General features: G+C 39.0%; 1 long non-coding RNA gene across 2 annotated transcripts; it reads left to right on the top strand.

Annotated features, from left to right (window-relative positions):
- Positions 1-72,519: 72,519 nt before the first annotated feature.
- On the top strand, positions 72,520-130,915 carry LOC134297561 (uncharacterized). Of its 2 annotated transcripts, XR_010004353.1 has the most exons (4): positions 72,520-90,111; positions 90,639-90,664; positions 118,696-118,729; positions 125,565-130,915. It is a non-coding gene; the product is annotated as an uncharacterized LOC134297561 (long non-coding RNA). The 2 variants fall into 2 exon arrangements; XR_010004352.1 differs by lacking the exons at positions 118,696-118,729; positions 125,565-130,915 and adding an exon at positions 111,347-114,445.
- Positions 130,916-144,179: the final 13,264 nt, after the last annotated feature.

Genomic DNA, 144,179 nt, shown 5'->3' with positions numbered 1-144,179 from the left:
ATGAGTCTACACTGGACCATATACAGCAGTTTCAAACTGCATTATACGGCAATGTAGATGAGGCCAAAGTGAGACCCCTCCCACAAAACACACAATGCACAAACTGTTAATTGTTTACTCTGCTCTTGTTTTGTTTTTAATTGCTGGAAACAAGGACAGGTGTCTGTGGATTTTTCTACCTCATGTCCTAAAATAATCTGGTCAACTTTGAGTTCTCTTCATTAGTGTAACTGTCACTATTTGCAACTTTGCCTCAAGCAGTAAAACTGTTTTGGTCCAGCCTTGTCCAAGTTTTTGTATACTGAACCATTAGAAAGCAAAAGACATCATCATCTCAGCCACCCATTTGGACAATTTTGGATTATTTTGCATTTCAGAATTCTGGATAAGGGATGATCAACTTGTATTAGGTGCCATTAGGGTAGTATTGAGAGCCCAAATTGTGCAGTGGTTTGAGTGTTTGACTACAACTCTGTAGGCCAAACACCTGCTGGGTCATGAAAATCACTGGGTGATACTGAGTAAGTCATGCTTTCTTAGCCTCAGAGAAAAGCAGTGACAAACTTCTTCTGAACAAATCTTGCCAAGAGAATTCCAAGATAGCATTGCTGTAGGTTGGAAACAACTTAAAGGCATACAGCAACAACAGTAACAAAGAGAGAATAATGGAGGTGGGCACTGTATATTATAAAAGCCAGCATCCATGCCTAGCTGTCCTCATTTAGGCAAGACTTCATACTAGCTTAACTTTTGGAGCAAAAGAGAATAACTAATTTCTTGCTGTACATGCATATCTATTTGATTCTAAGATACCATTGATTGTTAGATATACACTAAGTTCAGCACCACCAGAAAAAAAAGCTATATATATATATGTGTGTGTGTGTGTGTGTGTGTGTGTGTGTGTGTGTGAAAGCAGCTATGATTCTAAGATGCACCACATTTTAAAACACATCTTAGAATGGAAGAAATACAGTAGTAGATGTAACAATGAAATGATTTTGACTCTTTTGTGTGCCCTAAAACCTCTGGGTTTTGTATAAAAGCAGTTTTTTTCATGCCAAAAAAAGAGTTAATCTTCAATAGATTGATTTTTTTTCCAAAAACTAAGAGGCCTTCAAAATCAGTGCCTGTGTGTGTGTGTGTGCTTGTGTAGAGACTTTCTTTTCCTTGGGGCGGGTGCTGCTTACATCTTTAAAACTGTCAGCCCCAAAGTGGAAGAATGATAAACGGCTTTGGCCTTGATAATTTTTATTAAGCACTAAATGTCACATTTAACCTGCATTACTGAAAGCAATTACCCGTGTATCAACAGTCAAGCAGTGCCGAGCGAGACGCCTGAAGCAGCAGTATTATGCTCCATCTGGGAATAAGGATTTTCAATTAGGAGGCAAATAGCTGGAGAGGGGATCAAGTCCTCCTGTGCCTCCCAACGGAGGCCTATGAGAAGTAAAGTCTTCATATCCAAGTAATCGCAGGCAATGTCAACAGAGCATTCCAAGCCATCTGCTGCCAGCGCAGCGTTTACTTTATCAAATCTCAATATTTACAGAATGATGATCAGCTCCTGGGACCAAGATGGCTCGCTGCCAGGGTGTTCTGGGAAATTCATTTTTAAAGGTGTGTTTCAGTAGGCTAATTAATTTACAAGCACCTGTTTCATCAGTGGGAGCTGTTAGTGTGCTAGATGAGCTCCAGCAGGGGATGGAGACTTTTTATCTGAGCTAAATTGATTTCAATTGATTTTTATTTGTTGATGGCACAGTTGTAGGCTTAATAGGAATACATTTCTATCTTTTTTGGAAAAACAAGCATAAAGGAATTTTTGGTTGCTAGCTACTTCTGTTGTTTAAAAACTGATTCATGGTGGGTCCCTCCTTCCCTTCCTTTTTTTCTCTGGCAGGACTTATGAAGATACTTTAAAAACTGCATTCATCCCTGTTTAAAAAAAATCTGTTGTCTTGTGCAGTTCTAAAAGGTAACTCATTGGCTTGGAGATCATGATCCTCATTTTTTCCATTACTTTGCCATTATAGGTTGAATATCCTTGATTTGGAATTCTGAAATCTGAAATCCTCCAAAAGGGCTGAGGAAGTGACACCTTTGCTTTCTGAATAAATGCACAAAACTATTAAAACATTGTATATGAAATTATCTTCAGGCGATGTGCCTTTTTATCATGTCAGAAGTTAATTAAGAACATATTGCAAGTCATTTCTGGTGTGAGAGAATTGGCTGTCTACAGAGATATTGTCCAGGGGATGTCCAGGTGCGTTACCGTCCTGCTAGGAGGCTTCTCTCATGTCCCCACAAGCTAGAGCTGAGAGACAGGAGCTCACCCATCTCACAGATTCAAACCTCCAACCTTCAGGTCAGCAATCCAACCTTCAGGTCAGGTTAGCCCATTGCATCACCACGGCTCTTAGGTTATGTGCCTTAGGGATATATGAAATATGAATGTATTTTATACTTAGAATTGGGTCACATAACATGACATTTCATTATGTATATACAATGCAAATCCAGTATTTAAAATCTGGGGGGAGGGGGGACTAAATCCAAAATATTTCTGATCTCAAGCATTTTGAATAAGGGATATGCAACCTGGTTTTTCATTTTTGAAGCAAATTGTAGGGTTGCTAAGGGAATTATAGTATACTTGAAGAAGAACCCACTACCAAGAGGAATGCCTAAAATTGCCCTTAAAGTATTTATATTCATCCAAAGTAACAGCATTCCTGCTTATTAGATAACTTTTGAAATATAACCAGATTATTGTCATAATCCACCCCAAAGGTAATTGTGTTATTTATAACTCATTATTTTCAATTTCTGGTATGTGTTCATTGAATAACAATGGTTGTTGTTCCTTTTTTTAAAAAAAATCATTCATGGTTGGTGGCAAGAATACAATTTTAAATCGTTCCAAAAGGTGTCTCACCCTTTCACACTACAACTCCCTGGATCCCATAGTATTGAACTTCATCCTCTAGAATCCTGGGATTCAGGAGTCTCTGCTATAGGATTCTCTTATCCTCTCTTGAACGACAGCATGAGAATCCTCTAGCATGAGAATTCAAAATATCTCAGCAAAGCACAGAACCAAGGATTTTGTGCAATGAAGCAATGACTGCTAAAGTGGTATCAAACTGCAACACTATGAAGTCTAGATATGCCATTTAAAGCTCCCACAAGTGTGAGAATTGTGTATCTCTACAGATGTTATGAAGCCGAAACTCTCAACATTCCTTAGGACAGGATCTTCTGATTGAGGCTGCTGAGAATTTTAATTTGTCGATATCTTGAAGGCCACACAGTTGCCATCCCGGTGTAGTGCAGATGGAGTATAAGTTCTATTTGAACTCATGGGATTTACTTCCAAATACATACCTTGGTTTGGGGTGTACATTCCTTAGCTCTGCCCTTATTCTGATTGAACTTGCCATCTAATTTATTATTTGGATCAAATACTGTGTTATCCAACAAATTGCAGTCCTGTTCTCCAAAGTCTGACCTCTGAACCACAACAGGGCTTGGGCTGTGGCGCAGGCTGGAGAGCAGCTGCAATGAATCACTGCAATGAATCACTCTGACCAGGAGGTCATGAGTCCGAGGCTCGGAGCCTATGTTTGTCTGTCTTTGTTCTATGTTAAAAGGCATTGAATGTTTCCCTATATATGTATTTGATCCTCCCTGAGTCCCCTACAGTATCCTCTCGGCAAACAGTATCTGCTTTCTCATGATGATGCTACTTACAGTAAAAGACACATGCAGAAGACTGGTTTTTAATATAGACAGCGTGACCCTTGTGAAGCATTATGTGCAGAAATAAAATATATGAAAGCCTACAATGAATGGCTAAAGAAATAAAAGAAAGAGAGATTTGTTTGGGTTACAATTTGAATTAGTGAGATCTTTCAGGAATCTCTTTTATTCAAGATTGGGAAAATGTCCCAAACTGGCAGTGACACAACAACAGAATGGTAACATAGATAGGCCTCTTTTTATACACTTTCTTTAACACCATTTGTTTCACAACATTTTCTTCTAAAGATGGCAGAGAATTCTTTGGTCGTTTTGATGACAGTTACTCTGTTTGTTTAATGGGATTTGTTACAGTTTTTAAAATAGTATTTAAATCTCTAATGTATTTCAGGATAGAGACATTATTATGACAATGTTAGCTTCCCTGTAAATTGCAGTGCCTTGAAGACTGCATTCTAAAATTTCATATAAACACTTTCTAGAGCTAATAACAGAGACAGTAGAAGTGAAACTAGGAGTGAAAACAAATTTACAGCAGCTTTTAGTGAAATAAAACAATCCAAATGCATTGGGGAGATGACCAAATATTATACTGATTTTTAAAACTTGGAGTATAGCTACAACTTGGATTTCTCATGCCTGAAAGGAAAGATAGATGATACTACAAATTTCAAGTTGGAATACACAAACCTTTGGGCTGTATGTGAATTTGGCATGTACCAGCCTTTGAGGACGGTATATCATGTGGGATTTAATTTCTTCTAGGGAAAAGAATTGTGTAGGGGTATTTTTTTCAGAACAGGGATAAAAATACCTCAGAGCAAAGAGGGATTTTTTCATGAAGTAATGTGGACCCCTGGTGGTGCAGTGGGTAAAGCGCTGAGCTGCTGAACTTGCTGACCGAAAGGTTGGTGGTTTGTATCCGGGGAGCAGGGTGAGTTCCCGCTGTTAGCTCTAGGTTCTGCCAACCTAGCAGTTCGAAAACATGCAAATATGAGTAGATCAATAGGTACTGCCCCCAGCGGGAAGGTAACAGTGCTCCATGCAGTCATGCTGGCCACATAACCTTGGAGGTGTCTATGGACAATGCCGGTTCTTCAGCTTAGAAATGGAGATGAGCAGCAACCCCAGAGTCGGACACGACTAGACTTAATGTCAGGGGGAAACCTTTACCTTAATGTGAAGATGGTTTAAGTATTTTGGATAACATTACATGTGTGATTCAATTCCTTCTGGGGAAAAGAATTATGTAGGGGCATTTTTCCACAACAGGGATAAAAATACCTTGGAGCAAAGAGGGATTTTTCATGAAGTAATGTGAAGATGGTTTAAGTATTTTGGATAACATCATGGATTTTATTTTTGGCCAATTGGCATGAATATGGGGCTGAAGTCCAAACTACCCAAAAGGCATTGTTAATTATAGCCCCTTCATCTCATCATGAGTCCGTACTTAATGTATAGTACAATGTTACAAGACTATACATACAGAGCAATTCTTTCCTCACCCTAAATTCTGTTGAGGCATTCATAATAAGGTGAAACCGAACACATGACGGAAGAGAGCGCACTGATATCCCTGCCATGTTGTCTCTTTCAATGTGTGAAGAGCGACAATTTGTTGGGGAGATCCTTCTCTATATGCAGAAGCTCTCACCCAATTTAGATCCCACTTTTCTCAGGGTTTGAATTACGTGGAAAGTCTCCATGTCCTCTTCAGACTCCTTCTTTCTATATGAGGAGTGCAGGAATGGAGGGAGTAGAGCCAGCATGTCCCCTCTCCTCACACACTCATTTTAAATGTATCACAAACCCTATAATAAGGCTTTAATCTACTTCATATAGTTGTTGAGAGGCTAAAATTAGGAAGTGACAGTACTCTGACACAAGCACTTTATGGCAACTGAGAGCTAAAAATATAATTAGTATATTCTCTTGTTACAGTTCGTTCTCTTGGAGTTCTCTTATCCTTCAGTTGAGATAGCTAAAGCAATGACCTTTCTCTTTATGGTTATATTGGCATCAGATGTTTTCCTTAGCAACTTCAGTAATGTCCTTGGTGTACTTTTTCATATGTGCCATTGGTTTAAAATTATTTCAATTGCCCAGGCATTTAATTGACAGTGGTGTTCATGTTTCATATTGATTATTTTTTATTTCTGTATCCTCTTTTTTGGAGGGAGGAGTAGAGGAGTAATTATGGTGTTTCTTTAATTCTAAGACACATTTTCCCTCATTTAAGCATCTCTGGAAATCGGGTGCATCTTAGGCTGGTTCCAGAAAGGCCTTTAACCCACACTCAATCAAGTTTAAGAAACTTGATTGGGTGTGGGTTATAGTCCCCACATCTCCCCCCTCCCAAAAAACCCTATGCTATTTGGGAGGTCTAGATGGCCTGCCAGACCTTCCAGCAGGGCACCCAGACACCAACCAACTCCCCCCACCCCCAAGAAAATGCCTAAAAATTAAAAATTACTCATCCGGTTGCCACAAAACTATTTCTGGAGTTCCCCTAGTATGTAGAAATGACAAGCCTGAGGGGGGGGGGGGAAGAGTGATTTCTCTCCTTGTCTCCCCAATCCTGAAGCATAATTTCTATGTGCCATTAGAATTCCAGCTGGGTGAGTTATTTATTTATTTATTTTTAGGCCTTTTCTGGGAGGGTTTGAGAGGGGGTGCATGCTGTCTTGGGGCTTCTGGGCTCCAGCAGCTCAAAAATCCTGAGACGGGTGTGTGGACGTGATCCCCAGACCCATTCCACACTGGGCGCACATCTGGAAAGACCTGGATCTTATGAAAGGTGTCATGAGGTGTCAAATTAATTTGGGACAAAGCAGGATTTTCTTACTTTGTCTCGAATTAATTTGATTTTACTGGAGACATCGTTTGGACACCTCTGGTAAAAGTGGGCGTGCTCATGCATTTTGGGCCCTGTCTGGATGGGCCCTTAGAATCATGGGTGTTCTATCTCTCTATCTCCTATCTATCTATCTATCTATCTATCTATCTATCTATCTATCTATCCTTTTTTCTGTTAGTGGTACTGAAATTAGTGTGCATCTTAAGATCAATGGTGTCTTAGAACTGAAGAAATATGATATTTACTTCAAAATTCAGTATATTATATTGTTCATTGACTTCTTTTACACCTGCAAGATTTCCTGAAGTTGAATGGGGAAAATCTTGTACAGCACAAGAATATAAATGTTTACCCAGAATTAAGTTTCATTGGGTTCAATGATATTTACTCACAGTATAAAATTATATCCCTAGTCAAGCCATCACGAACTCTTATTTGCTGGTTCTTGTTTCAGCCTGATTGGAGACCCATTTTTAAATCTCAAAGTATTTCCTGTCAGCACTTTATCTAACAGGTCTACAGTATAAAATAAAAAATATCAGGAATAAAAAATGGGATTTTTCAGTCAGCTTGGATGAGCCCTAAGGTAAACCAAATGTCTACCATGCTAGTTAACAGACCCATTAGAATGACACATTCAAAATACAAGTTTTATGCTTCTATTTCCCAAAGTATTCCTGGAAATATGAAACATAAATTGAAATGGAAGCCAGATCCTTGCTGAAGTCAAAGTACTTGCTGCTCCAATTAACCTCCCTCCTTTTCCACTCAAGTAATTGTTTAAATCTTAAAAGCGCCACAGTTCAAGTGAATGCTTCCTTTGAAAATGGTTTCTAAATTCATTCTACTTATTCATTACCCTTACATTATTCCTATCAATAGCCAGGATTTGACGCAAAGTCCAATGTATTCATATTTTGCTAAAAATGATGTTAATGAACAGTTCATTTCAGATGTAGCACCCTTGTTGATATAAGGAATTTGAAGGAACTAATTTTATAGGAAAATGCTGTGTATACACAGGATGAACTGGATGTATATGCTGCCTAGAGTCATATTCATTAAAATCAATAGGTTTCAGACTACTGTTGATAGTTTCCTCAGTATTTAACAATCTTTCAAAAATTAATCATAAAAATGAAAAGGATCTAGTTAAACCATCTATATAAACCATCCTGGTGCTGATCCAGCACACATCATTCTGGATTGGTGTTGGAATAAGGGGTCATGTAGATCTGGCCCATGTCTCAGTTGGCATGACATCTTTACTTAAGAAACCTGTTGGAAGAGTAATGCTCCGACTATTGCTATGGGAAATTATCAGCAAACACACACAAGAAGCTCTTAGTGGAAGAAGTACAAAGGGTGGGTATTTGGAATATGATCAGCATAGTTATCAAGATCAAAAATTGTGTTCCTGCACCCACAATGATTTTACGACTAAGGTTACATAGATAGAGCTCTGTATCTTGGAAGCACTCATTTTGATTCTTCTTCCAGCTGGGTGGATACCCTCTGGTTGGATCAAGCCAGAGACAGAAAACCCATTGGAAAGCTGCTGCTACATTTCATGCACACAAACAGACACCTAAAAGAACTTACATTCATTATGTTGAAAAGAAGACTTTCATTGTTACATTAATGCACTATAGCTCTGACTAAATTACACGTGAAACATTGCATCCATAGTTTAACTTTTCCTCCTCTGACCCATAGTAGAATTTGAAGCGAACAATAGCATAACTTTGGGGAAACTCCATTTTCATCCATTTTTCCAATGAAAGGGAGTGGGTGAGTTACAAAATAATATTGACACAGAGGAAGTAAGAAACATAAATATTTATTAACATAAACTGTAAACAAGACACTCCCACCTCTCACTCCCATTGACACTCCTCAGATTAGAACACCCCATATCTGTCAACAATACTTCACTAGAACAACTTAGAGGTATCTAGGAAACAAGCACAGGGCAAAAGTAACAACTCTGTTCAAATCCTTCAGGTGCATCTACACTGTAGAATTAATGCTTTGACACCACTCTAACTGCTGTGGCTCAGTGCTATGGAATCCTGGGATTCCATAGCACTGCCCAAGAGTGCCGATGCCTCACTAAACTACAATTCCCTGGATTCCATGCTGTTGAGCCATGACAGTTAAATTAGTGTCAAACTGCATTCATTCTATAGTGTAGAGACATCCTTCACCTTCTGTGATTCATCTATTGCCCACATATCTCCTTGTCTCTTCTCCTGACTTTCCCCAGCATCCTGTACATTCTTTCTCTACTTTCACCATTCCATATGAATTGTTTTCAATCTTTCCTTTCCCTGCATGTTCTTCTGCTCCAGGACTGTTGATGACAGGGTTGGAGCTTTCTCATTCTATGAATTGACTGCAGTTAACAATAACAAAAACTATTCCCTCTTTCCTCTCTCAACCCAGGGTCCTCAATCATTTAAAACAGAGGGCCAATTTATGGTCCCTCAGACCGTTGAGGGGTCGGATTGTAGTTTGAAAATAAAACATGAACAAGTTCCTATGTACACTACACATGTCTTATTTGCAGTGCAAAAAGATACAAAAGAACAATACAATATTTAAAATTGAAATAATTTTAGTCAACATAAATTTACCAGTATTTCAATGGGAAGGGTGGTCCTGCTTTTGGTTGATGACAGAGTCAAGTTAATTAGTGTTGTTATTGTTGTGTGCCTTACCCTAGATCTAAAGTTTAGGGTGGGGTGGGTAAATGATCTTGGAGGGCTGCATCCAGCCCGTGGGCCTTAGTTTGGGGACATCTGTCTCAACTTATCCTTTTCTGCATTAGCTTTTCACTCATCTTGTCTGTCACCCATGTACTGGTTCTCTCACTGCTCATTTTCTTCACAGGTTGGCTCTCATTTTCATTTGTGTCTTTCCTCTTGCTGTCTCTCCCTCCTGTTCTTTACTTCTGCTGCATCCACTGTACTCCACAGAATGAAAAGCCCCAATGAGGAAAGCAGGGGAGCTAAAGATATCAGGATTGAGAGTAGAGAACAACATAAAAAAATGAAAATGCTACTTGCTATACTGTTTTAGGGGAAATGCCTTCACAATTACATGTGGTTTCATTGGGAGAAAAACATTACATACAAACTACAGATGTTCTCCCTGGAGAAAATAATAATAATTTTGCATTATCATCTCTGGATCTTTTGGAATAGTCTGGTCTACAATTCCATGCCCACTCCATCCATGGAGTCAGCAATTCATGGCTTGAAAACATTCCCTGGGATTTTGCCATCTTATTTAAGGGACAGCATTTTATTAGGTCATTACATATCATGCAACCCGAGCAGCTATTGATTTTGGTATCCATCTGGGGTCCTGAAACCATACTCCAGCAGATACAAAGGGCCTACTTTACTGAAAAATCCCATGAAATCCCTTGTCCTTCAACATGGTGAGTACTGAACTGGGTTGTATCCAAACTGCTCCAGCCAATATGAGTTAAGGATTACGGCATTTACCTTTTAGTTAGCGGACTTGCTACTCCATCTCTGCAGAGACTCCAATAGCATTAATTCTATTTCGGACCCCTAGAAATATCTGTCCAGTCCCATACATTTTCTTGGCCGCTTATTTTCCCCTTTGCTTTCTGTTTTCTTCTTCGGTTCCTTTTAATCAAGGACTCCTAACAAGGAATACTTTCCCAACTATTAAAATAGAAATGTTGTGTGTTTCTCCTTCTTTTCCAGAGTAATACTGAATTACTGTATGGCTGCCTATATGAGGGGGAAAGTGTCTTTTGTGTGCTGGTCTCTTTTGTTTAAACAAAAGAAGGAGAATGAAATATGCTATAGAATACTCAAGCAGATGCTTGCCATTATATTAACACATGTATTATGGTGTATCATGTAATGGTATACTGTGGGGAATAGTAATGAATAGTTTGGAGCACAATAATGTGCATTGTTGATGTTTGTTAAAATAAAGATATTCAATTTATAATAAAAGGGATTAAAAGCTTAATTCATGACTATGTTAATATTTGTCTGCAAGTACACAGATAAATGGTAACGTACCTTATCACATTAAACACCTGGACGTACAAGTTGCTCAGCTGAGATCTCCATGGGATTGTATGTTTCACAGAGCTTAAACTTTCATTTCCTAAAATAATGATATCATTCATTTACAGATATAGATAGGCTCTCCTTACTCTAATGCTATCCTGAAATGAGTATTGTTACTTCAACCACAGGAAAAAAGAGGGTTTAATTACCACTGTGATTTCCCACTGCATCCATCTGATGATATTTGTGTATATAATTTATATACTTCGGCAACAAATCTGATTGCGTGACAGACATGAATTAAGACTTTTTTTTTTTAAAAAAAAAGAAATACATCACTGCAGCTAAAAGGTAAATGGATATTCCCACCATGGAAGGGATGCCATGTGCGGGAGGCACGTAATGCAGATCACATCTTAATACCGATCTCCAAGTGTCTCCTATATTCCCCACCAGCCATTGCAGGCGCTTAACGGAAAATAATGCAATTTGTGAAGTAAATGCATAATTAGGGGACGTGATTGATGTCTGAACTATTTCATTGTTTCGCTCTGCTGTGCAAGCATTTACAGGGATGTTAGATAGCTGTGCAGACTCTATTTGGAATGTTCCAGAGGACACAATGCCAACTGAAAGACCCAGTGTGCCCCCTTCATTACTAAATCAGATGGCAGCCAAATCATTGTCAAGAATTTTCCTGGGGAGACGTTAAAAGCATCATTGTAACCGTGCATGGGAAATTTGTAAAAATTAGGGCAGCAAGAAGGAGGAGAAGGCGAGCCAGTGTATACGTGGGTACAATTTAATATTAAGAAACTACCTTCGATGGTGGAAAAATCAAGGTTTTTTTCCAATTAAATTGATAGAAAATGGATTTACATGTAGAGTTGCAAGCACTTTTGTGTTAGTTTTTGGGAGACGTCTCATCTTCTGTTAGGCGCATCATTCGGTTTCTTCTCTGTGTTTGCCCGGAGAATATCCTGGTTATTTTAAATGTATGTAGTTACATTTCATGCTATTTTTTATAGAAAAAAGTGAAATAGTACTATAATTAGATGATAAAATTTAATTTGCTTCTTAAAGAAAACAATTAAATGAGTTTTGTTTTTATTTTATTTTTTAAAAATGGGCTGATTTTGCTATGGTATTCTATGTTTATTTCAAAAATACTGTTTTAATTGAAAATTGAAAATTCCTTACCATCATCTAAAGGTAAGGAATTTATAAAAATTTATATAATAATTGTTGTTTCCATAGTGGTCTGCATACTGATTGATTGGATAATTTCAATTAAGGATGTAGTAGGATTTTTGGATTACCAAAAAATACATAAAACTCACAATCTACTCGCCAACCCTTTAGAATTTTGGTGTAACACCAGATTCTCCTTTGGACTTAAAAATCTCCCATATTGCACTTTAGGATTCCATAATCTTAATACAATATGATGGGACTCACAATCTTCATATAAGGCTAGAATTCTTAGCCCCAAACAATGCTTTATGTAAACTAGGGATGGAAATAACATTGATTATTTTAACTGTTAAATGCTTTAAGTGACTCCTATGTTTAATTCTGTTTTAATCTTTGTATGACATAGATTTGAAATCATATTGTCTTTAAATGCTGTGTGAGCCGCTTTCTGTCACGATTAGGATATAAAAGCAAGATCATCATTATAATCTCAATTATTCATTTCTTGATTGAAAAATGGAGTTCCTTACAATTGAGAGAGTCTATTGGGAAAAATTGGAGCAATAAGACTTTTGCTCAGTCCAAACATCTCCAAGTGTTCCAGGGGAATTATTCTGCAGTGAAAGATATCTAGTTTTCCTTTCTTTCGTAGCAAACAAAGAAGAAGAAGAAAATTCCACATGCATTTTTCTGCACAATAATTACAGAATTTCTGCAAAATAATCTAAATTCTTCAGAATATTTGAATATTGGAAATATACTGCAATGAAAAAGTTGTTTTTTTTCTACATTAGGGAGAAAAATATGGCCATCCATTATTGCATCCAAGGCTGAAATAGTGCAGGATTTTCGACCTTAGTGTACTCCAGGGATTTTCTGTCTGCCCTTTACACTATGACCCCTTCCACCCTCTGAAAAGCTATAATTGAAGGCTTGAAGTGCAGTAAATAGGCTTGGGCTACTCTAAAGGGTTTGGAAGCCACCTTTTTCTGATCACAGACCTCAGTGACCCACACCCACACCCACAACAATTGTTTTTCAAAATTCTCTGTGCTGTTTTGTTTTATTACTGTAAAAAAAAAAAAAACGTCCCAAAGGGAAGGATGACCAGCAATTTGAAGTTTGTTTCAAATCCATTTTATTTTTTTTATAAAACAACTCCCACAGATCTAAAATAGTCCCACCCATGTCATAATATTTAAATGGACTCATGTGGTCCCACCTCCCCTGCCCCTTTTGGAATGCCTTCCAATATTTCATAGATGAAAACTGGGACACATAATCCAGTGACAAATACTATTAATGAGGAAGAACATACAGGAATGGGAGAAGTTGAAGCAGCTTCCTTTTGCCTATGTCTACCGGAAATGGCAAAATTCCGCTGATTCTCTCCTCTCTCCCCTGCTGAGATTTCTGAATGCAAACTATTTTTGCATTTGGAACTTAGTTTGGAGCCATTAAAATAACTCGAAGACACAGGTGTGAAATGTGAGAATGAGAGGAAAAAAACCCCTAAACATTTTAAAAGCAGCTGAAAAGTGGGAAAACACAGCTGAGCATATATGCTTTGGGAGTACAGTTGGTGTTTTGTTTTATCAACATCCACCATAGAGCTGGTTTTGGGGTTTTTCTTTATGCTGCCTTGCCAGGGCCCTTTTGAGTTGCAGGTGGCTTGAAGGGCTCATTTGTCGAATCCAGAAGGTAGCATACATGCACCTGAAGGAAACCCATTTCCTTGTGTATGCACTATGATATCTAAAGGCCAACTGTTTAGCAGTTTGATGGATCTAGTAGTGAAAGAAGGAACAAACCTCCCTCCCAATTTTCACATTTTCAGCAGCTGTGTGGCACCTCAGCTCTTCAAAATATCCTTTGAGTTGATGAGCTGTAATAAGTCTCCTTCCTAATATCTTAAATGACCATCAAATTTTATTCCAAAGGAAACCATGGATAGGGGAATGAGCATTTTATTTTACTTTGCATATATTATCCATTGTATTTATTTATGTTGTAAGCTGCCCTGAGTCCTTTTGGGGAAAATGGCATGGGGTATAAATAAAAATGATGATGATGATGATGATGATGATGATGATGATGATGATGATTATTATTATTATTCTAGGTTACACTTTTTGTAGCCTGGAGTGCTTTCCCTCAAACAGTATTCTACATTTAAAAATCTTTTTGCAAACTATTTGAGCTTTGGTATCCTTAACATCTTCTCATGCCACATCCTAAGTTACAAATATCTGTGCATTTCTGCAAATTGTATACATTTTACACAAACATATGGATCCCAGCACAAAAAAATAAGTGCAGTTTTTCTGCATGTGTTTTCTATGGAAGACCAACATTTTTGTATAGGAATCAATGGATCTAGTGCAAAACATATATTTTATCTGGCAATTTTTTTTTCTGAATAAGAAAGCATTTATTATTACTGCACAATTGAAATTTCCCCAGAAAACTCTGTAGGGTGAAGAATTTCAGAGTCTTTTTATAGACAGGATGTCTTTGGTATTAAGATACCATCTCAAAAATTAAAGAAGCAAATATTATCAGGTCATTCTTGAGATCCTTAATGTAAAAGTGCTGAATTCAAAGGAATTACTGACAATAAGTATATTCATTCCATGCATACTGTTGAAGTCTTTAGTCTCAAAGGTTCCACTATATCTTTTTGTGTGACAATAAGTGTACATGGGATAACAGCATTAATATTTTCTTTTGTCTCTTAAAAAAACATAATCTGAATTGCATGTAGTAAAAACATATTATCAGACAGTTTCATATGAAAAACTTTCAGTCATAGCGATATCACAGTAGTAGGAAAATGCCCAGAATGTAATGAAATATACACTCTAAAACCATTACTTTGATATATTGTTGTCCTCTCACTAATAGACCTTAAAACAAATTGACTTTAATCCCATCTTCAGTTTATAATGCAGATTCTACATTATTACATCCTTTCTCCCAAACATACACTTTTATGAATTTCTCAATGACAGAAGGTCTTTTTAATCCCCTCTCTATTGGCTTACAATTTAAAAGCAAAGTACAGTTTATTAATTGAATCTTCTTTTTAATGCCTCATTTACTTTTTTTTTAAAAAAATAGCAGCTATATTTTGAGCCAAAAGGGAGACTTTACGTTCAAAGCTTATCTTCAGTGCACAGTTTGATTGTTCTTTTCTGAACAAGCATGAAAAAGATTACAACCTTCCTAGATTTTTGTCAATTATGCTTTCATATATAATCAGTGAGATTTGGGAGACTGCTGTTGAAAGAAAATTGGATATATTTGAGCTAAAATAAGGGAAGATTTATGGGTAATAGAATGAGCATGCTTTGCTTATCAAGTAAAATCGCTACATAAAATTCCAGAGATGCCTCAAGTAGAATAGTTCCCCCTTCAGCCATCAGTCACCTGCATATCATTGCAAACTCATCCTCCACTCAAGGTTCTCTGGGGTAAAAATGTTTGGTATGTCCAAGAAATGTTACTGCCTGAGAAGAGATGGTAACCTTTCCTGTCTTCAGTTGTTAAATGTTGACTGACATCAGTACAGGTTGTGTTACCCCAACTGAAATGCTTGCGGCCACACGTTTTTGAATTTTGATTTTTTTTCTGGACTTTTGAATACCCATATTTGTGTGTGTGTGTGTGTGTGTGTGTGTATGTGTGTTAGTTAAGAGTAACACAACCTGTACTGTACTGTACACAACCTGTGTGTTAAGAGTAACACCACCTGTACTGATGTCAGTCAATATTTAACAACTGAAGAGAGGAAAGGTTACCATCTCTTCTCAGGCAGCAACATTTCTTGGACTAACCCTCCCTATCTTGCTATCTATATCTATATCTATATCCATATCTATATATATGGCTAGTCACACACCCAGAACCCACTGACCCCCCCCCCCCCGCCCCCACCAGCTGTCGGATACAGCAGCAGCCTGTGGGATTGCTCCATGCTTTCCCTTGCCATCCATTTCCTTGCCAATGTATCATCATTAGTGTTTTCTGGACATGTGACAAGCTCCCTTCTCTCAAAGCGGAAATTGACAGCTATTGACAAAAAAAAAAATCAGTTTTTGGAGTATTCCAGACTATAGAAATTCAGGTAAAAGAGACTCAACCTGTAGTTGTATCTCACTTCTGCACTGTGAATGTGAAAAAGTATTCCACACATAACTGAGGGCAGTAGGTTAAGTGAAAGGGTGCTGGGCAGGCTGCCCAGAACACACTACAGAGGAAACTACTATTGGATCCCTTCTTCACCAAACAGGATCTGTTGCATCACATTACTCCTCTCTGCTAATAGAAGGGCCAATCCTGTTAAAATGCCTGAGTGTAAAAACCAGCTCTAAAATAGAACTGTTCTATTTTTTTAAAAAAAAAAATCATGTAAGTTTATAGGCTCCAGAAATATAGTCATGACCATGGCAACCGATACAAAGATGTGGATGGAGGTGGCGAATCATAGACTACTCTTCTCCCGGGTCTTCCTTCAGGCCCCATTTCCATTGGTGGGTGGGTGAGTTGGGATTAATCTCCACTGAATGGAGAAAATAGCTGGGGTTTACTTCATGTTGAACTCCCTTTCAGTTAGGATAGTGGCCATCATCCGCTCCCAATGACAGATGCCGATTGAGCATATGGATTCTTCTGCTCTACTCTGTGGCTCATACGATGCAAGGTTTGGGGGAGGGAGTAGCCCAAGAGCAATAAATAAAATAAAATAAAATAAAAAGGAACTAATGGTGTCACTATTTAAAAAGGAAGCAATCCTAGACCTTAACCACTAGTAATGAGGCATTAGTAGTTACCATGAACGAGCCATGCAAATGATGCGGAAACCTGGTAAGGAAAAAGCCAATACCAGACTGACTTTCAGATTGAGAGACAGGTGAGAAAATGTGTGATATACCAGATACGACCATATACAGTAGGCATTCTATTTTTGTGGAGGTTAGGACATTGTGAAAGTGAAAAAAATTACAAATGTAAAAACTCATTTTTTTTAACCTGAGTGAACACCTCCCTAGAAATCTTTAGGTCCTCTAGAATGACTCTATATTAACATCAATCAGAGACTGACCAAATAATATCATTAAAGGACCTTTAAATGCTTAGAGAAGTGTCCTCTCTAGGAATCTCTAGGTCCTCTCACATGACTGTGTGGTTGGCTGCTGTTGGAAATTGACCATAGAGTCATGCTGGAAAACAGAGATTCTTAGAGAAAACATGTGACTTGAATCTGCAAATAATCAAATCTGAAAAAGAAATTGTAAGTGTGGATGGAGGGCTAACTATGTTTATCCAATTAATTATTTGTTAAAACAAAAAATTAGGTTGTGAAATGCATGGATCATGTAGTTATATAGTCTGTTTACTAGCTGGTTCTGGGTTTAGTTGTATCTGGGTGGAGTCAGTTTTTGTCTTGTTCAGTTGAAGAGTGAAAATAGAACTAATTTCCAGCTGCCTGGCTGATGTGTCCTTGAAATTCCTCCATGACAAAAACAGAGTAAAATCTAGACAGCTGATTGGATAAAACACTTTCTAATTTTATCCAAGTGTTCTTGGGCTCTTTTTGTGCAACAGGAGTAATTTGTTTCAGAGTCATTGGTTATAGCTTTTTTTTTAATGCCAATTGCACTGAATCGCCTAGAAGTAAATACAGTGTTCCCTCACTTATCATGGGGGTTACATTCCAGGACCTCCTGTAATAAATGAAAATCCGTAAAGTAGGGACACTATATTTATTTTAATAAATATAGCATCCCTCCCTCCTTCCCTCTCACCCTCTTTTAATGTACAGTACTGTATTCCTTCTTGTTCGCTGAGGCGTGAGGAGCAGGCGGGGCCTACTGGTGCTAGCTGCAGGCGGCTGAGGAGGACAGGCCGGGCCAGGCCGCGCGCCTCAGCCTGGGCCTTTTTGTGCCTGCAAGGGAGGGCGGGCTGTATGAAAACCCCCGCAAAATAGCAAATCCGCAAAAAGCAAGCTGCAAAGTAGTGGGGGAACACTGTAAAGATAACTTAAATAGAAGTAACATTTTATATAGTAAAACAGACCATAAGTTCAGATCATAGAAAGAATGAAGTCTATTGCATTTATTGGCTTAATTTAAGATGTTAAATGGTATAAATATAATTATTAATATTCTATTGATCTTTGGGGTTTTAGGGAACCAGATTTTGTATAATCTTGGAAACTAAGCAAGGTTGGTACCTGGATGGGAGACCACTGGTGAATACCAGATGCTGTCAGCAATATTTCAGAGGAAGGAATTAGCAAAACCACTTCTGAGTATTCCTTGCCTATAGTTGAAGAGATGACAATAGTAGCATTGTCTAGTAGTTAATCTGAAATGTGGAGGAAAAATACAGATAAATCTTCCCTTCTCATCATGTTAATGCTGGCCTTCCACCTCTTTCCCATTGCACATGTTTACATCCCCCCATGCATTAGAGGAGTAATTTCTATAAGGTCTCTGTGTGTGTGTCCAGGGTGTGGGGAAGAGAGTTTTTTCTTTTCCTGTGTCTTACATGTACAGTTTAAAATTTAAACTTTAGATTTGTGGTATTTTAAGCTTCTGGGAAAGTTACGTTTTTAAAACGGAACTTCAGAATTCCTCTTCCTGAAGATTCCCCTGGCCACACTTCCTGGAGAGCATTCAGCGTTGTTAATTTTAAAAAGTAACTTCCAGGTACTCATCTACACTGCTAAGTTTAGCCTTGTATATACCTGCCCAGATCAGCCTCAGATTCAGCGCATTCATGTCAAAGCTGAGGCTGTTGTCTAGATCACTGCTTCTTAAACTATGGGTCCCAAACCCAAATGGGATACCCTTAGCTCAATGTTGGGGACCCAAAAAATTAGGCAATAGTAAAAGATTTCTGAATGTCACCTAGTGGCTATTTTATAACCTCATCACATGGCCACTGAAAGTGCCCCATGTTGCTCTGCTTCACCACGGGGCAAAGGGAAGCTGCCGTCCCAAGCCCCGCATCACTGGGCTCCTTCAGCAGCTGATCCCTTAGGGAGAAGCATAGTGCTTGCCTGGAACACGTGGCTTCCTCCCATGACAGTCAATGGCAACACGAGAAGTCTCCCGTGTTACTGCGGCGGCAAGCCAGTTCCGTCCTCCTTCACCCACTGAGACAACACTGCATTGTCTGATCAAAGCTGGCAAGCTCCATGGGTGACCAGGGCTACATTGGTGTTTGCAACTGATTTTAGCCCTGTATGGTGAGGTCATAAGACATGTACACAAATCTGTTGTGCAGTGTTTACAGTACACAACTGTACTTCATAAAAAAGAAAATTAGCCTGTTTAGCAAGCCTTACAAATGTTTGATTTTATATCTATTTTATATAACTATTCTATATACCTATATTCCTGAGATCATGAAAAAAATGAGCCAAAAGAGTCCTGAACAAAAAAGTTTTAAAAGCTCTAGTCAGGGATCTTAAACCTTTTCCATTCATAGCCCCTTTTTGCCTGAGGAATTTTTACATGATTCCAGGTATATTAACTAGGTGTAAAAATTAAACATTTACTGATAATAAATCATCAGCTTGTTAAACAGGCTGATTTTCTTTTTGTGGAGTACAGCTAAAGCATTTACTGTAGAGTCCACTGTAAACATTGCAAATTGTTGCTAGCAGATATGTGTAAATGGGTGGCATTCAGAATTCTTTTGCTGTTGCCAAATTTGTAGGGTCCCCAACAATGAACTAAGGGCACCCCATTTGGGGTCAGGACCCATAGTGTAAGAAGCAATGGTCTAGATAACCCAGGAACAAATTTGCTTTGCCGTATTGACAGTTTTTCTATGTTGTCACTACCAGTGGTTTTAGTTGGCTATAGAGCTGCTGGCCATCACTGGGGCCTCTGCTGATGTCAGAACTGGGTATCAGCATGACAAGAATGGCCAGGAACCCCTTGGTGTATTAAGTGCATCTGCAGCAGCAACACAGGCTCAATTCCCATTACAGTAATCCAGTATCATCCACTTAAAAGACAGGCTGCCAAATAGGATGTGGGACAGGGATAACTGACAAGTTCAGAGGCTGAACTTCTGAATAGAGCTAGTACAGTAGAGTCTCGCTTATCCAACCTTTGCCCATCCAATGTTCTGTATTATCCAACACATTCTGCCTCCTGCCCAGATCCACAACTATTTCTCTAGACAGCAACGCACAGCGGGCCAACATGCCCAACAACACAAGTGCAGCCATGCTTCCAAACAAGTGGAAGACTTGTTTTCAAACATGATGTTTTGGTGTTTAATTTGTAAAATCATAACGTAACTTCACGTTTAATAGGCTTTTCCTTAATCCCTCCCTATTATCCAACATTTTCACTTATCCAACATTCTGCTGACCCATTTATGTTGTATAAGAAAGACTCTACTGTACTACCATTGAAAGCAGCATTTTGACTGAACGTTGATATTTGTAGGCCAAAGTTTAAACTATCAAAAAGGATTTTAGTAATTAATGAAGCACAGAGTGCTTTATCCACTAATTCTCTGTATCTCTAGCTAAGAAACACATTCAGGGCCAAGTAGCAAAATACAATAAAATCCAAAATCCATGAAAGAGCAATACTATTATTGGTCAACCAAAATGCACAGAATACATAATCTAAGCTTCACTTGGTTCTTCAACAAAGATGTAAAAAATCATACAGACTAAAATTGACTTCAAATTGAAGTTTTCCTCCATTTCAATATGCTGGCGAAAGAAAACGTTTTCCCCAAATTTAACCTACCAGCAGGTAGAAAACTGATATTAATATTGGTGCCTGTGTTTGTAACAGCTTATTATTTAAGGATACAATCCATTACTTTTATTCCTTTGTTTTATATTCCACCTTCTTCCCAAAACTGGGACTCAGGTTCCTCACAACAAAGTTAACTTCAAATGTACAGATGGTCTGCCACATCCACAGGTTCTGACTCCATGGATTCAACCAACGACAGCTTGAAAATAAAAACAAAAGCCAAAACCAAACTTTGATTTTGCCCTGTGCCAAGCACTATGCTGATGTGTAGGCGTACCCTGCTGTGGCCTCTCATCCTTTCATAAATCCCTAGGCTCTCTCTAGTATTCATTTGAGTCCAAATCCCTGCAAGTCACACCCTTTCAGTCTTAGAGGTAGGCAAAGACAACTAATCTCTTAACATATTTTTTCAAGAAAACCCCATGATATATTCTTTTTAGGCTCACTTCACATTGGAAGTAACTTGAAGACACACAAAAACATCTCAAGTGTCCAGAAGGGTCGCTTGTGATTTCAGGAAAAATATGTTTTCATCTAAATGTGTGTTTGTGTATGCAGGTGGGAGGGTTTGTGCCTTATTTTAATGGTATTTTCCCAGATTTGATTCTCAGGTGCTCAGATTTTCCCAGATCATTTAAAAAATGGACTTTGAGAGCCACTGATAGATTAAAAATAAAGGCCATAATGCTAACAACAACTGGGGTCTAGTAGGCACAGTAATGGCAACACACCTTTCCCCATCTTCATCCACTGTTGAATATTTTCACTGTCATAACTGCATTAATTCCAACAGCCTGGCCTTTTAAAAATAAGGATGAGGAAGAAGAATTTATTTTAATATGAATGATATTTTAATGGCATAATTATATGCACACTTACATAAATCTGTAATTATGTCTGTAACATTATACTATATAAAATGTGTACATGCTAGCACCTCTGAAGAAGTGCATTTCAAACTGCATTGGGCCAATGCAGTTTGATGTTTGTTCACCTTTCAAATGTCCTCTTCCTTTATCCCTTTTTTCTGGTACTTGATGTCTTTTCCCTTTTAGTTTCTCTGGAGGATTTAGAGACAACTGTACATGCATATAAAAATCATACATTAGAACTTGACCAAGGTCCTTCATTTAAAGATTTTCTTTTAAATGGAGGCAGGGAGAGGAAATATGGAGACATGTTCTCATCTTTAAACACGTGTGATTCTTAATGTGGCATGATTTAAATCTCTTATAGAGTACCTCATTTGTACAATAATTTTAGATCTTCCTCTGAAAAAAATCACACACACACATATATGAGAGTATGTATATGTATAAAAAGATAACTGCTGTGCATTTTCTTTTACGGGAAGATTGGTTTCTTTTTTCATTTATACAGAATGACTTTTTCTTTAAACACTGGGACTTTTGTTATGTTAATCAGGCAGGGAACATTTCCAATTCAATTTTACCTGAGCGCTGGTCAGCTATAGCTTCCTTTGTTTGATGTCCCTTGGGCCCTCCCTTGTCTTTTAAACTGTAATTTAGTTGGAGCTGCTGTCAATTTACTCCGTCCATTACATTTAGAGTGATATTCCAGACATTGTATTCTATTCAGTCCTAGAGAAATTCCCTGACCCAAAATGAAATGTGCAGCTGAAAAACCTTCAGGGATCTAGAAGTGCAAGCTGTACATAATTCTTCATGTGCATATACATACACACATATATAAATGCATGTATTAGCCTTTGCAGTCTAGCCAGTACTTTCTTGGGTCTACCTTAAAAAAAAGGTAGTCCAACAATGGATTTTTATGTTCAGAGAGGAGCTACAAAAAAGGTAATTAATTAGCAATTTTCAATGAGTTGGAGAAGGCCAGTATGGCCCTGGAGAAAGCTTGTTCTGTGTTCTATCATGCTGTTGTGGCAATGAGATTGGGGAAAAAACTCTGCTATTTTCATAACTATTCCCAACAATTCTAACCTTAAAAAGGCTCTCCTCCCTCCTGCACTTTTTATCACAATTACGAGCTGCCATGGAGTTCAACAAATAGAGCAATTTTCCAACCCTTAGTCCATATCAGCAAGTCCCTGAATCTTCACTACACCAGGTGGGAGATTGTTGCTTTAGCAGATCTCCTGCTATGGAACAAGGGAAGAAAAACAGATGGCCTGAGAACCTCTTAACTCTTGAGCTGGCTTGTTTGCAGAAGCAGTCCATCTAGCATGACAAAGTGGAAATGGTGGACAAGGACACTTGTACCCTCCAGCCCTTCAACCAGCAGCAAGGTCATCCCAAACCCCTGACCATCACACAAGCTAAGGCTTTAATAGTGTCACCAGGGTGCCTAGAACTGCTTGATTTCCTTCCCATCCCTTTGCATTTTATGACATAGGCAAACATAAGATATGATACTTATTGCAGAACTGGAAGGGGGAAAAGGGAAACATTAATACATCGTGAACCATGCATGGAGTAAATGTATAACACCACATAAGATAACAAAAAGTCACCCTGCGTAATAACAGTATAGCTCAAATGAAAGCAAATACAATTAAAACATGGGAAAATATTGAAACGTAATTAGAAACACAACAGAAAAAAAGAAATAATGCTTCTCTTCAGCTAATATTATTATCTGCTACCAACTTTGACATGGCCATCTTATGAATGAGAGACCTGCCTTCCCGCCATCAACAGTCCTGGGAAGTAACTTGCAGAAATGCCCTGATGTGAATGCTGCTTGTTATTGTTGCTAACTGCCTTCAGGTCAACTTTGACTTATGTTGACCCCATGAATGAGAGATCAAGTTGCCCTATCATTCAACAGCCCTGCTCAGTTCTAGGGCTGTGGCTTCCTTGGTTGAGTCAATCCATTTGAAATGTGGTCTTCATCTTTTCCTACTGCTTTCTATCTTAACAAGCAGTATTGTTTTTTCTAATGAGTCATGTCTTCTCATGCTATTTCCAAAGTATGACCATCTCTGCTTAGTTATCTTGGAGTCAAGGGAGAGGCCAGCTTTGATTTGCTCTAGGAACCATTTATTTGACTTTTTGGTGATCCATGACATCTCAGAACTCTTCTCCAGTACAGTATGCCTATTGAATATATTCTCTTCCTATCAGCTTTCTTCACTTTCTATAGCTTTTACAACCATTCACCGTAATGAGACACACAATGGCACAGGCAATCCTGATGTTGGTATTCAGGGATATATATTTACATATTAGTATTTTGTCCTGTATACATGGGACAGGGACCTGAAATTCAAGTTAATTGCATCTTTAAAAAAAGGTCTCTCTGGTCTTTTTCTAAATGCTAACACATTTCTTTGGTATTCTTCTGGCAGAATTTAACAATGGAGTTGAACTGGAAGATCTAGAAATGCTAGCAAGGTGTCCTTTCTAGGCATGCTTCTGATGGAGGTCATTCCTTGCAATTGGATTTGCTGTTATCTGTGGTTTCACATTTCTATAGAAAGTCCAGGAATCCCCTGTGGATATGGAGTGTCTTACTGAAATTAAGGAGAAACGTCTTCTGATTTCTTTCAGAGATGCAGAATGAATATTTTATTATAACTAGAAAATAATCCACTTTAACTGTCTTTCACCTATCTGACTTTTCATTAAAATGTACATACTAAGCAGCTCATCTGTGCTAAGACATCTGTTCTCCCACCCAACTGTTGTTTGTTAGTCCCGGCTAAAATAATGATAAATGTTTGTATTTTTTAACATTTCCACTCCCTCTTATCTCACTAATTGCATCCTCCCACCTCAGCCATATGTACAAATATCTACCTGTTCAGCCAACACTTCATACATCTAATGAAAGAAGCTGCAGTCTGTAAAAGCTTATGCTAAATAAAACTTGCTTGTGCTTAAGGGTAGATGATGTTGAATAGATACATGTAGGTGGTAGATCTGGTCATGCTGCAAAGACATAGTTACCCCCATGAAAACACAAAAAGGTATTGCTTAGTATAAGGAAAGAAATAAAAAAATGTCAATCCAACGTAGTATATGTGTTCCCTTGTCATAACATCATGTATTTCTTCCCAATACAAGACCCTTCTACATACTCATCCTTGTAACTGCTGTTTTGTTTATTTGATAGAATTGACATTGTAGAGGCAAACGGTTTTCCTTTCATATGCATTCATGGGTTCAAATGGCCACACTGTTCTTCCAAAACAAATCTGGAGTTTGACCTTCAAGCAAGACTTTATCTTTTCTTTAACATTGTAGGATACATTTCCCTTCACAACAAGTGTTTATCTTTTTAAAAAGATTCTACCTGCCATTTGCTCTTGCCTTTCACCCAGCTCCTTCTTTTCTAAGACTGTCATCATGGAATAGGAACTCTAACAGCAAAGCATGGGAGCAATGAACTGCACTGTTCCCTTCTTTCTGGAGAACCTCTGCTGCTATCACCTTGTTTCCACTGCTGTGGTCCCGATTTACCACATCCCAATTCTTCCACAGCCCTGGACTCATCTCAGCGCTCAGTTGCTGCATCTTCTATTCATCCCCATCTTTCCATCACGTTGTAACTCCACATCTCTCTTCCTGACATCTTGTCCATCATCATGTCTAGCTTTTTTTCTCTTCTTTCACCTTCTCATCTTATGCTGCCTTCGCTCTTTCTTATTTTCTCTCCTCATCTTACGCCTAAGCACAATGTGTAACTGCCCCTGCCATTCCGATTGTGCTCCACTGCTCACTCTTCTGGCTCCCGCCTCTTATTCTCTCACTTGGCTTGTCTCATCTTAGCCACACCTCCCCCCTCCCCCTCCCCACCCCCATGTTGGGCCCCTGACCTGCTGCTTCTGCCACTGGCTTTTCCATCATTGATACTCCCTCCTTTAGTTTACCTCAGTTTCTGGTTCCAGACAGCAGTAAAGTCCGCTTCAACCCAGGTTTAAAAAATCCGGGTTGGGGCGGACTGTATTCTGTACACAGCCCCAAAGGCCCAAGCTTTCCACAGGTGCTGTCTACATGTCCTCCTGGTACCTATTGGGAGAACATGAAGACAGCCCCCACCCCCTCCCAAACCCCCTTAAAAACGGAGGGAAACAGTAAAAATAACTTACCAGCCTCTATTAGCACAGTCCCTGGGATGTACCATTATGTGTGAAAAACCAAGGTGGGGGGGGCAAATTGATCCTGCCTCCCCCTGGGTTGTCCACGTGTAATGGTACATCCCAGGGACTGTGCTGTGAGGCCTAATGGAGGCCAGTGAGTTATTTTTACTGTTCCCCCCCCCCCCCATTTTTAAAGGGTTTTGGGAAGGGGTGGGGACAATCTCGCACCGTATGACCTCCAAGAGCCAGAAGGTGCAGGATGGGTGTTTGGACAGGCCGCAGGGAAGTCCCAGAACTCCCTGTGGGCCTATCCACACAGGGTTATAGCCCATTAGACTTGGGCCTTTTAGAAAGGCATGTGTCTAAAGGGCTATCAAATTAATTTGCTGCAAACCAGGTTTGTGGCGAATGAATTTGTTTTTCTGTAGTATGTCATCTGGACGGCCCACTTTAAAGTGCGGGAACTCCCGTTTTAAAGGGGCTGTCTGGATACGCTCTTAGTGTGGTGCTTGCTTCTTGCACTCTTTTACTCTCACCTCTCCCCCGTCTGTTTTTCTTGCCTCTCCTACTCCATGCTTTGCCTCATTTCACAGTGTTGTAGTTGAGTCTGCTGGTAATATTACAAATGGTAGTAGAAGTACTAGTAGGAGGAAAAGGGGTAATCTTGAGCAGGTGTCAGATGAAGAATAGCAAAGGAAACGGATCCGGGAGATACTTATGGCACCTTCTGAGGAAGACACGTTGAAGGGTTTTCAAGTGATGAGGAGTCAATGATTGAAGAAGGAGACGGGATGGATGTGAATAGAGGAACTAAGAGGGTTACTCGAGAGCAGGAATCAGATGAGGAACGGGAGAGGGAGAAGCTCCGGGATATACTTACTGCTCTCACAGAGGAGGAGTCGTTTTTGGGTTTCTCTGGGGATGATGGGTCTGAGAGTGATGAAAATGTGGAGGGCACATCGGACTGTGATTCTTGGATTTGGACTGGACTATCGTGAGTGTGCTTTTCTCCCTTCTTGGACCTTTGGACTGGCGACTTCGGCTCTGTTTGATGACCTTCAGTAATGACGTTTGGATTGCCTTTTCGTGGATGCAGCTTTCTCCCTTCCTGGCTTTGGATTGACTTGAGTTTTGAGTTTTGAGTTTTGGTCAGAGACACTGCAGTTGTCTCTGTGTCTGAGCCTGTTTTTGAGTTGCAATAAAACTTTTGTTAAGACTGAGTATTGTGTGTGTGGCTCTTTAAGGCGCCTGTGTTCCGACACCCACTCTCATGGTGGAACCTTCCCTTGATTCTTGGGCTCCACCTCCCACACCATTTATTTATCCACCTCTCTTATATCCTGCCTTACCTTACTCTACATCCTTATGATGCAACCCTCCTTTGCCTCTTTCACATCATTACTTTCACCACTGACTCTGTCTCTCTAACTCCACCCTGTTATCGCACCTCAGCACTGGTTCACCTTGCTCCAACACACAAACTCCACACAGCAGGCTTGAGCCTTTTCAGTTTATTGAAGAAAGATAGCAAAACTTATTAAAAAGCAGAAAAATAAGTAAAAACCAACTGCAAGTGCAATCCTTAGCACAGTTCAATGATTTCGTAGATATTAGTCTAAAATCTCAAAAATAGCACAGTAAATCCAAGGTAACATGAATACATAAGCTTCAAAAGTAATCCAAACACAGATTCTAGGCATGAGATGAGGTTTGAATCGAAAACAAGGCAAGAGTTGATTCTCCAAAAATGAGGTTGCTTTGACTGGAATCTTTCCCAAATTACATCTCTTTTAACCCTCCTTGCAAGACATAAACACATTCCTGTGCAGTCTTGTTTCTCCGCGTCTGCCTGCAATTCTCACACTGTGACGGAGGCCTGATCTCAACTTTAATCTGGAATCTCTGTCTAACAAGCATCACTATCATCTGAGCTCTGTTGACAATTTTCAGACTCCTGTAGAAGGTCATCCTTATCTTTGCTTGACTGAGAACTTTTCACATTCCCTTTCGTCTGTTTTCCCAAGCAATCCTCAGCTCCTGACTCCACCTGCCTTTCTGAGTCAACAATATTCCCTGGGCAAACTGCAGTTCCACATTTCCTAAAACAAACTGCTGTTCCCCAAATCCCCTTTCATCATCATCAGATTGAACCACAACACTTGTTTCACTTCATACCCTAACAGTTTTCCCCTTGCTTGTTTCTTCCAGTGCTTTCCCCCCATACCGTCTACTGATCCCTTGACTCATATTGCATCTTGCAGAGCACTCTTATCTTGCTTTTTACACCCTGCCACTCGGATTGCTGTCTCTCCTTCTACCTCCCTGACTTCATCTTGTACCCTTGCAGGGTACCCCTCCCTTATTTCTTGAGCTCTACTACTAGCACCACTTGCTTTCTATCTCACCTATTCATTTTTCAATTGCAACCTAACAGTGTGTCCCTTTTTGTTTTTTGCACTCATTAACACAATTTCCTCTTTCATCTCTTCTACTCCCTTCCTTGCCTCATTTTGTCCCCTTCAGGTTGCATCTTTGCATACTTCTTTAACACCACTGCTTTTACAATTAATTCTCTTATATCCCCTACTTCTTCCTTCCACATATGTTTACTGTGTGGGTTTTTAAAAAACTTTTTATCATACTAAATGAGGCAGAAAAAGAAGAAATACAAATTTGTAGTTGTTATTAGGAATGGCAGCATAAAAATAGGTATTCATGGGAAAAGGTATAGGAGCCCCGGTGGCGCAGTGAGTTCAACCCTTGTGCCGGCAGGACTGATAACTTGAAGGTTGTGTTGCTGACCTAAAGGTTGCCAGTTCAAATCCAACCTGGGGAGAGCATGGATGAGCTCCCTCTATCAGCTCCAGCTGCATGTGGGGACATGAGAGAAACCTCCCACAAGGATGGAAAAACATCAAAACATCTAGGCGTCCCCTAGGCAACGTCCTTGCAAATGGCCAATTCTCTCACACCAGAAGTGACTTGCGATTTCTCAAGTTGCTCCTGATAGGATAAAAACATGGGAAAAGGTGGATTTACATAGGCTGACAATTAGGAGTTTTATTTAATTTATTTATTGTGTCAGAAGCGAACCAAGGATACAAGTTGTAATGTATTTGAAAACACAAACAAAGTTTTAAACAACAACAACAACAACAACAGCATGACATTATACTAAATGTCCTTTGACCAGTAGCTGTCCATTTGGAGTGCCTCTGATGTTGCTGTAATAAGGTTCTCCATAGTGCATGTGGCAGGGCTCAGGTTGCATTGTAATAGGTGGTCTGTGGTTTGCATTGACCCCTTACTATTTTTCCGAAACACTTTAGAAGCAAAACGGGGTTTTGTAATCTTTCTTAAGACAAATAGGGGTGAGCACAACTTAAAAAAAGCTTTATATGTCTTAACAAAAATTGCATAACCCCTGTATTGCTTCTAAAGTGTTTGGAAAAATAGTAAGGGGTCAGTGTCAAAACTATTACAGAATTCCAAAAGGTTGTTTCCTTTTGTTAAGTTATTAATAAATAATAATAATAATAATAATAAAAACTTTATTTATATACCGCCCTATCTCCAGGATGGGACTCAGGGCGGTTTCCAATCATAAAAACAACACAAACATTACATAGCAACATAATAACACATGATTAAGCAAAGTAAAATAATACAATTATAGCAATAAATAACACTTACATGACCTGATCAAGGGGACAGGAACCATAAACCCAATATATTAAAATGTATCATTTTAGGCTAGAGAAATCTTGTGCAATATATTCAGGCCCAGAAATCGGCGGTATTCCAATGTAATTACTCAAAAACCTGCCGACACCACCAGGCCTTCAGTTCCTTACGGAAATTGGATAATGTAGGGGATTGCCTAATCTCTTCTGGCAATGCATTCCAGAGCTGGGGGGCCATTGCCAAGAAGGCTCGTTACCCAAGTTTCAGATTGTTTCATACATCCACTGCTTTTTGGAAATTTAAAAAAGTTTTTATGAACAACATTAAAAAAAACCCCTGCAAGATCTGTCTCCTTAAATGTCTATACAATGATACAACATAACCAGGGCATCATTCCTCCCAAGTTTTAGAAAGATTTGCACTGATTTTTTAGGGAATTTTAACCAACATAAACTTAACATTGCTATTTCACTGTGAGATTCCAGGGCCATCCAGTCCAACCCCCTTCTGCCAGGCAGGAACAGCACAGTCAAAACACCCCCAACAGGTGCCCATCCAGCATTTGAAATAATATAAATAATAATAACAGGAAACCTACTAGGTAAACTTTGGAGTTGCTGCCACTCAACTGTGCCTACCTCACAGGGTTGATTCAACTCCCAACAATCCCCTTTTAATCTCTAAATCCTTTTAGAGAATAAACACTGGTTTCCCCCCACCAAAACTTTCTAAACTCTATCTACTGACCTATCCATTTCCCATCAGGGGTGGAGGGTATTTGACTAGAGCACAGTTGAATTCCAACACATAGCATTATAAAATACAGCACTGTCAAATCTCTTACTTCTACTTCTAATTGCAACAATAACATACCATGATTCTAATATGTTTTGTTTTCTAATGGTTTATCCACCTTCTTTCTTGGATTTTGGCAATGGCAGAAGTGAGACCTTTGCTCTCCTGCCCTGGGTAGCAACTTAATCCTGGTCCTGCAGTGGGAGAGCAAAGAGCTGGAGCTGCAGTTCACGTGCAGGGAGGAGGAGGAGGCGGCACAAGGTGGTAAGCAGAGAGAGAGAAAGAGAAAGCAAGAAAGCAGCATCCCATGCTGCCCTCCTTGCCTTCCCTCCCTTCCCTCTCAATCTCTGCCTGTTTCTCTCTGGGCCAGCCATGTGTTGGAAGGGCTTCTTCCTTGCCCAGCCATCCAGCCGAGCATCCCTCCCTCCCATTCACCCATCCCACCCCCTGCCACCCCTTTGAGGAGAGAGTGGGGTTAACTCCAGGCCTCGCCATTCTGGTCATAAGTACAATCATCACTGGCCAGTTAAGGCATGATGTTTAAAAACCAGAAATAGAACAACATACTTATATATTCAAACTGAGCCACAAATTCAAAGGTAGAGAAGTAATAATTATTTTGCTTAAATATCCTAATGCTAAGCAGGGTCAGCCCTGGTTAGTACTCTAATGGGAGGCTGCCCGTGACTGTCAAAAGTGGTTAGACTGTATTTCAGAAGAAGGAACTGGCAAATCTCCTTTGAGTATCCCTCGCCTAAGAAAACCCTGTGAAATTCATGGGGCCACCATAAGTCAACAGGTGACTTCAAGTCCCATACACACAATATTCCATTCCCACTAATGAAGTTGGATTCTGCCTTCCAGGAATAATCCTTTTGATCATGGATAAGCAGCTTCGGGTTGCCTGGAGAGCTGTTCAACATGACACTCAGAAAAAAAGAAGAAGTTGATTTAGTTCTGACTTGACTCCAGTGTTGAGATATTGGTGCTTCGTCTCTTTCTGGCTTGTTTCTGAGATGGGGCTCAGGAAAACTGGGATTGCAATGCGGGCGTAAGCCACTCCCCTTCTCAGACATGTGGGAATCAAGACAAAGGACAGTAAAATTGGAAGACCATTAGTTACAACTGAGTAGCTCCTCATGAGATCCAGAGTGTATCTGTCTTTTGAGAAGCCCCAGGTTCCTTTTGTAGGCAGATAACATTGAATAACTTAAGAAGTCTCTGTGCTGCTATACCTGGTGCTGCATAGGTAAAACTCAGCCAATTATAATCCCCCAAAACATTTTACCATTTTTGCAGGTGGAACCTCCAAAAGTTAAGACCCCAGTCCTTACTTCCCTCTTGTTTAGGATTTTCCTGTGGCAGTTTGATCTGGTATCTGCATTCTGATCAAGTCTTGTGATTTGTTTTGGTTACCCTTAGCATAGGATATGGGTGTGAATTCTAAGAGTTTTAGAACTCTCAGTGACTTTGTATAGCCTTTTGTGCTTATATCACAGCATGTCTAGTGCATATGGTCATATATGTGCGGCTTAGAGATCTTATAAAGCACCATAGATACTTTAGCCTGCACAATTTTAATCAACACTTTCTTTTGTCACAGTATAAAACTAATTGTGTTGTGTGTTGGAGGTCACATTTGCTATAATAAAACATCCATCTTGGAGCTTTTTAGAGGAACCTGTTTAAAAAGGTTAAAGTGGGTAATTATCACCAACTACTTGGCAATAAGAGTTGCTTTTCAATGAACCATTTATTCATGATCTGCTGCTTCACACTGCGGGATTCTTCTTGACTAGGTTAGGAAATGTAATTAATAAATGATAGGATTATTTATGGTTCACGGTGTTAGATTGGGAAATACAATGATATACAGAATGAGCTAAAATTGCTCTTGCAAACAGCATCCCCATTTTTAATCCGTGAGTTGGATTGTCATATTACTTGATATGGTGCGGTGAACTCTTGATGGTATTCATAAGAGATCGTTTTTGTTTCTCCTCTCTGATCTTCTGTGTATCAATAGAAACGGACATGCTCCTTGGAGAACAGAGTTAATGACCTGGTTAATCTTTGTCTAGATTCAGCTAGGGAAGCATATTCTGTATTTTTATTTATTTAATTTAACTATATTAATCATTATGCGCAGCTACAGGTATAGGTGGAAATGAGGAGATTGTTGTCTTAGATAAACACAAAAGTGACCCAGTGAAGCAAATACTATAGTATTTGCCACTCAAAGGAACACCCTATGTTGAGACCTTTTCCTTAATGCCAAAGTTCAGTGACACAATAGGTATCGCCTCACAATTCTTTGCAACTTATTAAAAGAATGAATAACCTGCTAGGAAAACAGAGATTTACAATATTAAAATAACTTGTTATGATAAGAGAGTTCTTAAAAGAGAAAGAATAACCTACAATATTTCATGTAGTGGTTTGTAATATAAAACAGAGGACAATGGAAAATCATAGCCTCCAACAAATAAACTGTTTTCTTTTACAGTTATTCATCATTATGGGAACCATGCATATATTGCTAAATACTACTATGTGGTTACTTGAAAGACTGGAGAAATGCACATCGTATCAGTAATATTGCAATTCTCCAAAAACTGTAGGATTAACTAATCAGTGTCTTGGTAAAATTTAATGGCTGGAATGACATCATGAGAATAGTCTGGATTAAATCCAGGAGTGAATCCCAATTACAGTCAGACCACCAAATCATTGTTGTGTGGTAAAACAACACATGTAATGTCATAGATTCAATGGCCTATTCTAGTTAAGACAAGCAATTAGATTTAAGCCAGTTCCCACCATTTTTGAGCTAAGTGGCACACGCCACACAAGCATTTCTAAAATCCTTATGACTCCCCCACCGTGACATATAATTCTTATTATTCAAAAAGTGAACTCCTATTCATGTGGGGGAAGCCTAAAAGGCCACTCACTTGGTCTAAACAAGCTTCCCAAAAACATGCCATTAACGAGTTAGAAAAATAAAAGCCCAAATTGTTTTGACTCATAGAATCATAGAATCATAGAATAGTAGAGCTGGAAGAGACCTCATGGGCCATCCAGTCCAATCCCCTGCTAAGAAGCAGGAAATTGCATTCAAAGCACCCCTGACAGATGGCCATCCAGCCTCTGCTTAAAAGCCTCCAAAGAAGGAGCCTCCACCACGGCCCGGGGGAGAGAGTTCCGCAGCCCTCACAGTGAGGAAGTTCTTCCTGATGTTCAGGTGGAATCTCCTTTCCTGTAGTTTGAAGCCATTGTTCCGCGTCCTAGTTTCCAGGGAAGCAGAAAACAATCTTGCTCCCTCCTTCCTATGATTTCCCCTCACATATTTATACATAGCTATCATGTCTCCTCTCAGCCTTCTCTTCTGCAGACTAAACATGCCTAGTTCTTTAAGCCACTCCTCATAGGGCTTGTTCTCCAGACCCTTGATCATTTTAATTGCCCTCCTCTGGACACATCTGCACTGAATTCAGAGAACTTAAGTGTCCAACTTTATTGCATGTGTTTGGTGAGAATATGCGAGAATATCCTGTCACCAGATATTAATTTTCTTGTGGCTAATCATTTTTTTCATACTAAAATATTGAATTACCTATGAAAGTAGTAATTTTGCCTTGGACTTTTTCACAGATTTCTCACTGCATTCATATGTAGAAGAAAAAGACATGTTTATATATTTCGTATAGCTTATAATCTTAAAAGAACACTGGGAGGAGTGGGGGTGTTTGGAAAGGAAGTTGCCTCACTTTTCTGTGTGTTTGCACTTTATAGTTATTACTCTGTGCTCTCACCACTCCTCTCTGAGTTTGCTTTCACCCTCTCCATTTTCACCAACTATACATTCTGATTTTAATTTTTAAAATGTGTGTCACAATATATATTTATATACTGTATATGAGGCTGCTAAAACAACAAGAAATGTAAAAAATAACTATTAATAAGTATAGGTAAAGGTTTCCCCTGACGTTAAGTCCAGTCGTGTCTGACTCTGGGGGTTGGTGCTCATCTCCATTTCTAAGCCGAAGAGCCGGCGTTGTCCGTAGACACCTCCAAGGTCATGTGGCTGGCATGACTACATGGAACGCTGTTACCTTCCCTCCGGAGCGGTACCTATTGATCTACTCACATTTGCATGTTTTCGAACTGCTAGGTTGGCAGAAGCTGGAGCTAACAGCGGACACTCACTCCGCTCCCCGAATTTGAACCTGGGACCTTTCTGTCTGCAAGTTCAGCAGCTCAGTGCTTTAACACACTGAGCCACCCACTATTAATAACTCATTCTCAAATTGCCCCCTTAAAAATCAAATTGTTCTCCTGTGGACATGTTCCCTACGATAGGAATTTAGATCATTCGATGAAAAGGGCTTGTTCAATCAAGACTTGAGTATGTGTCATTAAGTTAATGGGACAAGTCTAGGAGTAACAATTCAATAGACATCTCTCTTTATATAGAAATAGGTCCTACACCAAACTCCTACCAAAGAACGCCACTGACAAATAAGTTACGTTGCTCTTCTAATTAAAGTTCACCTCCCATGTTCCACCTAGAACTGTCATCACCTTGTCTTATATACAAGAGATTCTTGGATTTTGGCCAACATTTTACTTGTTTTTGGCATAAATACTATTTCTCTATGGCAGGTCTGAAATCAACTGGTGACTGTGCAATTGGAAGCAGCATTAATTATACACCTATATTTCTAGCCCAATAGGATTTTTGGTCTGTTAACCACAGAATGTCAAAACTATCCATATTTTGTCATGATGATACATCTAGTTAGTTCTTACGCACTATTGGTCTGCTAAGTTGTCTCAGAGTTGGCATGAGCAAAAAACTGTAAGCGGGAATTATTGCAAATGTACAAGGAATCATTGCAAGGAATCATTTAACATGGAAGATAATTCATATAGGCTACAAAAACTTCACAAATGCTAAATAAAGCCAGTGTTTTAAGTAGCAAATATACAATAATGTGGTTGACTGTTGTGAGCAACATTACACTGAAAATTATTAAATATTTCCAAATATGGAAGTTTATTTTTTCTCACTTTTTTTTCGTGTCAGGAGCAACCAGAGTTGCTTCTGGAGTGAAAGAATTGGCCGTCTGCAAGGACGTTGCCCAGGGGACGCCCGGATGTTTTGATGTTTTACCATCCTTGTGAGAGGCTTCTCTCATGTCCCCACATGGAGCTGGAGCTGTTAGAGGGAGCTCATCCGCGGTCTCCCCGGGTGGGATTTGAACCTGGCAGCTTTCAGGTCAGCAACCCAACCTTCAGGTCACGAGGCTTTTATCCCCTAGGCCATCAGAGGCTCCTATTTTTTCTCACTGATACATATTTTGTTGCCTTTCTTTCTCCTAAACATAATTAAAGGTGCTGCAGAAAGAATGACACTTTTCCTTTTTTGGGTGCTTTTAACTGGCCGGTACTTAGCAATAGTTAAAAAAATACTGTTATAATTATGGTTTCACTCCTAGGTCATTTCATTTCACCATTCATCTATACTTCTTTAGCTCCTCTTCACCAGCAAATATATTATTTGAGCTCAGATTTTATTTTATTTTATATGAACTGGGTGAGCATAAAAGCACTATGGTGCGGTCCGCCATCTTGGCATTGTCATATGAGGTTTTTTTAATTAAAAGTCTGCCTTGGAGTATGTCAAGTGCTCCTGTATTTTTGCCATTCTTCTTATCTCTATGGCAACGAAAATATTTCAGCATTTACATGGGCATCATATTCTTTGCTAATGTACTATCTGAACTGTTTGTATGCTGAGAAGGGGAACTGCAGAGATTGGCTTCTGCTGTCTGGGATGCAAGAGTTGTCAAGACAACCAAGAGGCCTAAAGATGTCCTTACCAGTAGCATTAAATTGAGGCTTTAAATTAATTCTCCCTCATGTGTTTTTGTAGCTTATGTTGTTAATTGAAATAATAGGAATGACCTTCCCCGTACATTCAGAGCACCTGCCCTATTAAAATTGTATGTGCTATTTACTTAAGTACACTCATCTATCAGACAAATCTAGCGTGAAATAGGGGAAAATGGAAGACACTTACATTGTACTGCCATGTATTGACTTGTAGTAATAGATGAAACTGCTTTCCCTATGTCAGGCTTGAAATAATTGATGAACATATTATTCTGGAACTTACATTTTGCTTCCATCTTTAGATATTTAAGTCTGAACAACTACATGTAAGATATTTTACATTAAGCAAAGGAAATGACCGAGAAGTGGTCATGTTCACTGCATTTTTGCAAGGTATTTGAAGGAAGATTTGTAACACATTCTCTTGAGAAAGAAAGATTCATTCTGGTGCTGCATGTGTCTCCAGTACCCCAGAACAATAAAAGGAATCTAAGGGCCCTTCCACACAGCCATGTAACCCAGAATTCAAGGCAGAAAATCCCACAATATCCCTAAATTTCAGGACAACACTGAAAAAATAATTCACTCTTTCTTGGATACCAGCCCTTTAACCCTATGGGTTTCATAGAAAAGCTCATATTTTTAAAGGACCTGGTTGCATTCATTTCTCATTGGCACCTTCATTTATCATGTGAAAAAAGTTATCTAAAGACTTTCTCTGGAACACTCAGTCACATCTCTCTATATTTATCCCATATATGTAAGGAAAAATATTCTAATTTTTTAAAAAGTACACATGGTGTAGCCAAAGTAAAACATATTTTAGTCTCATTGATTTTAATGGGAATGATATAACTACTACATGCTTAACTTTCTCCTTTGCAATCAATAGAACTCCAAACTGCTTCAATGTATTTGTTGATAATACTCACTTTTTCATAGGGAAAGAAAATTAACACAGAAAGCAAAGATTTAAAAAGCAAAGTGATTGAAAAAGAAAATGTGTTTTAGTTGCTAGTCTTTAAAAGTTGTGCAGCCATCCTATGGGATACAGCTCCCTCTGTTCTTCATGATTTCCTCTCTGTAGCTAGAACATAATTGGGATTTTTTTGTGTGTGTCACGAACGACTTGAGAAACTGCAAGTCACTTCTGGTGTGAAAGAATTGGCCTGCTGCAAGGACGTTGGCCAGGATGTTTTGATGTTTTTACCATCCTTGTGGGAGGCTTCTCTCATGTACCCACATGGAGCTGGAGGTGATAGAGGAAGCTCATCCACGCTCTCCCCGGGATGGATTTGAACCAGCAAGCTTCAGGTCAGCAACCTAACCTTCAAGTCATCAGTCCTGCCGGCACAAGAGTTTAATCCACTGCACCACCAGGAGCTAACATAATTGAGTACCACAAGTTTAGCTTTCTTTATAGACTAAGGTGATGCTTTGGTGGTTTGAAACTCCTAGAGACATAAAAAAGTAGCATATATCAGCTGAAACACACACATATAGCCCCAATTTAATACTTTCTCCAGCACTTTATGCCCAGCCCCAGCCCTATTCCTCTGCATTTTTGCACAAGCCTTATTGTCCTTCCTCTCATATCTGAACATTCCCACTTTTTCCAGCACTGGTTGTAATGTTGACTGTTGCACCCCAGGCAACGTGAGCACTGAAAACCAGATAGAGACAATAATCATATAATATCTTTATTAACACAATTATAAATCCAGGAATAAATAGGTGGAAAGGTTGAGCAGAATATAGTCCTTTATGAAAAGGTATGATTTAGTCCAAAGAATTGAAGAGAAATATCCAATATTATTGTCCAAAGTCCAGAAACTGAAACACGCTCAAAACTGTTGGAAAGTTCCTGAGCGGGGAAAAGCAAGGAAGCAAGACTGAAATAACAAAGTCCAAAGTCACTAGAAAGTCTTTGATAACAAGGCAGGAACGTGATGAAGCTGAGGCAAACTTGGTTCAGGAACAAGGCAAGGAAGTAGACTTAATCCGGGTCTACTCGGAAGTCGCGGCTCGGCCGCCCGGATCTGGAAACTTGGCTTGGAAGAAACAGGAGCTAGAGTCAGTGAACCTTTCTCAGGAAATAGCAAAGTTGACACCGCGAAGTGTCCACGGTGCAAAACACTTTTATGGAAGTTAGATTTGATCACAAACAAGGAAAGCCAAACTCCCTAAAGGTTCCCAAGGGAAAACCTTCTATCCATTATCCCCTCGAGATGCCAAGCGGTTACTCCTGCGGAGTTCTTGTTTCTCAGATCTCTGGCGATGCAGAAACTCCCTTCTGCTGAAGGACACATTCTCTGGGGAACTAAGAACATCTGGTTCAGCCATGGGAGTAATATTTTCACTTTCTCTCCCAATTAAGGAATCGTCCGGGCTATGAACAGCCGGCAGCTGTAATTGGAAAGAGCTCTGTGGACTAGGTAAAAAGTCAGAATAAGCTTCATCCTGGTCGTAGTTCATTTCTGGATCAGGTTCAGAAGCCAAAGGTGGCTGATATGACATTGACTGCTGTATTTTTGATGTTTTATTTTCTGGTTTTTAACTGGTTTAATTATATTGTTTTATTTGTTATATGTCTTTAATTATGTAACTTGAATTTCTTGTATATTCTGGGCTTGATCCCCATGTAAGCCACCCCCCTTTTGGGAGATCGTGGCGGGTTATAAGAATAAAGTTGTTGTTGTTGTTGTCTTATTATTATTATTATTATTATTATTATTATTATTATTATTATTATTATTATTATTATGGCCATAGCTTCTTTTAGCCTAGATTGCACTGAATTTCAAAGAAACTATATTTTATAGTAGAGTCGAGAATTATGGGCCTCTCATGAACCATCATGTTGTGAACTAACATTCGCAGCAGCCCTTAGCACAGGTAATGGTGGGAATGGCAGGAAGATGCCTATATTTGGGAGCAATCCTTGAAGGGGTATCCCATTGTATAGCTTTAACATCTATCCTAAACTTTGCCCAGTTAAAGGGGTATTGCAATAGGATAATTTATTTATTTATTTATTTATTTATTTTATACCCCACTTTATTTCTCCAAAGGGAATTCAAAGCAGCTTGACATAAAAGCATTGGTATCAAATTTAAAATATACAAACATACAAACATAAAACAGAATTAAACACAAACAGTATTGAAAAATTCAGTTGAAATCCATCAAATATATTCAAAGTTAAAAACCACAGCATCCCCAACCAGATCTCAAACACTTTCATCTTTAAAAGCTCGTTTGAATAAAAAGGTTCTGGCCTGCTGCCGGAAGGACAGCAGAGAGGGGGCCATTATGGCTTCCCTGGAAAGAAGGGAGTTCCAGAGTTGAGGAGCAGCCACCAAGAAGGCCAGCCACCAAGAAGTCCCGAGAAGTACTTATGCTGTTTTCTGGGTGTGCTTTAGAATTGTATTTTTTCCAGTATTTATTTCGGTTAGTACATATATAATAGATGTCTCTGGAAATTAATGTTAACATTTCTCCTTGGTTTGATCAAGACTAGCCAACTTCAGGAGTCCTGGGCAACAGTTTCCTCTCCAAACTCTTTCAAGCAAATTAATACGTGTGTGTGTGTGTGTGTGTGTGTGTGTGTGTGTGTGTGTGAGAGAGAGAGAGAGAGAGAGAGAGAGAGAGAGAGAGAGAGAGAGAGAGAGGGTAAGAGAGAGAGAGACAGAGAGAGAGAGAAAGAGAGAGAGAAAGAGAGAGAGAAAGAGAGAGCTTTGGATAGCATAGGGAAGGGTTAACACCCTGAGGTTTTTTTTTTGTTTTTGTTTTTTTGTTTTTTTGCTGTCTGTGCCCCTGTTCAGAAAATGTGACCTCTCTATTCCTGTAACAATTAGATTTATTAATTTTTGGCTTATTGTGGAAACAATGATTGGTGATAAAGTTTCAGTTGAAACACCTTTTTTCCATGATAACTCTCCCAGTAGTCAATTTACTATCCTAGGGGTAGATTTCTCTCACTTTCTGTTTTCTCACTCCCATTCTTAACTATGAGGCATTTGTAAGTCTCATGTTTGCAACTCAGGGATTACTGATATAATACAAATGTTTATAAATCATTAAATAGGATATCCCTTTCAAATTTATTTTAAAGCATTGTAAAACACATTTAAGGAATAATAAATGGAAAGGTCAAGCATAATCCATTAAAATCTCTTCAGCACAAAGTCAATTGTCTGATTACATAAGAAAGTGTTTGCCTGCTAGTGAAAAGAGAGCAGAACGTGATATACCCAAGTACTTTACGACACCTGCTGTCTCATCCCAACTGAGGCCCTTTCTACACAGTTTGAATTGCATTATATGGTCAATGTAGACTCATATGATGCAGACTGAACTGCATTGAACTGGATTATATGAGTACACTGCAATATAATCCAGTTCAATCTGCATTATAATAACAGTATAGATGGAGATTTATTTATTTAAGGGAATGGTAATATCCTGGGATAGGTATTTCATTATCTCACATCCCCATAGTAGCATTACAACCCTGGTTTGGCAGTCTGTGATCCCATGTTCTCTCTTCCACATTGCCTCCATAACCCCACCTTCCTGCCCTATGCCCTATCTAGTGTGCCTATCACTAATACATTGATTTTTTTAAAAGTTTTTTTTAAAATCGCCAAATCATTGATTTAAAGCTTTATCACCAATACATTGATTTTTAAAAAGTTTTTTTTTAAATCAATGTATTTTTCCTGCAGTTTTGCTATTAAATATATATTACTATTGGCAAATTATTGCACCAAACCCAATTGTTAGACTAAACTGAATGAACACAACTGAATGCTTATGTAAGTATAATGTACTGAATGAGTCTGCTTTAGTTGGGACATTGGATTTAGCTCATCATCCTTTGACATTTTAAATTATTTGTTTGTCGACTATTCTATATGTTTATGTCCACTAAAATAGTAAGTGTGTATTGTATATATATATTTGTGCTCAGTTTAAACTTTATCTTTGTGCTCATTATACAATAATGCATTTTCTGTAGTGGTCAGCAAGTTAAGCCACCATCTGGATCAGCTTCAGTTAATGCCCAGTTTGGCTTAGGATGGAAGTCAAATAACAATCTTGTTTGGATATGAAAGTGTACATAAGCCTAGAGAGGCATTGTTGGCTTTCATGTCAGTGGGGCCATGAATACATTTCAGGTTTTACAATACCCATCCATAGTGTGGAAAGAAACCCAACTTCCCAATAGCTCCAGCTCTTGAACAATTCCTTTAAAGTTCAGACTAAAACAAAGAGTGGACTCTCTGGCATGAAAACCACTGCTACTGCATGTGTGAAGAGCTCATCATAATGGGGGATATAGTCCTTTATTATTCAGCTTACATCTCCTTTTCCTAAGGCTTTTTACAACATGTGCCAACAAAAAAAATCCTGAATTGTTCTGAAGATCATTTGGATATGAAAAACAGCACAATAACAGAACTGAAATTGTTCTCAAATTCAACTGGGCTGAGATTTTAAAACCTTACTTGTCTCCTACGTACATTTTTAGTGAGTATGCTTTCATTTGAAAATATCCAGTCCTTCTATTATTCTGCTTGCAAATCTTTTAGTGTCATACCTTTATATTTCATCTAGACTTCTTATGGGTAGAGTGCTAAAATCATGTTTTGAAATCAAGGACAAATGCATCGGTAACTTGGGCTGCTGGTACAAAACACTACCATTGTCTGGGAACTCTTCTTTTGAAAACAAATTCAATAAAGTCTGGGTCCCAACTTCGAGCAGTCTATTGAACATTTTATGAGTCCACCAAGCACATGTGTATTAAAAACTATGTATAATACATAAGATCTCTCATCTTTCTTCTTCTGTTCACTATTTTTAGGGCACGGATATGTCAAGGCAGAGCTCCCCTGTTAGAAAGGACTGCCAAGGCTTTGTGCATTTTTAGCTCAGTGGGATATTTCATTGACACTAAGGATCTCCTTCAATATTCTCTCTCTGTCTCTCTTGACATTTTTGCAAGGAGGGAGAAAAAGAAGGGAGGAAGGTGCATATAATGCTCCTACTGCTGAGCACCATGAATTAAGTCAGCTGGGGCAAGAGTGTGAAGTGGCAGGGATCCATTTTGATGAATCTCATGCTGATTTATAGCCCCAATTCTAGCTGTTAGGTAACACCAAACACCTGTTTTAAATAGATGAAATAGAGTGCTATATGGAAACATGCCATCTTCTGTCACACTTTATTTACTGTTACATGATATTTAATTTGGATTTTCATTTAGAAATATACCTGAAGGAAAGATTTCCTGTTATTCCTTTCCTGTAATTCATTCCTCCCAGAATGTGGCAGAGGGTCTTTATCTTAAGACCCAACATTTCTTGATTTTCCTTCTCTTCTGATTACATATTTAATAATCTCACATATCAAACTGAACCTGAAAGCAACCAAAGTGATATTTGAAAAGTAATGACAGGTTACCAGGAAATTTATAATACCCTGTATACTTATAATGTAGTCTGTAGACAAAGGCATAAATGATGGTATCACACCTCACTAAATAGCAGTTTTATGACATTCATGCAATGTAGTCAATAAGAAAGTGAAAATGTTTTAAAGAATAACTCCATTTGTGTATTCAAAAAGAATAATACAGCCCACTCCAGAAATAATAAAGATATATCATTAAATGCCAAAGTTAAAACCATCCATGCCATATTATTTCCAATTTTTATGTATAGTTATGAAAGCTGGTTAGTGAAGAAAGCTAGCAGGAAGAAAATCAACTCATTTGAAATGTTGTGCTGGACTTCGGATCTACAGATACCATAGACCACTTAAAAGACAAATTAATGGATCTTGGGGCCATATTTATGAACACTCTATAGAAGTCAAGATGACTCAATTGAGGTATATTATGAGATATCGTGGTCCAGTGGAAAAGGCAATGCTGTTGTTGTGTCATTTCCGACATATAGAGACCTTAAAAGTGAACACATCATGTGATTTCCTTGCCAAGATTTTTTCAAAGGGAGTTCTGAGGCTAAGAGAGTATAACTTCCCAAAGTTCACCCAATACACTTCTATGGCTGAGCGGGATTTGACCCCTGGTTACCGGACTTGTAGCCCTACACTTGGAGTACTACACCATGCACAATCTCATAAAAGACATAAACTGGAAGATAGTAGGCAAATAAAAGCTCTGCTCAAGAATGGATTAATTCAAACAAGCCATGGCCCTGGGTTTGCTAGATGACATGAACACGGGCCTTGGGTGGTTTTTTTTATTTATATTGTCACCATAAGATAGAGTTAACTTTTTGGCAAATAACAACAAATTAATTTTCCTCAGTTATGATATGGTGTGTTGCTGGAAAATTATAACAAAATGCAATGAGTGTGTGTGTCTCTGTGTGAAAAAATTGTACTTTCTAACTATAAAATTATTTAGTAAGTCAGTTTATCAAAGAATTTAAATCTACAACTTCATACACACTTATTCAGCAGTAAGCAGTTAGCCTCACAGGATTTTAAAGATGTTTATAGATTTGCATGATGAGTAGAAAGGATCTTTTAAATACATTTTGTGAAACTGACCCGTGGCAGGTGGACTAAAAATGCTATTAGTTTACAATTTAGTGAATTCAAACAAGAAAAAGTAGATTTTATTAATATTATGAGGAAACCGCTTTAGACTGACATCTCTTTGATGAAAAGTTAGTACTACTCTGGATGTCCAACAGTGACTGAAATAAATATTTTATTAGGGAAGCCTGCAGGTTTCTGAAGATTGTATGTCTTATCAAGTTGACCCTTATAATTATGCTGTCTTCAGGAACTGTGGGATCTCTCTTAATTTTCAAGCTCTATTGTCAATATTGTACCAAGCAGAGTATACAATCGTAAGCAAAACAGAACAGGCACAAGAGCAGGTGCAAACAGGAAATCTCTTGACTGTCATAGTGAAGATTCACCCCCCTCTCACCAACCCCAGTTCTCATGGAGAGTATGCGATAAACCCTTTCATTATAACAGTCATGGCAAATCTTGTGCAGAGTCTTAAGTCTGCCACCCAGGGATGCTCCCATTTTCCTTAACAAACATGTGGTTATGTTGCTTTGTTCTTCCATCTTCATATTAAAAAATAGTCTATGTCGCTAAGAATGTCCATGGCTTTTTGCAGTTGATTATTTACGCAGAACATCATATTTCATTTCTCTCCCAGAATGTGCAGGATGCTGACATACAGGTTGAGTATGCCTTATCCAAAATCCTTGGGATCAGAAGGGTTTTGGCTTTCAAATTTATTCATTTATTTATGAATTTTGGAATACCTGTATTTGCATACATCAGGGGTCCCCAAACTTTTGAAGCAGAGGGCCGGTCCACAATCCTTCAGACTGTTGAGGGGCCGAATTATCATTTGAAAAAAACCAAACAAATTCCTATGCATACTGCACGTGTCTTATTTGTAGTGCAACAACAACAACAACAACGAAAAAACAATACAATATTTAAAAGTGAAAACAATTTTAACCAACATAAACCTATCAGGATTTCAATGGAAAGTGTGGGCCTGCTACTGGCCAATGAGATAGGCAAGTTAATTAGGACTGTTGTTGTTGTGTGCCTTCAAGTCATTTCAGACTTTGGCCGAGCCTAAGTCTAAAATTAATTAATTATTTACTGCATTTATTTACTACATTTATATCCCACCCTTCTCACCCCGAAGGGGACTCAGAGCAGCTGTATGTACATACAATATATTATATTATTAGCATAACACAATATTAGCATTATATATTACTATATTGAACTATACCACTATACTATTATATAATATGTAATATATAACATATAATTAATATTATTATATGGTATTATTCTTAGTATTATATTGTATAACATAATATTATTATCAATATTATATGTATATACAATATATTATATTATTAAAACTGATATAAAAATATTATATTATAAATGAGGGTGGGGGCCAGGTAAATGACCTTGGAGGGCCGCATCCGGCCCCCGGGCCTTAGTTTGGGGACCCCTGGCATACATAATGGAAATGAGACCCAAGTCTAAACATGAAATTCATTTACGCCTTTTACGCATAAGGGTAAAGGTAAAGGTTTCCCCTGACGTTAAGTCCAGTCATGTCCGACTCTGGGGGTTGGTGCTCATCTCCATTTTGAAGCAGAAGAGCCGGCATTGTCTGTAGACACCTCCAAGGTCATGTGGCTGGCATGACTACATGGAATGCCGTTACCATCCCACTGGAGCCAATGGAAGGCAATGCATACAGCAAGGCACAATGTAATGATTCAAAGGGTTGGATAAAGGATCTTATAGTTGATTCAAGGGTTATCAGTGCCTTGTTATCACTCATGTTGCCAAACTACACCCTCCTCACTTCCCTTTGAAAACTCCTCCCATAAGTTTATTTTTTTAAAATCCTGCCAATTGAAGCCTTTCTTGTCAGTTACACTATTGAATAGAAAGGGTGAGAAAGTGAGCAAAAGGTCTAGATAGAGCCAAAACAAGGTCTACTTAGACAAAGAAGTAATGTTTTCAGTCTCAAAACATTTGTATACCCTGGTGTGGACTGCTCCAGAGCATGCACATATTTTAAATGTCTCAAATACATTTCAGATTAAATCAATTTCCCTTTTTTCACACAATTTGTTTAACTTCTTCTCCCTCCCTAAAAGATAGAACATGTGCTTTGTTCCTTTCCTCTGTGCCTACCTAGAGGAGGAAAACTATCTTATACAACATAAATGCAAAGCACCTGAAAGCATGAAATGTCAAACTGACCACTTATTAGCTTGTCAGCAGCTACTGACTGCAATTCTGTATTAATTTATCTAAAATTTTGCAAACACAATTGTGCCACAGATTCAGCATCTCTTGTTCAAAATTCAGAAATCCCAGATACTCCAACATCCCAAATTGTTTATATGGATGTCTAAGACAGTGGTATTCTCACATTCTGGAGGTTCACTGTACACAAATTGTGTTTTTTGCACAGAACTATTAAAACATTGTGAAAAAATTACTTTCAGGCTATATGTGTTTGTGTTTAGACTTGGTTTCCACTGTTGTCCGAAACCCAGACTTTCTAAAGACAAAGTCCTGAAAACAAGATTCAGATGAATGATCTCTGATCTTCCGATGCCCCACTTAACTTCAGAAACAGGAATCTCCTGGGAGACTTCCGGTGAGCGAAAATGGAGACAGGCAGGACTTGCTGAAGGTTCTCAACAAGCCAAGTGCAAAAGATGACCTGGTAGAGCTGTAGCTCCCTCTCACCCCTGCTGATTGAGTCAGGCTAAGCCGCTGGACACTTTCAAAGGTCCTAAAGATTTCCACCCCTCAAGGCCTGTGGCAAGCAGGTTGCCCTGTGGGAAGTGGGCAAAAGCCCGCACTAACTGTCTGCCCCACTCATTTTAGGTTAAGAAGAAGAAAAGAAGCGAGGCTAGCAGGGACCTGGAGCCTCACTGAGAGAAAGAAGAAGTTCTCTTCCTGCACAGTAAAAGCCTTTCCTATTAGGGTGAATAATTTATTATTTACTTATTTAAAATCAATTGTATGAAGATCAAATACAAAATTTAATAATCAATTAGCTACCAATAAAATTAATTAAACAGCTCAAAGAGCCGGAGAAAACCAACTGCCAAAAGTTACTGTCAGAGGAATTAATTGAGACATTATTGATATAACTTAATCTAATTTTGAAACTATCACAACTATTATTTAAAACTATATATAGAATGGGACTGCTGATCTTAAACTAAATTTGAACCAAACAATAAACATATTATTGTTATGGAGCCTGAGAGTAAGGCAGAAGAAGATTCCTTAAAAGGCAGAAGAAGAAACAATAACTGACCTTGGGAGCCATGTTGTTGTGACTACCCCAGCTTCTTCAAAACAAAGAGTGGACAAAAGGCCAGACCGGAGGTGAAGCTGAAAGTAACAGGAAACGAGCAGAGCAGAAAGCCCAAAGCGGAACCCAAAGACTGGGTAAAAGATAGTGGAAGATAAAATATGCAACACCTACCATTGAGACAGACATAAGAGAGAGACAGACCAAAAAAATACGGAAGAAGGTGGTGGAAGACTAAGTCCCCTCGGGTGAGAAGGGCGGGATACAAATGTTGGAAATAAATAAATAAATAAATAAATAAATAAATGAGACTAGCGAAGGTGGTCTAGAGAGGCTAAAAGGCCATAGAGAAAAGCTGAGAGAGAGTGGCAGAAAGAAAGGTGAGGCAAGAAGCAGCGACTGACAGCGAGTGAAAAATAAGAAACGAAGGGAAAAGGCGAAAGGGAAATCTAACTGAAAATCCTGCACCTGGGAACATAAGGAGCTAAAGAGACAGATAGAACGGAGAGGCAAGGAAGGCGACCGGTAAAAGCAATAAAAAGTGTAAGGGGAAGGAGACCAGGAAAAGAAGAGGGAGAGAGATCGGAGGACACACATACGGGACAATGGACGGATCGACGGAACAAGGATACCAGCAAACATCAGAAGGGCCAGAGGGACCAGGACCACAGGATCCCAGGATGTCAGGACAACAAGAAGACGGAACAAGAAATCAATGATCATGACAACAAAAATAATTAAAGAAATTAAGAACTATAAAAGGTTCTTGAGAAGACCTTCTCAAGTGGAGGAAATAAATATAATAATAATAATAATAATAATAATAATAATAATAATAATAATAATAATTTTATTCTTGTATCCCGCCCCATCTCCCCGTAGGGACTTGGGGCGGCTCACATGGGGCCTTGCCCAACATCACAATATAAAAACAAATCAAACACATAAATGTACAACAATAAATCGACAATATCAGTAAAACCATCATAAAAACAATATTGCAGGAAAAAGCGTTAAAAACAGATATAAAACACAAGTCTAGGCCAAAGGGCGAATGTGTCAAATCGGGGGGAGGTAGTTACGTAATTGACATAGTCATTAAAGTACTAGAATTGACAATAATGACAATAAGAAGGCGAATCAGTGGGTCTATTATTATGTAGGCAGACAACTTGAACCAACAGAATTCACTCATCAAAGGCTTTCCAGAAAAGCCAGGTTTTCAGGTTTTTCTGGAAGGAGAGGAGGGTGGGGGCCAGCCTAATCTCCCTAGGGAGCAAGTTCCAAAGCTGGGGGGCCACGACAGAGAAGGCCCTCTCTCTCGTCCCCACCAACCGCGCCTGCGAGGTGGTGGAAGCGAGAGAAGGGCCTCCCCCGATGAGCGAAGAGATAGTGCGGGTTCGTAGGGGGAAATGCGGTCTCTAAGGTAGGCGGGTCCCAAACCGTTTAGGGCTTTGTAGGTAAGAACCTGCACCTTGAATTGGGCTCGGAAGGTAAATGGCAGCCAGTGGAGCTCCTTAAACAGAGGCGTTGAACGTGCCCTGTAATTTGCTCCAGTTAGAAACCTGGCTGCCGACGTTGTACTAGTTGGAATTTCCGAGCCGTCTTCAAAGGCAGCCCAACGTAGAGCGCATTGCAATAGTCCAGTCTAGAGGTAACTAAGGCATGGACCACCATGGTCAGATCAGACTTCTCGAGGTATGGTCGCAGCTGGTGCACAAGTTTTAATTGTGCAAAGGCCCTCCCGGCCACGGCTGACACCTGAGCCTCAAGAGTCAGCCCCGAATCCAGGAGGACCCCCAAGCTACGGACCTGCGTCTTCAGGGGGAGTGCGACCCCGTCAAGCACAGGTTGAGCGACATCCTACGGGAGAGCCAAAAAAATAAGTGAAAAACAGGACAATTTTCAAAAAGAATTACAGAATGAATTACAAACAATTTCAAGTAAACATGAGGCACAACAAAAAACAATTACCGACAGATATGATGAAAATGAAGAATGAGATTAAAGAGAAAGTGGGGTCTATAAAGAATGAATTAACAAATGCATTGAGGGACATTAAAGATCTGAAATCAGAAAACACCAAAATAGAGAAAGTACAAAATAAATTTCAGAAGAAAATAAAGACCCCACAGAATAAAAATATAAAATTAGAAAAGACTCAAGAAAAAATGGAACAAAATGATATGGAATATCAACTTAGATTTAGGAACATTCAGGAAGACTCTAAGGCAAACATTCATCAAATTATTGTCCAACTCAGGGGTCCTCAAACTTTTTAAGTGGAGGGCCAGTTCATGGTTGATTGTTGAGGGGCCGAATTATCATTTGAAAAAAAAAAACGAGCAAATTCCTATGCTCACTGCACATGTCTTATTTGTAGTGCAAAAAAAACACCAAAAAAACAAAAAACAAAAACAAAACAAAAACAAAACAGCAATAATTACTTATTTATTTATTTATTACATTTCTACTCCATCCTCTCTCACCCCGAAGGGGACTCAGAGCGGCTTACAAGTTGTATGTACATACAATATATTATATTATTAGCATAGCACAATACAGTAGAGTCTCACTTATCCAACACTCGCTTATCCAACGTTCTGGATTATCCAACTCATTTTTGTAGTCAATGTTTTCAATATATTGTGATATTTTGGTGCTAAATTCATAAATACAATAATTACTACATAGCATTACTGCGTATTGAACTACTTTTTCTGCCAAATTTGTTGTCTAACAAGAAGTTTTGGTGCTTAATTTGTAAAATCATAGCCTAATTTGATGTTTAATAGGCTTTTCCTTAATGCCTCCTTATTATCCAACATATTCGCTTATCCAACATTCTGCCAGCCCATTTATGTTGGATAAGTGAGACTCTACTGTATTAGCATTATATATTACTATATTGCACTATACCACTATACCGTAATATTATTAGTAATATTACATTTAATATATAATATATAATTAATATTATTATATTATACAATATTATTATATTGTATTATTATTATTATTAGCCACCCTGAGTCCCCTATTGGGTGAGAAGGGTGGGAGTAAATATACTGTAATAAATAAATAAATATTATATTGTATTACATTATAATATTTATTATTAATATTATTATATGTATACACAATATTTTTATTACAATATATTATATTATTACCATATCATTCATTTACAATATTTCATTTACAATATTGGTAAATGAAAAAACAATACAATATTTAAAAATAAAAATAATTTTAACCAACTTATCAGGATTTCAGTGGGAAGTGTGGGCCAATGAGATAACCAAGTAGGATTGTTGTTGTTGTTGTGCCTTCAAGTCATTTCAGATTTTGGGAGAGCCTAAGTCTAAAACTGAGGGCGGGGGCCAAGTAAATTACCTTGGAGGGCCGCATCCGGCCCCCGGGCCTTAGTTTGGGGACCCCTGGTCCAACTCATAGTAAAGAGCAAGAGACACTATTGTCCACTTTGTTAGAAAGAGAACATGAGATGAAGTACTAAGACAAAATAACAGAAAGCCAATATTTTACAAAACTTCAAAGATTGCCATTTTTAAGGAATTTCCCATAACCACTTTGAACAGGAGGAGAAAATATTTCTTCCTCACAGATGAACTCAAAAGACTTCAAATAAGATTTGGATGGGAAAGACAAGAAGGACTAATGGCAACTTACAAAGAAGAAAAATACTGGCTAACCTCTGAGGAAAAATGCGGGAGAGTGCAATAAGAAACTGAAAAAAAGATAAACTGGTGAAATCTCCCCCACAGTCACCACAGCAAACATCAACGAAAGGGGGGAAACTGCCCAAGAGACCCAGATACCACTCCCCTGAAGAAATGACATTTGCAGCAGGCTCATTACCCACAGATGAGGAAAGCAATGAGGAAAAAAATCCAGATGACTCGGAAGAAGAAATGAACAATGTCTGACTTTACACAACAAATAAAATGGTATTCTAATGTCAATGGTCTTAATTCCCCATACAAGATAAAGAGATTATTCAATCAGATAAGAAAAGGGAAATACGACATAGTGGCACTCCAAGAAACCCACATTGCCCAAAAACATACTAAATATTTGGTTCAAAATAACCTAGGAAAAGAATATTATTCCTCAGCAGAGGGAAAAAAAGGGGGTAGTCCTTTACATAGACAAAGACATCCCTATGGAAATACAATTTAAAGATAAAGAGGGGTGGATGACAGCAGGAAAAAATAACAATTGGTACGAAAAAGATTCTACTCTGCAATATATATGCACCGAATGGCCCCAAATTAAAATTTATTAAAAAATACTTAGAGAGAAAATTTTGCAAACAGAATTTGATGGCATGATTATATTTGGAGACTTCATTGGGGTTATAGATAATAATATGGACATAACAAAAAAACCCTGATTAAACAGAAAAAAGAAACTATTAGTACACTAACTATGAATTTCCTAACATTAAAAGAAGATTTGGGATTAGAAGACACATGGAGAGAACTTTTTACTCCAATAGACACTTAAGTTGGTCCAGGATCAACATGATCTGGACATCAAAGACTTTAACCACAAAAGTTGGACTTATTAAAATTTTGACAAAAGACATTTCTGACCACAATGCAATGGTGACGATCATTAACTATAGACGGGACAGCTGGAGATGGAGATTAAATGATAATCTAATCAAACAAGAAGAAGATATTACTAAAAACAAAAAAATCATGACAGACTTTTTCAACTTAAATAATAAGCCAGAGACCAAGCCACATATAATTTGGGATGCATACAAAGCTATAATGAGGGGACATTTAATAAAACAAAATGCAATAAAAAATAAAATGAGGCAACAAAAAATTAACGAATTAAAAAAGATAATAGAGTCCAAAGAAAAGGAATTGAAAAATAATCCAAAAGACATCAAGAATTAAAAAAAAGACTAGACTTGTTGATAAAGCAAAAAGGTAATCTGGAACTCGAGGAGATGGCAAAAATGTTGAACTATTTAAAACAATATTCATTTGAGAATGCCAACAAACCAGGGAAATGGTTATCAAGAAGGTTAAGAAAAAAGAGATAATCACAACACATCTCAAACATAAAGAAGGGAAACAAGACTTATATAACGGAAGAAGAGATACTGTATCAATTTACAACTTTCTATAAAAATCTTTATTCTGAAGAAAAAGTAGATAAAGACAAGATCTCAGAATATCTGAGTAAACAAAAACTGCCTAAAATATTGGAGAAACAAAGGTTAGCGTTAAATAAAGAAATAACTGAAGATGATATCAGAAACACTATAAAAGCCTTAAAACTGAACAAATCACCAGGTCTGGATGGTTTCAAAGGAACCTTCTATAAAATTATGCAAGACAAAGCTGTCTTATTCTTAGAGAAAGTAATGAATGAAATTCTACAAAAGAAAGAAATACCAGAAACATGGCAAAATGCAGAGATTATGATTCATAAAGAAGGTTCAGAACCTGAGGATGTAAAAAATTACCGCCCAATATCATTATTAAATACAGACTATAAAATTTTCTCAAATATATTGGCGGAAAGATTGAAATATTTTTTAAAAAATTGGATTGGGCAAGACCAGGCCGGGTTTTTCCTGGAGAGGAGTACAAAAGACAATATAAGGATCATCCTGGATACGGTGGAGTACTATGAAATGCATCATCAAAAGGAAGTAGCACTATTATCCCTTGACATGGAGAAGGCATTTGATACCTTGAATGGGAACTTCTTTAAATTATTACTCCAGGAAATGGAGTAATAATTTCAGAATGCGGTAAATGCAATATATGAACAACAAAAGGCAGAAATTGTGATTAATGGCCAAACCTCGAAAGAACTTGACATTAACAAAGGCACATGACAAGGGACAAATAATATTCATATTTGCACTCAAAATCTTGAGAGATATAAGAGAGGATCAAGAACTAAGGGGAATCAAAATAGACAAACAGGAATACAAAATTAGAGGCTTTGTGGATGATGTTATCTGCATAATTGAGAATCCAAGAGACAGAATACAAAAATGGCTAGATAAAATTGATGAATTTGGCCAACTGGCAGGATTCAAAATAAATAAAACAAAGATCATGATCCTAATGAAAAATATATCAAAAATGAGTCAAGAATCACTTCAAAGACTGACTGGATTTAAAATAGTAACAAAGTTCAAATACTTGGGTATTTGGATCAAAGCAAGGAACAATCAATTGTTAAAAAATAATTATTTGACAAAGTGGCAAGAGATAAATAAAAAATTGGAAAGTTTGGGAGAGATATAGAAGAAGATTTTATGAGAAGACACCATTGTGGGTATCCCCACTGGAGGCAAATCAAAGAAGACTACTAGGGTGAATGAAATGGCCAACTTATAAAGAATTGTTGATAAGGGATAGAAACTCAACCAATTTAAGAAAACAGGAAGACATTAAGACAAAATACAAAGAGGTTACTTGGCTCCAATACCTGCAAATTAAAGAATATTATAAGTCAGATATGAAACTTGGATTTGAGGAAAAAGAAGACTTTTGGGAAAACATATTACAAACAGAAAATAAACTAATTATGAAAATATATAACAAGCTGTTGGGATGGGCTACGGAGACTTAAGAAATAAAAGATTCAATGATAAAGTGGCCAAGGAACACTTGAAGAAATGGGGGGAAACATGGCAAAAAAAGACTGAGATTTACATATGCCATGGATTTAAAGGAAAATTGGCTAAAAATGCTACACAGATGGTACATGACCCCGAAGAAATTAGGATTGATGTTTAAAAAGGCAGGTAATAGATGTTGGAAATGTAAATCTAAAGAAGGAACGTATTACCACATGTGGTGGTCCTGTGACAAAACAATAAACTTTTGGAAAATGGTCCATAAAGAATGTTAAAAAATCTTGAAAGTGGAGTATACAATGAAACCAGAAATATATTTACTGGGAATATTTGAAAAAGAATTCTTCACAGATCCCAGCAAAGAAAAATTACTAATCTATTTAATGATGGCCGCAAGAATGGTATATGAAAACTATGGAAATCAGATAAGATACCAATTAAAGGAATGTGACTAAACAAAATGATGGAGATAAAGGATATGGATCAACTAACATTCCTACTAAAGAAGAATAACAAAAGAGGAGAAAAATGATGGATTGGGCACCATTTGAAGATGATATCAGAATGAACTACCAAATATAAATAAAGAAAGGAAGATCTGAAGAAAAGTAACAAAAGGGAAAGGAAGATTCAACAACAAGAAAACATAAATAACTTAACTGTCAGGGAGAAGAATGGAAGCCAACCTTTCCCTTCCTGCTTCCTCCCCTCCCCATTTCCCCTCCCCTATCCCCTCCCCCTTTTTTCTTTTTTCTCCTTCCTTCTGCACCCCTCACCCCCTTACCCCATTCATGATTTTATTATTTTGGATAAAACTTTAATAATTTTTTTTAAAAAAAGAAATATGAATCTCCTCCCACAGACTGGTTTTCCTCTTTCCCATCATCACACAATGGGCACAGGTCACCAGAGCAGCACAAGAATTTCTTTATTATTGGAATACTGATAATCAATCAGTCAGCAGCTGATCATGCGGGAACAATAATGACAACTATCCGAAAACCCATTACTGGAGCCCAGCTCCAAATTGTTTCATTAAAGGAACTAGGAAATCTCATCCACCCTGATAGCAATCACTGCCACCATTGTCCACAACCAACACCCATTTCCCCAACCAGAAAGTCTCGCTGTTAGTGGAAAGGGGATGGACTCTAGCACAGCAATTTCTCTCCAATAATTTTTTAAACTCCCACCATATACAATCTACCATTCACAAACTGTAAAACATGACAACAGTGAGACAACTCCCTTGGCACCCTTCTCTGATCACTGAAGCAAAAAAGTTGACCTCTGATTCTGTCCTCATCTTTGTGTGCCCTGATTGGAAACCATTGGAGCTGGCACGCCAGGAATGAACCCGGGATTCCAGACAGCACCATCCCCAAGATATCTCAGTGTATATGTATCTCTAATATATTTTTGAACTTTGAACTCAGTTTAGGGAATTAAAATAAGCCAAGGACAAAGGGAGAGCAAAGGGAGAAAGTGGTAGAAGGGGAGAGAATTTGGGACATTTTAAAAGCACTAAAAGTGGAACAACAATGCACCAAATTGAGACAGATGGATATGGCAACTGCTTCCAGGCTGTGGAAATCTTTCTTATAGGTGACTTGATCTTTTGCCACTCTGTTTTCTTTCCACTGATAGAGGAAAACCCCTTTCTAATGGATTTAGACCATTAACTGGTTGTCATGGAAAGGTTTGAAATGTTTACTTAAATATAATTTTAATCTATTACTTGTTATTATTAAATGCTTTTAAACTAGTTTTATACCCTGCTGTGGACTGCTCCAGTACATGTGAGCATTTTAAAATATCAAAACAACAGATCTGGGCTGTAAACAAATGGAGCCACAGACACACAGGTGGCTAAATAGAAGCACAAATGGAAAGCAATTACAATGCTTGTGTTTACATTTAGATATCTGAATGCGCGCATATGAGGTCCAGTGCATCTTGAAGTGTACATTTTTTTAAAAGGGAAACTTCTGCTGAATGTTTCCTGTCCATCTTGCAGATTTCTAAAATCCGCGTCAAATGGAGGTGTCAGGATGGTGGGTGACTGTTTACTGGCACTGACAGGTCTGTGTTTGAACCCCATGATTTTTTGCCTCACTTATTTGTTCTGCATTTTGAAACTGTCTGGAAGCGTCTCCAGTCAGCTGATTTTCTTTTCTCCCTCACTCCCTCTTTTTAATATCTATTTCTGGGAGACTGGAGAAAACTTGACTCTTCGGAGTGACAATATCTTACCTTGATAAACTTTTAATCATATAGGAAAATTGTAGCAGCTTCCTGCCTAACATGCAGGTATCTTTATAGCCTAGTCCTATGTGTAGTCATTTGCAAATTTATAGCCTAGTCATATGCAAATGTACAGTCTAGTCATATGCATATTTGTTTGTTTGTTTGTTATCCTCCAATATGAGATGCAATGTTGCTCACACAATGACAACATTTCATTTGAAAATGTTAAGTTAAAACAGTTTAAAATCACATTTCAGTATACCTGTTGCATTGCCCTAACCAGTTAAAAGCTGAAGCCTCTCAGTGAGAAGAAAACAGGAAAGGAGACAACCAAGTGGCCCTTGATATTTAGTTTCAAACCCTGGGAGCACTTCCCAGGAAGGCTCTGTCTCTGGTCTTCATCAGTCATACCTATGATGGTGGAGGAATAGACAGAAAACCTTTCCCCAGAGATCTGGAAAATTGGGAAGGCTCATGTTGTAAGATAAAACAACAACAACAACAATAGCAACAGCATTTTTTTTAACCCACCCTCTCTCCCTGAAGGGACTCAGGGCGGCTTCCAAGAGCAAAAATGGCATTCAATGCCATGTGCAATAATAAAAATAAAACATTTACACATACAGTTAAAACAAATTAAACGACTTTGGCAAGTAGATATAATCCTTCAGACAAGCTCGATCCAAGTCATATAGGACTTTATAGTTCAGAACCAGCACTTTGACTTTTGTGAGAAAATGGATCAGTAGCTAGCAAAACTCTCTTAGGAAGGGAGTTATGTTCCCTGTAATCAGCTCCAATATGCAGTCTAGCTGCAGCATTTTGGACCTGCTGGAATTTCCAGTTTCCAAAGGCAATTCCACATAGAATGTGTTATAGTGATCCAGACAGGATGTTGTCAAGGCATTTGTTACCATGGCCAGACATATCAAGATATGTGTGTAACTGGCGCAGTAATTTTAATTTTGTAAGCGAGCTCCTGGAACTGCCAAAGCCTGATCTTTCATGCTTAGGGTTGAGTCCAGGACTATGTCTAAGCTATGGACCTGAGATTTCAGCATAGTAATGCCATGCAGTTTAAATTGAATACCTGTTCCCTGATGTGTCTTGACTGACCAGGAGCACTTATGTCTTGTTGGTTTAAATTGACATATACCTCAGTAGAGACTGTGTCTTGAAAAGATTTGTATAGAACACATTCAAGCTTACACTGTTTGGAAGAAGAAATCATGTGTGCAGTATGTATTTTCCTTTGATTTAACTTATACATTTAATTTCGTAAATCCAATTTCACCACCTACTTGGGAAAAGATGGTACAGAAGTGACAGTTTACATGTCTGGCCTATATTTTAGCTTACAACTTGAGAGTTTATGGAGCGTCTGAATACTGTTAAAAGGGGAGGTTGTGTATTTTGTTTTGTTGTAGCTCTAAAAGATGCTACAGCGTCTGGCCCCAATCCAGGAAAGCTGTTAACCATGTAAGCCATTCCAGCAAGTACAAACATGCTAAAACTATATGGCTAAGTGCTTTGTTGGACAGGTGCCAGCGTGCTGAGCCCTTTATAAGACTGAATCTTTGGCTAACAAAGACCTACGCCAGCCTACCTATGATGACTGCTGCCAGTGATTGGATTCTTTTGTTTTTTTCAGTAGTATTTGGGTTAAATATTGTTTATAAATATAGCTCAGAGATGGAAAGCAAGACAAGACTCTTGTACCTTTACCAATTGGGCTGAAGAAGAAATTTCATTAGGTGTTGCCTATCACATAAACTCCACGGGTTGAAATCCACTCTTCCACATGACCATTGAAGGTACAGGCATCCTTTTTAAAAAAAACAAAAACAAAAAAACTCTGCAACCTTAGTTCCTCAATAATGAGAAAGGCTTTTAACCTCATGCTCCACATGCAAAAAAAAAAGCTTTTAATGAGTCACCTGGGGTCTAGCAAATGCTACAATGCCTATTCTATGACACTCCAATAGGAAGGCCCCAATTCACACATGTCTGATTTCTTCCCTTCTTTCTCCCTGCCTCCTAGGTTGTGATAATGCATTGTATTACATTTAGGAACAGTAAATTTGTTTAAGTACAGCCCAGCTGCTAGCCTAGGAGAAACTAGGAGGAACTCTGCTGTAGTCTGTATTGAGAGGCCTACCTAGGGACAGTTAATAAAACTGCTACATCTGTACTATAATTTGTAGCTGTGACCCCCCCCCCCCCCACACACACACACACACATGCCATATCCCTTTTTCTAACAAGAAAAAGGAATGAATTAGCTTTTTTGGAATCCTCCTGGAAGAGTGATTCACTTTTAAAATAAGTTTCCAGACCCTCCATGCCATTTAACTTGATGGGGAAAACCCCCAACTAATACTGGAGTTCTGATAACTTGTATTTTTTATTCATTTTTATGAAAGTCTTCCCAGATTTTGATTATACCAATGTATTAGGGTGAGAGAGTTCTTGGAGAACGGGAGAAGTCCCAGCAGATTGGAGGAGGGCAAATGTGGTCCCTATCTTCAAGAAGGGAAAAAGAACGACCCAAACAATTACTGTCTGGTCAGCCTCACGTCAATACCAGGCAAGATTCTGGAAAATATCATTAAGGAAGTGGTCTGTGAACACTTAGAAACAAATGTGGTCATTGCTAATAGTCAACACGGATTTACCAAAAATAAGTCATGCCAGACTAATCTGATCTCTTTTTTCGATAGAGTTATGAGTTGGGTTGATACTGGGAATGCTGTGGATGTAGCATACCTGGATTTCAGTAAGGCCTTCAACAAAGTCCCCCACGACCTTCTGGCAAACAAACTAGTAAAATGTGGGCTAGACAAAACTACGGTTAGGTGGATCTGTAATTGGCTAAGCAAACGAACCCAAAGGGTGCTTCTTCATCTTGGAAAGAAGTCACGAGTGGAGTGCCGCAGGGTTCTGTCCTGGGCCCAGTTTTGTTCAACATCTTTATTAACGACTTAGACAAAGGGTTAGAAGGCACGATCATCAACTTTGCAGATGACACCAAATTGGGAGGGATAGCTAACACCCCAGAAGACAGGAGTAGAATTCAAAACGATCTTAACAGATTAGAGAGATGGGCCGAAACTAACAAAATGAAGTTCAACAGGGACAAATGCAAGATACTTCACTTCGGCAGAAAAAATGGAATGCAAAGATACGGAATGGGAGACACCTGGCTCGACAGAGGTACATGTGAAAAAGACCTTGGAATCCTCATGGACAACAAGTTAAACATGAGCCTACAATGTGATGCAGCTGCTAAAAAAGCCAATGGGATTCTGGCCTGAATAAATAGGAGTATAGCATCTAATAATAATAATAATAATAATAATAATAATAATAATAATAAAACTTTATTTATAACCCGCCACCATCTCCCCGATGGGGACTCGGGGCGGCTTACATGGGGCCATGCCCATCTAGATCCAGGGAAGTCATGCTACCCCTCTATTCTGCCTTGGTCAGACCACACCTGGAGTACTGTGTCCAATTCTGGGCACCTCAATTGAAGGGAGATGTTGACAAGCTGGAAAGCGTCCAGAGGAGGGCAACTAAAATAATCAAAGGTCTGGAGAACAAACCCTATGAGGAGCGGCTTAAAGAACTGAGCATGTTTAGCCTGCAGAAGAGAAGGCTGAGAGGAGACATGATAGCCATGTATAAATATGTGAAGGGAAGTCATAGAGAGGAGGGAGAAAGCTTGTTTTCTGCTGCCCTGCAGACTAGGACGCGGAACAACGGCTTCAAACTACAGGAAAGGAGATTCCACCTGAACATCAGGAAGAACTTCCTCACTGTGAGGGCTGTTTGGCACTGGAACTCTCTCCCCCGGACTGTGGTGGAGGCTCCTTCTTTGGAGGCTTTTAAGCAGAGGCTGGATGGCCATCTGTCGGGGGTGCTTTGAATGCGATTTCCTGCTACTTGGCAGGGGGTTGGACTGGATGGCCCATGAGGTCTCTTCTAACTCTATTATTATATGATTCTATGATTCTAGGGCATGGAGACTCCGGAGGCCTAGGGGATAAAAACCTCGTGACTTGAAGGTTGGGTTGCTGACCTGAAAGCTGCCAGGTTCGAATCCCACCCGGGAGAGCGCGGATGAGCTCCCTCTTTCAGCTCCAGCTCCATGCGGGGACATGACAGAAACCTCCCACAAGGATGGTAAAACATCAAAGAAACATCTGGGCATCCCCTGGGCAACGTCCTTGCAGATGGCCAATTCTCTCACTCCAGAAGCAACTCCGGTTGCTCCCGACACGAAAAAAAGGGCATAACAGATTATTGGGAAGAAGCCTTGACACAATTAAACATTGGCCATAGGACCCTGCAGGTCAACATTTTATATGACCAAAACCATATACCCTATTTACTCAAATCTAATGCTCATCTTTTTGGGCTGAATGACTTTGCCAAAATTAGGATGATTATTACTTTTAGCACAACACCACACTTACGATGTCATGGGCATCACTGAAACCTGGTGGGATGATTCCCATCACTGGAATGTAGTCATCAAGGGCTATAACCTCTTACACAGAAGTAGAACAAAGGCGGGGGGGGGGGTGTAGCTTTATACGTCAAAAACAGTTATGTTGCAGAAGAAATGCAAGACTGCAATCCGGGAAACCAGCTTGAAAGCATCTGGATCAGAATCAAGGGAACCAGGACTCAAAAAGATCTTGTCATGTATGTCTACTACAGACCTCCGAGCCAGGATGAACAACTTGATGAAGCCGTTTGTCAGCAGTTGACCAAACAGGTACAATGAAGAGATATAGTAGTCATGGGCGATTTCAACTATCCTGATATCTGCTGGAAAACAAACTCGGCCAAGAGTACAAAGTTCAACAAATCCCTCACTTGCCTTGCAGTCAACTTTATGGTCTAGAAGGTAGAAGAGGCAACAAGGGGATCGGCTACTCTTGATCTAATCCTAACAAATGCAGAGGACCTGATCAATGCAGTCTTAGTGGTCGTATCCTTAGGGGCAAGCAACCATGTGCTCCTGCAGTTCGCCATACAAAAGAAGGCTGAAACTAAGACAAGTCAAACATGCATTCTGGACTTTAAGACAGCTAACTTCCAAAAAATGAAGAAAATACTGAGCAGCATTCCATGGACGCCAATATTAAAAGACAAGGGAGTTAAGGATGGATGGGAGTTTTTCAAAAGTGAAATACTCAAGGCACAAATGCAAACAGTGCCAACAAAGAAAACATAAGGCAAGTGTGAAGAAGCCGGAATGGATGTCCAAAGAGCTTCTAACTGGCCTAAGACTCAAAGAGACATGCACAAGAAGTAGAAAAGGGGAGAAATCACCAAAGAAGAATTCAAACGAATAGCCAACTCCTGTAGGGAAAAGATTTGCAAGGCTAAAGCTCAAAATGAACTCAGGTTTGCCAGGGACATTACAAACAACAAAAAAGGCTTTTTTCCTTATGTCGGTAGAAAAAGGAAGAACAAGGAGGCGATAGGGCCTCTGCGGGGAGAAGATCGGGTGATGATGATAGGGGACAGGGAAAAGGCAGAACTACTTAGTGCCTTCTTCACCTCAGTCTTCTCACAAAAAGAAAGCCGTCCTCAACCTCAGCAACATGGAGTGGATGAAGGATTAGGGGAAATCCAACCCCAAATAGGGAAACAAGTTGTTCAGCAATACCTGGCTGCTCCAGGGGTAGATCAATTACATTCAATAGTATTGCAGGAACTAGCGGAAGTTATTTCAGAACCACTGGCAATCATCATTGAGAGTTCTTGGAGAACGGGAGAAGTCCCAGCACATTGGAGGAGGGCAAACGTAGTCCCTATCTTCAAGAAGGGAAAAAACGACAACCCAAACAATTACCGTCCGGTCAGCCTCATGTCAATATCAGGCAAGAATCTGGAAAATATTGTTAAGGAAGTGGTCTGCAAACACTTAGAAACAAATGCTGTCATTGCTAATAGTCAACACGGATTTATCAAAAACAAGTCATGCCAGACTAATCTGATCTCTTTTTTCAATAGAGTTACAAGCTGGGTCGAAACAGGGAACACCGTGGATGTAGTGTAACTGGATTTCAGTAAGGCCTTTGATAAGGTCCCCCATGACCTTATGGCAAACAAACTAGTAAAATGTGGGCTACTAACAAAACTACAATTAGGTTGATCTGTAATTGGCTAAGCGAAAGAACTCAAAGGGTTCTCCCCAATGCGTCTCCTTCATCCTGGAAAGAAGTGACGAGTGGAGTGCCACAAGATTCCGTCCTGTTTAACATCTTTATTAATGACTTAGATGAAGGGCTAGAAGGCATGACCATCAAGTTTGCAGATGACACCAAACTGGGAGGGATAGCTATTACTCCAGAAGACAGGAGAAGAATACAAAACTATCTTAACAGAGATGGGTCGAAACTAACAAAATGAAGTTCAACAGGGACAAACGCAAGATATTCCACTTAGGTAGAAAAAATGAAATGCAAAAATACAGAATGGGGATGCCTGGCTCGACAACAGTATGTGTGAAAAAGATGTCCTCATGGACAACAAGTTAAACATGAGCCAGCAATGTGATGCGGCAGCTAAAAAGGCCAATTGGATTTTGGCCTGCATAAATAGGAGTATAGCATCTAGATCCAGGGAAGTTATGCTACCTCTCTATTCTGCCTTGGTCAGACCACACCTGGAATACTGTGTCCAATTCTGGGCACCGCAATTGAAGGGAGATGTTGACAAGCTGGAATGTGTCCAGAGGAGGGCGACTAAAATGACCAAGGGTCTGGAGAACAAGCCCTATGAGGAGCGGCTTAAAGAACTGAGCATGTTTAACCTACAAAAGAGAAGGCTGAGAGGAGACATGATAGCCATGTACAAATATGTGAGGGGAAGTCATAGAGAGGAGGGAGAAAGCTTGTTTTCTGCTGCCCTGCAGACTAGGACGCGGAACAACGGCTTCAAACTACAGGAAAGGAGATTCCACCTGAACATCAGGAAGAACTTCCTCACTGCGAGAGCTGTTTGGCAGTGGAACTCTCTCCTCCGGAGGCTCCTTCTTTGGAGGCTTTTAAGCAGAGGCTGGATGGCCATCTGTCGGGGGTGCTTTGAATGCGATTTCCTGCTTCTTGGCAGGGGGTTGGACTGAATGGCCCATGAGGTCTCTTCCAACTCTACTATTCTATGATTCTATTAGTTTCACATAATTTGGTAATCTTAGTGCTGAGTCAAAGCAAAAGGGAAGTTGCTTCAGGAGCTGCACCTAGAGTTTCTTTTGAGGGACCACACCTCTAATTTAATGGCCACAGCTCAATGCTATGCAATCCTGGGATTTGTAGTTTGGTGAGGGATCACCATTATTTGACAGAGAAAACTCAACACTTTGTAAGACTACATGACTCCGTAGCATTGAACCAAGGCAGTTAACATGGATTCATTCTACAGCATAGATGCATCCCAAGGTTTTCCTTTTCGTTGCTGGAAACTTTGGTGTCATAACATTTTGGTTTTTAAAGAAGGAATTCTAAGCAGGCAGCAACTGTTTTTGCCAAACTACAAAGAGTGCACTTTTTGCTGCTGCACATTACATTTGGCAGAAAATACTTTTTTGGGGGTTTCAGAGTTTAGGAAATTGAGGTGCACATAAGATTTGATGGTGCATTACTCAAGCAAATACCCTAACTTAGAATTCAGCCACGCATTTCGGAAAATAGGGAAACTGAATTCATAGAAGCTGTTAATTCTCAGCTGTTATAAACACAAATATGGATCTCTTTTACTGGGTGGAGCACTTCTTCCAACAAGGGATAGTTTATTGAGAGAAGTGGGCAACGTGTCTCTGGATATACAAGGTAGAAAAACAGTGCATCTCTTCTATCTTAAAAATATTTCTTTTGCTTCACACACATCTGTCAGTGATGATAAGTAAAGCTTTCAGCTCCAATTCAAACCTCCTTGGCTTTAAGTAGCATCCACCCATTATATGTGGTGTCTTGAATTTCTGTGAAGAGATATTTCTGAGTTGGAGACCCAACTGCCTGTTCCACTTCATTTTGTTTGGTTGGGACATTTTGCAAAGCAATTTTCCCAAACTAGTTTTAAGCAGTTTCTTTGTTGAAAATGTTAAAGGAGCAAATTAAAAATCTAGATACATACATGCACACACAAAATGGCCCTCTCAAAATATTTACAGCTGTATACATAGTTAACTTCATTGCATGGCTGATTTCTTTAATAAGCTTTAGGATTGTCAGAGGAGTTCTTGTAATCCTCCCCTGATCTTCTCAGTGCAGTAGGACCCTGGTTTATTGACGTGTAATGAGATCAGGGTGTCACTATATCAATGTCAATGTAAACACAGCTAAGTTAAGTTGTGGTTGCCTTACAAGATCAGCAAACTAATCTCCTCTGGGATGCCAACTGGCTTTTGTTAACATTTAGGCTTAGGATTGTATCTGCTCATGCTAATGCTTGATACTCAGCAAGGGTGGAAGCTTTGACACCCCACCCGCTGCCAATATTTTGAAAAGTCTGCCACTATTGACAGTTTGTCTATTGTGGAAGCTTGTCTTAAGAGTAGATATTATTGATTAGGTACAAACAAAACAGATTATTTGGTGTGGGAATCGAACTATCTCCAGAGACACACTCCCCCAATTTTTAGAATGAACTTTGTTTAATTTCTTCTTGTTGTTCATTCTCTATGAAAATATGAATAATGTTTAAAAGTATTTTTAAAAGGCATTGACTTCCACAGCGTGGACCCCCATAGATTTGCTACTATCCAGTTTTCTGTTTCTACAGCAAGTTCAGGAATGTTTCCCCTGAGGACTTGTTCGTCGTATTACATATGTCTAAAACCTTCCTGTGATTTTGCAGATACTAGGCAAGATAGGCTGGAGGTAGTTCTGCAGAAAAGCTTTTCAAATATCGAACATTTTAAGTAGTAAAACAGAGTAACTTAAAAGAAAAATAGTGAACTGAGATGAAGAAAAAGGAGGCGATAGGGCCATTGCAAGGAGAAAATGGGGTGATGGCAACAGGGGACAGGGAAAAGGCAGAACTACTTAATGCCTTCTTTGCCTCGGTCTTCTCACAAAAAGAAAGCCATCTTCAACCTCAGCAACATGGAATGGACGAAGGATTGGGGGAAATCCAACCCCAAATAGGGAAACAAGTTGTCCAGGAACACCTGGCCACTCTAAACGAATTCAAGTCCCCAGGGCCAGATCAGCTACATCCAAGAGTACTGAAGGAACTAGCGGAAGTTATTTCAGAACCACTGGCAATTATCTTCGAGAGTTCTTGGAGAACGGGAGAAGTCCCAGCAGATTGGAGGAGGGCGAATGTGGTCCCTATCTTCAAGAAGGGAAAAAAGAACGACCCAAACAATTACCGTCCGGTCAGCCTCACATCAATACCAGGCAAAATTCTGGAAAAGATCATTAAGGAAGTGGTCTGCGAACACTTAGAAACAAATGCGGTCATTGCTAATAGTCAACACGGATTTACCAAAAACAAGTCATGCCAGACTAATCTGATCTCTTTTTTCGATAGAGTTACGAGTTGGGTCGATACAGGGAATGCTGTGGATGTAGCGTACCTGGATTTCAGTAAGGCCTTCGACAAAGTCCCCCACGACCTTCTGGCAAACAAACTAGTAAAATGTGGGCTAGACAAAACTACGGTTAGGTGGATCTGTAATTGGCTAAGCAAACGAACCCAAAGGGTGCTCACCAATGCGTTGTCTTCATCATGGAAAGAAGTGACAAGTGGAGTGCCGCAGGGCTCTGTCCTGGGCCCGGTTCTGTTCAACATCTTTATTAACGACTTAGACGAAGGGTTAGAAGGCACGATCATCAAGTTTGCAGACGACACAAAACTGGGAGGGATAGCTAACACTCCAGAAGACAGGAGCAGAATTCAAAACGATCTTGACAGACTAGAGAGATGGGCCAAAACTAACAAAATGAAGTTCAACAGGGACAAATGCAAGATACTTCACTTCGGCAGAAAAAATGGAAATCAAAGATACAGAATGGGGGACGCCTGGCTTGACAGCAGTGTGTGCGAAAAAGACCTTGGAGTCCTTGTGGACAACAAGTTAAACATGAGCCAACAATGTGATGCGGCTGCTAAAAAAGCCAATGGGATTCTGGCCTGCATCAATAGGGGAATAGCGTCTAGATCCAGGGAAGTTATGCTCCCCCTCTATTCTGCCTTGGTCAGACCACACCTGGAATACTGTGTCCAATTTTGGGCACCACAGTTGAAGGGAGATGTTGACAAGCTGGAAAACGTCCAGAGGAGGGCAACTAAAATGATCAAAGGTCTGGAGAACAAGCCCTATGAGGAGCGGCTTAAAGAGCTGGGCATGTTTAGCCTGCAGAAGAGAAGGCTGAGAGGAGACATGATAGCCATGTATAAATATGTGAGGGGAAGTCATAGGGAGGAGGGAGCAAGCTTGTTTTCTGCTGCCCTGCAGACTAGGACACGGAACAATGGCTTCAAACTACAGGAAAGGAGATTCCACCTGAACATCAGGAAGAACTTCCTCACTGTGAGAGCTGTTCGACAGTGGAACTCTCTCCCCGGGGCCGTGGTGGAGGCTCCTTCTTTGGAGGCTTTTAAGCAGAGGCTGGATGGCCATCTGTCGGGGGTGCTTTGAATGCGATTTCCTGCTTCTTAGCAGGGGGTTGGACTGGATGGCCCATGTGGTCTCTTCCAACTCTACTATTCTATGATTCTATGATTCTAACTGGGAGATATGTGTATCTCTGTTCTGGTTTCCTATTTTATATTGCAATCAGTCCTATGCTCTAATAATCAATAAGTAAAGTGTGCACAACATATGTGTGTGTGTTTGTTGCTTTCAACACACACATTGGAGAGCTTCGCTCGGTTGGATTTCCTAAACCCAATATCAATATCTAAAGAGTTGTATGCTTTTATGCATGTATATGAGTAGAATTCTGACAACGTGAAGTCTAATTTAGCTCCACTGAAAGTAATGGGCCAAGAACTGGCCAAGCTTAATTTGGATCAAGATTTGTATAATTTTAATGTAAGCACTGTAACAACAACAACAACAACAAGAATTTTCTTTGTTACCTGCCTCCCCTTGTGGCTTGAGGTGGGATATAACATGCTTAAGACAGATAAAACACAACACTACTAAAATACACATAACAAAATACACACAAAACCAGCACCATAAAATGTGGGTTAAAATTCCCATTTTAAAATAGACTGGGTAGGCCTGTTGGAAGAAATAGGTTTTCAGTTGTGCCTTACATTCTGAGGCTGATTTAACTGTAGGAGCTCTTCTGGCAGGTTGTTCCACAGTCTTGGGGCAGCTGATGAAAAGGTCCTCTGGGTGATGGTTAAGTTCAGGCAGGCTGGAGTGGCTGCCCCGCAGAGGACCTAAATGGATTATATGGGAGGAGGCGATCCTGTGGGTAACCTGGAGTAGAGCTTTAAAGGTCAAAACCAACACTTCATAATTTCCCCATAAACTAATTGGCAACCAGTAGAGTGACTTTAGTATGGTTGTAACATGTTCACGCCTAGATCTTCCATAACCATATTTTGAACTAATTGGGGTTTCCAAACTTGGCACAAGTTAACCTGATGTAAAACACATTGTAGAAGTCCAACCTTGAGTCCAACCAGCAATGCACTACCATCTTTAGGAGTTCTGCAGCTGGCGTATCAGCTGAATCTGATAGTAAGCATTCCTAACTATTGCATCTACTTCAGCTGCCATTTGGAGAGGCAAGCTCAGGAGCACTCCCAAGCTGCAAACCCAGTCTTTCAGGGGGCGTGTAACCCTATCCAGAACTGGCTGATTTACTTCCATCCCTAGTTTGGGAGCCTTAGTGACAAGCACCTCTGTCTTATCTGGATTCAGTTACAAATTGTTTTTCTTAATTCAGCCCATAATTTCCTCCAGGTATGCATTGAGAGGAGACATGCTATTCTTAGCTAAAGCTGTTTTTGAAGGCATGGAGAAATATATTTGGATGTCATGAGCAAATTGACAGCAGCCCACCCCTTGCCTCTGGGTAATCTGTTCCAGTGGTTTCATGTAAATGTTAAAAAGCACTGAGGATAGAACGGCACCTTGTGAGATGTCACATAAAACATGGTGAATGGGGTGGATCAAAATAGGGAAGCAATTTTTCAAGCGATCTGATTGATTTACACCTCCATGACTGCCATGGAAATAGGAATAGATTTATCTTCAGATTTCTCAATTCTGTGCATTTTCAATGCTGTTTTAGGATGGGCTTGACAGGTATGTCTTAAAGAAGAGATACACTTAGAAAAACGTGTTAGTATACTGAACATATTATGGGAAATTATGTTCCCATAATATGCAGATTTTTAGAAGAATTAGCAAATCAATGTAGCTATGAGATAGAATTGATTTATGAAGGAACACAAAGTAACCACAGAGAGGAAACAGACTGATCCATTCCTTCCTATCCTTCAACTGTCCTTTTAAACCCACCCACCATATTTCAGTTTACTTTTGTGTCTTACCCCACCCCATCCTTGTCTGCATGGCTTTTGGAATATCTGTGTCAGTCCACATATAAATAATTCCAAAGAGAATGAATAATTTAAGAGGGACCCTAATCTATCAGATAGAGAGAAATGGAGATCAATAAAGTGCTGTAGAGATTGTATTGTAATCTATGCAGTTTCTACAGGAACCTGCCTGTGTCGAATACATGTAACCCAACAAGACCTCTTTCAAAAGCACTCCACCTGTCAAGGCAAGAAAGGTCACATTGTTTGAAAATGACTAATGATTAGTTTATAGTTCTTAGAGTATACAAGTTCCATAACAATGGAATTAATCTTTTGAGGGACAAAAATTAGAAGGTAGTTTACTCCCAAGGGAGATGTGCTGGGGCTTTGCATTATTAGTTATGATGAGTGTACTCATCAGGACAGACAGCAAAACCCCGGGATGTCTCATTGTTTAATCAGTTTGGGTAATATCATGTTGATTAATCAGCTGCGCTTCATTCTGACAGAGGCTTCGTTTTCACAGCAGCAGTTATATTTTCCATTTTGTATAATGCAGTCTAAAAGGAGTTCTACTCCCCCTCCCTTCAAGTTGGATAGGAATACATTTTCTTAATTTTTGGAGGGGATGTTGCATCATTCTTCTTGTCATCTTAATGAAATCATCTTCAACTAGAACAATGGGTTAGGGCTCCATTTATGAGTTGATGCTGAGGTTGCGTGATCCTGATTCAGAGGTGGTTCAACCAAACTGTGTTAAGTAATCAATAGCCTGAAAGGTGGGTCAAGATACCTATTGGTCTTTATCTCTTTTCACCATCTGTATTTCCATGAAGAGAGCTAGATTGTGTTGGGTGACTTTGCATCAGAGTGTGGGTGCACATTCCTTCCTTACACCTATCTATCCAATCTATGTCATCTACCCTAGTGGTCTGTGTAACCCCTTTGTCCGATTGAGGGCATTTCTACACAGACACTATAATTCAGTTTGGAAGTAAATTAAAACAAACTGTTATAGCTGTGTGGTGCCTACACAAATACCCCAGGAATCAAGGCTGGGATTGTGGATCAGAACCAAGCCCAGGAACTGCAGTATCCACAGCTAGACAGCTTCTGGAAAATGTGTGTCTTTTCTCTTAAGCAGTCTGCTGAGATGCAATGATGTACTGAAGATGATCAGAATACACTCTGGTTTCAAGACCTGTATGGGATATACTCTTTTTTAAAAAATATTTTTATTTAAACAAATTAATATAAAACCTACATATAAATGTACAAACAAGCAGAAAGTTAAAAATACTTTTTTCTAGAACAAAAGAAAACATACTATTACATTCAAAGTGTCAGAAAACACTAACTACTAGGCTTGATCGATCCATGAAAAATTTGATTCTAAACTCGTTTCAAAACTAGAGGGGGCAGTTTTTCGTTTTTGTTGCTAATAACGAATTTGGCCCCCAAAATTTTTCGAAATTAACGAAAATTCGTTATTTTCTAAATTAATTCGTTAATGGCGGACGCGCATGTGCGGTGGCCCAAAAACAGCCCGAAGGGGGGGGACTTAGGGGGCTCTCCCGCCCTCATTTTTTGAGTGATCTTCTTCAAACTTGGTACAGTGGTAGAACACATTTAACACTGATAGCTCACCAAAATGTGGAACGTTTCCCTTATCCTCTGATTTCTGGAAAATTTTCATAGCTTTTATAATAAACCATTCTTTAATAATTGCAGAAATCTGTTCCTGGTTTGAAAGTCTTATTTCCTGTTAAATTGGGTTGTCTTTACTGTGAAAGTCATTGTTCTACTTCAGAAACTTTGTTTTTGTGGCTGAAACTTTGTTAAATTGGTGTGTGTGTGATATATATTGTGTATATATAGTCCCTGCTTGTGTGTGTGTGTGTGTGTGTGTGTGTGTGTGTGTGTGTGTAGGTAAAGGTAAAGGTATCCCTTGACGTTAAGTTCAGTCATGTCTGACTCTGGGGGTTGGTGCTCATCTCCATTTCTAAGCCCAAGAGCCAGTGTTGTCCATAGACACCTCCAAGGTCATGTGGCCGGCATGACTACATGGAGTGCCATTACCTTCCCAGAAACACCCAGAAAATGGGAATTCCAGACAGGAAACAATCAGGGCCAGCTAATACCTCCCAACAAAGGATTCCCCCAGGTAGGAAGCAGCCAGGCTTTGAAGCTGCAAGGCTATTCAATGCTAATCAAGGTGACCAATTGCAACATTCACACTTGCCTCCCACAGACAACAGTTCTTTCTCCCACCCTGGACCTTCCACAGATATATAAACCCCACTTGCCTAGCTTCGCACAGACGTCAAAACCTCTATGTCTGCCACAGATGTGGGTGAAACGTCAGGAGAGAATGCTTCTGGCACATGGCCATAGAGCCCGGAATACATACCACAACAGTGTGATCCCGGCCATGAAAGCTTTCGACACAACACAACCACAGTATCCATTCAAGTTCATGTAGCGTGGTATGGACTGGAGACCTGTATTGGGGGGAGGGAGGGTGCGAATCTGGGCCCCTGGGAGCAGCCGAGGACGGGCCTGGCCCACACCCCCTCGCATCCCGGGCCTCTTCCTCCTCACCGCCGGGCCCCTCTCGGTCTCTCCAGGCCTGAGCTGAGGCGAGGCGGCGGCGGCGGCCATTTCCCCCCTCCGTCTTCCTCCTCCTCCTCGGCCTCCTTCCCCCTCACCCCCTCCCATTGGCTGAGCCTCCCATTGGCTGAGGGGCAAAAGGAAAGGAGTTTGGGTGATTTGCAAAAGCTTTTTTTTCTTAACGAAAAAAACGAAGAAATAAGAAAAAACGGCCTCTCGCGATTCGAAACCGCGATATCCAGACATGTGGACAACCAAGGTTCTATATTGCTTCAAAACAAACGAAAATAACGAATTAATAACGGGTAACGGGAAAATCGAATTATTTGAGCAAGCCTACTAACTACATACAATCAACAATATGATCGAAGGGCTTTACATTCGCTGTCTGATGGTTATATTCTCTCAATATTCTACACCCTTTATATATTAAAAAAAAACCATTGCCACATAATTTCCCCACATAATAACACTCTTCTTGTAGGAAAAAAGCCATTGATGGAGGTCTGGTCCCATCTTTGCTGGAGGAACACAGTGAACGGGTCTTAGTCTTTCTTAAAGTTGGTTAGAGATTTCTCCTTGATTAACATAGTAAGTTTATCCATTTTTGCAAGTTCACTTATTTTCATAAGCAAATAGTCTTGTTTCAAAATCATTGAGTCTTGTCATCTTTGAGCATAGATAATTCTTTTTGCCACTGTTCTTCATAGCAATCACCTTCCACATTTTCTATTGAGTTGATTATCAACATACCATGCAGATAGAGTTCGGATTTCATTTCATATTTGACTTTAACAATTTATTATAAAATCGTATGTATTTTTAGGCTCTTTTACATGACCACCACATATGGTAAAAGGTGCCCATCTTTCCTCCATATTTCCTACAATTTTTATACATCTTAGCAATCCTTTTGTCAGGAACCAGTATGCAGACAGAGGTTAACCAAAAGAACACCTGGATAGTGTCAAAACTATTTTGCTTAAAGCCGTAACATAAACAGTTGGCTGTTTCCAGATCTGAGTTCAAACATAAAGATAGCACATAGCTGAAGTTACAAAGCAAAGTCTCATTAACATTGGGAGTACTACAAAGCCAGTTCAGAATCAAGAATAAACAGAGGCCAAAGTTTCAGTCCACAAGTCAAATGGCAAGAGTTCACTTAATATAGAGTGCAAACAGAGCGGTCCCGAGGTAATTTTCGGGAGTAGGCGACCGGAATTTTGGTTCCCCTCCCGAATTTTGGTGCCCCCCCCCCAAACAAATTGCTGATAAATACTGGCAGCGGGGCGGTGGCGTTAGCAGCGGAAGGCCCAGCCACCCGTCCATGCAGCCACCCTCCTTCTCTCCCTCGCTGTCTGAGGACTCCTCACCCGCCACTCACCCGTTGATGGGCCTGTGCGTGTGCGCAGGCCTTCCAATTGACCGCACGGTCGATTGGAAGGCCTGCGCACACGCACAGGCCCATCACCCAAAAAGCATGGTTGATGGGCTTGTGTGTGCACGCAGGCCTTCCAATCAACCGCGCAGTCGATTGGAAGACCTGTGCACATGCACAGGCCCATCGACGGGCAGGCGGTGGGCAAGGAGAGCAAGAGGGCAGCTGTGCGGACCACCACCACCACCGCCTCGACAATGCCCCTGCATGGTCTGCGCCACAGGCGACTGCCTAATTCGCCTCATTGTTAGACTGCCTCTGAGTGCAAAGGTAGTCAACGTTTCAAGCCAGATAATCCCAAGTCCAAAGCCAAGAATTCAAGGGAACTCCAAAATCTATAAATCAAAAGCCACGCCGGTTGTTTGAGAGTCCAGGGATTCAAAGTACATCAAGGTCCATGAGAAGATTACAAGATCAACAGTGTCCATAGCAAGGTTCTCACCAAGATGTAAGGTTCAGCAAGGTACATCACAAGAGTTTAGGATACCACAATCCACACAATATTTAGCAAATTATTAAAATGAGTACAGATTAAAAAGATGCAAAACTATTATATGTGTACAAGTTATTTTAAAACATTTTAAACAACTTAGAGAGATTTCCCTATTTTTCTTCCCCTTGACCCATCAAGAAGGTTTTTATTAAACTGGCATAACCAAAGGAAAAATACATATGAGTATGAACCTTATATATCAATAAAATAAATTAAATTAATTATTCATTTCAGATGATGAAACGTGCAGGTTTTATTGACAGTACTGTGATTGCTCAGTTGCAGGATGTCATTCCAAAGTCCAAAATGATGTAGAAGTGAATGCCTAGATTACGTTTCTGCATTTACAAATTCAATAAATGTATAACATTTTCAACCCCCCCTCCTAAAACACCAAGCTATAGAGTAAAAACTGTTTAAAATTTATTAAAGACAGATTGTGCAAAATCAAGAAAACCACACTGTTAAAAAACTAATCAAGGATGATTTCTGAAAGCCTGTTAGAATAAAGAAAATTGTCACATGCTAGCAGGGGTACAGGGAGGGCGTCACTTTAGACTCCCTAGGGTGGGAGTTTGAAAGTTTGGGGAAAGCCTTCAAGAAAGACAGGGTGGGATAATCAATCCATTACTTTATGTATCCTTTTTCCCAAAGAGGGACTCCAGGTGGGAGAGATAGAAGAGCCTCTCTTGAAGGTCTTTGGGTTTGAATAGACCCATAAAGCAAGAAACGGTTCTTTAAACAGCCCAGACATGAGTTGCATAGGGGTTTATAAGTAATAACAATTAATTCAAATTGTAGCTAGAAATAAAGTGGCAGCCATTGGAGCTGTTGCAACAAGAGAATTGAGCATACAAGTTGGAGATACAACATTTCAAACACATGAAGTTAGGGCAATGACAAGCATTGCAAAGTGGATGGGACCATCAATGGTATCACTACTTGTGAGTTAGTTCTCAAGATTTTCATTGCCTTACTATGATTAAGAAATTCATAGCAGAGCTATGCAGACACAAATTTTTGGGGTCAAGCCACCTAAGACCCACACAAAAGTGATCAATTGAAGGAAATGCTCTGTGTAAGTCCAAGAGAGTAGTCTGTGATGAAGCAAAGGTTAGATCACACAGGAAATATGAGACAAAGATTCAGAGCCAGGTAGTTGCTGCCTCTACAAAGGTCAGTTCATAACAACAAAACTCCTAGGGTTAGAACTGTTAGATTTATAGTCCAACAGCTGTGTCCTACTTGACAAGCATTTCTGATAAAGGCATTGGGATCTTCTGAGCCTCTCCATTTCTTGCCAGCATTTCACCAAAGTAGGTACCTCTGTGACTTCATCTTGTTGAGAGTAGCTACTTTCAGGTTCAGAAATGGGAATTTCCAGTTCAAAGTTTTGTGGCTGCTGGGAGCTACAATTCTCAGGCCCAGGATCTGGCACTTCCTCCTGCTCTTCTCTCTCACTGTCTGAGTTCTGGGAGCAGAGCATGACCATCACGGCCATTCTCATGATAGGAATTTTACTGGCAAAAATGGTAGATGCCTGTGATGCTTACACAATCACATCATGCATGGTAATCACAATCTTAAAAGAGTCTAGTTGAAGGAAATTTTGAACCCCCTCCTGGTATAAAATAATATGTTTTAAATACTGAAATTAACAATCTTCGCATAAAATGGTCTGCTCTAATTTAGAATTAATATTTCACTTGGCTGCTTGAAATCATAACAATATTTTGGTAAGTAAATGTTAGAAATAGTGTTTCACTAAGTAAGGCATAATTGAAGCAATTTTACAACTTATTTTATTGTTCTTTTATTGTGAAAAAATATGCATGACATTATATTCCCTGCCTATGAAATTTTGAAGTTACTTGGAGTTGCAATCAATTACATAAATAATGGGAAGTTTGCCCCTAAAACTCTGCTGTATTCAATTTTATCATTCTTGTGTCTCTCCCCCACACCCTACCTCTTGACTAATTGCACAATAATCGCAAAGCGGTAGTGTTTGCATCTTGCCATTCTAAAGAAATAGTGATGAGGAGAACAAATGTATGTGCATTAGTAGATGCTATTATCCCACTAGCGGAGGAAAGAGAATTGTACCTTTGCATTTCAAAGACCTTCAGTATCTTTGTGTTCAAATGGAATCAGTTGCTTAATGGACAAAGATGGGGGGAGGGTAGAAACTTTAAAAAATATATCCCCCCACCACTTACAAAATAAATTTAAACTACACTGAAAAGGAAGTTTTAAAAGTAGATGAATATAGCATGGAAAATATAGTAAGCTTGCTATTTCATAAAATTGTAAGTTCACCCTTTTCAAGTCATTGCTGATTTAATATATTAATCATTAAATTGAAAATATAACATTTAACACATCACATTATTGCACAACGTATAATGGGTTATGCCTCTGTTGTTAAAATTACTAAGAATGAATGTACACACTCATATTCATGGGAACAATAAGTTAAACTGTATGAAAAATACACACATATCTCAAATGTAAAGGTTCAGGCTGCACATTGTACCATAGACGTTATACTGAATTTCTGACTATAAATTACCTTTGCCTACTGTACAGAAAGCTACTCTGAATGCCACATAAATTTGGCAGTAATCACAGTAATAGTAATAGAAATGATGTTGTAGTTAAAAGAAATACTGCTGAAATCCATTTTTATCTCTTCCCAGTTACAGGGTGGAAATGAGGAAATAATTGTGAGTGACTTCCAAGGTGAATCAAGTACTAAAATAGGAAGTGAGAATTAATCATGGCTTCTGTTCTCATTGGTCTTAGTAGGAAGATCAGTCTTGCCCATTCCCACATGAGCTTGACAATATTTTAAGGTCTGTTCAGAGAATCCTAAGGTCAAGTGAGGTCATTTTGCTATCTGAGTACAAGATGCTGCCTCCCTCCATATAAATAAGCCTGTAATGCAGGCATTTGAAATTTACGACCTCACATCAGACAATGCGACTTTTGGTGCCATGTGCTACTTCCTCTATAGTTTTATGACAGAACCCACCAGCTCCTATCCCACGATGTTGAACTACTTCCAGTGTGGCTCCATTGTAAAACTGTAGAGGAAGCAGTGCATGCTGCTACTGTGACAACACGGGAGGACTCCCATGTTCAATTGTGATCAACAGGTGGAAGCCATGTGACCCACACTTCCCCCTGTGTGATGGAGCAACCAGTGAGTTGGGTGATGCGGGGCATGGGGCGACGGGTTCCCCACATCCCCTCATTCCTGACACTACCTGTGGCCCATCTGATGAGGTTGTTACTTCAACAATGATGAACTTGTGATGCATACCCTTCAACTGTCCTTATTTAGTAGGGACAATCATGATGAATTATTTTTCATCCCATTCTTTCAGATGCTTTACAAATGTACCATTTTTTCACTCCTACTACTTCCAGTAATCTTCAATAAATTCTGTTTGTGCAAATATTCATTCACCTTCTCCAGGGAACTTTGTATAAAGTAAAATTATATGAGTAGAAAACTTTAAAATTATTCTTAGTTATTACTTTCCCTTCCCTCTGTAATTTTAATATCATTTTCTTTTCCTTCTCTTTTCTTGGGTTTTAAGCAAATAATTTCCCCAGTTTATTAGCAAACTCAAAGTTATTTTGCTTAGCATTATTCATACCTTTCTCCATCTCATTCATCATCATAGATAACTATTTCTGCAACACCTTAATTTGGTTGTTAATTGAAAGTCTAGTGGTGATTTCTTTCGTTCCTCCTCTTTTCCTTTAATTTCATCCAAAATCAATCAAACGTTCTCTTATCTCTTTATTTTAAGTTCATAATATTATATAAAAATCCTCTAGTAAAGGCTTAACTAACACCCCAAATCAGTATAGTACTCATATCTTAATTAATATTATCTTCAAAAAAATCCTTTAATTTCTTCTACTTAAAAATAGTATACTAGACAATGACAAGAAATTCATTATTACATAGCATCATAAACATATAATTAATAAAATAATATTTGATGTTGGTTAAATTTATTTATTAAATAAAAGGAATAAATATTCCCTCCTTAAGGAAGCATAGTTGGTTCTTTCAGTAAAGACATTTTGATTTAGACAGGCACTGTATTTTATTTTTATTATGATCTTTATAATGACTGTATACCTTTGAAATTAATGCTGTTTTAATATGGCAGCTCGTTTTAACTGGGTTTAAATTTGTCACAATTTTTTAAAGTTCTTTCTTGTTTTAACTTGGGTATAAGTTTTCTTGGATTCCATGTAAGGAAAAAGGTAGGATGTAATACAAACAAAAACAAATAAACAAACACCTTCACAATTCATGCTTGATCACTACCAGTAGAGATATAGTGGGGTGGATCCCAAAATGTACTTCATACAATGGTAACAAAGAGAGCTAAGTCTAGTAAAAATCCTAATTCCAATTCTAAAAAGAGTTTGCAAAAGTTTTTGTATGCCACTTTGTGGGTAAAGGAAGCATTTAAGACAGTAATTCAAGGTGGGATCACCATAGTCCTTATCCTTGCTTGGAGTGAACAAATTACATGGCATGCAGAGAACTTTTCTCCAGAAATTCTTACAACTTCATTACATGCAAGATCCCCTCCATTTTCACACACTTCTTAAGCAGTTTAGAGACAAAGCAACACAGATCCCATCATATGACGCAAGGGGACTTCTGCCTTTCGCCTGTGCTGCTTCGTTTGTGCACTGTCTCTGAAGTGTAGGGAAACTGGGGGAAGTGAAGCTGGTTAGAAAGTGTCTTCTGAGATCTTGATGTGCACGGAGAAAGCGGAGGGAAACACATGGAATGGGATCTGTCAAATTTGCACATGTTGAATTTGCAGTGCCTAGTACATTTCAGACTTCTGTAATTGAGAGTAAGGAGCCTGGGAAAGGAGCCTATGGAAAAATGGTGTCTGTCTTAAGAACAATAACTTCTATCTCCTCTAAACTGATGGTTGAGCTGGGAGGAGGCGATCCTGTGTGATGGGGGGTAAGTACATTCTCCATCTTCTTTCAAAACAGTATGCCACACAAAGAAGACAATTTCACATACAAAGTAGATGATTTCCCCTGCTTTCCCCCAGCTTCGTCTGATGAAGTCCGAGTCACTCCCAATCTCCCGGAAACTCTCATATGAGCAGCATTCTATCTAACCCTAACCCAGCCATAATCCTAACCCTAATCTGAAGTGAGATGAGGTGAAAAGAGTACAAAAAATGGGATTTCCCAAGAAGCTTCCTTGTTTTGTACCAGAGGATTTATATCTAATCAGATATTGACTCTAAAATACATTTTTCTGAGTTTTTTCCCCCTGTTATCCACTCACTAACTTTTCTTTCTGGCTGTGGATTGCACCTGAGACCTTTTACATGTTTCAAATACACTCCATTAGTAAACTACACTCTCCCTTTCATGACTCACCACAGCTCATTGTGTGGCCCAGATCTCTTTGGTCATCTTTCTCTTCCAAGAGCTGTTATTCACTCCTAACTTAATTGATCTTTCCTTTATTTTTATAAGTGGATTGATTTTTAATGTAATTAATTGTGTGTGATTTCTGTAACTGATTTCTTAGCTTTAATCAATCTCCTGCATTGAACCTTGTGGTTTTATTAACTTTGCACGGTTTACAACAAAAGTCACATTGACAAAAACTAATTTTGAGCAGCAGAGAGTTGGAGGCTGATACAATTTGACCACATGAATAGGTGGCGATGGTTCAATGCATCTGATCAAGAAAGCCATGATATTCACCTTTAATTATTATATATAAAACCTTTTATTCCTCAGTATTCCTTTCATTCTAAGTTCTTCCTGCTTCTCTTGACATAGAAGTGTACAGCTATTAAGTAATTTAAAAGATATGAAGCAAAAGAATTAGGGGAGTAAAATCCACTAAGTTATTTCAAATAGATATATTTGGGTGCAAGTCAACCATTTTAAATTTTAAACCTTACTGTGAAAATACTGACAAAATAAAATTAATGGCTTGTTCACACACACGTACATTCCTGAGCATTACATACATGTGCAACATACAGTAATGATGGCTTACTCATTTTAATGTGCCATCAAAAAGAATCCGACAAATAGAGTTTTCTTATTCAATCGGTCAAATCATTGTGACATATTTCACTTAGGTTAGTTAATGGCACATTGCCAGATATCAAATGCAACTTTACTTTAGTTAGTAAATTTTCAGTCAACAGATCTCCTCTTTACTATGACTTTTATACCTGCCCAGCCTTCCTTTTCTTCTGCTTCCTCTATCTATTTGGAAGGGATTTTAGTAGCATCAGTCACTGTGTCTATATGAGCCAAAATAAACATACTCACCTTGAACCCACTGTGAGTAGTATATACATTGTATGGCCAGTTCAACAGCAGAAATGCTGTTTCCAGTCATTAATTTGGCCCAAGAAGAACTGCAAGTTTTTCTAGAGCTTCCATGTTTTGTTTTTTAAAATGTGTGGACAGTTGAATTGGGCTGGATCTGGGGCAATTTAGTATCAACACATTAAAAATATATGGAGCTGTTTTACTTCCCAGAAGCAACTCTTCTAGCCTTCTTGGCAGCATTTCCCTGGGAATCATATGAATTTGCCCCATTTTTTGACATCATCAGAAGTGTGATCACCAGCAAAACTTTGCTGGGGAACTACTTTTGACTAGTGAGATGGTTGCAGTGGCCCTCAGGGGATAGGAAACCAATGCCAATGTGCTTTTGGTTCAGCTGTCTTTGTGAAGTCCAAAAGGACTTTGGACCAGTTTGCTACTGGTATGTGTTGACTCCCCATGCTCAGAGCAGCGTACTTCAAAATATTTAATCTGGTGTAGACACAGTCAGTGATAGAAAAGCAGTTAAGAACACCTAGAGAAATACAGGCTGTAAGTGGTGGTTTGCAACAGCTTGTCTGCAGTAAGCTGCAAGAAAACTTGGGCTAGGAAGGATCATGATTTGACTCTAGCCTAGGCTTTTTACATTGGGGCCGCTTTGTGGGCTTTGCTGGGAGAGAGGGGCCGCTCTGGGCAGAGCAGGGAGGGGAGGAAGGCCGAGGAGGGTTGGTGTGTGGGAGTGGGAGGGGGGAGGAATCTGAGGTGGCAAGTTTCACATATGGCTGGAGGGCTAAGCCCAACATCTGGCCCATGGGCCATAGTTTGCCTAGTAAAGTAAGTAAAGTAAGTAAAACTTTATTTATATACTGCCCTCTCTCCTCGAAGGGACTCAGGGCGGTTTACAAGCATAAAAACAGCAACATACATTACAAGCAACACAATACACACATTATTAAACAAAATTAAAGACCTATACAACTTGTAAAACAGTGAAGACCATAAGAAACAATCACAACAACCAGAAGGAACAGGAATACATAATCAGATGGGTTGACATGGACCGTTATTAGGGATAGATTATCCTTGTACAGCATGTTTATGGGCCAGGGGTCGGCGGTACACCAGAGAAAATTATTCAAAGACCAGCCGAAACCACCAGGTTTTCAACTCCTTGCGAAAGGAGGACAGAATAGGGGCTTGCCTAATCTCCTTTGGCAGGAGATTCCAGAGCTGGGGGGCCACTACTGAGAAGGCCCACTCCCTCGTCCCCACCAGTCGTGCTTGGGATGAAGGTGGGAGTGAGAGGAGGGCCTCCCCGGACGATTTCAGGGCCCGCGCTGGTTCATAGAGGGAGATGCGATCATGGAGATAGGTAGGGCCCGAGCCATACTGGGCTTTACAGGTCAATATCTACACCTTGAATTGGGCCCGGCAGTTTATCGGCAGCCTATGCCTGATCTAATCTGATCCAACTGCAGCACTGTGTGCCTGCCTTCAACAGAGAAGGTAAACAACAGCTGTCTCCAGAATCCTTTGCTGAGCACCTGCAAACAGAAAAACAGAGAGAAGGGGAAAGCAAATAAGCTTGTCTCACCAGCTCCCCCAGCACATTAAAAATATAGATCCATTTGCTTCATCACAAAAAATGGGAGAACGTAAGGAAACTGGAAACTGGTGAAAGAAACAGAATTATCTCTGGATGCATTTCCAAAGAAGCTTTCATCTGTGCCCTAGAAAGTTCAAAGTGTTTCCATTTATTTATGCAAGGTTTACCTGAGCTGGGTTGTCTCATATCATATGTGCATATTGTTATAAGCACGTTGAATTGTTCTTTTTTGTCGTATAAAAACCTATCCTTATTCTTTCCATGTTATTTTTTAAAACATAGGACCACATTTTCTGGTTCCTTTACATTCCATGATGTGAAGTGCTACTATAATGAATTGACGAAGGCTTTCATGGTTGAAATTACTGGGGTGTTGTGTGGTTTCCGGGCTTGTGTTCAAGCGGCATTTTCTCCTGATGTTTCACCTGCATCAGTGGCTAACATCTTCCTCTGAAGATACCAGCCACAGATGCAGACAAAACATCAGGAAAAATTGTTGCTAGAACAAGGTCATACTAAGCCAGGAAACCACACAACTACTATAATGTTTCTAACTGATTTTACATTAATAATATAAATGTAGTAAATAAATAAAATAGATATCATGGCAACATATTAGTAGTATGTTCTCTAAAACTTACTTTATAATACAGGGTGTCCCAAAAATCTCCATACATATGGATTAGTCACCATAGGCCTGTGGAATGGTCTGTGAGATCCCCTGATCTTTCCCCAGTCGATTTTTTTTATTTGTGGGGCCACTTAAAACCCGTGGTGTACAAGGAAAAGATTAGAAACATGGTTCATTTAGTGCCACATTCTTGCAATTACTTAGATAAAAACAGATATCTTGGAACATGTTTGCCATGAGTGGTAAAGAAGACTTCATATATGTGTAGAAAGTAGTGGCCAAGATGTAGAGAACATTTTGTAAATATTTTGTAAAAATGTGTAATGAATATTTTCTAAATAAATGTACATTTAGCAACAATTTCCCATTTCCCCTATATATGGTGACTTTTGGGACCCCTGTATATTGCCATAGAATCAAGTCATTTACTGAATTTCTAGAGCAAAATACTTCAGAACCGTGTTGTCGAAGGCTTTTATAGCTGGAATCACTGGGCTGCTGTGAGTTTTCCGGGCTGTATGGCCATGTTCCAGAAGCATTCTTTCCTGATGTTTTGCCTGCAAAGAATGCTTCTGGTACATGGCTGGAAAACTCACAAATACCCAGTACTTTAGAACCCTTATTAGTAATTCTTAATATGGGAAATATATTTTTGAAAATACCTCCAGAATAACACTGGACTGAAAATTAAAAATAAATTATATATATTAAGTGAGTTGAGAAAATGACATGAATAATGATTTGGTGAAACATCTTCCTTCTCTAATTTTGATGTACACCTTTTTGCTTGATTTTCTTGCTGTGGATTCATTAATATAAATGTAAGTTTTATAATGAATGGAACATTAGTGAAAGACGGAGAGATACTTTAGCCAAGATATTTTAGTCCAGCAATTTAACAAAGTAGTTTTCATTTGGGGGAGTAGTGCAAATATTTAATCCAGATCATTAGGTATTCAAAATGCAGACAATTCAAGATTTACAGCTTGTTATATCTGAATTCTTTTTATTTGGCTGTTTTAGCTTACCCGTTCTTCTGGATCCTACTGTGCTAATGAGTCTGCATTCAGGAAATAGAATAGTCGTACTTTAAAAATGTAATATGAACATTTACTTATTTTTAGCTATGCAATAAAATGAGAGGAACATTTCTTCCCTGAAAATCATTCTACAGCTTGGAAGTTGCAGAATGCCCTTAGTTAAGGAAGGATGAACAGGATCAAAAGTACAGATTTAGCATAAATCCAAGAATCAATAATATTGTGATTTAAAAGACATTTATGTTATGAATTTACCATTTTATATATGATATGTACTATATATTTTTTAAAACATGTTATATGTGATACAGTAGAGTCTCACTAATCCAAGCCTCGCTTATCCAAGCCTCTGGATAATCCAAGCCATTTTTGTAGTCAATGTTTCCAATAAATCGTGATATTTTGGTGCTAAATTCATAAATACAGTAATTACAACATAACATTACTGCGTATTGAACTACTTTTTCTGTCAAATTTGTTGTATAACATGAAGTTTTGGTGCTTAATTTGTAAAATCATAACCTAATTTGATGTTTAATAAGCTTTTCCTTGATCAGTCCTTATAATCCAAGATATTCGCTTATCCAAGCTTCTGCCGGCCCGTTTAGCTTGGATTAGTGAGACTCTACTGTACTTACAAACACATATATACAGCTAAGATTTCCCCTAATTCATAATTCTGAAATTCAGAATACTCCAAAAACCAAATTTGTCCTCATGGGTGCTTTTTCACAAACTTGTTTCATAAATAAAATTATTAAAAAATATTGCAAATAATAATAATAATAATAATAATAATAATAATAATAATAATAATGCGTTTTTCTGCCATTGTATATTTCTGCCGCTTCTGTGACTGTTCATTTGTATTTTGATTCCGTAGCCCACTTGTCGATGGATGTCCAGAATCAGCAGCATCCACTGTGGTCCTTTTTATCCTGGGTGACGACCGAGCCAGTATAGACTTGGTTTTGGTTTGATTCTCCATATTGCTAATGGGTTAGGTGCTCTTAGTTCTATTCCTCAGCTGAGACCTCTCTGGCTTGGTTGGACCTGCCGGTAGTTACACTACCACCAGCACAGCTCTCAGCGTCCACGGCAAGATGGCACCTACGGGGGGGGGGGGGGGGGAGCCAGCCAGCTGATGACCCAAAATGCAGACTGTGCAAGGAAGCTGACGAAACCATTGATCATATCCTCAGCTGCTGTAAGAAAATCACACAGACAGACTACAAACAGAGGCACAACTATGTGGCCCAAATGATTCATTGGAACTTATGCCTCAAGTACCACCTCCCAGCAGTAAAGAACTGGTGGGATCACAAACCTGCAAAAGTATTGGAAAATGAGCACACAAAGACACTGTGGAACTTCCGAATCCAGACTGACAAAGTTCTGGAACACAACACACCAGACATCACAGTTGTGGAAAACAAAAAGGATTGGATCATTGATTTTGCCATCCCAGGTGACAGCCGTATTGATGGAAAACAACAGGAAAAACTCAGCCGCTATCAGGACCTCAAGATTGAACTTCAAAGACTCTGGCAGAAACCAGTGCAGGTGGTCCCGGTGGTGATGGGCAAACTGGGTGCCGTGCCAAAAGATCTCAGCTGGCATTTGGAAACAATAGACATTGACAAAATTACGAACTGCCAACTGCAAAAGGCCACCCTACTGGGATCTGCGCGCATCATCCGAAAATACATCACACAGTCCTAGACACTTGGGAAGTGTTCGACCTGTGATTTTGTGATATGAAATCCAGCATATCTATCTTGTTTGCTGTGTCATAAAATAATAATAATAATAATAATAATAATAATAATAATAATAATAATAATAATAATAATAATAATAACTTTATTTTTATACCCCGCCTCCATCTCCCCTCAGGGACTTGGGGCAGCTAACATGGGGCAAAGTCCAATTTCCAAAATAAACAAAATAAAAATACATTCACAATAAAACAGACATCATTGACATTTAACATTACACATATTAATCCAACATTTTAACAACAATATAATGGTAAGTAAAACTGCCAAATAAGAACAATGCAGTAGGTTAAAATATAAAGCTGGGCAATGGTGCAAAGAATGCACAGTTAGAATCTGATGAGGTAGATAGAAGTGCTGTAGTAAAAAGGGGAAATTCAAAATGGGATGAACAAGGATAGTGTTCATCCCTTACCAAGTAAGGGCAGAAAAACAATGCATCAGGCCCAATAATATCAATGCTGAGGGAATTATTCTTATGATCAATTGCTGAAAGCACACTGGAAGAGCCAGGTTTTCAGATATTTCTTAAAGGCCGCCAGGGTGGCTGCCTGCCTGATCTCCCTAGGGAGAGAGTTCCAGAGCTGAAGGGCCACCACGGAAAAGACCTTCTCCCTCATCCCCACAAGCTGCGCTTGTGATGGAAATGAGAGAGAGAGGGGGGCCTCCCCCAATGATTGAAGAGACTATGCAGGTCCCAAACCGTTCAGGGTTTTCTAGGTGATAACCTGCACCTTGAATTGGGACCGGAAAATGATCGAAAGCCAGTGGAGTTCCTTAAACAGGAGGGTTGGCTGCTCTCTGTAAGTCACTCTCTATAAGTCACTCCTGTTAGTAATCTGGCAGCTGATTGTTGGACCAGTTGTAGTTTCCGGGCCGTCTTCAAGGGCAGCCCCATTGTAGAGTGTGTTGCAATAGTCCAATTTAGAGGTAATTAAAGCGTGGACCACTCTGGCCAAGTCAGACTTCACAAGATACGGTTGCAGCTGGTGCACAAGTTTAATTGTGCAAAGTCCCTCCTGGCCACCGCCGACACCTGAGCATCAAGTGTAAGCGATGAGTCCAGAAGGATCCCCAAACTGCGGACCTGTGTCTTCAGGGGGAGGTTGCCACACTATATCCCTATCCGATGAACGACTGACCTGGAGGACTTCTGTCTTGTTGGGATTAAGCTTCAGTTTGTTCGCCCTCATCCAGCCCATCACAGCAGCCAGGCACCGCTCCAGTATCTGGGGGGCTTCCTTGGAGTTTGGTGGAAAAGGGTAGTAAGAGTTGAGTGTCATCTGCGTAGAGATGGCACCGAACTCCAAAACCCCTGATGACCTCTCCTTCAAGCTCTGCTTATAAGATGTTTCATAATCAAATTACTATCTCATTATGTACATATAAGCAAATACAGGCATTCCAAACGCCAAAACATCTCCAAATTCAAAATACTTCTGGCACCAACCATTTCAAATGAGGCATATTCAAGCTGTATGTATATTTTTATACATGAATGATATGTGATAGTATCGTAGCACATTATATATAAAAATGATAATTTCATGATGACATAATTTGTTATTCAAATCACAATATTTTGGTTTCTAGACCTTGCGCTAATCCATAATTGATTATTTGCATCTTTCTTAATCTAAGCCTAGTAACTATTCAGTGACATCCAAGGATTTGCAAAATATGCAGCTAATCTTTCAAAGTTATACATGGATGTATATGTGTGCATGCACATAAGCTCATATCTATATTTGATTGTTGATAAAAACTACTAGTACATTTTCAGTCATACAAAGAGGATACTATACAATTGGAGTACATTATTAGATGTAATGAATCCATGAAATTAATGCCTTGGATACATATTGGGAGAAATGTAAAATATCAAATTAATTAATTAATTATTGAAAATAGGCATTTCTGAAAAGCATCTAGCATTTCGGCTTTTGCCTTCCTTGGTGATGTCTGTTAGAATAGAAGAGGTAAACCAGTTGTAGTTCTATAATTCCCAGAGTCTTGACATAGGAATTGGGATATGTAGATCTCCAAGGGTACTGTTGTGGGTGAAAGTAAGGGCAGAATTGTAGTATTGTGCAAAATATTATAAGCTTTCAGCAGTGTTATGCAAAATAGTCCAAACTTGCAGAGAAATTTTGGACTTTTTTGCACAACACTGCTGAAAGCTTATATTATTTTGCACAATACTAGCCTGTATTGTGACAATATCGTGTATGTTTTCCATTGTACAAGTGGTTTGTTTTGGATTCCCTGGGGGTGTTTTACTCTGGTTTACTCACAAATCACTTAGCATATGGAGGAACAGATGTAGCTCTAGGATAAGGGTCTTAAAGTGTGTATTACCCAATTTGAATTCTGATCCACCAAATGAAATTTTCCTTCAATTCTCAAATTTCAAACATTGACACTTAGAACTTTTGTATTGACTATGTACACATGCCCTTGGTGATTTTTGACTGCTGAACTAAAGTTAAAAGTTATGCAGTGTTAGAAATGTGGGGACTGAAGGAAAATTTCAAAATTGTATAAGGACAATGTTCTTTTTTGCACCTTAACCCAGGTGCTCTCCCTTCCGAACTCATTATTAGAACCTTCAGTAGCTCACTTTGCTGATAAATTCTCTCACATAAGAGCCAACTTAAACACCATCATTGGAACAGAAGACAAAAACGAGGTGTCCAGCAAATCTGTGAGTGGGATTACACTGGATATGTTTCAATTGGTGAGTACTGTTGATGTGGATAAGCTGCTGGGGCAAGTAAGCAAGACAACCTGCTTTCTTGATGCCTGTCCTTCTTGGCTGGTCATCCAGGGAGGAGATGCAATTCTATCTCAAATACAACAACTTATTAATGCATCTCTCAGGGAGGTGAATTTTCCATCTTGTTTAAAAGAAGCAGTAGTTAAACCACTGCTGAAAAAGCTCTCCCTGGATCCCCTGGACCTTAATAACTACAGGTAAGTGTCCAATCTCCCCTTTTTGGGGAAGGTGATTGAGAATGCAATTGCCTTTCAACTTCAAGCTGTCTTGGATGACACAGACTTTCTTGACCCATTTCAAACTGGTTTCAGAGCAGTATATGGAGTTGAGACTCCTATTGCCACCTTAGTGGATGATCTCGATCTCAACACCAACAGGTCAAATAAACAACCATTATTTCAGACCATCAGTGGCACAGAGAATGTCTCGTGGGAGAGAATTATGCATGGTAGAGTGTGACTGCTGAAAAAAAGTTCTGTTCTTAGTAGAAGGTGCCATCATGACAGAGAACTGTGACAATTGAGGCAAGTGTTCATTTGATTTACCGAGCGGGAGGTGTCATGGGATACATATCAGAGATGTATATATAGAAGAAAATTATTCCTATGTTTCTCAGTGACTGTGACTGAGTTTTTTAAATGCATCATTGTGGGAAACATTAGTAAAGGATGTTTCATTCATGGGGGACAACTGAGGCCACTTGCTGCAGAAATAACTTTTTAACTTATGGCTGCATTTTCTTTATTTCTTGTTTTCCATATAGATTACTTAGCTCCTTATATTTTGAGATATACCACTTGGTTAATGTTCTGCAGCTTACTTTCATTGGTAGTACAGAGGAAGGCCTTTTTCTCTGTGGCACCCACCATGTGGAACAATCATCTCATTGAAATCAAGCACTCCCCCCTTTCTTCCACCATCAATGGAAGACAGGCTTTTAATTTGTTGCTTGCTATATTCGTCAGTCATGCCTCGCAAATATAAACAAATATGATATTGTTCTATCACTGTTTTGTTAATCACATTTGTTGTCTCTAGCCTGTTATTGTCATCATAAAACACTTCAGGATTTCTAAAGGAAAAATAAAAGTATGAACATATATTTAAAAACATTAATGTATATATTTTGATCACTGTTCCTGTCCTATCAGCTGAATAGGAAACAACCAAGTGCACATTATTTCTGCTGACTAATATCTCAAATACAGATTCAAAACATTTTCAATGAAACAAGATAGCTGCTATGAAAAATATTGTCTTTTTGATGACACCTGAAGAGCTTTCTTTTCTTTAGTCTTCCACTTTTAAAATTGTGCTGATACTTTCAAGGTCCATCACAACCATTGTCACATTTGTTTCATTGTCTTGTTCCTTCAGTGAATTTTAGATTGCTTAAAAATATTTTGGCATTTTGGCCTTCCATCCCTTGTTTTGAGCTCTGTCTCGATAGTGTCAGCTATTGAGCAATACCAAACAACAATAAATAAATAAAAAAATAAAATAATAAAAATAGAATATAAATTTTATATTTGTCACTGGGAGCAATCCAAGAACACATGTTTGGTCCAGAGGGATTTCTTCCCTTTGAAAAAGCATCTCTCAAAGCTTCCATATGTTTCTTTAATTCCCCAGTAGTCAAATAGCTATTGGATGGTGTGATTTTAAAAATATTAAAGGGGAATATCAGGGTAAGGTTTCATATATCCTTTATTTCTTTTCACCCAGGAAAAAAGTGCACTGTAAATTCCCACATAACTCTGCTTAAGTGCTGTTTATGACCTGAAAAGCTCTATATGGCTTGGATCAAGGCTGTGTCAAGGATATTCTGTCATGTCAGACTCTTCATGTGCTGAGATTACCTATTTCAATGTGTTTCGAGTTGCCTTAGAGAAAGTTGAGGCATACAACAAACAAACAATCTTGTTGCGTTCCCTTACTCTGTGCAGCATTGCAGGAAGCCATCATCAGTCTACCCCTTTCTGTCTTTGTCCAGCCGCCTAACCACTCACCCATATGCTTCCTCACTTACTACCTGAACCAGGTAGTAAGTATTAGCTTTCAGACTGGAGCTTTCTGAAAAAGATTGGCTTGGAGGTTTTCTGATGGTATTTTCTGGGCAGACTCTCCCAGGAAAGAAAGAAAGAAAGAAAGAAAGAAAGAAAGAAAGAAAGAAAGAAAGAAAGAAAGAAAGAAAGAAAGAAACCAGATGCATTATCAAGTCTTTCAGTTATATTCTGACAATCAAATCCTAAACCTATATATGTTTAATCCAGTGTAATATGGACCCCTTACATTTAGGCAGTGCAGAATTGCAGACTTAATATAGCATATTAATTTATTTTGTTACAGGGTGCATATTTTAGTTCCTTTTAAAACAAAATCAGTTTTAAATGGAAATTTAAGACACTTGCATTTTAAAGCAGATTGCTTAAATACGATGGCAAGTCGAATTGATGATATACTTAAAATTGTTTGCCTAAATGAGAACCCTGTATGTGTGTCTATGTGTGGTGTGCCTGTGCCTGTCTGCATGTGTGCCTGAGAGTCCATCTATTTCTTCCAGCTGGACAGCTTGCTTGATTCTCTCTCCCTCTCCCTCTCTCATTGTATGTTCCATTTGAAGCTAGTAAGGAAAGCCATTTGGCACTGCTAAATTGGAAAAGGAAATTTATTGTTAGTAACAAGTGCAAATTCCTCCACTGTAGCCCTGGCCACACTGAATAGCTTTGAGAAACTCTGCAGTGGCTTCAGCAGAGTCCGGATTTTGTCCTGCATAATTATCCACATTTCCTCTGGCTGTGAATCTGCATTTTGGTAAACTATATTAAGAACGGCTGATATGACCGCCGAGTATAAGCACAGCATCTGCATCCTCCGCCTTCAAACTTTATGAAAAGGCTATGTGATCTGAGAAGACAGGTCTATCACAGCCCTCTTCTCACTATTCTGCCATTCTTCTGAAAGGCGATTGGTAATTATTTTTTTCCGAAGAAGGTTTTTCTCCTTTGATGAGTTCAACCTTGGGATGAAGTAGCATTTGTGTGATTGTGTGTGTGTGTGTGTGTGCTTGGTACAGAGGGAGGGAAGCACACCAAATGGTGCAGTTCCCACAAGACAACTTTATTCAATTTTCAAATGCTATGGCAATTTTTCACGCATTCAGATTGGCTTTTATAATAACAGTAATAAAAATGTTCTGTAAGTGATGGTGCCTAGGGAATATCATCAACATCAAGCACACAAGTAATCTGCTGGGGTGTGTGTGTGCCAGACGTCCATGCGCCAGGAGCCCTTAATTCTTCTCCCTGCAAAGTGCTGCCATTTAGCTAGTTGTGTAAGAGCTCAACAATTTCTTACTTTATGGCATTATACTAATTAGATTTTGAGTTTGGTGGTTATCGTTTTTTTAAAGCCCAAGCATGTTCATATTGGTATCTTGTTGTTTCATGCAAGCTTAAAAAACATTGATTTTTTTTCACATTTATTTGGAAATTACAGGAGCATTTAACTATGCAAGAACAGAGGTAAGGGCTAGCCATGTTATTTTATTATACTAATGTGGGGCAATTAATTTCTTCTCTTCGAATGTAGCCCTATAGATACTTACTTAGAGTATTTCTCATTGCTAGTATCTTCTAGACTGATTAAAAAGACCCAAATGTTGTTCCTAATATTTCCTATTTTTCAACTTGATTAAAATAAACTGACCTGGAGAACTGATATTAAAAATATCTACTCATACAGAGAGCTGATAGAAAATATTCTGAGATAAGCAAATTTTTATGGATCTGGCGTGAGCTGGTCCATGAGATCACAAAGAGCCGGAAGCAACTGAATGAATAAACAACAACACGGATCTCCAAAAAATGAAAAAGGAGAACAAAATTGGGGACTTTCTGGTCTTTTAAATTCAGGCCTGGATGTACCTTATGGTCCATAGGGTACATCTGCATGTTTCTGCAGAAGTATACTTAGGATTGCACTGTTAGGCTCTATCTATCTATCTATCTATCTATCTATCTATCTATCTATCTATCTATCTAATCTAAAATATGTATACCCCACCCTTCATTCCACTGGTAAGTTCTGCTGAACCCCATAAAGGTTCAAACAGAAATGTGTAGAATTGCACTATTAGCCCCTTTAGTTTATTTAGCTATATCTTTTATTTATCTCTATTTGTAATGAAATGATTGATTAATCCTCTGCCAATTAAAAACAATGACCATAATGTATAAAGCCAGATTCACTAGAGAAGTGTACTTCCTCTTAAAATGGGACTCAATTGTGTAGACTGTAGAGTCCAACATTTACAAATATTTAGCATCAGTTTCCTATCTTGTCATATCCACCCCAAAAGCGATGCAGACTATGACAGAAGTTCTCCAAAAGAAAATGATAGTGACTTTAAAATGCGTTTAACAACTGTTAAAATGTGTTTAACAACTGAAGTTGCATAAATGTATTCTTTTGGCTTAATGACATGTTCTATTAATCAGTCTTAAAGAATTGTCAAACTCTACAAGGATCAAAATAAAACATGTTCAAAAGCTATATTATTATTATTATTATTATTATTATTATTATTATTAATAAGTGAAAGTAGAGGCAGATAAAGTCAAAGACATAAATATCAGAAGAGGGAAATCTTATGGTCTTTCCCATCCTTTCTCATTTTAAAATGTGGGTATGTGAAGAAGATAATAAACATAAGAAATTACTGTCAATAAGACTTTTCTAAAATGTGTATTAAGTAAAAAGAACAGTGTCACTGCCTGTTGTTCTAACATGACTACTATATTGTACAATGTCTTGCTTTTGTGTGTGAAAAAAATACATTCTTTTAATGGGAGGAATACACTTGAGATGAATCCCAGTCCTGTTCCCCTTCTTTGGTTTTGTGCATCATCGTTATTATTATCTGAAGTCTTCACATTTTAGCTATGATTAGGAGATACGACTGTGTGAGCCAACATTTGAAAGCTGCTTGCTGAAACACCCTGGGACTTTGCTCATGTCTTTCCTTTATTTTTTCTACTTTTTGTTTTGGGGAAAGGAGGGAGAGTTGTTGGGGAACTGGTTTGCAGTTTTTCTGGGCTTTTTCTGGGGGTTGGGTTGGGTTCGCACGCAAGTGTACAGTGTTAACTAGGTGACATATGGGTGGATGAGACATTACTAACTGTCCACTGCAGCCGGGGAGGCTGAGTTTCCATAGAGATAAGAAGGAAAAAGTGCTCCATGCAACCTAATTGGTATGCATCTCCAGATCAGGTTCATTGTGCTTTTGCTAATGACAGGGTTGTCTCAGTAATAAGGATGGTGCACTGGAGAAATTTGCTGCCTTGGTATATTTTTCCCTGACGGAAAACTACTTAGAGACGGTAGTCAGTAAGAAGAGTGACTGGCAGGCTGAAGGGGCTGCTTAGAAGCATATGGGGGAAGGCTGGTGCTCTGTGCCACATGCATATGGCTGCCATTAAACTCCAGCTTTGCGCTTTGTGTATTTCTGGTCCCATGCCAGTAAGCCCACCTGCTGCAAGAATACTTGTAAAGCACAACTCAAAAGTGATTGAAAAGCTACTAGAATAAACTGTAATAACACAGTGCCTCACAGATGGGACATAATTGCAAGCTAAAGTGTACAGCCTCTGCAGTAATGAAAACATGAGCCATTAAATTAAAATCATAAGGGAAAAAATATAAAAGTCTGTTGATTTCTCTCCCCCCCATCCAGTTTTTATTGCAAAAACTTCAATTTTCCTGCCCTCATTAATCAAATACCATAAAACTGTAGCATTACTTTGTTCTTGTGGAGATTCAGACAATTAAAGCAGCGAACGTAAATCAGAGTGATGTAACTTCCATTGGTTATTTGGTCACACAACCAAAGTTGGTGACAAAGCTCAATCTGCAAAGTCAGGGACTATCATGACTTGATATGCGGCCATGATTTCGGAGGGGGAGAAGTTACTTACTGAGGGGGGTAGGTGGGAATGTCTCAAAGAGGCACCATGAATACAAATGAGTGTGTGGCAAGCCATTTTTCCTTCATTAACATATCTCCTATGATATTAGAAAAAAATTCCTTCTTTCCTTCCTTTTTTCCCTTCAAAAAACTTTTGGAAACAGGGGGAAAAAGTGTTCCTGAACTATGTAAACATATAGAGGTCCTTGAGAAATATCAATGCCATTTTAATTAGTGGTAGTGGGGTAATAATGAAATCGCTAATCTGACATGTAATTAGTTGTACAGGGTGCATGAGTGTTACGGGAAGCTGAATGGGACGCGGCAGGACTCTAACACAGTGTGGCCTCTCAAGGCATTCTCCAGCGCTGAGAGGCCTAACAGAGCCATCTTTGTTCTGCTCCTTTTCTGTGGGTGGGCGACACCAGGAGAAAGAAACATTTGTCTCACAGGAGTCACTGAAGTAAACAGGCTTTAAAAGTCTTTTTCTCATTTTTAATTATGCATTTCTGCAGCATCAATCATAGCAAAGTACACGGGGTGTATGTTAAGCAAGCTGAATAATGCCTGCCTGTTTAAAAGAGGGTGAGAGAAAAAGAGAAAAGGGAGAGAGGAAAGCAGAGTGACAACCAGTGTGGGACACCGCTTCACATGGTGGACTTTAACCTGGGTTCAAATATCACTGGAGGTAGAAACTCATTGGGTGGCCCTTGGTAAGCCATTATTTCACAGCTCTAGTGTCCAACAACAACAACAACAACAACAACAACAACAACAACCCTCACAGGGGGAGTGGGGAAAGAAATGACATGTGGTTTGTGAATGCTAAACGGTGTCCCAAAACTCACCATACATAGGGAAAATGCTGCTAAATGTACTTGTACTTACAAACTATTCTCTCCATGTAGTATTTCTGAAGCATTATTATATATACAGGCAGTCTCCAAGTTACAAATAAGATAGGCCCTGTAGGTTTGTTCTCAAGCTAAATTTGTATGTAATTTGGAACAGGTACTTTTTAATGTGTATCTCCAGCCAAATATCTATCTATCTATCTATCCATCTATCTATCTATCTATCTATCTATTAGGGGCATGCAAACGTTCATTTTTAATTCATTTTTTGGCTCAAATTTGTTGGATTCACGTATACGAATTGATATTAGACGCATGTAGGAAAGGGGGGGGGGGTTAAGAATCTGAACACTCACCAACAATTTTAGTTAATATTCTAACATGTGGATGCCTCCCAAGGTCAGCTTAATTTTAAGCATAAGCATTAAGCAACTTTGATAAAGCCAAGAGAACATAAAGTGTTTTAAAAGCCAATCCTTTTTCTTTGGCCCAATCATCATAAGCAAAGGCATTGGGGGTGGGACTAGCAAAGTTAATGGGTGGGAGACTGAGAACACAGCATTCTTAGAAATGTCATTTGGGAAGCCAAGGCTCTCTGTAGCAGAGAATGCAAAAGGTCCTGTCCTAAACTACATTTCCCAAAATGTAGTGCTCATTAGGCTTGCTCAAATAATTCGTTTTCCCCGTTTACCGTTATTGATTCGTTTTTTTCGATTGTTTTGAAGCAATATCGAACCTTGGTTGTCCACACGTCTGGATATCGCAGTTTCGAATCGCGAGAGGCCGTTTTTTCTTATTTCTTCGTTTTTTTCGAAAAGAAAAAAAAGCTTTTGCAAAGCACCCAAACTCCTTTCCTTTTGCCCCTCAGCCAATGGGAGGCTCAGCCAATGGGAGGGGGCGAGGGGGAAGGAGGCCGAGGAGGAGGAGGAAGACGGAGGGGGGAAATGGCCGCCGCCGCCGCCGCCTCGCCTCAGCTCAGTGCATTAATTAATTGGGCCTTAATGAGCCCCCTTCCAAGCCAAACCCACCAGAGAAACACCCTCAATGCAAACCTTGCAACGTCCTTCTCTCCTTCTTGGACACAAAGGCAAAGGGAGGAGGCACTTCGGGTTCCCAAGCGACCTGAAAAGAGCCATAGAGAAAGGGAGAGCCAGTGCGCATGCTCCACCCTCCAAGGCACACAAGGGGGAGTTCGCATGGGAGCCGGAAGTGTTGGGGCCTCCGTCCCTCCCTTGCTTTTCCTCTTTGGTCTCCCTATCTTGAACACAGAACACGCATGAAAAAAACACACCATAATTTCACAATATATAGTTTAAATAACAAAAGGAAGAGGAAGGAAGAGGCCCGGGATGCGAGGGGGTGTGGGCCAGGCCCGTCCTCGGCTGCTCCCAGGGGCCCAGATTCGCACCCTCCCTCCCCCCAATACAGGTCTCCATTCCATACTACGCTACATGAACTTGAATGGATACTGTGGTTGTGTTGTCGAAAGCTTTCATGGCCGGGATCACACTGTTGTGGTATGTATTCCGGGCTCTATGGCCATGTGCCAGAAGCATTCTCTCCTGACGTTTCACCCACATCTGTGGCAGACATAGAGGTTTTGACGTCTATGCGAAGCTAGGCAAGTGGGGTTTATATATCTGTGGAAGGTCCAGGGTGGGAGAAAGAACTCTTGTCTGTGGGAGGCAAGTGTGAATGTTGCAATTGGTCACCTTGATTAGCATTGAATAGCCTTGCAGCTTCAAAGCCTGGCTGCTTCCTACCTGGGGGAATCCTTTGTTGGGAGGTATTAGCTGGCCCTGATTGTTTCCTGTCTGGAATTCCCATTTTCTGGGTGTTTCTGGGAAGGTAATGGCACTCCATGTAGTCATGCCGGCCACATGACCTTGGAGGTGTCTATGGACAACACTGGCTCTTGGGCTTAGAAATGGAGATGAGCACCAACCCCCAGAGTCAGACATGACTGAACTTAACGTCAAGGGATACCTTTACCTTTACCTACACACACACACACACACACACACACACACAAGCAGGGACTATATATATATATATACACAATATATATCACACACACACCAATTTAACAAAGTTTCAGCCACAAAAACAAAGTTTCTGAAGTAGAACAATGACTTTCACAGTAAAGACAACCCAATTTAACAGGAAATAAGACTTTCAAACCAGGAACAGATTACTGCAATTATTAAAAAAAGGTTTATTATAAAAGCTATGAAAATTTGCCAAAAATCAGAGGATAAGGGAAACGTTCCACATTTTGGTGAGCTATCAGTGTTAAATGTGTTCTACCACTGTACCAAGTTTGAAGAAGATCACTCAAAAAATGAGGGCGGGAGAGCCCCCTAAGTCCCCCCCCCCTTCGGGCTGTTTTTGGGCCACCGCGCATGCGCGTCCGCCATTAACGAATTAATTTAGAAAATAACGAATTTTCATTAATTTCGAAAAATTTTGGGGGCCAAATTCGTTATTAGCAACAAAAACGAAAAAACTGCCCCCTCTAGTATTGAAACGAGTTTAGAATCAAATTTTTCATGGATCGATCAAGCCTAGTGCTCATCATCAGAAAGCCCAAATGAGGGCTGCAGCAGCCAGCAATTTAAAGTTAGTCTAATAATAATAAATAAAATTATTGAATCTGCAAAGAGGACTAAAGTAAGTAAGTAATAGTATAAATCTGTGCTAAGTTGAAGTTATGTGATTGTATATCATAAAGACAGACAGACATTCAAGGGGATTAATGTTGTCGCTTTTTGGTTGGATAAATTGTTTTTGTCTAAAAATTTTAAAATCCCCAAAACTCTGTAGATGTGTGAATCTTTGTGAAACTTCTGGGGATTGATGCCCTGGTTATCTTGTGCATCGTATATAAAATTCAAGTCGATAGTTCTTGTAGTTTTTTTTAAAAAAATGTTTATAACATTTTTGAAAATTGCCCAAAAATCCACGGATAAGTGAAACATTTTGAAATTTAGTGGGCTAACAGTGGTAATTTGTTTCACCATTGTAGCAAGTTTCACTCTATTAGCTTTAAAATGAGGGAGAAAGGAGCCCCTGAAGTTTCCCTAATTATAGCAATTATGCATGATTACTATAACAAAATAGTAACGAAATTTCATTACTCTCGTTATAGTAATGAATTTTCACTACTATACTTTAGAAACACTTTAGAAACAAAATGCCAGTCTCTCTCCCCCCCCCCCCCAGTTTTGTAATGATTTTTGAATCCTTTTAATGGATCACACATCCCTATATATAGAAAGAGAGAGAAAGAGAGAGAGAGAGAGAGAGAGAGAGAGAGAGAGAGAGAAAGAGAGAGAACGCTTTGGATAGCAATGGGAAGGGTTAACACCCTTGTGACGTTTGTTTTGCTGTCTGTGCCCCTGTTCAGAAGATTTCACCTACCTTTTTTCCCCTGTAATGATTTGATTTTGAAAAATGTGGCTTGTTATAGAAACAAGGATTGATGATAAAGCTTCAGCGGAGACACCTTTTCCCCATAATAACTCTTTCAGGAGTTCCTAGGGGTGGATTTCTTTCACTTCCTGTTGTTTCACCCCTGTTCTTGACAGTCAGTCATTTGTAAACATAATAATAGTTGTCAATGTTTTATCAGCATTTTTTTCAGCTCACGATTTAGAAAAAATTCAGATAATTGCTGAGGCAAATATGCACCTAAATGACTGCTTTTTCCCAAAGTAGTTAATTTTTTTTTTCAATGATCCTGTCCAGATTTTTCCCTTGTAAGAGCCAGTACCAATCTTCAATCTTTTTGAACTATTTCTTACAATTTTCTGGTTTATTATTATTTGGGCCAGAACTTTTAAAAATTATATGAGATATTATGAAATGACTGTTTTTACTCTTTAAACCTTAAAATGTGTATGTTTACATATACACAGCCAGGTGTGTTTTGCTCAGTAATAATCTGAATCAGAAAATATATTTATCAGAGCTTGAATGAAATCAGCTAAGACTTATTTGTCACAAATACAGTACAGTATTAGCAAAATGTCCCTGAATTAGACTAATTAAAAACCCTCAAAGACCTTCCATCACTACCACTAAGAGGACATTTGTGTAGTTTGTTTCCCAAAGATACCAAATCCATCTGAACAAATTTCAGAGGAATTGGAGGGGGGGGACATGCTGAGGACATGCATTATTTTGCTATAAAACACAATTTTGCAAACCCTGTATCCATGTGATTTGATATATTTTGTTAGTTTTGATCTGTACATAATATTCTACTCCTAGACACCGAACTCATTTTTTCAATTTGTTTGGATTTGGTACCTTTTGAAAACAAACTCCTCATGTTATCTGGCAGAATTCCTACAGAAAATGTAAGCTCCTGCAATAATTTCTCTTCTAACACAGAATACTTGGGCTGGATCTACACTGTCCTCTTATCCAGTATCATATTCCAGATTATCTGTTTTGAACTGGATGATATGGGCCTATGCTGCCATATAATCCAGCTCAAAGCAGATAATGTGAATTGTCTGCTTTGACAATCTGGATTATATGACAGTGTATATCCAGCCTTAAAATCTTCACCCTCAGATTGTGTTTGTATGCGCTTTCAAATTGCCTATTGATTCATTAATTTCATAGGATTTTCTTAGGCAAGGAATTCCCAAATGTGGTTTGGCCAGTCCCTTGCTCTAAAACATAGCCTACAGCACCTGGAACCCATTGGCAGTCTTCCATCCATGTACTAACTAGGACTGTCCCTGTTTAGCTCCCAAGATTAGATGAGATCTGGTGTATTGCAAAGCATGGTACATACTTCCTGAACAAGAAAATGATACAGGTCTAGGATATCACTTATGACTGGTGGTGCTGTATTTTGTCCAGTGTCCATGTATAGTGGCCCTCAAAAGAAAACAATAGGCATCAATACTTGTCAGACTACAATCACAGCTGTGCGGGGAAAGGCACAGATGCCAACATTTATCTAGTACAAAGTCAGTAGCCTCTCCCAGTAACTGATGACCTTATCAGATGGGTCGCCGAAATTGGTATGTTTCGTGGTGAATCTCATGGTGTTCATAAGGGGGCATGGGAAACTTGTTGCCCTACACCCCGCATTACCTGACTCACACATCGCCCCATCTCATAGGGGGAAGCATCAGCCTTCCTGCTTCTCCCATTGATCTTATTTGAAAATGGGAAGCCTCCCATGTTGCCACCGTGGCAGCATGCACTGGTTCGCCTTTCCTTATACTACAGAACCTCTCTGGAAGTAGCTGTGCATCAACAGGCTCAGTGGCAAACGGGCAGGGGAACTGGCACATGCCGTGAAATTTACCCCCTTCTGATAATGTCGTAAAATGTGGAGGCAAGTGCTGAAAGAATTCAAGCCTCTTGAGTCCCAACAATTACACTTAAGGTAATAACCACTAGTTCTACTGCATATTGGATTGGAACTTTCTTGTCCAGTTTTTTTTTCTTGCTGAGTATGGGCACATCTACACTGGCTCCTTCAGTCAGTTTCAAACCGGTATTGAAGAGAGTGGTTTTGCTGTTCAGAAGATTACATAGTATGGTGTTTACACAAACCACAGAGCACTGATATGCATTAAGGGCTTTCTTTTATGTCCTTTTGTGGGAGTTTATTGTTCAGCCGCCACACTTTGAAGCTGGCTTCAAATTGTATTAAATGGTCAGTGCAGATGGGGCCTATGTCACTTTATATGGCAGCAATTCCAGAATTACCTTTGTTTCCAAACTGATAAGAATCTCACTTTCTACCTGTCTCTACTCTCCACCCTTACAGATCTATTCCAGGTTGCAGTCTTTTTCCTCTGTGTTTATTGTATGTCTGCTCTTTTCCTTTTCTCCTGCCTACACTGGAAAACAATGCTTTGAAAGTCAGAGACATGAGTCATGGCATGAACCATTAAAAATAATATTCAAAGGGGTTTATGCCATAGTTCTGACATATGGCATAACATATGTCTTCTTCATAGGTTAAAGTGCACAGGTGGGTCTTTAAAAGCTTTTTAAAGAAGAGGAGAGAGAGGGGCATTTTTGCCTCTTTGGGGAGGGAGTTCCAGAAGTGGGGGGGGGACCACGTAAAAGACCCCCTCTCGCGTCCCCACCAGCCGCGCTTGAGCTGGATTAAGATTTCAATCCAGGCCCTATCTACATTGCTATATAATCCAGTTTCTGAATGCATATTAACTGCATTGAATTGTATTATATGGCAGTGTAGTCTCAAATAATTCAGTTCAAAGCAGCTAATCTGCATTCTGAAACTGGATTATATGGCAATGTAGATCCAACCCCAGTTAATATTTGTTTCTAGAAAGGGGCGCCTGACATATTTTCTTCTGCCCCAGGTATTATGGGCTCGGCTACTTGTAGCTGGTTGCGTAACTGGAAAAACAATGAAGAAACCTGGTTAATTCAGAGTCCTATGAATGCTACCAAACTAGCATTCACATAAGCTTCCTGTAAAATGCATTTGTGTTTTACTAACAGAGCAAACAATACTGCAATGGTTTCCTCGCAGAACTGGGTTGTTACTTCAGCACAGAACTGATAAAAGTTTTGATACCTTCCTACTCAGAAAATATACTTTATATGCAGTACTTTAACTTCACGATAATAGATATGGCTACAGCCCTTTTGACAGATGCCCTAACTTCCAATGGAGAGATATTTTGTCATATTTGTCATTGGCATTCTGAAGTGATAAAAATGTGGATAAGTGAAGCCTACTATGGCACAAAAAGCAGCATTTACACAAATCAAATAAATCAGGACAAAGTTAGTTAAAAGTCTTTGCCATTTATGCCCTGACATCATCGTTTCTTTTTCTCAGAAAGATCAGCTAATTAGAAATTATTACTCTGAATTATGCAGGTCCCTCTTTTCAGTCATCTTCAATAAGCAGACGTAGATACACGTTGCTCACATTGGTTCATTTAAAGCTAGTATGAGTGATTGTAGTTTACTTATTATCAGTCAGCACCATCCAGATGGAGGCAAACAAACAGTGAAGGCAGAGCTGTTATGAACAGTCACTAGATGTTATGACAACACATTGGGATTTAATGGCAGAGTTTATTACACAATACACACACAGGGTAGCACCCCTGAATCAGTTAATTTAATCATTAGACTCCTCCTGCTGCTTCCATATTTCGTGGTTTTGTAATAAATATTTGTATTAACCTTTATATTACTGTTATTCCTGATATGGAATTGTTCTTTCTCCCCTTGAGATTGCTTATCTGATAAGGTGCCGGTACATCTTTGCTGCAGAAGATAAGCTGAACAGCAAGCTGCAAGTCTGAATAGTTTTTCAAACTGCACTGTTTTTTTATTTATGTATTTGTTGATGAATGAATAGATTTGCCCGCAGACTATTTGGAATGGTGAAATTGCCATTAAAAGTCACCTATAACATTTAGAAATTGTGCTGCTATATGATTAGTGAGATTCTGAAGATAGGAGGATACCTTTCTGATAGATTCCAGATGGGTAGCTGTATTAGATACAGCAAAGAGTCTTAAAGCCTAACAAATTTATTGTGGCATAGGCTTTTGTGCTTATGACAAAGCCAGCTTTGACCTTCAAAATCTAATCGACAATAATCTACATAATCTAATCTACAAAGGCAGACCTACAATAAATGTGTTACCTTTTAAAGCCAGTGTTTATAACATTTCTTAGGACTTTCAGGCCCTTTCTCCCATTTCTGTAGTGGAGTACTTTGGAAATGAGCTGCCCACCTATCGCTGGGTTCCTGTCGCCTACATGTAATCTAAGAAACATGAAAATGTCAGCAGATGGCTGACCACAATGAGTTTCTAACTGATTGGCCAACATGTTGTTCAAAGTAACTGCCTGTCAATAGAAAATAATCTTTCTGGTTGCAACGAAATTGAACATCTGGCTAGGTATCCCAATTTCTTTCCAAACATGTCTAATGTGCAAGACATATTGACCAAACAGTAGTAATTTGGGGAAACAGAGGTAACATTTGAATCAGGTTTTAGTGGCCCAGAGTCCACACAGTGGAGGTGAGGGAGTGGGGAGGCCTCAACCTATCCTTGTAGAGTGAGCCCCTCAAACTCAGACCCTGAATTGTTACAGTTATTCAATTCCTTTGCCAATTAATTGTGGAATCTTCATCTGAGCAGCTCATCCCAAAATTACTGCCAAAGTTGCTAGCTTTTGTGCAGCAGCAATAGCTTGTTGGTTCAAGATGTCAAAGTCTTAGAAGATTGTAATATTTACTTCAGTATTTACCTTTGTCATTTTAGCATATAAATGTTTAATACCGTTTTAACTACCATGTTCAATATTGGGTTTTAACCTTGCTTTTGACAGTGTTTCTTAATACCTAGATGTATATGTTTCTATTCTATTCTGATGCTTGTACATTTCTTGTTGCTGTTCATTGACTGTAATAAATAAATATACACATTAGTTATTAAATAGGATTTTATATAGGGGTATGTCTGGTTTCCATTCAGGGGCGGTTCAACCGGTAGGCAAACTCTGTGGTTGCTGAAGGCGTGGTCCTCTAGAGGGCGCAGTTGAGACGGAGACTCTAAAAACATGTGCGCCATTCATAAACCTCCCTCTCCTCATTTCCCGAGCAGGTGCTTGACATGGACACCTATATCACCTGTTCCTCCTTATTGCCAAAAGGGGTCCTTCGTTTCCTCAATGGAGAGTGGATGAAAATGGGGGAAGGGAGGAAAATACTGCAAGATATGTCAGGAAAGAGGGAAATTTTTAAATTACTGTTAGTAATATTATGTATGTGGAGAATGGAGGAGGGAGGAGAGGGGTCCTTCAGGCGAGTGGGGTAGACAGCTATGGAGTTGGGCCCTGCGAGAGCAGCGGTGCAGAGGGAGAGCCCGGTGGAGGCGGACTGGAGGCGCCTGGGTCTGGCCTCGAGCTGCGTGCAAGGCCAGGTGTCTCCCCTTGGACCAGGTGAGCAGGGAGGCGGCTGGGGCAGGCACCGGCACAGGCACCCCTGGGGTCCTCCCACTTTGGTCGCTGCTTTGGGCCCCTGCCCCAGCCCCAGTGGCTTCTGGGAGGAGATCGCGCTCTGGCCTCAAGGAAGAAGAAGGCCTCCTCGCTCTCTCTCTCTTGCCCTTCCTTACTGTGGGCCTGACCTGGCCTGGAGGCCCCGTCTGTCTCTCACAGGTCTGGCCCTGTGGCTTTAGAGACTGGGGGGGGGGGCTGCCTTTGTCATTGGGTTCTATTGAGTCCCCTAGGGGAGAAGGGCAGAATATAAATAAAGTGTTGTTGTTGTTGTTGTTATTATAACCGTATATACTTGAGTATAAGCCGACCCAAATATAAGCCGAGGCACCTAATTTTACCACAAAAAAACTGGGAGAACATTGACTCCAGTATAAGCCGAGGGTAGTAAATTTCAGAAATAAAAATAGATACCAATAAAATTACATTAATTGAGGCATCAGTAGGTTAAAAGTTTTGAATATTTACATAAAGCTCAAATTTAAGATAAGACTGTCCAACTCTGATCAAATCGTTATACTCATCTTCTTCAATGTAATTGTGCTTATGTATCCTTTTAGTAATAATAGAATAAAATAATACATGTAATAATAATAATAATAATAATAAATAGAGTAAAATAATACATGTAATAATAAATAGAGTAAAATAATAAATGCAATAATAATAATATCAGTGTGAAATAATAAATGTATTATTATTAATAATAAAAATAGAGTAAAATAAATGTAATAGTAGCAACAATAATAGGGAAAAATAATAAATGTAATAATACCAATAATAATAGAGAAAAATAATAAAGGTACCATATATTCTCAAGTATAAGCTGACCCAAATATAAGCCAACCAGGACCCTCTCCCGAGTATTAGCCAAGGGGGGCTTTTTCAGTCTTAAAAAAAGGGCTGAAAAACTAGGCTTATACTCGAGTATATACATTATTATTATTATTATTATTATTATTATTATTATTATTATTATATTATTATTATTATTATCCTCAGCTGAGACCTCTCTGGCTTGGTTGGACCTGCCGGTAGTTACACTACCACCAGCACAGCTCTCAGTGTCCTTGGAACAGTTAAGCTCCCCCACCACGGCAAGGTGGCACCTACGGGGGGGGGGGGGATTATTATTATTATTATTATTATTATTATTATTATTATTATTATTATTGGAGTAGACCAGGGTCCCTCTCCCATAGGGCTGCATTGGTAGACCAGGGCGCTTTGCTTCTCCTATTAGGCTATATGGGAGTAGACCAGGTTTCTTTGCTTCTCCCATAGGCTTCTATTGGAGTGTGTGCACCATGGCCATAAGTTTCTATGGGAGTACACCAGGTTGCCTTGCCTTCTCCTTCTGTTCTCTCTCTCTCTCTCTCTTTATGAGAAATGCGAGTGGGAGCTGCACTGACCTATTTTTGTTCACCTAGGTGTGACTCCCAGCGACGATAGGCTGGCTCACAGCTGGGTCTGGCGAGGAGGGAGGTGCACATGCACAAACCACATCGACAACACACTCTTACACACACACAAAGGGACAAATGGCATACATTTGGGACCAGCAACAACGGAGACATGCACGATGCATGGCATCCCTGTTTCACGGTCATACCTTTGGCATGTGCCAAAGCCACACTATTCTTTCTTTCTTAGGCGATCCCTTGTAGTTTGAGGATGATTGTCTTTCATCTCTATTGTCTTGGGGGGGGGGGTGTCCGTAGGTGGCTGAAGAGACCTATTCTTGATCTGCATGTTCTCCCGCCGTGAGGACATCGGTTTCCAGGTGGAAGGCGGTCCCGGTCAGGGTTGGCTTGACGCTCCTTCCTCTTGGCACATTTCTCCCTGAAGCCCTCCATTCGTGCCTCTTCAAACTCCGCAGCACTGCTGGTCACAGCTGACCTCCAATTAGAGCGCTCAAGGGCCAGGGCTTTCCAGTTCTCAGTGTCTATGCCACAGTTTTTAAGGTTGGCTTTAAGCCCATTTAAATCTCTTTTCCTGCACACCAACATTACGTTTCCCGTTCATGAGTTCGGAGTAGAGTAGCTGCTTTGGGAGACGGTGATCGGGCATTTGGACAATGTGACCAGTCAGAGTTGATGGCGTAGGAGCATTGCTTCAATGCTGGTGGTCTTTGCTTCCTCAAGCACGCTGACATTTGTCCGCCTGTCTTCCCAAGAGATTTGCAGGATTTTTCTGAGGCAACGCTGATGGAAATGCTCCAGGAGTTGAGTTTGATGTCTGTAGATCATCCACGTTTCGCAGGCGTAGAGCAGGGTTGGGAGGACAATGGCTTTATAAACAAACACCTTGGTATCTCTATGGATGTCCCGATCATCAAACACTCTCTGCTTCATTCTGAAAAATGCTGCACTCACAGAGCTAAAGCGGTTTTGTATTTCAGTGTCGATGTTGACTTTTGTGGAGAGGTGGCTGTCAAGGTAGCGGAAATGGTCAACATTTTCTAATGTTACACCATTAAGTTGTATTCCTGGCATTGCAGAGGGATTAGCTGGTGCCTGTTGGAAGAGCACTTTGGTTTTCTCAATGTTCAATGAGAGGCCGAGCTTCTCGTATGCTTCTGCAAAGGTGTTTAGGGTGGCTTGTAGGTCTTCTTCTGAGTGCGCACAGGGGGTTGGTGCTCATCTCAATTTCTAAGCCAAAGAGCTGGCGTTGTCTGTAGACATCTCCAAGATCATGTGGCCGGCATGACTGCATGGAGCGCCATTACCTTCCCGCTGGAGCGGTACCTATTGATCTACTCACATTGGCATGTTTTCAAACTGCTAGGTTGGCAGGAGCTGGAGCTAACAGCGGGCGGTCAAGCCGCTCCTGGGATTTGAACCTGGCACCTTTCGGTCTGCAAGTTCAGCAGCTCAGCGCTTTAACGCACTTCGCCACCGGGGCTCCTTTTATTATTATATATTACTGTATTACTCTTATAATATTATTATTTATACCCTGCTTTTAGTCTCTAAAATATATATAATACTATAATAATATTATTATATATTACTGTATTATTATTATTATTATTATTATTATATTATGATTGTTTCTATTTTTTATCTAACATCTATTGATTAGATAATATTTTATGCGGTTATTTTAATTTTCTGTACATGTGCATATTATATTATGTATTTTATATGTCTTTTAAAAAAAACCCTAGACAGTTCTGTTGTCTAATTGTTCATTGCTATTGTGGTGTTTGTAAATATTTATGAACTGTTGTCATATTGTAGGTCACTGCCTTCAAGGGGGAATCACCATTTCAATTGATTTGATGAAAACACATAGGATTAAATCCAATTAGTAGCCCTAACAAGGGGAGACCTATTGAATCAATGGAATGCATATATGTATAAACTTACTAGGTTCCCATTGATTCACTCAGAAGTGTGAAATTCATTTTCACTGAGGGCCACATCAGCCTTATGTGCCTTCGAAGAGTCATTTGTAATTCTAAAACTGTAATTATGTTGAAAGCCTCGTGGGCCACATAAAATAAAGTGACAGGCTGGATTCGACCCACAGGACATGCGTTTAACACATGTGCACTAGATCTTCTCTAGTTTAAGTCAATTAACAATTGAATTGAGACTATATGTGATAATATAGTCTATTTAATAATCTGAATAATAACTATGATGATGATATTTTAATACTGTTAGGAGTTATTTTAATGCTTAAATACACAATAATTATTTTATTTCACGTGAACTGAACTGTATGTGCACTTCAGTAGGGACATGTATTATTTATTTATTTATTTATTTATTTCTATCATTTCTACCCCACCCTTCTCACTCGCAGGGACTCAGGGCGGCTTACCGACTGGCAATTTATGCTGATACACCATAGTACAATAAAATAAACATTAAAACAGTTAAAACAGTTATAATATACAATATACAAAGTTTTAAACAGTGCAAAGTGCTTGTGCCATTCATCCACCAGACCTTGTACAAACACCTTTATTCCAGACCAAGTCGAAGCCAGTAAAGACTTATTCTTTAAACGCTTGTGCACATTGCCAGGTCTTCAGTTTCTTTCGGAACCCCAGAAGGGATGGGGCCTGCCGGATGTCACTGGGGAGGGAGTTCCACAGCCGAGGAGCCACCACTTGGAAGGCCCTGTCTCTCGTCCCCACCAGCCACACCTGCGAGGCGGGTGGGATCGAGAGCAGGATCTCCCCAGATGATCTTAAAGTTCTCATAGGCTCGTATTATATCTGCTATTATGTCAAGTAGATTTTCAGAAATTCTGAATCGTAATTCCTAGTTTTTCATTTATCAAAATCAATTTTTCACTCCTCTTGACACAATACATTTTTTTCACTAAACCTTTATCTTTAGGGACATTTAAGATGGAGTATGCATTCTCAGACCCAAGCTAAATACCCTACTTCTGATCTTGAAAGCTAAGCAGAGTCAGCGCTGTTTAATATTTGGATGGGGGACTGCAAAGGAATACCAGGTGTGTGTGCGTGCTTTCAAGTCTCCATGAATTTCACCAGGTTTTCTTAGGCAAAGGATACTCAGTGGTGCTTTTGCCAGTTCATTCCAATGCAGTATGGCCTACATCAGTTTCCAAAAGGGAGTCATGGATGTGGAAACACACTGGTGAACTCACCTCCACAGCTTTCCATTTTTTCTGACATCCAAAAATAAGCTTTTTTTTCTGCAGAAGGATGGAGGCCTTGATTATGCTAGGAATCCTTTTCCATCAAAAGAATAGTATTTGAATCGACCTCCTGATGGGCTCCAATTCATTTTCAGGATGAGCAACCTCCTACTCCCCTATCCATTTTTAGTAGTAGTAAATACATATGCAAAATATATCAGTTTCTTTCCTCTTTTTTCAATCTACTACAGTTTTTCATCCAATACATCAATATCATATCAGTTGAAATGATTTTAATCAGTATATGTTTTACACAGAATAGCAGCCTCAGGGAATCACCCCTCCCCCACAATATATTGACCTTATCTCAAAGAGACTAGTGACTAGACAACCAATTATAAGAATGCCTTCATACTTCCTTATTTTATGTCCCCTTTAATTTTAAAGCTAAATTAACACATTCTCTACCTAATTATGCACTTATTGGTAGGACTGTTGTTGCTGACTGGTGACCGTTGTAGCCAATTGCACCTATTGTATGGGGTCGTTGGACTATGGTGAGTTAAACAATAGAGGTCTGCTACAGCACAGGGTCTCTGAAGATTCTTGATCGTTGAATTGATTAAATCTCATTCTCAATCTGCTTTTGTCTCTTCATTTGAGCTTCACAAAAACTAATCGCGGCCTTCATGATCCAGAAGCCTTTGTAGGTAGCTGCCAGCTCTGCATAAAGGTGTCTGAAGTGGACCTTTTGGAGTACAGAAAGGATACAAGAAAAGGAAAAAGAAAGGGAGAATGATTGTAAGAATTTTTGAATAAAGGGAATGCTGACATCGTTTTCCACAAATATTTCATAGCACTAATCCCTTTCTGCAAGGCCTGTGTTTCTGTACTACTCAAGCTAACAAACACACACAGACACACACCATGTAATGTAATATTTAGCACCACAGGGACTTAAAACTGAATGAGACTGAAAAAACAGTTTTGGCAATTTCACGAGAAAAACAATTATTGGACACAACCATAGGAAACAAAGTAGCAAGATTGTATCTCATAAGCACATACACACACATACGTAGAGAAAGAAAGAACGGTTTGTGGAAAGCACATGAAGGCATGCTTTATAGGCCACCAGTTAAAATGTATCAGTGGTCTCCTGATATTTTGGCAATTAAAAAGTAGGGTTGTTGTATGTCTTTCGGGCTGTGTGGCCATGTTCCAGAAGTATTCTCTCCTGACGTTTCGCCCACATCTATGGCAGGCATCCTCAGAGGTTGTGAGGTATGGATAAACTAAGTAAGGAAAGGAAAGAATATATATCTGTGTAGTCCAGAGTGTGGCAAGAGTCCTTTGTCACTGGGAAGCCAGCATTAATGTTTCAGTTAATCACCCTAATTAGCATTGGAAAGGTTTTTGTCTCTTGCCTGGGGGCATCAAGGGAGTTAGGAATTGTGGGAGTTGAAGTCCAAAACACCTGGAGGGGCCAAGTTTGCCCATGTCTGTTCAAGAGGAAGAACTGTTTAAAGCTACAGACAATGCAGTCGCTGTTGCCTGATCTTGGTCTAAATCTATTTAGCAGCTTGTGATCCCTTTATTTTATCAGTTTTAAACATATTTATTATGCAGTGCTTTTGACATTAAATAAATAAATACATTTGGCCAGAGTTACCTTTTTAAAAATTACCTGTTCCGATTTTTAATTCAACTTAAGAACAAAACTACAGAACTTATCTTGTTCAGAACTTGAGAACTTCCTGTATAGGAAATGGCCTGAAATTTTCTTAGATGTTTTGGAACAATTAGTAAAAATATTCACCAAACATTAACAATGTTAGTAGTTGGGAAGAATAACAGAATTTCCTCCTTGTTCTCCTCAAAGCATTGGCCTTTCACTATATTTTAAATGCATATGTTAATTCTAAATGCTTCATCCTTGGACTACACTACTTGTACACCTCTCTATTCAAGGGATGGCAATGTGCAGAGAGGTGTGTTTCAGGTTTTGAATGAACTCTATATATGCTTTTAAATGAACTGATCTTCTAGTTTGGGATCTGTTGGCAAAGCCCTACTCTTCCCTCGTCCACTTTCATCTACCATGCATAGTAAGTATTAATGCAGTTCCGGCAGGGGATGCTGGGATATAAAAAAATGGCACCCACTCTTTCTGCAGCTGTATACCCCATTTATAGTTTTAAACCATGTCTTTTTTGGTCATTTTTTGTGAATGGCTGAGAGAAATTGCCTGAGAGAGCACATTTTCCTCCTACGGTATTTTCTCTATAGTCCACACTTAGGCTTCTTTGAAGAGAACTTGGGAGAATGCATTGAAGCTCCCAGTATTTAAGTAGGATAAATTTCTGCTCAGCCAAGTATCCAGCAAGAAGAGCAGAAGATGGTGAGGGAGAGAGAGAGGTGAAGGCAATCTATTTTTTTTTGGTTTTTTTGCAATAGAGGGAGGGGTTCGTTTTTTGTGGAGGAATGTACATGGAAGAGGAAGTTTATTTAGAATGTATCCAGGTGTCCTATCTAGAGGGAGAGATTTATGCTTTAAAATGTTTACTTTGGAAAGGTGGTCTAATTTGAGTTCAACTAAAAGATGAAAAACCACAAGAAGAGAGAAGTGAATTGTTAGATGCTTATTAACATTGGATACCTAGATAGCAAACAGAGTAGGTTTTGTATAAACCCATTACTGCTTTTTTCTTCCTCTTCTGGCAATGCATTAACAGAGAGAAAAACCAACGAGTTAAAATCAATTAAGTTGGAAAAATTCTAATGCCAAGGGGCAACTTGATTAATTTTTAATATAGCTAAAGCAATTAACTTAAATTAGAATTGTACCATTAATTTAATTCCAGAAATAAGTTATTAATTAATTAATTGATAGCACTAAACTGCTAGCAGATTTTATATTTTCAAGATGGGTGGTTTACCCAAAACCATGGGTCCCCCCCCCCCCCCAAACTACTTGCATTTTATTATATCCTCATGACTGGGGAATTATAATGTTTAGGTTCTAGGTTTCAAAGAACTTACTTTAGTTCATGATTAAAGTATTACAATTTAGTTAATTCTGAGGCTAATACTTTTTTTTGCTTCCCTTTCTGGTGGTAGCAGTGGGTGCAGCTGCTAGGAGCTTTGCACACTGGTCCTTGTATTCCCCTGTCTGTCTCTGAGGATTCCAGTTGGAAACAACATGATATCCAATCTTGTAGTTTCATCCTTTCACGTACATTTACATGATTATGGCCTTGGTGGATGCCAGCATATTGGTGTTGTATCCCAGAGCAGGAACACCTCTGTCCTTAATCACCACACCAGTTTAGTAAAAACAGGAAGCAGTTTATTGAAGGATATATATAAGCAAAGCAGTAAAAATGGTCAGTAAAAACACAGAATCCAAGGATGCAAAAACCAAAGAAACATAACTGCATAAAAATCCTAAACACAGAACATGAACCTGGTAACTTGAACCATGAAACTAGAAATTCTCTTGGAAGAAGTTGGAATCAAGATTTTCATGAAAATCCAATGTTGCCCAGACTGATCTAAAATCTTTTCCCCATCACATATAAAGCTTTCCCTGTCTTATGAAATGACATGAAAACATTCTGTTTACCTCTACAACCAGGTAAGAACCTCTTTTCTCTCTTTTCTAATAAACAGGTTGACCTTCACTGGGCCTGGGAACTTTCCCTTAATTTATAGAAGTTTTGCTTCCTGTCTTCTAGCTCATTAAGCTCTGCACCTGAGAATTCATCCTAAGAAGACAGTTCCCTAGAGAAAGGCTGTCGTTGGCTCCTGTCAGGAATTCGACCTTCAGAATCTACAGGAGAAACACACTGTTCATTCTCAAGACTTCAGCAAAGCCAGACTCAGCAAGACCATCATGCCCAATGACATCAGACACAATCACAGGCTTAACTATAACAATTGGATTCTAATGATCTATTGTTCCTAAAATGAAAATATGGCTTTAAGAACTCCCATCTTTTAGGATCTTCCATGTACAGTTTGAGCATCCCATATCCAGAATTATGAAATCCAAAATACTCCAAAGTCTGAAATTGTCCACGTGGGTGGCTTAGATACTGACACCTTTTCTTTCTGATAATTCAGTCTACACAAACTTTGTTTTATACACAAAAGTATTAAAATGTTGTATAAAATTTACCTTCAGTTTAGGGGCAGAAGGTGTATGTGAAACACAAAATGAATTTTATGTCCCATGTCCAAGATATTTCATTATGTACATATATGCAAACTGAGCACATTTACTTTGAAACTGATCAAACATGTTGATGGTCCAATGACAATAGCTCTAACTAATATTTGTACCCATCACAGAGACACAGCATATGGCTTTCAATACTAGGCAACTGTGCTGAAATGAGAGCACATTGAGAATGACTCAACACCAATGGTATGAAAATCATTTACCTAAAGTGCCAGTTTGAGACTTGCAATTGTCTATCACACTCGACTCTGCCAATGGCTTCCTTTCCTTGCTAGTTGAGGTTGCCACATTTCTAGGTATAGCTACAAAGAAATGTGTTTCTCACCAGTAACATAGATTTTTATACTCCAGTGGCCGTTTTTATTTTTATGGATGCCTTATGTGACAAATATGTGAGCTGAATAAGAGCAGTGTGCGATTTCCTACAAAAAGAATATATACGTATTCTTTTAGTACAAAATCACACACTACTCTTATATACAAGTAGTCCACGAGTTACAAAAATTCGACTTATAAATGACTCATAGTTAAGAACGGGGGTGAAAAAACAGGAAGTGAGAGAAATCTATCCCCAGGAAGGGAAATCCACTCCTGAAAGTCATCATGGGGAAAAGGTGTCTCAACAGAAGCTTTATCTTCAATCATTGTTTCCACCACAAGCTAATTTTTTTTCAAAATCCAATTATTACAGGGACAGAAAGTGCAGTGAAGTCTTTTGAACAGGGGCACAGACAGCAAAACAAACACCAAAGGGGTGTTAACCCTTCCCTATGCTACCCAAAGCTAAACTATTTATATATATATATATATATATATATATATATATATATATATATATATGGCTGGAGTAACACTTAAAACAAGTACCCGTTCCAGCTTACATACACATTCAACTTAAAAACAAACTTACATAACCTATCTTGTTCATAAGTCGGAAACTGCCTGTAAACAGTGTTCCTGCATGGACTGGATGGCCCTTGTGGTCTCTTTCAACTTTGTGATTCTGTAATTCAAATGAAAGCTCTCCTGTTACAAATTTAAAAGCATGCTGAAAGCATGCTGATGCTGATCGTGTTGTTGTCCTCCCTGGCACAGCATTGGCTTCAGCTCTTCTTATTATAATCCTAAACACCATATATATCATAGTCATTCCACAGATTCAGGGCTTAGGGGTTCAGAGTTCCCATAAAAGTGGCAAAACCACAAATATAAATAAGAGTTGCAAACACTACTTTTTTTAAATCTGAGAGAACACTTCTCTAGACATTTGCAGATCCTCCGGTATAATTCTATGATCGACCGCTACCACAGCCTCTGCCACAGCAAATGCCAATTTTTTTCACCATGTGTAGAACAGCAGAGGCAGCAGTAAATAGCAAGCCACAAATAGTTAAATCTGTGAATGCTAAACCGGCAAATGAGGAGGAATGGTTGAAGTTTAGTGAGACTAGTTTACATTGTTCACTGCAAGTTCATGGACTGTGCCTACCTGATGTATTCTGGCAAAGCATTGCCTTAAAATTATTGCATCTTTGAAGTACAGATTTGGGAAGAGAGGATCTTTTCACATCTTTATTGTAACAATTTTTTTAAGCTGCTTATTATTTGATATACAAACCGCCATACAAACAGATTATAACTGGTAATTCTGGGGTTTCTATAGTAATTAACCTAGATGAACTCAAGTGATGAATACTCTCCCTAATGACTCTATTGGTTCAAAAATGGGATGTTTTCCTGTGATCTCCTCTGACAGTATCACCAGGATGTTGTCACTGCAAACAATGCCCTTATCTAGCTTCTTTTCAAGTCACCTGATTAACTAGAGAAAATAGAAAATGGAAAGAAAAGAACATGTCCTTGTACTGAGGCTGTAAATGTCACAGAAGGGCCAAGGGAGCAGTTCCATCTTTGCTTGGTTTCTTACCTCTGCTCCTAAAGATTTACTGGCTCACGCAACTGCTGTAGAATGGATATTCATGTTATAAGTCTTGTACATGTTATCATGGTGGGGAGAAAGTCTGAGGAAAAGGGAGGAAACCAACCTAGAACTTTCCCTCCCACTTAGAACCCTGTTGGTCCATAATTCAAAAGCACAGCAGTAACATAATGCATTCCCATTTACATCACTCTAGAGGTATGTAAATTAAAGAACAAGTTTTTCTTTTAAAAAGCATTAAAATAACACTGATGGAGTTTTCTTATTGCTCTAAAACCAAAACTGCATTAGTACAAAACAGCACTAATGATATTTCACATTCAAGTGTTTCCCATGCTGGAAAGCAAGAGGTGGGAGAAGTAGCTCTCACTGAGTGCCTGGGGCAGGGGAGAGAAAGAATCAAAAAGAAACGCCCCAACTAATTGGAGCTGTTATGTGTAATGTTTAACTATGCATGCATTTCAGTTGCACTCAGTTACGGTTGGCTCAGCAAAGGCCTAATTTCATAAAAGGAATAGTGATGGAAGATTGCTAGGTTTTGAACTGCACGGTGTCATGAGGTCACCTGTGCTTGCACAGCTTAAAAACCTTTTCAGATGTGGCATGAAACTGTAAAAATTAACTCATTCTAAAATAAAACATATATGAGTATGATTTATACGATTTTGTATGTTTGTGTACATATGCCAGTACTTGCTATGGTACATATACATTGATGGGCAATTCCTGCCAATTCTATCCTCCTTCAAAAAGCCAGATGATGGTGATGATTTGGGTTATGAACCATTCCAAAATCATAAGCAGGATGGCATTTAATACCAATTCCTGTGTATGGGAGATTGGGCGTTGCTGGAGATTCTGCTAAGTTTGCTATCAATATTGTATTAATAAGTTCAAAAGATGATTCCCAGGGACAGGTCGTGAGCTCAGTGTACTTACAGAAAATATGATATAAATAATTTTGTAAAGATAGGGAAGGGAGAACCAGGGAAAATCCCAATTATGACAAGTGATAAGGACCAAGACAAGTTTTGTCTTCTAGAGAATTTCTGGATGCACAGGAATAAGCCACAGATTTACTGAGTTGGGAGACGTCATAGTGAAAGCTTTGACCCTTGTGATGGATTAGTTGCTGTAGGCAAAGCTATAGGCATTTAGTTATCCCAATGATTGTAGCAGTGCTAGGATGGTTGATTTTCTAGTATAGGGCCTCATCATAGCAATCCTATAGTGACACCAGAGACCATCCAGAAATTCCATTCTAGCCACTTAAGTGTTGTTTTAGTAAAATATCAATAGTAAAATAAGTAGATAAACATAAAAATATCAAAGTGACATAAATGCCCTGTCTTGTGTTGCCTTTTCTTGAAAAACAAACACAATAGTTAGAAAATTTAGGGGCTGACTTTCAATCTCCACCAGAAGTAAGCAATTAGGAAGCTACAAAGTGTGCAAACTACCAATGAATGAATACAGGCATGCAAAAATTGACATTGTTGACAAAATGTCATTGACTAAGATCAAGTCAATTTTGATTTTTGGTGATCCTATGAATGACAGACCTTCAAATCACCTTGTTATCAACAGGCCTGAGCTCTTACTGCTCATACATAAACCTTGGGATAGGTATTTTTATAACATTTAGAATGGGAAATAATTGCACAGAAATGCTGAGAAACCACGGGACCTTAGCATCATGGTGATGATGTCAGATCCATCTAGGGAAGCCATTTTTTTAAAAAATTTTATTTCTTTTTGATACATCATAAGCATTAACTATTTTTGCCATACATAACTTATTTCAGTATACATTGTTCCAAGGGTAACTATTTCTTAAATGACATTTTAAACAGTCCTTAGAAATGTATCACCCTCCACCCCCACCCTCCCCCCATACCCCCCACCCCCCTGGAACAGCCATTCAAAATTGTCAATACATCAGTTTAATCGTGTGGAATGCCTGGTTCAAGGTGCGGTATCTTTCGTCTCCGTCTATTTTGTCGATTAGAACAGTCCATTTCCTTAACCAGTCTTGATCTTTTAGGCTATTTGTATATATTTTTTTCTTTTGAATGATGAAATCGTTAATTATATATTCTGATATATAAGCCCACCAGGTTTCTACATCCCATTTTGTATCATCCCTCCATCCTCGGGCTATCGTGGCTTGTATTGTGGCTGTCATATATTTTAGAATCTCTGTCCAATTATTGTTATCTTCCCTTACCTTTACTGTGAGAGACATGTATCTAGCTTTGTCCCATATTAATTCTTTCCCTATTATTTCTTCCATTATTTTTCTTATTTTTCTATAGAAGTTCTGAATTTTTCTACAGTCCCACCACATGTGGGAAAATGTACCTATTTCCCCACAGTTATGCCAATACTTATTTGAAGTATTTCCCGTTATATGTGCTACTTGGAGTGGGGTTCTATACCATTTAGATATTATTTTCCTTTGTGTTTCTTTAATCCTTATATGCTTAATTTTATGAATATTGTCAATCCAAGTCCCAATTAATTTCTCAGTGAAGTTTTTTTCCTGTTTCCAATTATCTATAAGTCAATTGAGCAATTAGGACACCAGGACATGAGGTTCTTTAACCCTGCTATAGTCTTTTCCAAGCCCAGTGGTCTAACTTTCTCAGTTATCATCAGTTATCCCTGTGGGAAAAAAGATTTGTGTGTGTGGGGGGGGGAGGGGGGTTCTGCTGACTATTTTCATAATATGGATGAGATAGTTTTTATCATAGATGATGAGGAAGAGGAGGTGGAAAAGCTGTTCAGAGGATTCTTCCTTGTCAGAGATTTCCCCCTTTCAGTTTAAATGTCAGCATATGACATGTCAGTCAGAAGGCAGTTCAATTTTTTGGAATCTGAAACTTGAAACAGGGCAGAGAGACATCACACCTTAAATGGGAAGGATATGTGTGGGGTAGAATTCCTTGAAATACCACTTACATTTTATCTCTGTTTCTCCTCAGGTTGCTCTTTTTAGCCAAGATTTGGCAGTGTTATAATCTCTTCCCACAGATTTTTAAAAACACACTTTTAATAGCTACTTTATATGCATCTTTTCTATACTGTTGCCATTTCAGATTCTCTAGAGTTTCAAATTTCTTGTTCAGAATTTAAATTAGATATTAATGGTACGATGTGTGATCTCCTAAAATGCCACAAAGGAGTATCTATACAGTTGTGTCACAGGAGGCACAAAATATAAACATGAATTATTATCTACAAAGCATATTTTCAAAACATATTTTAAGTAGGTAACTCATCATAAATATTTTATTGATATGATTTCCCTGCCTGATTTACATTCAAAGTGAAGGTGTTCTTTTTTGAAAGACTAAAATACTTTTCCTGGACAGATTCAGATTTCTGTTCAGGTCACCTGGAAACAATTCTGATATCAAATATACCTAATTAAAATCTGATTTTACAGATAGGCAAATAAATAAGAGAAACACGAAAAGTGTTAATAAAGTAGTCACATAGAAACACAAATGTGAATAGTTTTTCTTTTTTTCTTTTTAAACAAAATAATGACATCTCTTTTTAACAATCAGCATAGAGCATTTTGGGGTTTTTCACCAAAACCTAGAAAACTGAATCGTATCAGATTCTAAATATTTCAAGTTGACTTTTTAAAAAAATTTACTGCATCTCACTGTAGACCAAGATGAGCCAATACAGACTTTAACACAGAATAGATTTGTTGGGGTTTTTCTTGTGTGTGATCATTCCTTATCACACATTGTTGTGATTCCTGTTGTTGCATTGCATTTCCATTGTTATTGTATTGCATCTTTTCTTTGGTAGGAACATCCATCAATAGCTCTAGCATCAGCTATTGTTTCTAGTGTGATTATTTATTTCTGCAGCAATTCCAATATTACAGCAGTCATGTGTTCTGAGTGGGCATACTTCTCCTTTTCTCTCTTTTTCTATTTCCACGTAGGATGAAGCCACATTGCTTTATGCTGTTCTTTGCTTTTTATTTTATTTACTTTTTAAAATGTTTTGCTGCAGTTGTATTGATGTGGCAGTTTTCAGTATGCTGCAATCATGCAATGATGACAGAATCCTCCATTTGCAAAATGCACTGAAACGCTACAATTGTGCAATTGTGGCATAAAAAGAAAAAAAAATTAAAAGTGTTTATGCACTATGTAGGGCAGATACCACTTTACTGCTTTCTCTGTAGGTAAAGGTAAAGGTTTTCCCCTGACATTAAGTCTAGTTGTGTCCAACTCTAGGGGTTGGTGCTCATCTCCATTTCTAAGTTGAAGAGCTGGAGTTGTCCATAGACGCCTCCAAAGTCATGTTACCAGCATGACTGTATGGAGCATTGTTACCTTCCCGCCGGAGCATTACCCATTGATTTATTCACATTTGCATGTGAAAGTCACTTTCAGGTTGGCAACTGACAGGTTGGCAGAAGCTGGGGCTAACCGCGGGAGCTCACCCCGCTCCTCGGATTTGAACTGGCGACCTTTTGGTCAGCAAGTTCAGCAACTCAGTGGTTTAACCCACTGCGCCATTGGGGGCACTGGCGGCTTTCTCTGTTACCTAAATGCATATCCTGGAAGTTTTTTCAGTCTTCTGGGATGGATTTTGTGTGTGGAAAGGGGCAGCAGTAGTTTCATTGATTCTGCCAATCAGTGCCACAGATTCTAACTCAGCAAGCCCATCTGAGAAAGTCACTTTCATTAACTTGGCATTAAAAAAGATAAGGAAGACAGCAAAACTGTTAATATTTGTCCATCTCTGTCTAGATATTAGTCCATCTAAATCTCATATGATTTTGGAAACTAAACAGAAAGAATACAAAATCTTCAAATCACCCCATTATCAACAGCCCTAACCATGTCTAATGTGGTCTTCTACTTTTCCCACAGTCTTCTGCCTTGACAAGGATTGTTTCCTTTTCTGGTGAGTAATGACTTCTCATGATATGTCCAAAGTATAACAGACTTACCACTTCATCACATTCACTAAATATTACTGGGCCATCTACGTAAGAAACATGATCCTACTGTGTTCATCACATGACGTAGGCTCCAAGTGTAGGGTAGAGATAGCTTGGTGTTTTAAAAGAACCCTTATCTTTTCAGATGCTTTCTAAGCGTCAAAGCCCCCTCAGTCCCTGCCTGCCTGTCTCTTGGCCCAGGGGAGGAGGAAGGTGGTGGCTGATGGCAAGCAGCCCAATCCTTATACTGAGAGGAAAGCCAGAGGATGATTGGCCCCTGGCTCCGCCCCTCAAGGCTCCAGACCCACCTCCTTCTGGGCCCAGCCCAGCCCCAGCCCTGCCCCTTCTGGGCCCACCCTGCCCCCAGCCCTGCCTCCTCCTGGGCCCACGAGGCTCTCCCTCCTAGGTGACTGGCCCATGCCTAAGATAGCCCACAGTGAATACTGGAAGTAGTCCCAACTCCACTAAATTCTCCTCTTAGATCTTACTTTATGGAGGGTTTGTCACATACTAAACCCTATTATGTTTTTAAAGCATTTAATCATTTTATTTTTTTATGACAAACAGAACTGATTTTCCACCACTATTCACAATTTTAGACTTTCTATGGGAAGATTTATTTATGCACAACATACTTCCTTTTTCTATAGAGAAGACTTCTGTTTTGGCACAGAAAACACGCATGGGTGACAGTGCATTTTGTACTGAAAAATATGTCTGGTTTTCAAAATGAATTGTCAATAATAATAATAATAATAATAATAATAATAATAAAGTTTATTTATATCCCACCCCATCTCCCAATGGGACTCAGCGTGGCTCACAATTTTATTAATACAATACAATACAATACAATACAATACAATACAATACAATACAATACAATACAATACAATACAATACAATACAATACATAAAGTAGGATCAACAATTAACACTATAACCAGTCAATATAAGACTGCAAGATACAGCACAACAACAAACAGAATTAACAATAAAGATTTTGTAAAAAAATTAAGTAAAAAGCGTAATCGTTCCTATGATCTAAAGGGGCCTGCTACCCCCAACAATGTACATAGAGTCAATGTAGTCATTGTTAAAAGCCTGTTTAAGTAGCTACATTTTTAACTCCCTCCTAAATGTTGCAAGAGTGGATGCTTGTATAATCTTGTGTTCCAGAGCCAGAGGGCCTCTATCAAGAAGGCCCTCTCCCTTGCCCCCACCAACCTCACCTGTGATGGTGGCAAAACCAAGAGGAGCCCCCTCCCCCCGCCAACCAATTGTAAGGTCCAAACAGGTTTGTAAGGGAGGATGCAGTTTCATAAATGGACAGGATCTGAGCCATGTAGGTTATAGGTAATAGCCTGCACTTTGAATTGAGCCCAGAAGCAAATAAGCAGCCAGTGTAGCTGCTTCAGGAGAGGGGTCATATGATCTCTATAACCCACCCCAGTCAGCAGCCTGGCTGCTGATCTTTGTACTAGTGGAAGCTTCCGAGCCGTCTTCAGAGGCAGTGCTATGTAGAGTGCATTGCAGTAATCCATACAAGATGTAACTAAGGCACAGACCACCATGACCAGATCTGGCTTTTCGAGGTACGGTTGCAATTGGTTCACAAGCTATAGTTATGAGTCAGCTCTCCCAGCCACTGCTGACACCTGAACTTCAAGTGTCAGTGCTGAGTCCAGGAGGACCCACAAACTGTAGACCTGTGTCCTCAGGGGGAGTGTTACCCCATTGAGCACAGGTTGCCACCCTATCCCCTAACTGGCCTTACAACTGACCGAAGGACCTCTGTCTTGTCTGGATTCAACTTCAGTTTGTTAGTCCTCATTCAGCCCATCATAGCTGTCAGGCACCAGTCCAGGACTCGGGGAGCTTCCTTGGATGGAGGTGGAAATGAGTAATAGAGTTGTGTGTCATCTGCATACAAATGACACCAAACTCCAAAACTTTCATGTAGATAATGAATGGTGTGGGGGATAGAATGAAGCCTTGCAAGATCCCACAGACTAATGGCTGGGCATCCGGCAGACATGTCCCAGCACCACCATCTGGGTTTGGTCCTCCAGGAATGAGTGGAACCATTGCAGTACAATGCCCCCAAGTCCCATCCCAGAGAACCGATCCAGAAGAGTACCATGGTCAATGGTATCAAAAGCCGCTGAGAAATCCAATAGAACCAACAGGACAATGAAAGCTCAAGGAACAAAAAATCTTTTGATGGTTCTTACAAAAGTTCCTTGACCCTATTTTTCATTGAGGATGTAAAAACTGATGAGTATTCATTACATCTCTAATAAAATTCAGACTTGTTTACTTCTATTTATGCTGGGTAGGTGAGACTTTTTCCTTTGTTCATTCTTCTCCCAGTTTCCCATCTCATTTTTTTCTACACTCTTCTGGAACAATGTCTCAGTCATTTTTTTGTTTCTTGATCCAACCTTTTCTCTGTTCCTTTCCTTAGTCCTCACATAAACCTGTCCTTGAACATATACAATTCAGCTAATGGCCTAGATATCTTAAAGAAACCTGTTTCTGTCTGATCTTTGAAGCTAAGCAGGGTCACCTTTAGTCAGTACTTGGATGGGAGGTTGTCAATGAATATGAGGTGCTGAAGGCAAGGAACTGACAAACACCCCTTTGAGGATTCCTGCTCATATAGTTTGTGGACTATGTAAGTCACTAGAATAGCTGCATTTACAACATCCTGGAAGAAGATATTTCATGTACAAAATCATATCTATGGACTTTGCTGTTGTTAATTGTCATCAAATTGACTTTAATGTATGGTGACCCTATGGATGACACACCTCCCAGTCACCCTGTCATCAACAGATCACTCAGGTCCAGGAACAAGGCTTCCTTGAATGAGTCTATCATTGTGAAATGCACCTTTCCTCTTTTCTTCTGCATTATGAAACATTATTGTATTTCTAGTGAGTCTTATTTTCTCAGGATATGACCAAACTATGGCAGTCTCAGTTTAGTCATCTTTGCTCATAGGAAGAAATTAGGCTTGATATACTCTAGGACAAATTTATTTGTGGTTTTGGCAACCCACTGTATCCATAGTACTCTTCTCTTGTGCACATTTCAAATATGTTGAATTCCTTCCTATCAGCTTTCTTCACTGTCCAGTTTTTGCAACCATACCTAGAAATGGGAAATACAATGGCATGGACAATCCCAGTATTAGCATTCAATGATGATAACTTTATTATCCAATGTAAGTCCATGGACTTATTTAACCTAAATGAATTCCTGAAAAAAACACAGAGTATAATCTCTGTATGCACAGATTGTCAAATATCATAATGGTGGATGTGAATATAATAGGACAGTTAAAGAGCCCTAGGAGGCAACTAATCAACATTGAATTGTTTTGAGGAACTGTCCTGAAGCATGGACTGAAAGGGGAGGTACAAAAAATGGGGGAAGGGGTTTCCAACTACTGCCAGCACCAAAGGGTTGAAGGTGAAACAGGGAGCATCTGTCTTTCTCCTCACATTTGCCTGAGTTGTTCCCCCTCCCCCGAAACGACTGTGTTTTCTCAAGCATATTGATTCTATGACCCTCTTTAACTGTCTGAACTCTCTGTTGCAAAGGACCAAATTTAATCTCAGTCTATTTCTAAGATATGTATTATTTTGCATTCCCTTGAGAAAGGGAAAGACAAACAGTGTGATAATTGCAAACCACAGGGAAGAATAATGTGCAGAAGAGTAAAAAAAAATACCTTGCATTGTGGTTTGCTTTTCAGGGACATGCAAGGTAATAACAAAAATTCCTAATGAGAAATTGAAAAACCGGGATAGTAATTTCAAATTCAGCCATGTTAGTTATAAGATTGTTTTTTTGAAAAAAAAGATAATGATTATAATATTCAGAGATGTTAAAACATAACTTTTTTTTCATGTCAGGAGCAATCAGAATTGCTTCTGGAGTGAGAGAATTGGCCGTCTGCAAGGACGTTGCCCAGGAGACGCCCAGATGTTTTGATGTTTTACCATTGTTGTGGGAGGCTTCTCTCATGTCCCCGCATGGAGCTGGAGCTGATAGAGGGAGCTCATCCACGCTCTCCCCGGGTGGGATTCGAACCTGACAGCTTTCAGGTCAGCAACCCAACCTTCAAGTCATGAGGCTTTTATCCCCTAGGCCACTGGAGGCTCCTAAAACATAACTAATATCTAAACAGTATCAAGTACAGTAGAGTCTCACTTATCCAACATAAACGGGCTGGCAGAATGTTGGATAAGCAAATATGTTGGATAATAAGGAGGGATTAAGGAAAAGCCTATTAAACATCATATTAGATTATGCTTTTACAAATTAAGGACCAAAAGATCATGTTATACCACAAATTTGACAGAAAAACTAGTTCAATACACAGTAATGCTATGCAGAAATTACTGTTTTTACAAACTTGGCACCAAAATATCACGATGTATTGAAAACATTGACTACAAAAAAGCGTTGGATAATCCAGAATGTTGGACAAGCGAATATGTTGGATAATAAGGAGAGATTAAGGAAAAGCCTATTAAACATCAAATTAGGTTATGCTTTTACAAATTAAGGACCAAAAGATCATGTTATACCACAAATTTGACAGAAAAAGTAGTTCAATACACAGTAATGCTATGTAGAAATTACTATTTTAACAAACTTGGCACCAAAATATCACGATGTATTGAAAACATTGACTACAAAAAAGTGTTGGATAATCCAGAACATTGGCTAAGTGAGTGTTGGATACGTGAGACCCTACTGTAGTTGGAAATTTTTGAAAGTCAGTCTGCACAGCTTAGTTTGCTTTAGAATTTACTAACACTCTCTTAGAGGATTTACTTTAACAACATATGAAAGTAGTACTCCTGAACACATCCTTACCACCTTGCAACCATCCCTAGCCATTTGGACTGTGGACAAAATGGCTTCTGATTTTTTTTTTCTATCACAAACTTATTTATGTGTTTATTTGTCGTGTCAGAAGGGAACCGAGGGTACAGCTGTAACGTATTTGAAAACACAAAGTTAAAAACTTGGCATTATACTAAATGTCTTTGACCAGTAGCTGGCCACTTGGAGTGCCTCTGGTGTTGCTATAAGAAATGGCTTCTGATGGAACCATTCTAATGGGCCTCCTCAGACTTGGCGGTGATGATAGCAGGAACCCTAAAGGGAAGTGGGAGCAGTTGCCATTTCCTATAATACCTTGGAAATAAAATGGAGACATATAAATCCAGATACAGGAAGTCCCTGAGTTGAAAACATTCAACTTGCAAACAACTCATAGTTAAGAATGGAAGTGAGACAACAGGTAGTGTGAGAAATTTACCACTAGGAAGGGAAATTCATTCCTGAAAGAGTTATCATGGGTAAAAGGTGTACCCACTAAAGCTTTCTCATCAATCTTTGTTTCCACAACAAGCCAAATTTTTAGGAATCCAATTATTACTGAGACAGAAAGTGAGATGAAATCTTCTGGATAAGGGCACAGACAGCAAAACAAACACCACAGGGGTGTTAACACTTCCTAATGCTATCCAAAGATCTATATGTATGTGTATGTGTGTGTATCACGTGTACACACACACACACATATGGCTGGAATTACACTAAAAATGTACCTGTTCTGTCTAACATACAAATTCAACTTATAAAACAAATCTACAGAATCTATCTTGTTTGTAACTTGGGGACTACCTGTACCCATCATGGAGGTCCTAGGAGAGGTGGTTGTTGACAGTTGCATTTTCCACGGTGGAATACCTGATGTAGCATCACTTTTATAGCCTCTGACATTTCATATGGAAAAACTGGAACACATATTGCCAAACATTATCAGAATGTGATCAAATGGCAAAAGTTATCCACAAGGAGAAACATACAAGCTAGAAGAGGCTACAGCGCTTTGGTTTTTTCATGAGCCTACAAGAAAGGGCAAGACTCTACCCTATCCTCTCATTTCATTCCTGTTGACTTAATTCAGTTCAAACTAAGTGTCTACTTTGTAATCAGTTTGCAACAACTGAAGTAAGCCAAAGAAAATAGGGAAGTGAGAGAATGAGAAGGAAATGGAAAAATGTTTAAAAGCAGCTGACAAAATGGGATGGCAGCAGATTGATTGGTTCCTACCAAATTCTGATAGATAGCGGCTAGGTACTCTCTGTTATCCACTGTGGAGGGCCTATCCTGGTGCTGGATCTGACTGTGTCCAAGAATGAAACTTCTATGAAGGCATTTCTCATTGTAGAAATTTAGCTCTTTATATTAGTGGAAATGAAAGTAGCAATTTCTACCTATGTCTCCCAATTTGCATGGACCAAATTGCCATGTTGTGGATATGGGCTGAGCTCATTCCCTACAGTGCAGCATTATACCATGGCATCTGTTACTGTAATAGTCTGATCAGTAAATCACATGGGTCATTCATCCATTGCAAAATGCTCCACAAATCTACTCAATCTGCATTCTCAGGTTGAAGAATAAGAATGGCCCTAGTATCATTTTAGGACAATACAGGAGATGCCTTTCTAAACTACAAAGAAAATATATTCATACTGCCACATGACACTTTTCTGCTTAGAAGGGTTGATAAAGTGATAGTTTATTTTAAAAACCTGTCAATATTCACAACACTGTGATCTTTTGAATTGCACCATACTTAGGCTGATGTGTGTGCTTGTGTGTACATGTGTTTGTGTGTGAAAGAGAAAGCATGCGAGAGAAAATGGAAAACCGATGTTGCTTACAGAAACATGTTATTTACTTGTACATTTTTTCTGATTTCAGAATTGTAGCATCGAAATATACAATGCACAGAGTGGATGATCCTAAATTCAGCTTCTAAACCACACAAGCTTGCGATGCAATTCCAAAAAGTATTTTATACAAAATTGCAACTAATCATCATGAACTATCATACCAATTGTGGAAAATGGGTCTCCAAATCTTAAATGTGACAACTATGAAAAACTGGTGAAATCAATCATGTTGCATGTAGACTTCATAAAGACTATATGGACTTGAAACAAACCCGTATTCTGTAGTTGCCCATTACATTAATCATGTGCTTTAGTTGTCGTTCTGCACATGAGACATATGAAGACAGAACTTTGCTATGTGTTAAGGTTGCAAGAGAATGGGATTGTGAATCATCTGAATCAGACATTTCTGTTAAACATGCCTGTCTCTAAAATGATGGAAATTCATAAGAGCTTCTTGCATAGAGAAAATGTGAATCCTCACCTGTATTTTAATGTTTTTGCGGAGGCAAAAAAATTCCCAATCAAATAAAGGCCCCCATCTAAACAGCCACATAACGAAGTTTGAAATTGCATTATATGGCAGTGTCGATGGGGCCTAAGATTAAGCATGACCTATACAGACTTACCTGGGAGTAAGCCTAATTGAATTTGTCAGGGCTTACATCAAAGTAAACATATAAAACATGGCTGTTAGGCATATTAGACTCTGCTATGTAAAGTATGCTGCTGTACTGATTCAGTATTTCTACAACAGATTTGAGTCTGCTTCCGAAATACTACTGAGGAATGGAAAAGATTGGCATAGTAAAACAATTTTCATTCTAATTCAAGTAAATAAAATAATGTTTCTTTAAATGATAGGTCCTTTGGGAAAACTATATAAACTGATAAAGGAAAAATGAGTATTGATTTAATTGGCTTTTTAATGATCACCTTTCCCCCTCTATTTGATATCAAAATCTGAACAGAAAGGTTAATCTAACTATACATTTAAGGCTTTTAAAGGCTCCATTACAAGAGTTATTATGCTAAAAGAAACATACCTGGCATGCTGCAGGTTTCTAAATGTATCAGTGATGCATGTAATGATTCACTTAAACCATCATGGTCAGAATTTTGCATTATTTCCATGTAAATTGGATGCTTTCACAATTACTATAATATGTGTGAAATTCCACTTATTATTTCTTTTAACATGAAACTTTTTCTCACTTAACTTAAACTCACTGGACAGAATATTTGAACCATTTGCAATCATTAGAGCATTTTTGTTTGGTCAAAACCCTTCTGGGATTATAGCTCTTGGATGGGGAAGGGGGTAGCAAAGAAAAAGTACAGTGAATTACATTTGAGGCAATGGAATGGTAATTTTAAATACAAGAAAGGGCATCTGGGGTAGTAGTCATTATAGGAGGATCTAGTGCTGTTTTTATCTCTTATGGACATGTTCCAGCTTTCTTTCTCTCCCCCATCCCACTTTATGAGCTTTTTTTCCTGATAACATAGCACAATGAAAAAGAAATCCAGCAGGTTAGGTTGTAATGCTTTTGGTTTCCAAAGGACATCCTGGGTGATCTCAACAACTAGTCCAGCTCATCAGAATTGTGCCATAGGTTCTGCACCTGGATTCTTAAGGAACTGGTTCAAATAGATCTCTTATCCTGTCACTCAAATGCAAAGAACTTGTTGTTACACATTTGGCTTGGAAAGTGCAGGTCCTGGTACAGATACTCTGGCCCACAACTTTGAAAGTTTCTCAGGGCTTGAATGTTGCTTTTAATAAACAAGCAGTTGAGTATCCCTTACTCAAAATGCTTAGGACCAGAAGGGTTTTGATTTTGTTCAGAGTTTTGAATACTTGTATTTGCATATATGTACATTATGAGATATCTTATAGATGGGATCTAAATACAGGATTCATTTATGTTTCCTACACACTTTATACACATAGCCTAAAGGTAATTTTTTTGCAATACTTTGAATAGGTTTCTGTGCTTTGAACCTTCAGAAAGCAAAGGTGTCACTCTCTGAGCTACCATATAGACAATTTCAGATTTTGCGGTATTTTGGATTTTAAAATTCTGGAAAAGGGATATTCAGCCTGTATTTACAGAGTGCAAAATGTAATTATTTGTTCTAATAGTTTCAGTCTTATGAAGCAATCTTAATTTTGGGACTAGAATAGTTAGATCACAACCCTATTACAGCCCTGTTACTTGGGCAATATGCTTTCTTCCTGTTCATTAATTCAATGATCCAAGATAGTATGGGAAAGTTAGGTTGGTCAATTTCATGATTTTTAGGTGATTGTTCTCTCCCATACTTACCTTGGCTTTTATGGATGACCTAGAGGCTAGATAGCATCAAATGGTGGCCACTTCCTTCCACCATCATTGCTGCTGTCTTTTCCTTTCCTTCTGTTGTCACTGTTGCTACTGCTCTTCTTTCATACTTATGCTGCCAGTAAAGCCTAAGTATCATGGCCTAATTTTTAGGTAGCTCCAATACATCTGAATGTAACAAGTTGCTGCCCGTAATACAAAACACATTTTCTTCCGTTGTTGTTGTTGTTGTTGTTGTTGTTGTTGTTGTTGTTGTTGTTGTTGTTGTTGTTGTTGTGTTCCTTCAAGTCATTTCTAATCTATGGCAATCCTATCACAAAGATTTCATGACAAAAAATTTTCAAAAGAGGTTTGCCATTGCCTTCCTCTGAAAATGAAAAAAGTATAACTTGTCCAGTGGGTATTAAGGATGAGCAGAAATTTGAACTTTTGTCTCCAGAGTTGTAGTTCAATACACAAACCACTATGCCATACTGGCTTTTTCTTCTTATCCATCTTGTCATTGCCTCTACACCCACAACAGAGCACAAGAAGGAGCCAGCTATATATGTGGATGATTGGCAGAAGTCCCCAAACACCCATCAATATCACAAGGAACAATGCAAGATGGCACCTAAATCATGTGGTATGCCTAATGCGTGCAGGACTATTATAGCAGATAATACAGCAAGCATCTTTATTAAGTAGAATTCAGCAGGGCTAGTGCAATACAAACCTGTTGTAGAAACAGGAGAAATGACTCAATGTGCTCTTGTAAAGTAAAAAAATATATATTTGTAGTATCCAACTTATGATAGTAAAGGAGATAGACAAAAGAAAATCTATACTTGGTTACGAGAGCACCTAAAAACTGACTTTCATGTGTAGGTGTAAACTAATACTCATTGTTGAGATTGTAGCCTCATAGATGCTCCTTCCAGGGAATGGAAAAGCAAAGAAGCTGACTAACTTCTTGAGAAAGGGGAGAAGTGATGTGTGATGTAATCAGCAAGCAAAAGGCCAAAAAGATACAGGGGGATGAAACCAAAGGACAAGCATTCTCTAGACTTCCCTCTCTCACTCACTCTCTGTATACCACTTTATACAAGTGTTTGTCTTTTTATTTCCAACATTGCAGTTTTCAATGGGATCACACATTGGTAACCCTAAAAGTAACTGTTATGCTGGTAAGTGAGTGATGTTCTTCCTCAAACAGTTATGATTCTAAGGAAAACGAAATGAATTCAAAGTAACTGGTTATTTGAGCTTTCTGTCTTTAGAGACATTTGAAGAATCCACTTCAGCTGAACTTATTTGTTGAGCAACCATGGTGTCTCTGCCACAGAATTCCTACAAAGCTACAAACAATTATTTGGCATATTTCACATGTGGGATTCCAGCCTAGGTGGTTAAATCTTCATTTAAATAATGACTGCATGACAGATAAGGACCACAGAGAGCTGAGCTAAAGTACCCAATGTTTGGGGAGGTGTTAGCAAACTCCTGAACCTATAAGTCATGTCAGACAAGATTTCCCACCATTTCAAGTCAATGTACATGATTGCTGGTCTACCACAGGAATAACTACCATGCCCAAGATATGGGATGAAATAAGGCTGACCTTATTGTTATTGGTTTTTGGTGATGAAAAAAACTAAAGGGAGGAGCAACTGGAGAAGTAGGTCTCACCCATACCACTCAGCTGCCCCAGGATGAAACATCATAATCCCAAAGAGAAATCACAGGCCAGCTACAGACTGGAAGGGTGACCAGAGGTCGTAAGTCCTTAACCCACATGGCCTCAGAGGGCAGAGACCAACCGCAAGGTCAAGAATTTTTTCACAACCCCAAAATCACATCCTTACTCTTCATCAAGTGTGCCAGAAGGTGATCATGACTCCCTCCAATACTAGCCACAGAGAAGTGGTGTGAGTGGCAGAGGCCGATGGCACCCAGCAGTCTGGAAAGCAGTTTAAAATGGCTGCTTGGCAGGAAAGAACCATAGAGAGCCAAAAGGGACTGCACAGTGTGTGAGGAGATATCAGCAAACTAATGAACCCAAAAGTCATGTCAGGATTTCTTGCCATTTAGCATCAATGCACACAATTGCTTGAATACAGAGCATGGAAAATGGGCAAGAAAGATTTTTCTATTCAGTGACGTACTGTAGTCATGCTCAGGATAAGGTCAGGTGTTTTTTATGGTTCTACATGCATACACATGCTCATACATTTACAGCCAGAAAAATAGCAGAGAGTTTACACAGGTAATGGCAGAAAGAAAGTATGGGGCCAATGTCTGGCTGCCAAATCCAAAGTTTTGAGTTTGATTTCTACTTCAGAACAAAGATGTAATGCAATCTAATTGAACATGTGCTGGATTTCCATTGAAGAGGCAAGGATAACCAGCCCTCTTACCTTTCTATCTAATTCTAATCAGAATATAATAGCACTTGTTAAGATTAAAATTAAGACAAGAGTTCTAATTACTTAGAAATTTTCACAGTGGATATTTTCCATCAACAAATACTTGTAATGAATGCCTTCAATTAATTACCTAATGTTGGTTCAAAATATTGTGTGAACTTAACTGACCCCCTTCCAAGCTTAAGTTCATTATTTTTAATTTAAAAAAAAAAGACTTGAGGGCTGGTCTTGGGAAAATTCTGTTTTATTACTAACAGTAACATTTACTCAACACAGTTTTAAGAATTAACTTAAAAGAATGAGCTTATTGATATATGAATGTTTTTCTTAGGATCTGAGTGTGTGAATTAGAATTTTTCAAAATGCACTAATTGCTCATGTTTTTCTTTGTTACTGATTCCAGTGAGTATAACATTAGAATTCAAGCCCTCTGTCTTAAAATGGTCAGTGTATAGTAAGGATGCAGATAAATGTAGTATTTTAATAATAGAGTTGTCTGAAAACACGTTTATTTTATTCAGACAAAGCATACTGTTTCTTCTACAGAAATCATTTGGAGAGGTAATGCCACAAGTTAAATTCAGTGAATATACCTATTGAACCAATAAACATTAGTCTTATCAACTCTTCACATAGGGCATTTTTGCCCCGTTTTGCTGCTTTGTTGTGTGGCAAGGATGGGGCCTGCCACATGCCATCACACGATGCATGGCAGGCCCCACTCACATTCATCCCAGAGTGGCATGGGATCCTCCACTATGGGAAGTATAGTTTGGGTAGTTCCAATGGAGCTACCCACACTTTCCTTCCCTTTTTCCCATATGATGAGAGAAAGGACGGTAGGGCAATGTGCATTGCCACGTTCTGCCGCCCTTTCTTCCATCTGATGGGGACAGGGACAGGGTGCAACACACCCTGTTCTGACCACATCATATGATGGGGAAAGGAGGGAGGACATGCGGGGCACCACAAGCTGCCCCATGTGCCTTCCTTTTGTCAGCAATTGCTGCATGACACACTCTTCTGATCATTAGTTTCTCAATGATCTTTGGATAGAATAGTGAAGTAACAATGAAACGCTCAAAGATGGGGAAGCTGCATGGAAAAGATGGAATTAATAATCAAAGAAGCACTCAAACTACAGCTTTCAGTATAGCTTCTGGTGCTAGTTTTATTGTTTTCACACACCTTCTTTACCCATACCATTTCCATAGTGTCTGCTTTCTTTATGTTGCTGGAATGATATGGTTTGGACCCCAAATAAGCAACACCCACTCTGTTCCTGTGGCATAAGACTGGAATCTTATTGGTGACATGCACTGGCATAATCTACTGTCATGTCTGTGTGTGCATGTATATCCTTTTTATTGTTGTAGAAAGAGATACCCAATACCTTTGCTGAGGCAAATCCTCAGTGGCCAGGACGAAGTAGGAGAAGGTTCCTAGACACCATTTGAATATGCAGCTGTGAGAAAATAACAGTTGTTACTCTCTGACCTCCAAAATACTCTCTATAAGCCCAGGAAGTTGACTACTGTTCCTTTTGCCTAGTTGCATACTTTCAGCCAGATGGTTGAAACACATTGGCCTTGGGGAATGCATCGAAGCACAAACAAACTGTGTAGCACATCTGACATTAGGGAAGCCCACACCAGCAGTACTATTGAATCTAAACGTAAGGCTCCTAAAAGAACATCTCAGAAAATATTAGGAAAATATGTCTAACAGATTCATGCAAGTTGTATGACCGTCATGTGCATGCCTACTCAGAACGAAGTCCCACTGGTTTTATTGGGTCTTAATGCCTGTTTTAGTAGAAAAGTTTTCAGTCCTATGTTTTACAATGCTGAAGCAAAGCTGGGAAAGGATCGAGTTATATCACATAAGATAAATGCCAAGCAAGTCAAACACTTCAGTAATGGTTTGTGACAAAGAGCATTGACAGTTTGAGTGTACTGGAGGGTTTGTATTAGAAATGTACTTTTGTTTTTTTGTGTGTGTTTTTAAAGAATACTGTGTAAATTGGATATATCTCACAAAAGACTCTAGTAAGGATCATCACTCAAGTACTTAAGGTAACATAAAGTACTTGGTGTGTATAGGGTGAGAATCAGCAAAGAATATGGTGTATAATGGCTCTATGATGGGTGCATCCTCAGGATAAATTGCTCAATGGAAGTTGGTGAATGCTAATTTCATAGGATTTACAATAGAGTGAGGTTTTCTGTGCAAAATATAAGAAGCAAAAATGAAGGTGACCTCATTTGATTAAAAGAGTAGAATGAAATACATTATGATTTTTAAAATTGACAGTGCACTTCTAGCTAAACTGGTAAAATCTCCTTTGCATATATTTCTTTTCTGTCCCCTGGTGCCCCACACCGCTTCAGCTTGGCCAGAGTGCAATTTCAAAGCCCTCCTATAGTTAACATTATAATATAGTTAGTTGCTACAAATAATCTGCAGTGATTATAGGAAAACTGTCAGTGTCTGTTCAAGGTCTGAAAAGGCTGCAGCAAATAGCTTTTCTCTTTGCCATGGAGACTGGGGTCTGTTTTTACGGTTACTCTGGTAACGAAAGCTTTTCTGGTGGTAGTCCTTTTCAGTTACTTTAGCTATTAAACCCTCCAGTTGAGACAAAAGCAAGGCGGTGTACAGACACTTCCCACTAAAGAGGTCTCGGGGTTGAGCAAAACTTTCAAGAAAACGAATTAAAGCTTTTAATCAGTTTTTTTTACCTTTCTTTCCTGGACTATCTGAGACTATCCTTGTTTGGAAATGCTAGTGACTATTATATTTCTTTTCTTGCTTTGTTTCTAAAAGTCTAAATTATTACATACCAGTAAATACAACAACACATCTTGGGTGTATTCGGTGCTGTTCGAAATGGAACACGGATGTATCCAGAAGCTAAATTCTTCAGGAAAAAAATGGATTATTAATGCTTTGGTGTGATGTTCAAGTTGAAGTATGGTGCTAAAATAACCTGGCTGTGGTGCTGTGTCTGCTTACATGGGTGTAAGCCCCATTGAAATGAATCAGACGTGCTTCTGAGTTGGCCTGTATAGGATTATGCAGTTATCTTTGTAGGCTTTCTTCAAGTCCCCTTGACTACATTGCTGAATAATATAAATTTGCTTTGTGATATAGTTTGGTGTATAATGAAAGGTTTTGCAAAATACAAGATGAAACATGCTTAATAACCATTCAGGTCTTTATCAAGGTACTGTTGGCATAAACTATGTGTCCCAATTTAGCAGAGATGATCACAAAGGATAGGGAAAAGTGAGAGATTGTGGAGTTGTAAAATGTTTCACACAGCTAAGATAGTAGTAGGAGCCTTTTTATTTTGGATCAGTAGGTAAAACCAGACTCCTGAATTATCTTGTTCATCAAATAGTAATGCTTTTCACCTTGGGTAGAGATTTATTATTGTGAGCACTTACCTTTTCTACATTTTTTTCCTCTATCGTGTTGGCGTGTGCTATTCTGAAAAAAATTGGAATTTTCACAGGAAGAAACAGAAGACTAAATACACTGCAAATAATATGCTTCACCATGAACAATCCATTCTCACTTTAACATGGTCAAACTAAGTAATGCTAAACACTGTAATACCCGTGGTGATAAACCACTTTGAGCTGCAAAGTATTCAATTATTTTTCATTTGAACTATTAAATGTGTCACACAGAAATCCCCCAGTGCTATTTTCACTGACACACATTACCATATTTCTTTCTTCTTATTCTTTTCTTTTGTTTTTTGAAAAATTGGTGGAAAAAAGACCCAACTACCAAACCTTTGTCCTATTAGAAGTCAATTCAGATGGAAACACTTGGGTTGAAAATGCAACTAAATTAATACTAGGTGACATTTGTTAAGAGTCAAGAAAAACATAGGCAGTATTTACACTTCTGCATATCCAAGTGAGTAATATATTCTTAAATGACCTTGTTTGAATCATGTGTTATGCATATCCAGTCAAAATGCTTATTTATCAACAAAAAAGGAGCCAAGGAGCAAACAATGTTAGTTATCCTGAGATTTTGATTTTGTAGTGATACTGCTTCATTTCAGAAGGTGATGTTTCTCCTAACCTAGAATGTTGGGCTTCTTAGTTATTAATTTTGTCCTGGGAAATTAAAACTAGAAAGACACAAAGTTAGTGGAGGCAGAGGAGAAAGGTTGAGCTCTAGCCAGATATCTCCTTCAAAATGAGCTCCCATTTGGCCACAAAACAACACACACCCTGGTATTCTTCTGCATACTAATAAGAGGATTGATAATAATAATAATTTTATTTTTGTACCCCGCCACCATCTCCCCAGAGGGACTCGGGGCGGCTTACAGATATAAAACCAACATACAATAATATCAAATACAAATCAGCAGATCAGCAGATAGGTCTTCTTAGAGTATGAAGATAAACCTCATCAGCTGTACCACCTTATCACATTGAGAAATTTCCCAGTCGTAGGACACTTCAGCCCTTATTCAAACACGGAGAAGCACTGAGCTCATCACATGAGTTAAACTACTTCTTGCAGTCATGCATAGCCCTCCATGGTTGAAAAGAGGCAGAAGTGTCCTGAACGGAGGAAACTCCAGCAATCAACCTCATCACATTGGGAAATTTCCCCCTCGTAGGACACTTTATCCTCTTTTCTAGCATGGATAGGCATGGAGCTCATCACATGTTCCAGGGTTGAAAAGAGGCTGAAATATCCTGAAAGGAGGGAACTCTGAACACGGGCCAGCAGTTGTGTTCAGAGTTCCTACCTCTTATCACGCCTTACTCACATCTTTACAACTGAAAAATAGGTGTGATGGGAACCATCGTTTCCCATTCTGTTTCATTGCCCAACTGTCAGCAGTCTCTTGTATCCTATTGGCTTTGATGCAATCTCTGTTATCCTATTGTATCCACACAGATCAATAGGATTCCATGGAAAGCAATGGTTTTAACCTGGATCACAATCTCTTGTATCCTCTGGGGTTTGGGGCAGAACAATTTTTCCCATGGGAAGATGAGGTTTTAAACTGGTGTCAGTCTCCTTTGATATAGGGGGCTTTGGACAGGACAAGGGATCTCTTGGTTTTTTCATATTGTTGTTTCTCCTGATTAAAAACAGAAAAGTAATACTGACTTTCTGATGAATGTAAGATGAATATATTGCCAGCTTTCAAGTTCCCAGGTGTGAGTGTGAGTGTGATGGGAAGGCAGAACACAAAATGGGATTGCTTATGATAGAAGAGGTGTGATTTTCTACCTTAAAGGAACAGTCGCCCATGCTTTCCCATCTCAATGTGATGAGGTCATATGAGTCTACTTATTAAATTGCTGTCAAAGGTGAACACCTGGCAACAGTACTGTCAATAAGATATCTTCATATAGTAGACCCACAAGTAAGATCTGTCCAACTGCCAAGTCCAAGAAATCATGGTACAGGAATCAATGTCATGGAACTGCTTGATGTGGTTTGAGGAAACAACTTTTTATTGGGCCTCCCCCCTCCAGTCAGTAGTTGGGCATTGCTAAAGGCTATAGCTTATGATGGCCATCTGCGTTGTGCTACTAAATCATGTACAATCTTCTTTTCAAATGGCAGATAGCTGAATGTTTTGGGGTGACATATATGTAGTAGCTAAAATCATCTTGGGATGATCTTTAAATAGATTGGAGTTAGTCACCAATAAAACACTTACTTCATTTTTGAAACAATGTAGGGCAGTATTCCCAAACTATGTTCTGCAAAACCCTAGGGTTCTGCAAAAGCATAATAAGAATTGTGTAAAAAAAAACCTTTAAAAATCAAATTTAAAATTGTACTTTAAATAAAACTACAAGAGGCCAATTATTTGATTTACAGTCTTCATAATAGCTATTTTGTACTACAACTATTGGTATTTATAGTTACTGGCTTCACATTTCTACATTTTATTTGTTACCTGAGCAAGAGTGATTCACATCTAGTCAATTTTTCATGTTTTGTCCACTTTTCTTTTTCTTTCTTTCTTTCTTGTACAGTTTTTGAAATGAAAGACATTTGGGATACTGTGATATCATTCATAAAATATCAAGAGTAAAATGTATTCAAAAACTAGATGTTGTATAGGAAATCAGGAAACCTATTTGAATTAGCATAAAAATGATCTAGAATATATGTACTGATTAAACAAATCTGGGATAGTGTTAGAGTTCCATGGAAAATAAATGTGTTTTGAGGGATTCCAAGACCAAAAAAGTTTAGGAATCACTGGTCTAGGAAATCCATCTTTTCCCAGTGTTCAAGATTATTCTCATAGTGATATAATTTGAGTGCCAGAAATAGGATTCAGTGAGCTTTTGCCCACACAAATAAACTGTGTTACTTATACAAAATGCTAGAAGATAATGTTAGGGTGGTCAGTATATGTATTGTATATTTGCAAGACAAATGGCAAAGGGCAGCCCGGTATGTTGGGCACAGCCATGTGTGATACTCTATTCTCCAGTAATTTCTTTTTGACAATCTATATTAATTCCCTAGATCTCTGTATAAATTCAACAGATTTTCACACTACCATGGCTGTAATTTACCTCTTCTTAGGAAGAGGACTGGAATTGCCTGCTTGTTACACAATATTGGGTGTTGTGCTAATTCAGTCTGAACAATATGGGGGAAGGGGGAGGAAGAGGGATCAGATGGGTGGCTGCTTCATGCTGCAAATGGAAGGATTGAATTATATTTTGCTTTTTCCTCAGAATTTCTAAAGTGCAGTATCTGAATTGGCCAGTGAGGGGACCAGAGCATTCTCCTGTAATTTTCAATAGCATAGTACTATAGTAATAGTAAAAGAAAGTTGTGGGCATTAAGTAACTGGGCAAGTTATGTTTCTAGGCTGCTGAGACAATTAAAAGATATGACTTGTGGGGTAATCAGAGTAATGAGTAAAGTAACTAATCTTGCATCTATTGGTCGTAAAAGAAAAAAGGGAATGAAAGAGTGAAAATGACCAAGCTGAGTGACCTGGAGGTAGCGGGGCAACAATATGGCTTATTTGCTGCTTGGACAGAGTAGTTTCCCATACAGAATCTTTCCATGTTTGCATCTGAATATGAAAAAGCAGGCATTTAGATCCGTAAATCATATTTGCATCATTCACAAATGATCCAGGTTAATCCCATCATGGAAGCCCATGAGTGGAATTGGGGAAGGTAATCTTCAACAAATTATTGAAGGGTTTGTTATGAAAGGCTGTGAAATGGGATAAATACAGTCTAGATTTTCTTGAGAATAAATGTCTAAACCTTAACCCTATTCTTGTTTTAAATCAATATGCCTTTTGGGCCCTTGTGTCATTAGAGCACTGATTTTGTTTGAACACAAATTTCACTTCTCAGTAGCCCTTAGAAACCTGAATAATAACACACAATATGATCCCCGTGTCCATAGGAGATATATTCTAAGCCACACACACACTGAACCAGTGTCTAATAGTGAACCTAGAAGAGTCAATAAACACTTCCAGAGGAAATATTTTTAGAAAGTGGATACGTGAAACTATGGATATCAAATCCATGGAAAAGGGGGTCCTATACTATCAAAAAGCTTGCATGTTGAAGATTTATGTATGCAAATTAAAGTCCACTGCCTCTACACTAGCTATACATAATTTCCACAAATTCTGGAATAGGTCATCTCCCAAGGGGAAAGAAACAAATAAATCAGTATAAGCAAGCAAGTACAGTCACAATATCCATTCCCGACCATTGTCTCCTCAGCTGTTGTGTTTTCAGGAATATTCTATTTGTAGACTCAGCTGCTGGGTTTCTATGCATTGCCCTCTGTCAATAAATGGGAGATGCATAAGATATTTTTAAGTACTGTTAATTTACATAAGAACCAGAAGGAAGGAAGACTAGTGCTCAAAATTATTATGGTTGTATGTACTCCACAGTCTACTATTTCCTATTCATTTGTACTATTTGTACTTAACTATCTTCCATGTCTGTTTGAAGCATGCCCCTTCCCTTCTTGGGGAGCAGTGCTGGGGAGCATTACCACCTGATGATGTCTGTTATTATTATTAGTAGTAATAGTAGTAGTAGCAGTATCCCGCTTTAGCTCTCTAAAAAAGAGCTCCAAATACTTTGGGTTGATGGAAATCCTGTTTGATAGAAGCAGGGCTTTGAAAAGTTATTTTTCAAAAGTAAAACCCAGGACCCTTCCATACAGACATATAACCCAGAATATCAAGGCAGATAATCTACAATATCTGTTTTGAACTGGATTATCTAAACCCACACTGCCATATAATCCAGTTCAATATGGATTTTATACAGCTGTGTAGAAGGGGCCTTGGATTACCTAAAATAAAATGACCACCGGCCATGCTGTCTGGGAAATTCACAAGTAAACATAATTTTCTAAGCTTTGGGAAGGAATTTTGTGTTCCAGGGCAGTGATCTCCTCCACAAATTAGAATGGCAAGCCATAGAGGATTCACATAGGGCATGCAAACATTCGTTTCCAGGTTTTGTCTTCTTTCATAAAGCATTCCTCTGTGCTTTGCCTACTGGGGAATTCTGGGAATTATAATTAAAAAAAACTTTTCCAGGCTCTACTTATCTACACTTGACACCTGATTTAAGGTATCAGATGTTCAGAAACTACAAAAATGGGGCTTCTCTATTTCTCAAGGAGTTTGCAGTTTAAAATCAATCACAGAAAAAGTGGCTTTGGAAGTATCAAAAAGAAAAGGAAGAGGCAAGATCTATTACTTTCTCCAGTTCCTCATTATATGACAAAGTGAACAGGCTGCAATAGCCATAATATGGAAATGCTTATCTAAGAGATAAAATGTATGTATGATTTGACAGTGGTGGTTCATTTAATTAACCAAGCTCATAGAGAAAGGCATTTGTGCTTAGCTGTAGATATGTATCTCTCATTAATGCTTCTATGCATCAAGTTATCTAACATGTGTGCATTAATATGTTAGTTGCGAGTGAGGTAGGCAAGAGGAAATCAACTCTAAAAGTTTTGTTTGGTGTACAGAAACAAGAAAAGCAAGCATTTTGTATATTCAAGAGGTCCCCACTGTTTGGTTCACATGCAGAGTCAACACTTTGTTCCTCAAAAATATTACTCCACAGTTTTGCAGGCCATGTGCATTGTAAGCCCTTTGGCTAATTTGACTAATATGCTTCTTACAAATTTGGCTGGGACAACCCTTATAAATCCTCTGTCCTGCTTTTTCGGCTACTTTTAAAATGTCCTACATTATCTCTCCTCCTCCTCCTCCTCCTCCTCCTCCTCCTCCTCCTCCTCCTCCTCCTCCTCCTCCTCCTTTTTCCTTTTGTCCTTGTTGTACTTCAATTGGAGCAAACTGAATTTGAAGTGCAAAAGTAGCCAGCAGTCAGATATCTTAGCAGGGGGCAAAGGACAGGACAAGCAGAGTCTTGCCCTCCCATGTAGATTAAGGCAAAAGCAAGTGGTGTGAGTTTTTCCTGATAGGTATGTTTTGCGGTTTTGGCCACACTCTGATTTTGCTTGTGTCATGGTTTTCATTTGTGAAATGTTGGAGGCATGTAGGTTCACAAATGCAACCAGAAGACTTCCAATGGAGACCTTAAAAACCTACTATTGAAGGCATTTAGCTAAATATTGGGTAGACCGGAAAGATAGGAAAATAAAAAGTTAATAAGGAATGATACCTAAGCTCCATATCCTCTACCAAAAAATAAATGTAAGTAACATGCAGAACCAGTGCAGTCCAGTAGGATCAATGCTTAACCCATTCTTGCTCTGGAAAAAGGTCTTCTCTTATCCCTACCTGTATATAGGTACAGTATGACCCCCATATCTATAGGACTGGTATCCATCCTTCCATGTATAGACATTTCACAAAGAATGTTTTCTCTAGGCATTTTCCAGAGATCTTCCAGCACAACTCCATGGTATTCTTGAGCCAAAAGTCCTTCCTTTCAATAAGATTCTCTATTATCCATGATGTTGCATGTCCATGCTCTAACTTTTATCTTTTCCTGAAATCTTTTTCTAGTGTTTTCCAGTTTCCTAGTCCTAGTCCTTCTTTCCCAAATTATGAATCTTCTGAAACTACCTTCCTGTCCTGCAAACAGGCTCAGGGAAGAAGGGCCTAATATTTTTCTATTCCACTGGTTCACAGAAGGCAAGGCCAAGATGAAGGTGGTGTGGGTTGGCCATGGAGATCCCACAAACACCACCTGGCCCGTCAGCCACCTGTTCCCTATCCATAGCTCATTGTCTGGGAAATAGGCTAGTCTATGAATTGTTTTCTCTAGGTGAGACTGGATGATAAGATAGCCAGATGTTGAGATCGTTAACATTAATAGAATATTTAAATAATATATTGTATGAAATAATATGCCTTTTCAGAAAACATATGAGCCAGCCTATGGAGATGTTTACTTATTGTGGTCTAAACAATCATTTCTATATTTATACATTCTGCAAATGATATCATAAAATATACTGGAGTGAATGAAGCCACCTGAAAACTGTAGCTGTGGTGGATTAATTTGTATATTTTAATGCAAAAGGCATTTTATGCTCAGCAGACAATAAACACAGTCTATTATTCCCCCCTCTATCTTATGTTATTTGAATATAGTGGCATCTGTAACCACAATTTGTGTGCATTATAGACAGTTTTACTGTATGCTTAATAATCTAGTTTGAGCTATAGACAACAGGAGGACCCCTCCCCCTCAGTTGCTTGGAAAACATTTTATTTGTTATTAATATCAAGTTATATTCTTGCTATTGTTGATTTTTCAATGAAAAAATGTGGAGATCATTTTAGACTGTAAGTAATTTTGATTAAGCAGGTGAAGTTTTGTTTGCTTATTTGCTTCTTTGAAACTTATTGGAGGGAGATAGACTAAGGAAAGAATACAAAGAAAATATAGATTTAATTGTATGACCTGCACTTTGCAAATTAAGTTTTAATGCAGAATTCTATTATGTAAACAATTGCCATCTATTACCATAAATTTAATTTTGTTGTGTTGTGAACTGCCCTGAAAAGTTAGGGAAAAGTTTTGAGACTACAGAGAGAGCGGGGGAGAGGGAGAGTGTTAATATAGGAATACCCATGGCTAGACTGCTAGTGGAATAGCAGATTCCAGGGGAAGTGTGTATGTGTCTCCTTCCGCTTTGCAACCCCGTGCGTAGAGCCCAAAATGCTACTGTGAGGACACTGAAAGATAGAATAGGTGAATTAAAGAAAATTTGTGTTACATTAGAGCTGTAGTGTAAGCACCAATTCCATTAGGCCTTAATTTTACAGTACAATATAGTATAGAGTACAATAAAGGTAGAGATATGGAGCCCTCTGTTGTGGAACAGGTTAAACTGTTGAGCTGCTGAATTTGCTGACCAAAGATCAACAGTTCGAATCCAGGGAGTGAGATTTAATATCCATGGTTTCATTTACTCCACTCCAAAAAATATCAACAGGAAGGTAATAGCGCTCCATGCAGTCATGCTGGCCACATGATCTTGGAGGCATCTACAGACAACGCTGGCTCTTTGGCTTAGAAATGGAGATAAGCACCAACCCCCAGAATCAGACACGACTAGACCTAATGTCAGAGGAAAAGGTAAAGGTAGAGGTTTTCCCCTGACATTAAGTCTAGTTGTGTCCGACTCTGGGGGTTGGTGCTCATCTCCATTTCTAAGCCGGAGAGCCGGCATTGTCTGTAGATGCCTCCAAGGTCATGTGGCCAGCATGACTGCATGGAGCGCTATTACCTTCCTGTTGATATTTTTTGGAGTGGAGTAAATGAAACCATGGATATTAAATCCATGATTAAGGAGGTTGCACTAAATTGTAGTTTCTCATGTTGATCCCCAAAGAATTCTGGGAATTGTAGAATATTTCTGTTGGAGATCTCAAGCTATTTTATGGGCTTTGGTTGGTGGGGGGGGGGAGATTGGGTGCCCTTTTGATTCTCTGGGCTCATGGGGCCCAAAGAACAGAGATGGGAAGTGGGGACTGACCCCTGGGTAGTCGCAAAGGCCCTTTCAGGAAGGCCTGGGCCTAATGGGGTATCAAATTAATTCAGGACAAAGTAGGGTTTATCTCCTTGTCCTGAATTAATTCTCTTTTACCAGAGACAACGTTTGGACTCTTCCGGTAAAAATGAAGGGCCCTATGTTATTGGGATGTGTTTAAAGGCACATTTGCACTGACTTCTTAAGACAGGATGAAATCAGCAGAGGAGGAAATTCTGCAGGAAGCCCTGAAACCAGGTCAAGGTCCAGGCAGTGCTTATATGCACCAACAGAGGTTGGCTTTAACACAGTACCAGGATCCGTAGTATCCATCACTTCATGATGATTGCGGATTCGGGTTTTTTTTCCCCAACTCCACACCATAATGTGCATATGTGGATCACTGGAGTGCCTGTCCCTTCATTCATGTCAAAGTGCAATGTGGTTTACACTAAAGTGTGCTGATGTGAATAAAGGGCTTATTTTGGTGTATCCCCAAGAACACATTTGCTTTGTGGGAAGAGGACTTGTCTATTGTACTCTAGATTTCTGGAAAAATTCCATCAGTTTTGCCTTTGAAAAAATCTGTATATCTCTTGGGAAGACAGGTCGACAAATGTCAATGTTCTTGAAAAATCAAAGCATGGAAGTAATGATACCCCACCATCGACTTCACTGGACTGGCCACCACTGTATATAATGGAACTTGAGCATTTTGGTCCTAGAGCCAAATCCCAGTGAATTCAAGGGCCCACTGTATAATTTTCATTTGATTGTTCTTGGATCTAGTTATTTCATGGTTTTGTGATTCTGTTGCATGTTCTGAATATTATGCCTATTGTATAATATTCTATAAAGGGCAGGTTACAAATATAACTAAGGGGTGAAGGATTCTGGAACTTGTCTCCAAATGTAACTCTTTCAAGCTCTAGTAATGGGGTAGATAGAGCTCCACTTCACCTCCTTCTGTGGATGGGAAACTATTTATTTATTTATTTATTTATTTATTTATTTATTTATTTATTTATGGCATTTATATTCTGCCCTTCTCACCCCGAAGGGGACTCAGGGCGGATCACATTACACATATAGGCAAACATTCAATGCCTTTTAACATAGAACAAAGACAAACAAACATAGGCTCCGAGCGGCCTCGAACTCATGACCTCCTAGTCAGAGTGATTCATTGCAGTTAATTGCAGCTGGCTTGCTCTCCCGCCTGCGCCACAGCGAGAACTTTCATTCTCTTAACCCTTAATCTTAACTTGTTGCTGTTGCAGTGGTTTTCACTAGGATGGAAAGAGGGTGTTTTCTAGGCATTTTGGTGTTCTTGTTCATTTTAGTTGCATTTATGAAAAAGAGCTTAATAGTGTCGAACATCAAGGGCTATAGTTATGCGTCTGGAAAAAAACCCAGGAAGGCTGTGTCAATGATACCTATTTTCCTCCTTCTTAAGATGGCCAAATAGAAAACAGACTGTTGCCCCTATATATAAAAAAGCAACCTAAACGTTTTCTGAAACGTTTGCACTTCTTTTTTTGACTATGCCTATATGTTACACGGAGAAGAGAAAGTAATTTTATTTTACACAAATCAGCTACTTAAAGCAAATTGAGATATATAGAATTTGCCAATGAAATGAATGATTTGATGTGAATAAAAGAGGTGGTGTGTTGTAAATCAGTACTGACAGCCAAATGGGAAAAATTGACAGAGTACTGTAATCACTCCCAACATCCACTGAAGTTATTGATCCAGAACCTCTATAATCCCCTTCACATAACACAAGCAATTTCATATAATACCTGTAATAACAGCGCATTCAAACTCAAGTAGCCATCAGAGGCTTTGTATCTAATGCTGAAGCAG

This window comes from Anolis carolinensis, chromosome 3, assembly GCF_035594765.1.
Source record: "Anolis carolinensis isolate JA03-04 chromosome 3, rAnoCar3.1.pri, whole genome shotgun sequence".
NCBI classification, from domain to species: Eukaryota; Metazoa; Chordata; class Lepidosauria; order Squamata; family Dactyloidae; genus Anolis; species Anolis carolinensis.
The sequence above is the reverse complement of the archived record's forward strand: the minus strand, read 5'-3'. Positions and strand labels throughout refer to the sequence as shown.